This window comes from Lithobates pipiens, unplaced genomic scaffold (genome assembly GCF_037356315.1).
Source record: "Lithobates pipiens isolate NorthernLeopardFrog02 unplaced genomic scaffold, aLitPip1_a1.2 Scaffold_19, whole genome shotgun sequence".
Lineage (NCBI taxonomy): Eukaryota > Metazoa > Chordata > Amphibia > Anura > Ranidae > Lithobates > Lithobates pipiens.
In genome coordinates this window covers 592,815,503-592,959,681 of record NW_027507764.1, presented here as the reverse complement: position 1 = coordinate 592,959,681, position 144,179 = coordinate 592,815,503, and the positions used below count along the sequence as shown (strand labels likewise).

Below are 144,179 nucleotides of genomic sequence, written 5' to 3'. Positions count from 1 at the left end.
TAAAGGACTTGTGAGAAAGTGCTGCGGCAGGAGAAGGGAAAGGACTGGTGCCGAAGAGAGGGTGGGTTGTAAGAAGGTCTGGGAAGGAAAGGAACATCTGGGGGTAGAAGGGAAAGCACCAGTGAAGATAAGGAACAGCTGGGGATAGAAGAAAAGAAGACTGACGTGGAAGAGAAGTTTGGGAGGAAGGGGTAGGACCAGTGAGGAAGAACTGGGGGATTAGGCGGGATCAAAGAGGAAGAAAGAAAAGGATCAATGAAGATGATCTGGGTGTAGGAGAGGGGAAAGGACCAGTGCAGAAGAGAGGGTGGACATGGAGATATGGGGGGTAGGAGAAGAGAAAGGACAGGTGAGGAAGAGGGGTGGGTTAAAAGAAGGCCAGAGATTGAAAAAAAAGAGCGGACCAATAAGGAAGAACTCTGGGTAGAAGAAGGCAATGGACTGATGCAGAGGAGAAGTTGGAGAACGGGACTTAGGGGGAGTTAAAGTGAAAGAACCGGTGAGGAAGAGCTGGAGTAGGAAAAGGGAAAGGACTGGTGAGGAAGAGGGGCTGGTTTGTAAAAGAAAATCTGGGAGAGAAAAAGGAAAGGACCAATAGAGAACATTTGGAGGTAGAAGGGAAAGGACCTGTGAGGAAGATCTAGGGATAGGAGGAGAAGTCCTGCATGGGGGGGCAGAAGGGAAGAAAGGAAAGGAGCGATGAGGAAACATCTGGGGGTAGAAGTAGGGAAAGGACCAATGCAAAAGAGAAGTTAGAGAGGAAGACTTGGGGCGAAGGGGTGAATTAAAAGACCGAGGAGGAAGATCTGGGAATAGGAAAAGGACTAGTGAGAAAGATCTGGGAGCTTAGAAGGGAAAGGGACCTGAAGAGGAAGAAAGGAAAGAATCAATGAGGAAGATCTGAGTGTAGGAGAGGGGAAAGGACCATTGGGGAAGAGGAGGTAGAGATGGAGATTAAAGGGGGAGAAGAAGGGAAAGGACCATCGAGGAAGAAGGACTGAGGTTGAAAACGAGCAGACCACTAAGGAAGATCTTTGGGTAGAAGAAGGGTGACGGACCAATGTGGAAGAGTAGTTGGAGAGGAAGACCTGAGGGAAGAAGGGAAAAGACTAGTGAAGGGGTGGGGGGAAGGGCAGAGGACTAGTGGTGAGGAAGATCTTGGGGATGGATAAAGCAAAGGGCAGATGAGGAAGTTCTGGGGGATAAGGGAAAGGAAATGATCTATGAGGAACAAGGTGACGGGATGGGATGGAAGAAAGGTTGCCATCAAGGACCAAGAAGGAAGACCTGGGGCAAAGAATAAATAAGAAAGATGGATAAGTAAAGCCTGGATTCTTCTGTAACAGTGGATCTTTTGCCGTCTCCAACTATCGATCTGCTGATAGCTATTTATTTATTTTTTATATATATATAATATGCGCGCTATGAATCGCCCAGTTCCAGGCTCCCATTGGAGGATCGCCGTCATGTATTTTCAGCAAGTTGAGAATTATTCTAACTTCTCTCTGGGTCATCTTTACACAACTGCTCTCTTGTGATTTCATGAGGGTAATTAACCACTTGCTTACTGGGCACTTAAACCCCCCCTCCTGCCCAGACCAATTTTTAGCTTTCGGTGCTCTCACACTTTGAATGACAATTACTGAGTCATGCAACACTGTACCCATATGAATTTTTTTTTGTCCTTTTTTTCCCCACAAATAGAGCTTTCTTTTGGTGGTATTTGATCACCTCTGGGGTTTTTATTTTTTGCGCTATAAATGAAAAAAGACTGAAAATTTTGAAAAAAAAACGCATATTTCTTTGTTTCTGTGACAGAATTATGCAAATTATGAATTTTTCTTCATAAATTTTGGCCACAATTTATACTGCTACATATCTTTGGTAAAAATAACCCAAATTAGTGGATATTATTTGGTCTTTGTGAAAGTTAGAGAGTCTACAAGCTGTGGTGCGAATCGCACAAAATTGATCACATCTGATGTACTGGTGGCCGATCTCATTTCTTGTGACCCGAACAAGTCAGGAAAGTACAAATACCCCCCAAATGACCCCTTTTTGGAAAGTAGACATTCCAAGGTATTTAGTAAGAGGCATGGTGAGCTTTTTGATGTCATTTTTTTCCCACAATTCTTTGCAAAATTACCATTTTTTTATTTTTTTCCACAAAATTGTCATTGTAATAGGTTATTTCTCTCACGTGGCATGTGTATACCACAAATCACACCCCCCAAAAAAATTCTGCTAGTCCTCCTGAGTATTACAATACCACATGTGTGGGACTTTTTCACAGCCTGGCCACATAGAGAGGCCCAACATGCAGGGAGCGCCATTATGTGTTCTAGGAACATAAATTACACATCGAACTTGTTGACTACCCATTACACTTTTGAAGCACCAGGACAATGACACGTGACACTGATGACATTGATACGTGGCAATGATGACAGATGGCACTAATATGTGGCACTGATGACAGGTGGCACTAATATGTGGCACCGATGACAGATGGCACTAATGACAGATGGCACTAATATGTGGCACCGATGACAGATGGCACTAATATGTGGCACCGATGACACGTGACACTGAAAACAGATGGCAGGTGGCACTGGTGACAAATGGCACTGATACGTGGCACTGATGACAGATGGCACTAATATGTGGCACTGATGACAGGTGGCACCGATGACAGATGGCACTGATACGTGGCAGATGACAGATGGCACTAATATGTGGCACCGATGACACGTGACACTGAAAACAGATGGCAGGTGGCACTGGTGACAAATGGCACTGATACGTGGCACTGATGACAGATGGCACTAATATGTGGCACTGATGACAGGTGGCACTTATATGTGGCACCGATGACAGATGGCACTGATACGTGGCACCGATGACAGGTGGCACCTATGACACGTGGCACTGACAACAGATGGCACGTGACACTGACAGGTAGCACTGATGACAGATGGCACTATGTGGCACTGATGACAGATGGCACTAATATGTGGCACTGATGACACGTGGCACTGGGGACAGATAGCACTAACAGGTGGCACTGGGGAGGATGGCACTTTTTTTTTTTTCACTTACGGCCGCTGCAGCCGTTCATCTCTCCCCTCTCACACTCTGTCTGTGTGAGGAGGGAGAGCGGCGCTGAGAGATGATCTCATATGTTTACATATGAGATCATCTCATTGGATAGGCCGATCGCGCTGTAAACGGCCGCTGTGATTGGCCGTTTACAGCGATCTGTGACTGGCTGCGTCCGAGGGACACGGCCAGCACAGAACTTGCCCGATGCGCGCATTGCGGAAGTAAACAGGAGGGCGTTCAGGGACGGCCTCCCGGCAGCTGGCGTCCGCTCTGTAGCTGTCTTTCGGCTATAGGGCGGGCGCGAAGCGGTTAATTTACAGATTTGTACTTTCTCCTCTCATGGCTTTGTAGCAAGCCACTGCGGTAAAACCAGTTCCAGCCTGACCGTCTGTATTACCAGCGAGGAACAGCAAAGCACAATCACCAGAAGGGCCAACCTGCATCTACACTCAGCACACAGAGCATCCCTCCTGTACACGTAATATTCACAAAATAGGAACATAAAAGAATAACACTTTTTTAAATCTGAAAATGTTTATTACAACAAATACATCCTATGACAGATTGTTACTGATACAGTAATCCCATCGTTGAGGACAAGGCCACTTTTATTTATACATTTTCTGAGACCCCCCCCTACTCAAGGGACACCGTGAATTTCTAAACATGGACCAACCATGACTGCACTCCCCGCCCCCCTACAAGGTATATGGTCCAGCTCCGCCCTAATATGTTGCGTGGCATGTCGCAGGACGAGTCTCACCAACATCCTGTAACAGCAAAATAATGGAAGGATTCTAACAACAGACTGAAAGTGGTGGAGAACTTTCCTCTGATTCCCGCCCCCCACCTCCTGTTGGCGGATAGGACCAGTGTGCCATGCAGGAGCTGCGCTCCATCAAACACTCCTACCCCACCCTCTCTGGTTCCAAGTGACCCACATCACCAGCGTACAGGGCAGGGCAGAATCTTAGACTGACGGCAATTCCTCCAACCTTTTGCAATATACAGCAGAGTAGCACCACCTGCCTAGGAACGCTCACTCCTCCAGACTGACACCCACCCATTGGGGGGCATTATAATATTTGCATAACTACTCTCAAGGGCAGTACTGAGGCAGGGTGCTCTGATATTTTCAGGAAGCTCTGTACAGTACATTGCTGACCCTTCCCACCAGCTGTGATCTGCCTGTGTGGCATAGAGAAGCACAGGGACCCAGTGATGACATCACAGACTGGGTCCCTGTGTTAAACAACTGGGTGTTTAATGAATACAGAAAGGTTTTATTTATTTCAATAGCGTGTCGGGTGAACCAGGGAAGGCAAAATATAAGCAGATTAAAGTTCATCTATACCAGTGATGGCGAACCTTGGCAAGCCAGATGTTTTGAAACTACATTTCCCATCATGCTCCACTACACTGCAGAGTGCATGAGCATCATGGGAAATGTAGTTCCAAAACATCTGGGGCACCAAGGTTCGCCATCACTGATCTATACTGTCCGATCCTCTGACGGCCGTATTGGAGGGGTGGTATGGAGCTCAGTGAGACGCGGGATGACGCAGCATCTTCAGCTCTCAAAAATAATGGAATCTCGGAGCTCCGCCCAGCATGATGCACAGTTCCCCTGCGGTGGTTGGGAAGAGTCGCTTCTCTACAGGACGGCCGCAGACAGGCCGGGGGCAAAGAAACTGACGTTCTTGTCCTGAATCTTGTACTGGTAGATGGTGGAGCGGTCCTGGTGCTGCTGGTGGGTGATGGTCAGCTGTGAGACAAGAGAGGGAGTCAAGGAGCTGAGCGCAAACCTTCCTGAGACTCTTCCAAGTGAGGTGTCACCTAACCGTGTCCCCAGAGGAAGATTTTTCCTCAACTTCTGCTCAGCTCAAGCTTTAGGATTTCCTTCATCCCTGTGCCGAGTTCCCAGGTTTGTATGCCCGCTGTGCCCATTAGGGGTTTCCACCATCCCTGTGCCGAGTTCCCAGGTTTGTATGCCCGCTCTGCCCATTAGGGGTTTCCACCATCCCCGTGCCGAGTTCCCGGGTCTGTACGCCCACTGTGCCCATTATGAGGGGTTCCCACCATCCCTGGGCTGATTTCCCCGGGTCTGTACACCCGCTGTGCCCATTATGATGGTGAATCCCTGTGCTGAGTTCCCGGGTCTGTATACCTGCTGTGCCCATTATGAGGGATTCCCACCATCCCTGTGCTGAGTTCCCGGGTCTGAGCCTCCCCCTATATCTGAATTATGTGTTGGGTGGAGGGATCCTGTAGTACAGGTCACCCCGCCTCCAGCTCCATCATGTACAGGATGGATGATGGAGTCGGCTCTCACCTGTCCATGGACGTCTTTGCAGAATCCGGTGGTCAGGCCCTCAGCCTGTAGGATGAGTCCGCTCTGGTGACACAGCGCCCTCATCAGGACCTCCCCGTCCTCGTCCTCCTCCTCTCTGTGCACCAGACACACCACGTCCCCCTGAAAGGAGAGGAAGAAACACCCTCTGATTTGTGGACAATGATCTTCTAGCCCCCAGTGCCTGAAACAAGTTGGCACTATACAAAGCAAACCAGCCTGACTAGTCACAGTGCATCATCATCATCTGATAAAAACGACAGACAATAATAATAAAATGTACTTTAAGTTCAACTTCTACTGGGAGAAATGCAGGATGGACGCACCTGGAGCTGGTGGCAGATGCCGGCTCTGCAGTAATGGATGAAGTCCAGGATTTGCAGCGGAGTGACGCCCAAACTTATCAACAAGCTGACATCATCCACGATCAGAGCGGGGCTCCTCCACTCTTCACCTGCAGAGGGCGCCAACGCTCCATAGATAAAATCATAGAGGGGCCTCAGGTCTGCGCCGGTCCTGGAAGAGGATTTCCATGGTAAGCGGATGATGCAAATATAAAGTTGTTAATGGCGCCACCTAGTGTCTGCTAAGGGGTGCGATGTCTCTATCTTTTCATGTGACAACCCCTTATTTCCATTACATGATCTCCCCATAAAGAGGACCCGTCATCTCTTATTTCTATTACATGATCTCCCCATAAAGAGGACCCGTCACCCCTTATTTCTATTACAAGATCCCCCCATAAAGAGGACCCGTCACCCCTTATTTCTATTACATGATCCCCCCATAAAGAGGACCTGTCACCCCTTATTTCTATTACATGATCCCCATAAAGAGGACCCGTCACCCCTTATTTCTATTACATGATCCCCATAAAGAGGACCCGTCACCCCTTATTTCTATTACATGAGATCTCCATAAAGAGGACCTGTCACCCCTTATTTCTATTACAAGATCTCCCCATAAAGAGGACCCGTCACCCCTTATTTCTATTACATGATCTCCCCATAAAGAGGACCTGTCACCCCTTATTTCTATTACAAGATCTCCCCATAAAGAGGACCTGTCACCCCTTATTTCTATTACATGATCCCCCCATAAAGAGGACCTGTCACCCCTTATTTCTATTACATGATCCCCCCATAAAGAGGACCCGTCACCCCTTATTTCTATTACATGATCCCCCCCATAAAGAGGACCCGTCACCCCTTATTTCTATTACATGATCCCCCCATAAAGAGGACCTGTCACCCCTTATTTCTATTACATGATCCCCCCATAAACAGATGTCACTCATCTACAGATGACACATTGTATACAGTTTATATATTCAGATCCCGGCACGCGGTGAGGGATCAGGAACCTGGACCGGCACCCTCATGCCCCCAGGGGGCGCTGCACCGGCTGTACCGTGCCTTGGCGTGCTGGATGACGCCGCGTGTCTCGTGATTCAGAAATGCCATTATCACAATGGAGGAGGGTGAAGCTGCCCTGAAGGCGCTCTCAGATGAGTCCAATGAAAACGAGGAATCTCGGGAGACGCGGTTCTGGAAGCGGTGACATCACTGACCTCAGGAACCGCAGAGGATTCTGGGAATCTGCCTCCGGCGTCTGGGAAAACAGCAGGCTGGTGTAAGATTTCAGCCCCTCCAGGAAGACCAACTGCCCCTCGTCCCGAGCGCTCACCAGGTTCACCCCCTGCGAGGAGAAGGAGTGGGGGAGGGGAGAGAAAGATATAAATGGCGAGTGCTGTATAAACCGCCATCGATCGAATGTACATGAAAAGCACCTTCCCTGGGTCCCCCCTCCCCCGCTGATCAATATGCAACTAAACATTCTTCAATCTAATCACTGCACTTTCAGGAAATACCTCTCGTCCCGCTGTGATGTCATCACTGCGGCTCTCTGCTGGTCTTTGTGGAGATTTGGTGGGAGGAGTCAGCAGGATCCAGTAAACATGATCCCACCTGGAGCCGTAAATGAAAGAACACAGCTCCGGTATCCCTTCAGATGTGCACATGTCTCCTTGCTGGCCTATCACTGCAGCGGACTTTAGCTGTGCAATCTGCTGATCAGTTGATTGATTACATTGTAGCAGAATGATCAGCAGATTGCACAGCTAAAGTCTGCAGCAGCCACTGGCCAGCAGGGTGGAGCATGCACATCTAAAGGGATGCCAGGAATGTGTTCTTTCATATAACACTCTGGAAAAGCAGCACAGTGACTGAGACCAGCTTTATAATTCACACCCACACACGACACGTAATAATGATCGATGGCAGGAAAAGCCAATAGCTGTCAGTCTGCAGCATTCAGTGGCCACCAGGGAGGAGCATGCACATCTAAAGGGATGCCAAAAAGCCAACAGCTGTGAGAGGCGAGCCAATGACAGTACGGATGCGGAGGAGAGGGGATGATGATGAATGAAGAGGATGTTCTGGGTGGAGCGACACGAGAATCACTTACCAACTTCTGTGCGATGAGATTATAATGACTGAATGACTGAGCGAGAGCCACGAAGCAAACCTTCCTCCGAGCTGGGGAGACAACATTACACACGTCACTTCTGGTGGTCTGTGCAGGGGGGTCACTCTAGTGGTCTGTGCGGTGCGGAGGGGTAGCTCTAGCAGTCTGTGCGTGGGAAGAGGGTCGCTCTGTCGGTGCGGGGGGTCGCTCTGGCGGTCCGTGCAGCGTGGGGGCGCTGTGGCGGTCTGTGCGGTGCGAGGGAGACGCTCAGTCAGTGCGGGGGGTTCGCTCTGGCGGTCTGTGCGGTGCGGGGGGAGATGCTCAGTCGGTGCGGGGGGTTTGCTCTGGTGGTCTGTTCGGTGCGGGGGGAGACGCTCAGTCGCTGCGGGGGGTTTGCTCTGGCGGTCTGTGCGGTGCGGGGGGTCGCTCAGTTGGAAGGGGAGGGGGACTCTGGTGGTCTGTGCGGTGCAGGGGGGTGCTCCGGTGGTCTGTGCAGCGCGGGGGGGGTGGTGCTAAGTTGGGGGAAGTGTTGCTCTGGTGGTCTGTGCGGTGCGGAGGGTCGCTCTAGCAGTCTGTGCATGGGGGGGTGCTCCGACGGTCTGTGCAGCGTGGGGGGTCGCTCTGGCGGTCTGTGCGGTGTGGGGGGAGACGCTCAGTCGGTGCGGGGGGGTTCGCTCTGGCGGTCTGTGCGGTGTGGGGGGAGACGCTCAGTCGGTGCGGGGGGGTTCGCTCTAGCAGTCTGTGCATGGGGGGGTGCTCCGACGGTCTGTGCAGCGTGGGGGGTCGCTCTGGCGGTCTGTGCGGTGTGGGGGGAGACGCTCAGTCGGTGCGGGGGGTTTGCTCTGGTGGTCTGTTCGGTGCGGGGGGAGACGCTCAGTCGCTGCGGGGGGTTTGCTCTGGCGGTCTGTGCGGTGCGGGGGGTCGCTCAGTTGGAAGGGGAGGGGGACTCTGGTGGTCTGTGCGGTGCAGGGGGGTGCTCCGGTGGTCTGTGCAGCGCGGGGGGGGTGGTGCTAAGTTGGGGGAAGTGTTGCTCTGGTGGTCTGTGCGGTGCGGAGGGTCGCTCTAGCAGTCTGTGCATGGGGGGGTGCTCCGACGGTCTGTGCAGCGTGGGGGGTCGCTCTGGCGGTCTGTGCGGTGTGGGGGGAGACGCTCAGTCGGTGCGGGGGGGTTCGCTCTGGCGGTCTGTGCGGTGTGGGGGGAGACGCTCAGTCGGTGCGGGGGGGTTCGCTCTGGCGGTCTGTGCGGGTCGCTCAGTTGGAAGGGGAGGGGGACTCTGGTGGTCTGTGCAGTGCAGCAGTCTGTGCGTGGGGGGGGGGTCGCTCAGTCGGTGCTGGGGGTCGCTCTGGCGGTCTGTGCGTGGGGGGGGGTCGCTCAGTCGGTGCTGGGGGTCGCTCTGGCGGTCTGGGTGTGGTCGCTCTGGTCTGTGCGTGGGGGGGTCGCTTTGGTGGTCTGTGTGTGGGGGGGGTTGCTCTGGCGGTCTGTGCGTGGGGGGGGGGGGGGTCGCTCAGTCTGTGCTGGGGGTCGCTCTAGCGGTCTGTGCAGCATGGGGGGGTTGCTCAGTTGGTGCTGGGGGTCGCTCTGGCAGTCTGTGCGTGGGGGGGTCGCTCAGTTGGGGGGACTTATATACGGGGGACACACTTACATTTCAGGTAGTCAGACAGGAAGTGATGTATTAGGAAGCCGCCATCCGTCCTCCAATCACTGATCAGTATGAATTGTCGCTAAAAGACACAAAGATGTCAGGTGGGGACATGAAGGATATTGGGGGGTCAGATGGGATATGAAGGATATTGGGGGGTCAGGTGGGATATGAAGGATATTGGGGGTCAGGTGAGATATGAAGGATATTGGGGGGTCAGGTGGGATATGAAGGATATTGGGGGGTCAGGTGGGATATGAAGGATATTGGGGGGTCAGGTGGGATATGAAGGATATTGGGGGGTCAGGTGGGATATAAAGGATATTGGGGGTCAGGTGGGATATAAAGGATATTGGGGGTCAGGTGGGATATAAAGGATATTGGGGGTCAGGTGGGATATAAAGGATATCGGGGGGTCGTGGGATATGAAGGATATTGGGGGGTCAGGTGGGATATGAAGGATATTGGGGGTTATAAAGGATATTGGGGGGTCAGGTGGGGACAGGAAGGATATTGGGGGGTCAGGTGGGGACAGGAAGGATATTGGGGGGTCAGGTGACTGTGTGTGTCCCCGCAGGGGAGGTTTCCATCACTTCCTGTTCTGGTGACCCCACTGTATGTGGCCTGTCTCGGAACTCGGCAGGGGGTGGGGACATGCCGGAGGTGGCTGATAGAAAGGCCCCGCCCCCTCTCCGGTTTCTTCTCTTACCCGCTCCGGGCTCAGCGCGCTCTGCAGCTCCGGGAACATCTCTGCCAGTCACGTGCTCCTCACTTCCGGCAACAAAGCCGCCGGAGGGCGAGACTTCCGGTTCCGCCATCTTGTGATTGGCGCGGCAATGTGACCGCCAGGGGGAGACAGAGACCAAGGGTTAGATCACCATGACAACCAGATAGGATTGCCATGGCAGCAGCATTTTCTGTCCTGGTTAGGAAAGGGATCAGTGACAGAACTGTACTGAGAATGGGACACCTCTGCAATCACCGCTGCCTGGCTGCCTTCATTTCTCAGAGAAGCCAGAGGATGGGCATGACGCATGGCAGAGGAATAATGAAAACAGAGGATAGACATGACAGCCAGGCAATCAGCATTTCCAGTCTATGTCTGCCTGATTATGGGCGGAGTCTGAATGTGCAGAGGCGGAGTCACCTTTATTGGTTGATCTGATATATAATCATGAGTGTGAGCTCTGCGGTTCAGTAATGCCTGGTGGGGGGTGGGGCTGCCCTGTGATAGAACAATGGTACATACAGCTGAAATAGGAGACAGAAATTCCTTTGGATTTAGGTGATGTCAGAGCTCCTTCATTGGACACCGGGGGTCAGGTGATGTCAGAGCCCCTTCATTGGACACCGGGGGTCAGGTGATGTCAGAGATCCTTCATTAGACACCGGGGGTCAGGTGATGTCAGAGCTCCTTCATTGGACACACCGGGGGTCAGATGATGTCAGAGCTCCTTCATTGGACACCGGGGGTCAGATGATGTCAGAGATCCTTCATTGGACACCGGGGGTCAGGTGATGTCAGAGATCCTTCATTGGACACCGGGGGTCAGGTGGTTTCAAGGCTCCTTCATTGGACATCGGGGGGTCAGGTGATTTCAGGGCTCCTTCATTGGATACCGGGGGGTCAGATGATGTCAGAGCTCCTTCATTGGACACCGGGGGTCAGGTGATGTCAGAGATCCTTCATTGGACACCAGGGGTCAGGTGATGTCAGAGATCCTTCATTAGACACCGGGGGTCAGGTAATGTCAGAGCTCCTTCATTGGACACCGGGGGTCAGATGATGTCAGAGATCCTTCATTGGACACCGATGGTCAGGTGATGTCAGAGCTCCTTCATTGGACACCGGGGGTCAGGTGATGTCAGAGCTCCTTCATTGGACACCCATGGTCAGGTGATGTCAGAGCTCCTTCATTGGGCACCGGGGGTCAGGTGATGTCAGAGCTCCTTCATTGGACACCAGGGGTCAGGTGATGTCAGAGCTCCTTCATTGGACACCGGGGGTCAGGTGATGTCAGAGCGACTTCATTGGACACCGGGGGTCAGATGATGTCAGAGATCCTTCATTGGACACCCATGGTCAGGTGATGTCAGAGCTCCTTCATTGGACACCGGGGGTCAAGTGATGTCAGAGCTCCTTCATTGGACACCGGGGGTCAGATGATGTCAGAGATCCTTCATTGGACACCCATGGTCAGGTGATGTCAGAGCTCCTTCATTGGACACCCGGGGTCAGGTGATGTCAGAGCTCCTTCATTGGACACCGGGGGTCAGAGGATGTCAGAGCTCCTTCATTGGACGCCAGGGGTCAGGTGATGTCAGAGCTCCTTCATTGGACACCGGGGGTCAGAGGATGTCAGAGCTCCTTCATTGGACACCAGGGGTCAGATGATGTCAGAGCTCCTTCATTGGACACCAGGGGTCAGGTGATGTCAGAGCTCCTTCATTGGACACCAGGGGTCAGGTGATGTCAGAGCTCCTTCATTGGACACCGGGGGTCAGGGGATGTCAGAGCTCCTTCATTGGACACCAGGGGTCAGGTGATGTCAGAGCTCCTTCATTGGACACCGGGGGTCAGGTGATGTCAGAGATCCTTCATTAGACACCGGGGGTCAGAGGTTGTCAGAGCTCCTTCATTGGACACCGGGGGTCAGAGGATGTCAGAGCTCCTTCATTGGACACCGGTGGTCAGAGGATGTCAGAGCTCCTTCATTGGACACCGGGGGTCAGGTGATGTCAGAGATCCTTCATTGGACACTGGCGGTCAGGTGATGTCAGAGATCCTTCATTGGACACTGGCGGTCAGGTGATATCAGAGATCCTTCATTGGACACCGTGGGGCATGTGATGTCAGAGATCCTTCATGAATGAATGAATGAATTAAATACTTGTATAGTGCACAATGCGAACTGAATCGCCTCTAGGCGCTGGACACCAGGGGTCAGAGGATGTCAGAGATCCTTCATTGGACACCGATGGTCAGGTGATGTCAGAGCTCCTTCATTGGACACCGGGGGTCAGGTGATGTCAGAGCTCCTTCATTGGACACCGGGGGTCAGGTGATGTCAGACGCCTTCATTGGACACCGGGGGTCAGGTGATGTCAGAGCTCCTTCATTGGACACCGGGGGTCAGGTGATGTCAGAGCTCCTTCATTGGACACCGGGGGTCAGGTGATTTCAGGGCTTCTTCATTGAACACCGGGGGTCAGGTGATGTCAGAGCTCCTTCATTGGACACCGGGGGTCAGGTGATGTCAGACGCCTTCATTGGACACCGGGGGTCAGATGATGTCAGAGATCCTTCATTGGACACCCATGGTCAGGTGATGTCAGAGCTCCTTCATTGGACACCGGGGGTCAGGTGATGTCAGAGCTCCTTCATTGGACACCGGGGGTCAGAGGATGTCAGAGCTCCTTCATTGGACACCAGGGGTCAGGTGATGTCAGAGCTCCTTCATTGGACACCGGGGGTCAGGTGATTTCAGGGCTTCTTCATTGAACACCGGGGGTCAGGTGATGTCAGAGCTCCTTCATTGGACACCGGGGGTCAGGTGATGTCAGAGCTCCTTCATTGGACACCGGGGGTCAGGTGATGTCAGAGATCCTTCATTAGACACCGGGGGTCAGAGGTTGTCAGAGATCCTTCATTAGACACCGGGGGTCAGAGGTTGTCAGAGCTCCTTCATTGGACACCGGGGGTCAGAGGATGTCAGAGCTCCTTCATTGGACACCGGGGGTCAGGTGATGTCAGAGATCCTTCATTGGAGACTGGCGGTCAGGTGATGTCAGAGATCCTTCATTGGACACTGGCGGTCAGGTTATATCAGAGATCCTTCATTGGACACCGTGGGTCATGTGATGTCAGAGATCCTTCATGAATGAATGAATGAATGAATGAAATACTTGTATAGCGCACAATGCGAACTGAATCGCCTCTGACATCAGATGATGTCAGAGATCCTTCATTGGACACCCATGGTCAGGTGATGTCAGAGCTCCTTCATTGGACACCGGGGGTCAGGTGATGTCAGAGCTCCTTCATTGGACACCGGGGGTCAGAGGATGTCAGAGCTCCTTCATTGGACACCAGGGGTCAGGTGATGTCAGAGCTCCTTCATTGGACACCGGGGGTCAGGTGATTTCAGGGCTTCTTCATTGAACACCGGGGGTCAGGTGATGTCAGAGATCCTTCATTAGACACCGGGGGTCAGAGGTTGTCAGAGCTCCTTCATTGGACACCGGGGGTCAGAGGATGTCAGAGCTCCTTCATTGGACACTGGCGGTCAGGTGATGTCAGAGATCCTTCATTGGAGACTGGCGGTCAGGTGATGTCAGAGATCCTTCATTGGACACTGGCGGTCAGGTGACGTCAGAGATCCTTCATTGGACACTGGCGGTCAGGTGATGTCAGAGATCCTTCATTGGACACCGGGGGTCAGGTGATGTCAGAGCTCCTTCATTGGACTCTGGCGGTCAGGTGATGTCAGAGATCCTTCATTGGCAACCGGGGGTCATGTGATGTCAGAGATCCTTCATTGGACACCGGGGGTCAGGTGATGTCAGATCTCCTTCATTGGGCACCGGGGGTCAGGAGATGTCCGAGCTCCTTCATTGGACACCGGGGGTCAGGTGATGTCAGAGATCCTTCATTGGACACCGGGGGTCATGTGATGTCAGAGATCCTTCATTGGACACCGGGGGTCATGTGATGTCAGAGATCCTTCATTGGACACCAGAGGTCAGGTGATGTCAGAGATCCTTCATTGGACACCGGGGGTCAGGTGATTTCAGGGCTCCTTCATTGGACATCGGGGGGTCAGGTGATGTCAGAGCTCCTTTATTGAGTATATTTATGAAGCAGTGAATGTGTCTTTTGTTATTAAAAGGATGGTTTACCTTTTTCCTCTACACCACTGCCTTCCAATTGTATACTCTCTTGTCAATCAATACCTGTAGTGAATGGGCCGCGCATGCGCGGGGTGAGATCTCCTCCTTTGTAGCTGCAATGGCTGAGCTCTGGGATGGAGAGACTGTGCACTGCGCATGCATGGCCTTTGAATGAACTGAAGTCATTGGTGTTGGGAGCATACGTGTAACATCCTACTATTTAGACCTCATGCCCACGGGTGTTGTTAACGCCGCTCTTTTCCTGGCGTCAGTCCTTGCTTTACAGCTCCTTTTTTATGACGGCCGGGGGGATGAGGCCATAGACAGATAGGGGGATGGGGTCGCCTATGTGGATGGGCCATGAGCAGTCTATAGGAATGGAATGATAGAGAATAGAGGGGAGTGTAATGTGCTTGGGGTGCTGCACTGCATCGGGGGGGGGGGGGGGGGGGTCATGGAAAATGTCCCTGGAGGTGAACAAACCCTTTAAATCTCATTCACCGGGAGGATTCACCCGCTGTTTAAAGATTCCCCCGGGGAATGTCAGGTGACACTCGGCTCTGATTGTCTCAGTGTGAAGGTATTTCAGTCCCGGAATTGTATCCGCACTTTGTTGTAACACGCGGAGGTGACACTGGGAGGTGACACTGGGAGGTGACACGCAGAGGTGACATCAGACCTCATCCCCAGAGAGCAGGCTGTGAAGGTTGTCTGAGGACGCTGCAGATATGGCTGGTGGGTGTAGAGGGGCCTCACAGAGGATAATTATAGGGCCCAATGACCCTTTAGGTTCCTTCTTAAAGCAGACCTAAAAAATAGACTGACCCCCCTCACCCCACATCTACACACAGAGACCAAAACCCTCAAGAAGGAGACCGTGGCCCAGCAGAAGGGATGTTGTGGCCCAGCAGGAGGGAGGCCGTTGCCTGACAGAAGGACATTGTTGCCTGGCAGAAGGGACTTTGTTGCCTGGCAGAAGGGACGTTGTGGCCCGACAGGCATGTTGTGGCCCAGCAGGAGGGAGGCCGTGGCCCAGCAAGAAGGAGTCTGTGGCCTGGCAGAAGGGATGTTGTAGCCCGGCAGGAAGGATGCAGTTGCCCATCAGGAGGGAGGCCATGGCCTGTCAGAAGGGATGTTGTGGCCCGGCAGAAGGAAGGCCGTGGCCCGGCAGGAGGGAGGCCGTGGCCCAGCAGAAGGGATGTTGTAGCCCAGCAGATTGGAGGCTGTGGCCTGGCAGGAGGGAGGTTGTGGCCCGACAGAAGGGATGTTTTGGCCCAGCAGGAGGGAGGCCATGGCCCAGCAAGAAGGAGTCTGTGGCCTGGCAGAAGGGACATTGTGGCCTGGCAGAAGGGACATTGTGGCCTGGCAGAAGGGACATTGTGGCCTGGCAGGAGGGAGGCCCATGTCCCGGCAGGTGGGATGTTGTGACCCGGCAGGAGGGAGGCTGTGGCCCAGCAGAAGGGACGTTGTGGCCCAGCAGGAGGGAGGCCGTGGCCTGACAGAAGGGATGTTGTAGCCCAGCAAGAGGGAGGCTCTGGCTCAGCAAGGAGTCTGTGGCCCGGCAGGAAGGAGGCCCGTGGCCCGGCAGGAGGGAGGCCGGTGGCCCGGCAGGAGGGTGGCTGTGTCTTAGCAGGAGGGGGATTATGGCCCTGTAGGAGGGAGACTGTGGTTGGGCAGGAGGGAGACTTTGGTCAAGTAGGAGGGAGGTCGTGGCCTGGAAGAAGGGAGTCCGTGGTCTGGCAGGAGGGAGGCTGGGACTTTGTGGTTGAGGAACACTGGTGTGAACGCTTCCTGTCAGGTGAAGTGATACTTCCAGATCCTGTGCAGATGTCTCAGACACGACAATGAACACTTTGTGGTCCGGATTTGTTAGGGTGTCGGGACGCCACCCTACACCAGTGTTGGATTTTCTGACACCACATGACCTCTGCGCCGACCTCTGACCTCTGGCATTGAATTGTACAAAGTGCTTAGCCGGGGACACGCTGACTATTCCGAGGTGGCGGATTCTTCTGGAACCTCCCGCCTGGAACGCGTCTGTCGGGATAAATCTGAGATGTAACGAAGCGTCCTAATCTAATAACGGTGTCGGCGGCTCAGCGCAGCGAAGACAGAGAGGCCTGCGAAGTGTTTATGACATCGGAGTGAAGTGTACTGACCCGGCACAGATCTGATCCGGCCCTCCACACGGGGACAGAGAAGAGCGATTCCGTACCAGATCGGAATATTCCACTGTGGTATCGCTCTGATGATCCCGCGGGGTAGGGGGAGGATTTTCCTGCACACTGCTGACTTCCTGTCAGAGGAGCACTACTGGTCTTTTATTAGGGAGATTTTTTTTCTGCTTCCTGTCCCTGTGACACCCGTGCATGAAATGTGGGAGAGGGAGCGATGGTTGTCACCGGGACAGATGTTGTAACCCCTCCCCCCCTTCGGAGAGATTTCCCATCACTTCCTGTTCTGACGGGGACACCAACAATAATAATCCTCTTCTCTGCTCCATCCTAATGTAAATAAAAAGATTTTGGCTGGAGTTGGGCTTTAAGGAATATTGCCACTAATGTTACCTATTAGTGACCTCCTTCCTGTGCAAGAGCAGCCAATGAGGGAGTCCAATTTGAGGTCTTCTGGTGATGTCATTGTGATGGATGGCAAGCCAGCCAATCAGGGTCCTCCGCCAGCCAAGCCTCTGATTACATCACTTGTAGTCCTGATACATGATTGCAGTGATACAATGTATCAATCCCTTCTTCCTATAGATCATTGATACTTCTAGATGTACATGGGGGCGGCCACTCAAGTGCGGGGGAAGCGGAAGGAGAGGACGTTTCACGATTTGACGCACAACGCAGGGCTTTCCGCTTACGTGCGTTTATCATTCGTTTCAATGGGTTGCCATACACGCAACAAATGCATCAGTAGCTATAGAGCTTTTTAACCGCTTTTTCGCTTTTTTTTTTTTTTTCGTGCTGCAAAATGCACATCTACTTGGGGCGCCACTAACAACGAATGCCAGCGCAAGTTTGACACTTTTTTTTTTTTTATGCGTTTAGGAAAAACATTATATGCAGCCTTTCTGGTCCGCAAACGCCCCTCCCTCCCAACAATTTCCCCAACATGGCGATTCCCGAACTCTACCATTCCTCGGGATCCGTGAGCACAGAGGAGATCAAGGAACGTCCCTTCCCCCATCTCCTGAGTGACGAATGAAGCTGCAAACGCCAAGAGTTTTGTTACTTCTGGTTTCAGGCCCCATTCGCACTTTGGCCATTTGGAATCGCAGGACGAATTGGCGCAATTCTGACCGGCGTGCCAAAATCACAGGGCAATCGCTCCAAAGAGGCGTGACGCTCGCTTGGGCGCTGCTCATTCTAAATAACACCCCAAACGCGTCGCAGTTATGCCACAACTACTGCAAATCTCCTGAAGCTTGTCGACCCGAAAAGGAGTAGGAGCTTCTTATGGGCGACGCACGCGCATAGGGGCAGCCCATTCGATTCAATGTGCGACATGCACAATTGCATGAAAACCGCCCACACAAATTCGTGAGCGGGAAACGAGAGTTCCTTCTACGTGAAATGTAAACAGGGCCTCAGTGCTGGTCTTTGGCTGATACAGCTAATCAAGCACTAGCTGTACTTGGTGAGCTGCTTTTGGAGGGCAGAATAGACATCAGGGGGTCTAATAGTCCATAAAGAGGACCTGTCGCCTACCCAAAGCTATTACAATGGGGCTTGTTATATTCCTTGTGATAACAATAAAGTTTAATGAAAAAAGTTTGTTGCTCCACCCACTACAGAAAACTGCAGGAGGGGGGTGGAGACGAGACCAGTCAACCTGCACAAGGAGAGAGAGCAGAGCTGTGGGAGGGGCCCAGCAGGCTCCACCCACTACAGAAAACTACAGGAGGTGGGAGAAGTCAACGCTAGTCCCCCTGCACAAGGAGAGAGAGCAGAGCTGTGGGAGGGGCCCAGCAGGCTCCACCAACTACAGAAAACGACAGGAGGGGGCGGAGACAAGACCAGTCCCCCTGCACAAGGAGAGAGAGCAGAGCTGTGGGAGGGGCCCAGCAGGCTCCACCCACTACAGAAAACAACAGGAGGGGGCGGAGACAAGACCAGTCCCCCTGCACAAGGAGAGAGAGCAGAGCTGTGGGAGGGGCGCAGCAGGCTCCACCCACTACAGAAAACATCAGGAGGTGGGTGGAGTCAACGCTAGTCCCCCTGCACAAGGAGAGAGAGCAGAGCTGTGGGAGGGGCCCAGCAGGCTCCACCCACTACAGAAAACTACAGGAGGTGGGCGAAGTCAACGCTAGTCCCCCTGCACAAGGAGAGAGAGCAGAGCTGTGGGAGGGGCCCAGCAGGCTCCACCAACTACAGAAAACGACAGGAGGGGGCGGAGACAATACCAGTCACCCTGCACAAGGAGAGAGAGCAGAGCTGTGGGAGGGGCCCAGCAGGCTCCACCCACTACAGAAAACAACAGGAGGGGGCGGAGACAAGACCAGTCCCCCTGCACAAGGAGAGAGAGCAGAGCTGTGGGAGGGGCGCAGCAGGCTCCACCCACTACAGAAAACATCAGGAGGTGGGTGGAGTCAACGCTAGTCCCCCTGCACAAGGAGAGAGAGCAGAGCTGTAGGAGGGGCCCAGCAGGCTCCACCCACTACAGAAAATGACAGGAGGGGCGGAGACAAGACCAGTACCCCTGCACAAGGAGAGAGAGCAGAGCTGTGGGAGGGGCCCAGCAGGCTCCATCCACTACAAAAAACTGCAGGAGGGGGCGGAGACAAGATTAGTCACCCTGCACAAGGGGAGAGAGCAGAACTGTGGGAGGGGCCCAGCAGGCTCCGCCCACTACAGAAAACAACAGGAGGGGGTGGAGACAAGACCAGTCCCCCTGCACAAGGAGAGAGAGCAGCAGTGGGCGGTCTTTATTCCAGGAAGTCTCACACTGGATTATTGCACAGATGTGGAGGAAATACACAAAGTACATAAAGAATAATCGTTTTCCAATGTTTTACTAAAGACGATATTAAGTGCTTATATGTTAATGTTAGTATTCAATGAAGAATACACAGGACCAATGTACAGTATATCGATGATATTTACTGATTCCGGCCATTTTGTTTCATTATATTCTGCAATGGAAGGCCGGTGTATACATTTTATAAGAACTGAAGCTCTGGGAGGCTCCGACGGAAGCTGAACCGCGTAGCACGCTTTTCACACCTCGCTGTCTCTGATTAGGTGCGTCTGGGTTTTTTCACCACACGATTTTAAGCAGTAAAAATAAATGGGGGGGGGAATAACGCAGCGGCGGCAAAGAATTTGGGTCCTTTCAGGACAGGAAGGGGTCGTGTTGCTCCAGATTGGCGCTCATTAGCTGCAGTCTCAGCGGACGCGGCGTTGTTGGAGGTGCTGGCGGGGGGGGGGGGGGGGGGGTGGTGAGCGGTGGTAGAGGGGGAGATGGGGGGGGGGGGGTCGTCTTGTCATTTTGTATTATGATGCGGCTGTGATTCCGCCATCCTGTGATCCTGACACACATTCCGCACATCTGACACGGGGAAGCGTACCGTCTGCCAGCATCTCCAGCTGCGCATCGATTTCCATCTCCCTCCGGTTGCTATGGCAACACAGCATCCCTCCGACCTTGAAACAGACACATTAATGCAAACAGCGGCCCCCGTTACTGCGAACGCGAGCGCACTTCCCAGAATCCTGCTGGAACAGCAGAGAACAATGTGCGAGTGTCTACCTGCATCGGACCCAGGGGGGATAGGCAGCGCAGGCAGGTGCCTATGGGGGCAGGACGCTGGGGGGGCAGAAGACTTTGCTTAGGTTTTGGTTCACTTTTTAAATTTCATTATTAAGTATTGAGGATTTTTGAAGATTTTACCGAATATAGAATACTCCAATGATAATTATTATACCGTACCACTCTATGTCAGGCTCCACCGTAGAAGTGATTTGGCAACTCTTATGCTTTCGTCTATCTATTAAAGGTTCCAAATAGCCATGGCAACACAACAACTTATTATCACATGGTATAATATTCTAGGGTGTCTCAACTCTACCTCCAATCCTTCCTGACCTACTGAGATACAATTAAAGAGATATGTGTCTCTGGGTGTCCAGCACCAGAGCGCTGCAGCCAATCAGGAGATGGCTCTTCTGACTGGAGCCATGGCTAATTGGGAGACGGCTCTCCTGGTTGTTGCCACCTTAAATTGTGAAACGATGCGCGGCCCGGTGTTCAAGCAATGCGTCACTATACTTAAAATAAGCGCCCCCTATTGCTACACTTACCTGTGTCTCTGCCCCCTGTGTCTTCCACACTTGTCTCCAGTATCTGGGTACTTGGTGTCACCAGTATGCCCCAGTGTCCTCTAGTGCCCTCCTGTGTGCCCCAGTGTTATCTGGCCCAGTGCACTGTGTGCTCTGTGGCATTGAATGACTCCAAGTGCTTTCTAGTGCCCCCCATGTTATCTAGTGACACCAAGTGCCCCCCATGTCTCCAAGTGCTCTCCAGTGTGCCCGTGTCCTCTAGTGACTCTAAATGTGCCCCTGTGTCTCCAAGTGCTCTCCAGTGTGCCCGTGTCCTCTAGTGACTCCAAGTGTGCCCCTGTGTTTCCAAGTGCTCTCCAGTGTGCCCAGGATCATCTAGCGACTCAGTGTGGTCATGTGTCTCCAGTGCGCCCAATGTCCTCTAGTAACCTCAAATGTGCCCCTGTGTCTCCAAGTGCCCCATGTCATCTAGTAATACCAAGTGTGCCCCTAAATCTCCAAGTGCCCTCCAGTGCACCCGGTGTCGTCTATTAATACCAAGTGTGCCCCTATACCTCCAAGTGCCCTCCACTGCGCCCTGTGTCGTCTAGTAATACCAAGTGTACACCTAAGTCTCCAAGTGCCCTCCAGTGCGCCCCGTGTCATCTAGTAATACAAAGTGTGCCCCTAAGTCTCCAAGTGCCCTCCAGTGCTCCCCGTGTCGTCTAGTAATACCAAGTGTGCCCCTATGTCTCCAAGTGCCCTCCAGTGCTCCCCGTGTCGTCTAGTAATACCAAGTGTGCCCCTATGTCTCCAAGTGCCCTCCAGTGCGACCCGTGTTGTCTAGTAATACCAAGTGTGCCCCTAAGTCTCCAAATGCCCTCCAGTGCGCCCCGTGTTGCCTAGTAATACCAAGTGTGCCCCTATATCTCCAAGTGCCCTCCAGTGCGACCCGTGTTGTCTAGTAATACCAAGTGTGCCCCTAAGTCTCCAAGTGCCCTCCAGTGCGCCCCGTGTTGCCTAGTAATACCAAGTGTGCCCCTATATCTCCAAGTGCCCTCCAGTGCGCCCCGTGTTGTCTAGTAATACCAAGTGTGCCCCTATGTCTCCAAGTGCCCTCCAGTGCTCCCCGTGTCGCCTAGTAATACCAAGTGTGCCCCTATGTCTCCAAGTGCCCTCCAGTGCGACCCGTGTTGTCTAGTAATACCAAGTGTGCCCCTAAGTCTCCAAGTGCCCTCCAGTGCGCCCCGTGTTGCCTAGTAATACCAAGTGTGCCCCTATATCTCCAAGTGCCCTCCAGTGCGACCCGTGTTGTCTAGTAATACCAAGTGTGCCCCTATGTCTCCAAGTGCCCTCCAGTGCTCCCCGTGTCGTTTAGTAATACCAAGTGTGCCCCTATGTCTCCAAGTGCCCTCCAGTGAGCCCCGTGTCATCTAGTAACACCAAGTGTGCCCCTATCTCCAAGTGCCCCCCAGTGCTTCCTGTGTAATGTAGTGACTCCAGGTGTGCCCCTATGTATACACAGCTTTCCATATGCTCCTACATCTGGACAGTCCTGATCTCCGAGGATCAGGACCATTGGGTGTGACGATTTGATTTCTGTCACTTCTGCTCAATTCCTTCTTTTGACCAGTGCAGACACCTCCAGCTTGAGCCTGAATTCATCCGGAAAATAAAAATGGAATTCTGTTAATCCATAAAGACATGGTGTGACCAGTTTGGTGTGGAGGAACTTGAGTGTCCTGCACAGAGCCCTGACCTCAACCCTACTGACCACCTTTGGGATGAATTAGAACGCTAATGGTGAGCCGGCTCTTCTCATCCAACATCAGTACCTGACCTCAAATTCCTACAGACACCTTCCAAAATCTTGTAGAAAGTTTTCCTAGAAGATCGGAAGTTTGTTACAGAACCAAAGGGGGCAACTCCATATTAATGGCCATGGGGGGAGGGGAACAACTCCATTTTATTGGCCATGGGGGAGGGAGGCAACTTCATATTAATGACCATGGGAGGAGGAGGGCAACCCCATATTAATGGCCATGGGGGAGAGGGGGAAACTCCATATTGATGGCCATAGGGGAGGGGGAAAATCCATATTAATGGCCATAGGGGGAGAGGGGCAACCCCATATTAATGGCCTTGGGGAGAGGGGGACAACTCCATATTATTGCCCATGGGGAGAGTGGAACAACTTCATATTAATAGTCATAGGGGGAAGGAGGCAACTTCATATTAATGGCCATGGGAGGAGGAGGGCAAATCCATATTAATGGCCATGAGGAGAGGGGCAACTCCATATCAATGGCCATAGGGGGAGGGGAACAACTCCATGTTAATGGCTATGGGGCAACCCCATATTAATGGCCATGGAGAGAGGGGGGACAACTCCGTATTATTGGCCATGGGGGGGGGATTAACTTCATATTAATAGTCATGGGGGAGGGAGGCAACTTCATATTAAAGACCATGGGAGGAGGAGGGCAACCCCATATTAATAGCCATGGGGGAGAGGGGAAACTCCATATTAATGGTCATAGGGAGAGGGGCAACTCCATATTAATGGCCATGTGGGAAGGGGGCAAATCCATATTAATGGCCATAGGGGGAGAGGGGCAACTCCATATTAATGGCCATGTGGGGAGGGGCAAATCCATATTAATGGCCATGGGGGGGGCTCAATATTAATGGCCATAGGGGGAAGGGGGCAACTCCATATTAATGGCTATGGGGGGAAACTCTATATTAATGGCCATGTGGGGAGGGGGCAAATCTATATTAATGGCCATGGGGGGGACGCCATATTAATGGCCATAGGGGGAAGGGGGCAACCCCATGTTAATATCAATGGGGGAGTGGGAAGGGGGACAACACCATATTAATGGTCATGGGGGAAAGGGGCAACTCCATACTAATGGCCATGGGGAAAGGGGCAACTCCATATTAATGACCATAGGGGGGAAGGGGCAACTCCATATTAATGGCCACGGGGGGGGGGGGGGGAGGAGACAACCCCATGTTAATGGCCACTGGGGGAGGACCAAGCTTCAGGGTGTACAAACCTTTGTCAGGCCGTGATGATGTCTTCCGTTCTCAAGATTTTTTTCTGTAAGTAAAACCGAGACTGCTGGTAAGTTTAAAAACTTTTTTTTATTCGGATTCTCCTTTTATTTTTTACAGTATTTCCAAAAAAATTCGGGTGAAAGTACAAAAAAATTCAGCTGCGCACAGCGAAGGTTTTTTTTTTTTTATCATTTGTTGTCTTATAAGAAATCACACATCGCGGTAGAACAAGGGCAACATGGCCGACTGGAGCGGAAACGGAAACACGCGGGGCACACACGCACACGCCAAACAACACGCATCACATGTCTAATGCTTGTCTACTTCTTTTATGGGGGGGCAATGAGAGACTCCGAGCAGCCTTCTCCACCGTTGATCGTGGCACGGTTTCTGGAAGTCCCACGAATTGGCGCCATACAAAGAGGAAACATTTATGGATGATGTTCTTCACCATTTATTTCTAGGCTTCCCGAGTTAGTGATGTATACTGATATCTAACCAATACCCTTAGCTAACATCCAGGGGCCACTGGTGACCTATTCCTGTGATCACTAGCCGAGTTGAGCCACTCATGAACCACTGCATTAAAATTTAGCACCAATCACAAAGCTCCAGAAACATTATTACTGAACTAACTTCCTGTCTGCCAGCCAGTCATAAGCTTTGAACATGAAAAGGCTTCCTATGGCCTGTTGTAATCTCTTGACAGTACAATTTAGCGTATCACTCAAGTCAATGTGACAATTTCTGGGGGAAAACAAGGCCCTAGGCAAGTATCAAGGAAATTGCTTTGGTCCCACCCCCCTCCAATTGGTTCCTGGGTGACTGCAGGCAAATGAAGGTTGTATCTGTCCCCCATGGGCATTCACTGGGCTCTAGACAACGAGCAAGGAAATTGCTTTAGTCTCACCACAATACAACAGATTCCTGGCTTATTGCAGGAGAATGGAGGTTGAGTCTGGGCCTGAGGGGCATTTACTGGGCTATAGGCAAGGAGCCAGGAAATGGCTTTGGCCCCGCTATCTCTCAACTGCTTGCTGGGTTATTTCAGGAGAATGAAGGTCGTATCTGGGGCCCTATGGGCATTCACTGGGTCCTGCAAGGAGCACGGAAATGGCTTTGGTCCCACTACTCTTCAACTGATTCCTAGGTAATTGTAGGAGAATAGGGGTTGTAGCTGGCCCCCATGGGCATTCACTGGGCCCTAGGCAAAGAAATTGCTTTAGCCCCACCACCCTACATCAGATTCCTGGCTTATTGCAGGAGAATGAAGGTTAAGTTTGGACTCCATGGACACTCACTGGGGTCTAGGCAAGAAGCAAGGAACCAGCTTTGGTCCCGGCACCCTTCAACTGATTCTTGGGTTATCGTAGGAGAATGGAAGTTGTATCTGGCCCCCATGCGCATTCACTGGGGCCTGGGCAATGAGCAAGGAAATGGTATTGGTTCCACCACTCTTCAACCAATTCCTGGACAGTAGACTAAAGGTCATATCTAGGCCCCATGGGCATTAATCAGGCTGTAGCCATCTGCCTAGGTTGCCTTGTGGATGACCCCGGCTCTTCCTAAAAGTTGTCCTCTACTTTGGAAATATTTTGTGAGCGTGCAGAAGCAATACGATGGCCATTGGTACAAGTATAACCTATCCATGTATCAATGGAGTGATCCCGGGGGAAGAGACGGGCCCCATATCTCCCTCGCACCAACAGCTGGTGAATGAAGCCAAGGGCTGCCTTAAGCAGTACCACCCTCTAATAGTATTTTATTGATACAGAGTCTATGTTTTCCGGCCTCATTCTCAGTACAAGGCCAATCAAGATAAAAGGACGATACGTAACGGGTACAGCGTTCCGTCCTGACAAACACCAATTCCCTCACCTTAAACCCCATATTAACAGTTATTTATACCTCTGCTCTGATTAGAAAAAGAGGATTACATCAAGATAAGTCTTAAGATAATACATTCCCGTAAGGTAACGTCACCGGAGAGGGTGCGGATTAACGGAGAGCTTCTTGCCACGTCTACCGAAAAATCTTTGCTATTTAATTCATGGGAGGTCCTTCCTCAGTTTTAAGATTGGTTTATCAAACTCAAGGCCAGCTCCCGCCCCGTTATACTTCCATTTTTTTTTTAATTCTGTATTATGCTTTTATTTATTGACCGTTTCTATTATATAACACTTTTTATTATATTCTTCTCTTATAATATTTTCCTGTTTATCATACCAATGACTGATCACTAATTTTAGCCTATTCTTAATACGTTATCTGCTTACAGGCTGAGGACAGGTGCATTTAGGTTAATGTCCGAGGGGGACCTGAAGGCGAATCCCTGGGCTGTAAAGGTCGCTCACCCTGAGATCCCTGACTAAAAACGAATTTTTAACCAGCTGTAAACCCAAAAGCCAAGAGTGAGCACGCCAAGACCAAGACAACAGGGAATGTCTGCAAATCCAGTTCTAGAAATTTAGTTTAAGACTTCAGGGCAGGTGCTTTAACGCCAAGCAGCCATCATTAGACATGTCTGGAATTTTCTGGTGGCTTTTGTCCTTTTGGAGGGTTCTTTATTGACAGAAGAGCAGAGAGCTGCCATTTTACCTAAAAGAGGACTCTGCTAGGTGATTGGTACAGACTCGGGAGATCAGGAACCCGCGGTGTTCCTATAATTGTTTTTTATATTTAACCACACTGGTGTGCTTTGAAGCTTAAAGCAGGTGATAAAAATTGCATCCGCCATACAAAATGGAGGAACTTTATTGAGTCAAATATGAATTTTGGGGACCTTGAGGCCAAACCCCAAACTGCAGGACTGATAGATGTGGCTTTTCTAAAGTTACATGGATTGGGGGCTTTGCTGAAACACTTGGTACATGGTCTTATAGTCAAAATTTGGGTTCCTCCATCATAGTATAGTATAGTCGAATGTTTAGGCTGATTAGTGCCTGTTAGAGCAGACTATTTTGTTCACCAGGAGGACATTATTTAAATGGGAAACTATAGAACAGCCTTTTTCAACCCCAGAGGAACCCTTGAAATATTTTTTATGTCTTAGGGAACTGCTGCTAAGATTAGTCATTAGGAAAATACCCCTTACTTTAGTGGCAAGTTAGAAGAATGTTCCTTACATTGGTGATCAGTGAGAAGAATGTTCATTACATTGGTGATCAGTGAGAAGAATGTTCCTTACATTGGTGATCAGTGGGAAGAATGTCCCTTACATTGGTGATCAGTGAGAAGAATGTTCCTTACATTGGTGATCAGTGAGAAGAATGTTCCTTACATTGGTGATCAATGGGAAGAATGTTCCTTACATTGGTGATCAGTGAGAAGAATGTTCCTTACATTGGTGATCAGTGAGAAGAATGTTCCTTACATTGGTGATCAGTGAGAAGAATGTCCCTTACATTGGTGATCAGTGAGAAGAATGTCCCTTACATTGGTGATCAGTGAGAAGAATGTTCCTTACATTGGTGATCAGTGGGAAGAATGTCCCTTACATTGGTGATCAGTGAGAAGAATGTTCCTTACATTGGTGATCAGTGAGAAGAATGTCCCTTACATTGGTGATCAGTGGGAAGAATGTCCCTTACATTGGTGATCAGTGAGAAGAATGTTCCTTACATTGGTGATCAGTGAGAAGAATGTTCCTTACATTGGTGATCAGTGAGAAGAATGTTCCTTACATTGGTGATCAGTGAGAAGAATGTCCCTTACATTGGTGATCAGTGGGAAGAATGTCCCTTACATTGGTGATCAGTGAGAAGAATGTCCCTTACATTGGTGATCAGTGAGAAGAATGTTCCTTACATTGGTGATCAGTGAGAAGAATGTCCCTTACATTGGTGATCAGTGAGAAGAATGTTCCTTACATTGGTGATCAGTGAGAAGAATATTCCTTACATTGGTGATCAGTGAGAAGAATGTTCCTTACATTGGTGATCAGTGAGAAGAATGTTCCTTACATTGATGATCAGTGAGAAGAATGTCCCTTACATTGGTGATCAGTGAGAAGAATGTTCCTTACATTGGTGATCAGTGAGAAGAATGTTCCTTACATTGGTGATCAGTGGGAAGAATGTTCCTTACATTGGTGATCAGTGAGAAGAATGTTCCTTACATTGGTGATCAGTGAGAAGAATGCTCCTTACATTGGTGATCAGTGAGAAGAATGCTCCTTACATTGGTGATCAGTGAGAAGAATGTTCCTTACATTGGTGATCAGTGGGAAGAATGTTCCTTACATGCAAATGCCCATGAGAGTTTTCTTCTTTCTTTCTTCACGAATGCTCCTTACATTGGTTGTCAGTGGGAAGTATGTCCCCCTTTATAGTGGTGGTCAATGAGAAGAATGCTCCATATATGAATGGTCAGTGGGAAGAATGCTCCCCCCCCCTTACAATGATGGTTAGTTGCCAAGTGATGATGGACCTGGGCACCATCCTATGGGAGATCAATTAGCCACAATTCGATGAACCCTAGGGTGCCATGGAAAATACCCTTTACTTTGATGGCCAGTGCAAAGAATGTTCCTTACATTGGTGATCAGTGGGAAGAATTCTTAGTCCGTCGGATAGATTTGAAACATGTTTTATTTCTAGGTCCGTCTGACTTTTGGGGAAAAAAAAGTCTGCTGGAGCCCACACACCATCGAATTGTCCGGATTCCGGTCCACCAGACCAAGTCTGCCAGAAAGTCCGATCATGTGTACGCGGCATAAGTCTCTTTTTCTGACACAGCTTTTACACTTTACTAGTTTGTCTTCCATTTTTAAATATTTGTATTTCCTGTATAACATTTTGATTTCCCTCTCTTTTGGTCATTTTATATCAAGGAATGTGGTTACCATGTTAGCCTAAGGACTGCTGAGATAAGGTTGGTTGACCCAACAGAAGGTCTGCTGGCTGCAGTTGGATCAGATCTGACCCAGAAAAAAAAAATGCAGTCGACGTATCGCTATGATTGTCCCTGTGTACTGTACATATACATTTATAAACTATATACAAAAAGAAGGCTTTTAAAACATTAGCACCAACCAAAAAGTTAACATGAACAATGTATCCTCTTTAAAAAAAAAGCTGTAAAAATACTATAGTTTCCCTTTAAATGTTTTTTAGTCAGTTCCCCCAATGTAAAGCTTATGATTCTCGGCTGGGTAAGAGGTGGAGGGAACGAACGTCTTCCTGTTCTCACCATGGGAAGATTTTTTCTCATCCAGGTAGGACACTTCGCATCAGTCACCTGAGGAACTATAGATTTTTTTATATGAAAGTTACAAAAGAAGTGAAGTAAAAAAAAAAAAAAAAGTAAAAAAAGATGGTTAATAAATATAAGATTTTGATTAGAAAAAACACATAAAAAAAAACTAGGCAGCCAAAACCACAATCTGGGAAAACCAACGACTGACCATCAGGACCCCCTAAGGAAGTCGAGGAATGCTTTGTGGCCTTTGGTTCTCCAGGGTTAGTTACTAAACGTGAATTTGCATTGAACTTGTAGTTGACCTCCTAAGCGTCTTTTTGCATTCCCATTGACCTGTATGGAGAGAAAAGTAGTTCTGAATTGACCGGAACTCGGATAAATGTTTCCTCTTTGCAGCGTTTACTCACAAGAGACACAATCTACCTCCGCCCATACACTGTACACCAGATGTGGTCTTTCATCACCTCCATAACACAGGTTCATCTTTCTGCATATCTCTGTACAAATTACACCAAAGCATGCCAGGGAAAGGGGGCACATTAGAAGGGTGGTGTGGTAATGAGTCAAGAAACCCCTTGCAGTGCTGGAGGGGGCCGTGGTCTGTGGTGCCACTTCCACCTCCAGCACTGGAGAAGTTCAGAGAAGATGGCACACACATCTTCCGCCAGGTTCCTCCGTCTAATCCTTTTCCTCATGTCAGGTTGTTAAGGACACAGTTGACGTCCACAATGTCTGGATCCCCTTTGCTGCACTCGTGCTTGGGCGAGAGAGAGTTCTGAATGTTAAAGGGTTCTTCGTCCTTCAAGCAAGCCTTGGGCAGATCCTGGACCTTCTGAGGAGCGTTGGGGTCCTCCTGGAAGACAGAAGGTCACTGTGAGATGAATAAAGCACTGAATGAAATGGGGGGTGTGGTGAGGACCCATGGCTGTTCCCCAGAACTTGCTTGTCATGGGGATTCTATAGGGAACTTGTGGATACGTAATATATGGGCCACACTTAAAATATAACTAAAGGCAAAATGTTTGTTTTTAGCTTTAGCGGAAAGGGATTAGAACTCCTGTCAGGTGTTTATTGCTGACTTTGCCCCCATCAGGAAAATGCGCCCTCTCTATTTGTCCTGTTGACCATTAAAGCGGGAGTCCGCCGTTTTTTTATTTTTTTTGAAAGCCAGCAGCTACAAATACTGCAGCTGCTGACTTTTAAAATAGTGACACTTACCTGTCCAGCGCGCCCGCGATGTCGGCACCCCGAAGCCGATCTCTCGATCGTCTCTCGGGTGCTGCCGCCGCCATCTTGGGTATGGGAATCAGGAAGTGGAGCCTTGCGGCTTCATTTCCCGGCGAGTCGCGCTGCGCAATAAGGATGGTCCCCGCTGTCTCTGGGATCCGTGTGTTTCCCAGCAGACAGCGGGGGACCTTAGGAAAGGGGCGTAGATTCTGCGGAAAGGGGCGTACCTTCTCCAGATATCTATGCCGGAAGAGGGTGCAGATACCTGTACTGTACAGGTACCTGCACCCCCTCCCCCTTGAAAGGTGCCAATTGTGGCGCCGGAGGGGAGGAGGGTTCCAATGAGCGGAAGCTCCACTTTAGGGTGGACCTCCGTTTTAACATTGAGAGTGAAAGTAAAAGAAAATCCCCACATTTTCAGTTTTCAGTAGAACAGGAATAGATTGGAAATATTCCAATGGGGACAATATTTCTGGTGACTACCAGGGATTCGCCACAGTTTGGAAGGATTTGCTCTCACTTCCTGTTGTGGCAGGAACAAGAAGTGAAGGGAAATCTCCCCCAATGGGACACATGTAAATAAAACCGACAGGGGTTATAACCCTCCCTTACTCTATCCAAAAAAAAAATCAAAAAACGTTGGCTTTAGTTCTACTTTTAGAAGCAGCTATGGGAGCAAACCAGGAAACAGTATTCAATTGTAATATTTAGGGTTTTGTATATATTTTATTGATTTGGAGTGAATAATAAAATAGTCAATATGACACACAGTGGCCTAACTAGACTCTTCAGGGCCCCAATGCAAGAAATCATGAAGGGCCCCCCTGAACCCCAGCCAGGGCCCTTCCCTCCGAGTCCGGCGGTGGAACTCCAGGGCGTGATCATAGGTATGACCTTTGTGAGCCCTGTAGTTCCACCACTGGCATCAGTATTTTTTTTATTATTTATTTTTTTATTTTTAGGTGCCCCATTGGGGGACTGTCCCTAGGCAGGATGGGGTCCCCATCCCCAGAAGAGATGAGGTCCTTTTCTCCAGGGCAGCTCTCAACTCTGGCTGGGGAGAACAGACATCAGACTGAGCGGCAATGCATGGCGCAGGAGAAGGGTACTCTGAGGAGCCGGCCGAGGACACAGGTCATGCGGGGAATTCACAACTAAAGAGTAGCCAGTGCGATAGCCGAGCATGGAGCTCTGCTAGTCACCCTCCACCTCCAGCCACCCGTGTGCATGGTGCACTGGTACCCCGAGCTGCCTATGCTGCTGCCGGCCATATGTAGAGGGGGCTGCATGGGCCCCCTGCATCACAGGGCCCAGTTGCGGTTGCGACTGCTGCACCCCCTATAGTTACGCCCCTGATAACACACGCAACTGAATGAGCCAGATGGGTGACTCTGCCCTTCCCCCTTCCCGTCTTTGCCTGCTAAGTCAGATGGCTTCTCACTGAGTTTCAATCAGTGAGAGACAGGCTGAAGGCAAACAGCTGAGTAACATCAAACTGAAGAGATCATCATGATTTATGATCCTTTTTTGTTTTTTACAAGGCTGAATCTTACAGGTTTTTATGATGTCCTATTATTTATATTAAATCTATATTTTACAAATAAACATTTATTTGAGGGCCCATGCATAATATTTTGTGTGCAAATCATGCTGGTCCAGTCCTGTGCACAGATGAGTGATAGAGATGGTCTATGTGAATTTATTCCGCTCGGAGAGAGGTGGAGGGATTTCTCCTTGTTCTCTGCGTCATTCTGCAGAGTGTGTAATCTGATCTCCCTGCAGCCTCCTAAAAGCTGCTGATCCTGTTGAAAGATTGCCATTTGCTGGTTGGCAAATATGAAACATCCCGAAACAATTCTTACCATTTACTAAATGAAAATAATATATGTATTTTTTTTTTTTTTTTTTACTAAAATAATATGGAGGATGCAATTACTGACTGTTCATTTACAAAAAATGGGGGGGGGGGGGGGGGTATAGTTATAAAAAAAAAAAAAAAAAAGGTCCAATCGATTTCCATTCCTGTGATAAAACGATTCCTGATTTAAAAAACAACAAATGTGCAAAAATGTTCAGTGCTGGCAAATTGAACATTGGCCATAATACAGATACGGCACTGGTGCAGGATTCATTATACAGGAAAGGCAAATCTAAATGTTGGGAAAATGGAAAAGTGATTTTATACGTCGAATGAATCCGGCCAGCAAATGAGCTTCAGAAATATAAGGAAATCTTTCAATGAGTCCCTTTGCAGCAAATCAGCTTGCTGCTTTATGTACATATATATTTATTTGCCTACACCAATCAGCCATAGCATTATGACCACCCCTCAAGGCATGGACTCCACAAGACCTCCTATGTTATGCTGCGGTATCTGGCACCAAACCATCACTAGCAGATCCTGTAAGTCCTGTAAGATGTGAGGTGGGGCCTCCATGGATCGGACTTGTTTTTCCAACATATCCTACAGATGCTCGATTGGATTGAGATCTGGAGAATTTGGAGGCCAAATCAACACCTCAAACTCATTGTTTGGTTCCTCAAACCATTCTGGAATTCATCAGACCAGGCCACCGCCTACCATTGCTTTGTGCTCCAGTTCTGATGCTCACGTGCCCACTGTAGGTGCCTTTAGCATGTGGAAATGGGTCAGCATAAACACCCTGACCGGTCTGCGACTACACAGCCCCATACACAATAAATTGTGATGCTCTTTGTTCTGACACCTTTCTATCAGAACCAGCATTCATTTTACCAGCAATTTGAGCTCCAGTAGCTCTTCTATTGGATCGGACTACACGGGCCAGACTTCCCCTCTCCACCTCCATCAATGATCCTTCCCCCCTAACTCCATCAATGAGCTTTGGCCGCCCCACCTCCATCAATGAGCCTTGGCTGCCCCACCTACATCAATGAGCCTTCCCTCTCCACCTTAATCATTGAGCCTTCCCTTCACACCTCCATCAATGAGCCTTCCCTCCCCATCTCCATCAATGAGTCTCCCTCCCACCTCCTTTAATGAGCCTTCCCTCCCCACCTCCATCAATGAGCCTTCCCTCCCCACCTCCATCAATGAGCCTTCCCTCCCCACTTCCATCAATGAGCCTTCCCTCCCACCCAACTCCAATGAGTCTACCCCACCCACCTCCATCAATGAGTCTTCCACCCCCAACTCCATCATTGAGCATTACCTCCACACCTCCATCAATAAGTCTTCCCTCCCCACCTCCATCAATAAATCCCCCCTCACCTCCATCAATGAGCCTTCCCTCCACACCTCCATCGATAAGTCTTCCCTCCCCACCTCCATCAATAAATCCCCCCTCACCTCCATTAATGAGCCTTCCCTCCACACCTCCATCAATGATTCCCCCCACCTCCATCAATGATTCCCCCCTCACCTCCATTAATGAGCCTTCCCTCCCCACCTCTATCAGTGATTCCCCCTCACCTCCATCAATGAGCCTTCCCTCCCCACCTCCATCAATGAGCCTTCCCTCCCCATCTCCATCAATGAGCCTTCCCTCCCCACCTCCATCAATGAGCCTTCCTTCCCCACCTCCATCAATGAGCCTCCCCTTCCCATCTCCATCAATGAGCCTTCCCTCCCCATCTCCATCAATGAGCCTTCCCTCCCCATCTCCATCAATGAGCCTTCCCTCCCAATCTCCATCAATGTGCTTTCCCTTCCCATCTCCATCAATGAGCCTTCCCTCCCCATCTCCATCAATGAGCCTTCCCTTCCCATATCCATCAATGAGCCTTCCCTCCCAATCTCCATAAATGTGCTTTCCCTTCCCATCTCCATCAATGAGCCTTCCCTCCCCATCTCCATCAATGAGCCTTCCCTCCCCACCTCCATCAATGAGCCTTCCCTCCCCACCTCCATCAATGAGTCTCCCTCCCACCTCCTTTAATGAGCCTTCCCTCCCCACCTCCATCAATGAGCCTTCCCTCCCCACCTCCATCAATGAGCCTTCCCTCCCCACCTCCATCAATGAGCCTTCCCTCCCCACCTCCATCAATGAGCCTTCCCTCCCCACTTCCATCAATGAGCCTTCCCTCCCACCCAACTCCAATGAGTCTACCCCACCCACCTCCATCAATGAGTCTTCCACCCCCAACTCCATCATTGAGCATTACCTCCACACCTCCATCAATAAGTCTTCCCTCCCCACCTCCATCAATAAATCCCCCCTCACCTCCATCAATGAGCCTTCCCTCCACACCTCCATCGATAAGTCTTCCCTCCCCACCTCCATCAATAAATCCCCCCTCACCTCCATTAATGAGCCTTCCCTCCACACCTCCATCAATGATTCCCCCCACCTCCATCAATGATTCCCCCCTCACCTCCATTAATGAGCCTTCCCTCCCCACCTCTATCAGTGATTCCCCCTCACCTCCATCAATGAGCCTTCCCTCCCCACCTCCATCAATGAGCCTTCCCTCCCCATCTCCATCAATGAGCCTTCCCTCCCCACCTCCATCAATGAGCCTTCCTTCCCCACCTCCATCAATGAGCCTCCCCTTCCCATCTCCATCAATGAGCCTTCCCTCCCCATCTCCATCAATGAGCCTTCCCTCCCCATCTCCATCAATGAGCCTTCCCTCCCAATCTCCATCAATGTGCTTTCCCTTCCCATCTCCATCAATGAGCCTTCCCTCCCCATCTCCATCAATGAGCCTTCCCTTCCCATATCCATCAATGAGCCTTCCCTCCCAATCTCCATAAATGTGCTTTCCCTTCCCATCTCCATCAATGAGCCTTCCCTCCCCATCTCCATCAATGAGCCTTCCCTCCCCACCTCCATCAATGAGCCTTCCCTCCCCACCTCCATCAATGAGTCTCCCTCCCACCTCCTTTAATGAGCCTTCCCTCCCCACCTCCATCAATGAGCCTTCCCTCCCCACCTCCATCAATGAGCCTTCCCTCCCCACTTCCATCAATGAGCCTTCCCTCCCACCCAACTCCAATGAGTCTACCCCACCCACCTCCATCAATGAGTCTTCCACCCCCAACTCCATCATTGAGCATTACCTCCACACCTCCATCAATAAGTCTTCCCTCCCCACCTCCATCAATAAATCCCCCCTCACCTCCATCAATGAGCCTTCCCTCCACACCTCCATCAATAAGTCTTCCCTCCCCACCTCCATCAATAAATCCCCCCTCACCTCCATTAATGAGCCTTCCCTCCACACCTCCATCAATGATTCCCCCCACCTCCATCAATGATTCCCCCCTCACCTCCATTAATGAGCCTTCCCTCCCCACCTCTATCAGTGATTCCCCCTCACCTCCATCAATGAGCCTTCCCTCCCCACCTCCATCAATGAGCCTTCCCTCCCCATCTCCATCAATGAGCCTTCCCTCCCCACCTCCATCAATGAGCCTTCCTTCCCCACCTCCATCAATGAGCCTCCCCTTCCCATCTCCATCAATGAGCCTTCCCTCCCCATCTCCATCAATGAGCCTTCCCTCCCCATCTCCATCAATGAGCCTTCCCTCCCAATCTCCATCAATGTGCTTTCCCTTCCCATCTCCATCAATGAGCCTTCCCTCCCCATCTCCATCAATGAGCCTTCCCTTCCCATATCCATCAATGAGCCTTCCCTCCCAATCTCCATCAATGTGCTTTCCCTTCCCATCTCCATCAATGAGCCTTCCCTCCCCATCTCCATCAACGAGCCTTCCCTCCCCATCTCCATCAATGAGCCTTCCCTTCCCATCTCCATCAATGAGCCTTCCCTTCCCATCTCCATCAATGAGCCTCCTCCACTTCTCCATCAATGAGCCTTCCCTCCCCACCAACATCAATGAGCCTTCCCTCCCCATCTCCATCAATGAGCCTTGGCCCCTCCATGATCCTTTGGCCAGTTGTCTGGCTCTCCTTCCTCGGCCTACTTTTGGTCAGCCTTGACCACTGCAGCCCAGGAATATCCCACAAGAGCTTGCGTTTTTGGAGATGCTCTGACCCAGTCCTCTAGACATTACAATTTGGCCCTTGTCAAAGCCCCTCAAATCCTTATGCCTGACCATTTTTCTTCTTTCAACTTCAGGGACAACATGTTCACTTGCTGCCTAATATATCCCACCCATTTTCAGATGTCATTGTCACCAGATAATTTGGTCATTGTCACCAGGCAATCTGTTAAAAGCTGCATTGAAAGTAATATTGACTAAAATGCCTGGGAGAGGAATAAGGAGAATAATTGGATTCTCACACAGAACATTGAATTTTATTTTAGATTTTTGGGTGACTTTTGAATAATAAAAAAAAAATTCTGGCTACAAAGTGAAGCACAAGGTCATTTTTAATAACGGCGAGGGACGGGACGGCTTTGTAATAATTATACATGTGATAACATTTGTTCGGTTTTTCTTTGGAATGATCCAGATTGTGATCTGACCGAGAGACGTCCGCTCTCGGTCAGATCACAAGAGACGTCCTCAGCCAGAGCCATGGCGGCTGGCTGAGCCGAGGGCGGCCGGCGGATTTCTTTTTTCCAGGTATATAGGAAACTGAAACAAAGAGGGCACCCTCTGTAAATAACCATGGGTATGAAGATTAATACCAGTATGGAAACTGATTCTACTGAACCGGGTTTTACTAGCGGGTGATCTGCGGTCGGGTCCTTACCATCCACCAACAAGACTTCTGATAACTAATAGAATGCAATGGCGCCACCTTTTCCAGCAATTTGCTAACAGTACCAACTGTATGTATACAGTATATAGAGCCTAAATCTGACCTCCACTCCCCCCCCTTCAGTCTTGATCCTGCCAGTAGACCCTTTATTGCCCGTCGATCCTGCCAGTAGACCTTTTATTGCCCATCTACTGGCAGGATCGATGGGCAATAAAGGGTCTACTGGCAGGATCGATGGGCAATAAAGGGTCTACTGGCAGAATCGATGGGCAATAAATGGTCTACTGGCAGGATCGCTGGGAAATAAAGGGTCTCCAGGCAGGATCAATGGGCAATAAAGGGTCTACTGGCAGGATCGATGGGCAATAAAGGGTCTACTGGCAGGATTGATGGGCAATAAAGGGTCTACTGGCAGGATCAATGGACAATAAAGGGTCTACTGGCAGAATCGACGGGCAATAAAGAGTCTACTGGCAGAATAGATGGGCAATAAAGGGTTTACTGGCAGGATCGGTGGGCAATAAAGGGTCTACTGGCAGGATCGACGGGCAATAAAGTGTCTCCAGGCAGGATCAATGGGCAATAAAGGCTCTACTGGCAGGATCGACGGGCAATAAAGGCTCTACTGGCAGGATCAACGGGCAATAAAGGCTCTACTGTCAGGATTGGCAGGCAATAAAGGGTCTACTGGCAGGATCGATGGGCAATAAAGGGCTTACTGGCAAGATGAACAAGCAATAAAGGGTCTACTGGCAGGTTTGACAGGCAATAAAGGGTCTACTGGCAGGATCGATGGGCAATAAAGGGTCTACTGGCAAGATCAACATGCAATAAAGGGTCTACTGGCAGGATCGATGGGCAATAAAGGGTCTACTGGCAGGAATGATGGGCAATAAAGGGTCTACTGGCAAGATCAATGGGAAATAAAGGGTCTACTGGCAGGATCAATTGGGCAATAAAGGGTCTACTGGCAGGATCGATGGGCAATAAAGGGTCTACTGGCAAGATCGAGGGGCAATAAAGGGTCTACTGGCAGGATCAACTGGTAATAAAGGGTCTACTGGCAGGATGGAAGGGCAATAAAGAATCTACTGGCAGGATCAGCGAGCAATAAAGGGTCTCCAGGCAGGATCAATGGGAAATAAAGGGTCTACTGGCAGGATCGACCGGCAATAAAGGCTCTACTTGCAGGATCAACGGGCCATAATGGGTCTACTGTCAGGATTGGCGGGAAATAAAGGGCTTACTGGCAGGATCAACAAGCAATAAATGGTCTACTGGCAGGATTGACAGGCAATAAACGGTCTACTGGTAGGATCAATGGGCAATAAAGGCTCTACTGTGAGGATTGGCGGGCAATAAAGGGTCTACTGTCAGGATTGGCGGGCAATAAAGGGCTTACTGGCAGGATCGATGGGCAATAAAGGACTTACTGGCAGGATCAACAAGCAATAAAGGGTCTACTGGCAGGATCGACAGGCAATAAAGGGTCTACTGTCAGGATCAACGGGCAATAAAGGGTCTACTGTCAGGATCGGTGGGCAATAAAGGGCCTACTGGCAGGATCAATGGGCAATAAGGGGTCTACCGGCAGGATCGACAGGCAATAAAGTATCTACTGGCAGGATTGATGGGCAATAAAGGGTCTACTGGCAGGATCGACGGTCAATAAAGGCTCTATTGGCAGGATCGACGAGCAATAAAGGGTCTACGTGCAGGATCAACAGTAGGGACAACTGGGGGAGCTCAGAAAAAGGAAACCTGCCATGTTGATCCAAGACATACATCAATACTATTATTTAAAGTGTAAATAAAAATAAATAAACAAAACTATGGTGGAAACAAATAAATAACATATACAGTACTTTGTATCAATGACCAAGCCGATACTGCAAAAATTCTATAACTGTAAAAAAATGTATACATTATATATACTTTGTTTCAACGACCAAACCAATTTTGCAACAATTATATACTATATAAAAATGCATTTATTTTTATACAGTATATGAATGTTGCAATATTGGCATATATATATATATACAGTGGTGTGAAAAAGTGTTTGCCCCCTTCCTCATTTCCTGTTCCTTTGCATGTTTGTCACACTTAAGTGTTTCGGAACATCAAACCAATTTAAACAATAGTCAAGGACAACACAAGTAAACACAAAATGCAATTTGTAAATGAAGGTGTTTATTATTAAAGGTGAAAAAAAATCCAAACCATCATGGCCCTGTGTGAAAAAGTGATTGCCCCCCTTGTTAAAACATACTATAACTGTGGTTGTCCACACCTGAGTTCAATTTCTCTAGCCACACCCAGGCCTGATTATTGCCACACCTGTTCACAATCAAGGCATCACTTAAATAGGAGCTGCTGGACACAGTAAGGTCCACCAGAAGATCCTTAAAAGCTACACATCATGCCGAGACCCAAAGAAATTCAGGAACAATTGAGAAAGAAAGTAATTGAGATCTATCAGTCTGGAAAGGGTTATAAAGCCATTTCCAAAGCTTTGGGAATCCAGCGAACCACAGTGAGAGCCATTATCCACAAATGGCGAAGACATGGAACAGTGGTGAACCTTCCCAGGAGTGGCCGGCCGCCCAAAATTACCCCAAGAGCGCAGCGACGACTCATCCAAGAGGTCACAAAAGACCCCACAACAACGTCCAAGGAACTGCAGGCCTCACTTGCCTCAGTTAAGGTCAGCGTTCATGCCTCCACCATCAGGAAAAGACTGGGCAAAAATGGCCTGCATGGCAGAGTTCCAAGGAGAGAACCACTGCTGAGCAAAAAGAACATCAAAGCTCGTCTCAATTTCTCCACAACACATCTTGATGATCCCCAAGACTTTTGGGACAACATTCTGTGGACCGATGAGACAAAAGTGGAACTCTTTGGAAGGTGTGTGTCCAAGTATATCTGGCGTAGAAGGAACACTGCATTTATAAAAAGAACATTATACCAACAGTAAAATATGGTGGTGGTAGTGTGATGGTCTGGGGCTGTTTTGCTGCTTCAGGACCTGGAAGACTTGCCGTGATAAAAGGAACTATGAATTCTGCTGTCTACCAAGAGATCCTGAAGGAGAATGTCCGACCATCTGTTCGTGTACTCAAGCTGAAACGAACTTGGGTTCTACAGCAGGACAATGATCCTAAACACACCAGCAAGTCCACCACCGAATGGCTGAAGAAAAACAAAATGAAGACTTTGGAGTGGCCTAGCCAAAGTCCTGACCTGAATCCTATTGAGATGTTGTGGTATGACCTTAAAAAGGCCGTTCATGCTCGAAAACCCTCTAATGTAACTGAATTAGGACAATTCTGCAAAGATGAGTGGGCCAAAATTCCTCCAGGACGCTGTAAAAGCCTCATTGCACGTTATCGCAAACGCTTGGTTGCAGTTGTTGCTGCTAAGGGTGGCCCAACCAGTTATTAGGTTTAGGGGGCAATCACTTTGTCACACATGGCCATGATGGTTTGGATTTTTTTTCACCTTTAATAATAAACACCTTCATTTACAAATTGCATTTTGTGTTTACTTGTGTTGTCCTTGACTATTGTTTAAATTGGTTTGATGTTCCGAAACACTTAAGTGTGACAAACATGCAAAGGAACAGGAAATGAGGAAGGGGGCAAACACTTTTTCACACCACTGTATATATATATATATATATATATATATATATATATATATATATATATATATATATATATATATAATAAAATGTAGAATTTTTATTTTTTTATTTTAATGCATTATATACACTTAGTTTTGAAGAGGTGAAATATTTCAACATTTATATACTTATAAAAATGTATAAAAAAAATTCAAATAAAATTGTATTTTTATACAGTACCGTATATGAAAGTGGTTGTAAAACCTTACACACCTCTTTTCACTACAGGGAAGCCTATAATAAGACTTACCTGTAGGTACCGTGAATATCACCTAAACCTACACCGTCATCGGCACAAGTGCACCGAAGAAACTGCCCGTTTGTGCCGTTCATTCAGCTGATGTGCCGTGGCATGCACGGGAGTGACGTCATCGCGGCTCCGGCCAATCACAGCACCGGAGCCCGCGAACATGGAGGTAACATTCCGGAGACATGTTCTTTTTTTAATGGGTTTACTACCACTTTAATGTTACAATATTGGCACACATATATATATATATATGTATACTGTATAAAAATGCAATTATAAATAAAATTGTATTTTTATACAGTATTTAAAATGCTACAATATTGGCTTATTTATATATATATATATATATATATATATATATATATATATATATATATATATCTATATATAAATAAATCAGTGGCGGCCCATACTCTGTGGGCGCACAGGTGCCGCCCGCCCATCCATGCGCCCAGCCCCTTTCAGGACACCGGACACATGGATTCCTATATCGGGGGTGGGTGGTACTTTTTGAAACACCTGATTAGAGCCAGAGGCTCTAATAGGCCTTAAAATAGGGTGGGCTCAGGGCACAGAGATGCCTGGCGCTTAGGAAGAGGAGCGGAGGAGACCTGCTGGAGGAGCTGTTGCACTAAGTCCCCTCCACCAGAGACGAGCGCACGCGGGGGGGCAGGGGGGGGGGTGGTTTCGGTGCTGGCAGAGCCGCACATGGAGGGGGGCGGTGCTGCCAGAGCCGAGCATGGGGAGGGGGGTGACAGAGATGCGGGGGGGGGTTCTGGCGCAGACACGCGCGGGGGGGGTGCTGCAAGATACGCAAGTGAGGGGTGGTGGTGGGCACAGTGACTGCATATGATGGGTACAGTGGCTGCGTTTGATGGGTACAATGGCTGCAATTGATGGACACAATGGCTGCATTTGATGGGCACAGTGAGGCTGCAATTGATGGGGGCGGCTTTCAGTGTTTTTCAGTTTATTTGTGCCCCCCCAAAAATTTTGAGCACCAGCCGCCACTGATATATATATATATATATACTGTAAAAAATACAATTAAAAATGAAATTGTATTTTTCATTTTTATTTGAATGCATTATATATACTTAGTGTATATAATTAAATATATATTAAATGAAATATTTCATTAAATATTTAATTTAAATTAATTTAAATATTAAATATTTATAGATTAAGTATTGATATATTTATTGAAATATTTAGAGATTAAATATCTAAATATAATATTTAATATTTAGAGATTAAAGATTGCAACATTTATATACTTATAAAAAAAAAAATACACTAAAAATAAATACATAAATAAAATAAAAAAAATAAAAACACAAAATAAAAATAAAATTATATATAAAATTCTGCAATATTGGCTTTTATATATATATATATATATATATATATATATATATATATATATATATATATATATATATATATATATACATTTCAAAGGAAAATGGCCTTGGTGGGTCTTGAAAAGGTGAACGCACCGTGAGAGTTTAATTAAATATTGCAACATGAATACATTTATATAGCTTTAAAACATAAAATAAAAAATATGTAAATAAAATTAAAGATACATAATTAAAATAAAATGTTATTTATACACACTATATAAATGTTACAATAATGGCATATATATATATACATATATATATATATATATATACATATATATATATATATATATATATATATATATATATATATATATATATAAAATAATAATAAATAAAATCTTAATAAACATTAATAAACAAAACACCTAAAAAATTGTTTTCTTTTTATTGTAATTTTAGACAGCATCTACATTTTTTATTTTGCCCCTTAAACCTTCTTACTGTCACAAGGGGGTGACATATATAAGGGATGGTGTCAGATCTGCGGACTAAAAACAAATGAATCCTGAAAGGGGTGGGGGGGTAGGAGGCTTAATACACCAATCAGAATTTTAGGATGCTTCTAGTTATGCAAGATAAGAGATTTGGTGGGGGGTGGTGAGGTTGATTTCTGCCAAGAAATGTCAACTGGCAGAGCCAATCAGGACAGAGCTGTAGGGGACAGCAGGGTAAAGGAACCAATAAAAAGTTACATTTGCAAACTTGCTTGATTTGACAGAGAATCTAAAATCCTCCAATGGGTGTTCTTAGTGTAGGTATTTCTTAGAAAAACATAATTTATTAGACCAAAATGACCCAACCTGACCAATCAGAGGCCAGCTTTGTGAGTATGTGATTGCCTGATTGGCACGCTTCTCAGCGCCAGGCTGGTAAATCACAAAAATAACCCAAAATAAACGAATAAATATTCAATAATAACCGGACTACCGAAATGGAGAAGAGAACTCCCACCAGAACCCCCCCACCTCCTCCCCCGCCTATGCTTGCTGCGGAGACCCGGCATTCGCCATTGTGGTGATAAAGAAGGGGGGGCTAAATATTTGTCTTTGATAAGATTTGTTGTACTTACAGTTCCGCTCACTTTGATTTTATATTTTCATGACAGATACGAAAATTACTGCAGTCAATGAGAAAAAAAAATCATGTGAATATCGGCACTGCGTCAGAAACCAAGGGGCGTGGTCTAAGCTAAGCCAGAAAATGTCACAATGTAGGGAGGCGGAGCCAGCCAAGCATAGAGGAGGGGAAAAAAATCTGATGATCAGAAGAAGAGTCCTCCGGCAGTGCAGAGTATTTCAGGAGAGGAGAGTTGTAGAGGAAGGAGGAGAGTCTTCCAGCAGTGCAGAGTATTTCAGGAGAGGAGAGTTATAGAGGAAGGAGCAGAGTCCTCCGGCAGTGCAGAGTATTTAAGGAGAGGAGAGTTATAGAGGAAGGAGCAGAGTCCTCCGGCAGTGCAGAGTATTTCAGGAGAGGAGAGTTATAGAGGAAGGAGCAGAGTCCTCCGGCAGAGCAGAGTATTTCAGGAGAGGAGAGTTATAGAGGAAGGAGGAGAGTCTTCCAGCAGTGCAGAGTATTTCAGGAGAGGAGAGTTATAGAGGAAGGAGGAGAGTCTTCCAGCAGTGCAGAGTATTTCAGGAGAGGAGAGTTATAGAGGAAGGAGCAGAGTCCTCCGGCAGTACAGAGTATTTCAGGAGAGGAGAGTTATAGAGGAAGGAACAGAGTCCTCCGGCAGTGCAGAGTATTTCAGGAGAGGAGAGTTGTAGAGGAAGGAGGAGAGTCTTCCAGCAGTGCAGAGTATTTCAGGAGAGGAGAGTTATAGAGGAAGGAGCAGAGTCCTCCGGCAGTGCAGAGTATTTAAGGAGAGGAGAGTTATAGAGGAAGGAGCAGAGTCCTCCGGCAGTGCAGAGTATTTCAGGAGAGGAGAGTTATAGAGGAAGGAGCAGAGTCCTCCGGCAGAGCAGAGTATTTCAGGAGAGGAGAGTTATAGAGGAAGGAGGAGAGTCTTCCAGCAGTGCAGAGTATTTCAGGAGAGGAGAGTTATAGAGGAAGGAGCAGAGTCCTCCGGCAGTACAGAGTATTTCAGGAGAGGAGAGTTATAGAGGAAGGAACAGAGTCCTCCGGCAGTGCAGAGTATTTCAGGAGAGGAGAGTTGTAGAGGAAGGAGGAGAGTCTTCCAGCAGTGCAGAGTATTTCAGGAGAGGAGAGTTATAGAGGAAGGAGCAGAGTCCTCCGGCAGTGCAGAGTATTTCAGGAGAGGAGAGTTATAGAGGAAGGAACAGAGTCCTCCGGCAGTGCAGAGTATTTCAGGAGAGGAGAGTTGTAGAGGAAGGAGGAGAGTCTTCCAGCAGTGCAGAGTATTTCAGGAGAGGAGAGTTATAGAGGAAGGAGCAGAGTCCTCCGGCAGTGCAGAGTATTTCAGGAGAGGAGAGTTATAGAGGAAGGAGCAGAGTCCTCCGGCAGTGCAGAGTAGTTCAGGAGAGGAGAGTTATAGAGGAAGGAGCAGAGTCCTCCAGCAGTGCAGAGTATTTCAGGAGAGGAGAGTTATAGAGGAAGGAGCAGAGTCCTCCAGCAGTGCAGAGTATTTCAGGAGAGGAGAGTTATAGAGGAAGGAGCAGAGTCCTCCAGCAGTGCAGAGTATTTCAGGAGAGGAGAGTTATAGAGGACGGAGCAGAGTCCTCCAGCAGAGCAGAGTATTTCAGGAGAGGAGAGTTATAGAGGAAGGAGCAGAGTCCTCCAGCAGAGCAGAGTATTTCAGGAGAGGAGAGTTATAGAGGAAGGAGCAGAGTCCTCCAGCAGAGCAGAGTATTTCAGGAGAGGAGAGTTATAGGGGAAGGAGCAGAGTCCTCCAGCAGAGCAGAGTATTTCAGGAGAGGAGAGTTATAGGGGAAGGAGCAGAGTCCTCCAGCAGAGCAGATTATTTCAGGAGAGGAGTTGTGGCTACATCAGGGTTATCTTCATATATTCTCCATATACTATAAAGAGCGATTCAGGCTTTTTGCATCTATTTTTATAAATTCCATAATTAGGGCCCTCCCCTCTATAACATCTCTGATACAAATCTCAGTAATTCATCTACAGTCATGAATAAACACGCATTACATGACACTTATATGTGAAACATGAGGTTGAGTCGCAGTCGCCCATCCCCAGACTGCCAAACTGATGTTAACATGACCAGCATCCATGTTGGTGCGCATTGCCTCAATTATATAACTTGTTGCATCTGTAGGCAGGTGCAGTCTACTTTCTCCACAGCAGGTGGCGCTCAACCACAGCAGCATAGGAAGGGGAGAGGAAGTCAAAAGAAAAATGGTTCCTCTATGCTTTCCAGGGTCACTGGTGACTGATTGGATACTGCCCCCCCCCCATGTGACTCTAACAGCCATCTTGAGTCAGGCAGAGCCTATTTAAGGCCCCGGCTCCCAGGCTTGGTGCGCATTTCGCATGTGGGTAGTGTAGAGACAGGTCACCCATCAGACAGGGACAGGGGTCAGCGGGTCATGGAATCTTTCTGGAGACCTCCCCGTTGGCCTTGGACCGGCCAGGCCGCATTCCGCCCAGATCAAGACAGACACCGTCGGCACATCTGAGACCTGCTCTGCTACACATTGCTGATATTGCAGTTAATGTTCCCTGTTGGGTTCCTTCCCACCAGGTATGTTGTGAGCTACTGGATTCTGCATTCTCTGCAACTGGACTATTTGCACCATGCTGCATCTCCCCACACGTGGCGTCGCCGGCAGGATATGTCCCTTCTTGCAACGAGCGTGGAAGAAGGAGCGGGCACCATCATGGAACTGCTAGGATCAGCTCTGGCCCTGGTGCCCAAGTTGAGTGGCTCCACCATTCCCCTGACTGAGTGGGAGGAGAGACTTGAAAGTGCCGGTGCGACTGGATCAGGTTCCCACCCGGTTGGTGGCAAAGCTGGCTACTAACTCCTTGGAGGGTGATGCCTGCTGAGCAGTGATGGCGCTCCCAGAAGAAGCCCAGGCCACCTTAGAACAGATCGTGACGCACCTAGTGAGCCTGTTCAGAGAGAACGTGACGATCCCAGAATTGAGGCACAGATTCTTCGTTCAGAGACAACGGGAAGACGAGAGCTTCGCTCATTTTGCGGCGGCCCTACAAAACCTCTGGTAATGCCTGGAGAAGAGGAATGTACGCGACTGTGCCAACATCACCGGCTCCGATCACTTGTTGAGAGACCTGCTCGTGGTAGGATTGAAAGGTGGCTCAGTTAAGGAGTTCCTTACAAGAGCGAATCAGAGCGCAGTCCGCCATGTCTTTCATGATGTGGTGGTCGACGCAACTGTGGCAGTGACAAAAAAAGGTATGAACCCAGCACACGTGGAAGAGGAGGCCCTAGCACCCTCGTGGCTCTCAGCCATACACACAGCGCTAAGGGAACTCACCCTGGATGTGGTCTCCCTGAAACAAGAACTGTCCTCACTCAAACAAGATTTTGAGGGGAGGGGGACCGCAAGCGTTGGCAGAGCGGCCGTTTTGGGTATGTAAGTAAAAACTGACCTGCGGTTGGCCTGAGTTCAAAAGCACATGTGGCTTCTGGGGCAGAGGGATGACCCTCAGGACAGTCAACACAAGCAGGGCCGTTTTTAAGGCAGGGCAAAAGGGGCAACTGCCCTGGGCCCTGTCATTGTTGTGGGGCCCAAAGCAGCTGCCTCATACTTTCCAACTATCCTGGTTTAAATTTCCTTGTCTCTTTCTGTGTCCTGATATCTCAGTGTGAAGTGCTGCTACTAATGCTGCTAAGCGCTGCCCTATTGTTATAGCAGCAGCAGCATTCATATGTAAATAGCTGCATAGATATGTAAATAAAGGTGCATCCATATGTATAGCATGACCCCTGGAGTGAGGAGATGATGTGCTGTAACCTCTAGCAACGAATCAGTGAGCAGTATTACTGTACAGTAATCTCAACAAGCAGAAATCATGTGCTGTAACCTCTAGCAACTAATCAGTGAGCTGTAATGTGTGCTGTAACCTCTAGCAACCAGTCAGTGAGCGGTAATGACACACTGTAACCTCTGGCAACCAATCGTACTAGCTGCCTGATCTGATTCAGTAAACTGATTTTGTGTCTAACTACTATTTATTGTATGTCTCAGAGCAGGTGGTGAGCAAAAGTGCATGGAGGGGGGGGGGGGGCCCTAGAAAAGTTTTGCCCAGGGTCCAATCAATATTAAAGACGGCCCTGAACACAAGGTCAAAGCAAACCTACTGTGGGTGTAGGTTTGTGTATATGGGATTGGTATTTTTTATTTTTTTTTGGTTGAACTTGATGAACTTTGCCAAATCCAGTGGTGGCTGTCCTTGTTCATGGGCAAGAGATCCCGTGGTTGATTGACACAGTTTTGGAGGTCACTGTCATGGAGTATGAGTTCTATGCCAAGCGTTTGGGACACCAGACCAAGTCTGGACCCCCTCCCGGCTATCCCTCAAAGCAGTCAACAATTTGTCAAACCCGGTCAAAGGAGTCACCTGGGTGAGGATACAGATCAATTGGTGGGCCAAGCAGGAGTAGTGGTGACTCACAGCCCAGTAAGCTTAGCAGTGCCTATTGTCCTGGCCCTGGGCATGAACATGTTAAAGGTTACTTACCCCACTTACTGGCCAAGTTTAAACATTCTGGCCAATGGGCACAGGGCTGCGGTCAGCAAGATGTGTGGCTTAACATGATACAGGCCTGCGATGCTCACCAGAAGGTTTTGAGGAAACAGCCCGGAACAAGTGGTAGTTGTCCACAGCGCCCAAGAAAGAACTACCCCTGGCACCCCTCCAATACGTAGGTTGGTCTCTTCCCATTGGGGCTCACAAGAAACTTCAAGGGACCACAGGAATAGTGGAACCTTGCAAGGAAGTGGTGGTGTCGGTGGAGTGGCCAGTAGAACGCCAAGGCGTGCAGGTAGGTTAATTGGCTTCTGTCCAAAATTGGCCCCTAGTATATGAATGGGGACCTTGGATTGTGGGCACCTTGAGGGTAGGGACTGATGTGAGTGTGCAATGTACAGGGATAGAGACAATTGTAGACACTCACTCAGGTTGAACTGGATAGACTGGTGTCTTTATTCAACCTTACTAGCTAAGTAACTATGTAACGCACCTTGGGAAAGCTCCTGATGCAGCTCATCAACCTGGGGACAACCCGTTTCATTTCCCATCCATGCCACCCTAGCTGATCTGTACGTATTGCCCTGTCACTGCTCAACCCAGTGTAGAGGCCATTTGTGCTCCAACACAAGCAGCCTCATTGGACAAGTCTCAATACAAGGTACTTCTGGTAAAAGTGGACATTCCCTTTTTCGGAGCTATCCGCTACCGCAGCAGAGACTGCTTCCCCAAATACATGAAAAGCATCTCCTGGTTTTATGCTGCCAGCCCTGAAGACTACGGCTATACCGCAGCCATTGACCGCCCCCAATCCATATGAGGAATGCTAAGGAGTGTAAGTAGATGCAGTCTACTTTCTCCACAGCAGGTGGCGCTCAACTGCAGCGGCAAAGCAGGGGGAGAGAAAGCCAAGAGGTTCCTCTCTGGTTTTCAGGGTCACTGGAGAAGCTATCCGATTGGACGCTGCCGCCCCATGTGACTCTAGCAGCCATCTTGGGTCAGGCAGAGCCTTTTGAAGACCCTGGCTCCCTGGCTTAGCACACATTTGGCGTGTGGATAATGTTAGGGACAGGTCAGCCCTGTGTCAGGGACAGTGATTAGAAGCAGGGAGAGGTTCCAGATGAATGGGGAAAGGATGGGAACACGCCATCTTTCTGGAGACCTCCCCCATTAGGACACGGATCGGCCTGAGACCTGCTCTGCTACACGTTGCTGATATTGGCGTGAGTGTTCCCAGTCGGGCGCCTTCCTGCCGGGTAAGTTGTGAATTACTGGATTCTGCATTAATACAATTTCGTTTACTGCCACCGCACCACCCCGTACCTCCTCACAAAACGCCTGCAAAGCGCAACTTATTCCAGTGCGCAACGGCGTGTAATGCATGCTCTATTATGAGTATTTTAGGCGTCGAGGAGGTCACATGTCCCCTCTGACCGACCTCTGATAAGTCTTCGGGGGCCTTACATTGGGGAAAGAAGCCATCAACACTGATAGCCTTGGCTCTGCGAGGGTTAACGAAATGTACGAAAAAACAACATCAGAAAAAAAAAAATCAGAGCGTCTCTCAAAACAAAACTAAAGCGCCGACGGACGGCGAGAATCCGAGGCGTTCCGTCCGCGAGGAATCTTCATTAAATCTGCCCCAGAAAATGGTCAGAACGGATCAGAAGCCTCCCGGAATCTGACAGAAGAAGGTTAATGACATTAAAATCGGCAAATGTCGGCCTATTAGTCAGTTCACTCCGACGGTGATTGTTATCCCCGGGCCTTCTCCCCGCCTGAAGCCCGACTACAGTTACCTAGCAACCGCCGTCTCTCCACAAAACGCTCCACTGAGCATCATGTGCCCCCCCCTCCCCCCATCGAGGGCTCTTCAGTCCGACCTCGAGAATCGCGCTCAGGAAACAAGCGCGCTCCGAAACGCACTTCACATCTCAACAAGGGTTTTATTAAAAAATAAGGAGGAAAATGAGTGCAGACATTGCATGGGAGGACCCTCATACCTCCCGATCCCTATTAGATGTATTGATCAGGACCCTCATACCTCCCGATCCCTATAGGATATAATGATGAGGACCCTCATACCTCCCGATCCCTATTGGATGTATTGATCAGGGTCCTCATACCTCCCGATCCCTATAGGATATAATGATGAGGACCCTCATACCTCCCGATCCCTATTAGATGTATTGATCAGGACCCTCATACCTCCTGATCCCTATCAGATATAATGATCAGGAGCCTCATACCTCCTGATCCCTATAGGATGTATTGATCAGGACCCTCATACCTCCGGATCCCAATTAGATATAATGATCAGCACCCTCAAACTTCCTGATCCCTATTAGATTTAATGATCAGGACCCTCATACCTCCTAATCCCTATTAGATGTAATGATCAGGGATCTCAATCCCTATTAGATGTAATGATCAGGGCCCTCATACCTCCCGATCCCTATTAGATGTAATGATCAGGACCCTCATACCTCCCGATCCCTATAGGATGTAATGATCAGGGCCCTCATACCTCCTGATCCCTATGCTGTAAATGAAGTACTTTGCCTGTTTCTTGCTCAGGCTCTGTAATAAAGGTTCACATGCACTTTTTTTTTTGGCCATTTGGGTCATTCATGGCCACCATTGTCCTGGCTCAGCTCCCGGTTATTATCTTTTGTGCTGGAATGTCATACTACGGACTCTGCACATCCCGTGCCCCATTCAGATCCGCGCTGTGCGCACAATATCCCTTCGCCACAAACTGGCAGGGGCCAGGCGCATAATGGGCAGCGTTTCCTGTTATTTAACCAGACGCTTTCAGCGAACAGTTCATCTCTCACATAAAGAGGACAATGGGCCCTAAGAAGAGCCCCAGAGGGTCCGCAGGACATTCTCCGAGCCTTTGAAGAGCAGAAGGATCAGAGAGTCCCGAAATAATGGGAACGATTCTATGGATCATCATCGCCATCCGAAAAACACCATCCGTCACAAAACATCACAGAGACCCGAAATAACGAGGATGATTCTGAGAATCATCATCGCCATCCGCGCACCGTCTACCATCCGATGTCCGTCATAAAACATCACAGAGCCCTGAGATAATGGGGATGGGATCATCGTTGCCAACCGCACGCCATCCAATGTCCTCTGCCATAGAACATCACAGAGACCCGGAATAAAGGGGACGGTTCTGTGGATCATCATCCTCACACCATGCACCATCCAATGTCCCGTCGTAAAACATCAGAGAGACCCGGAATAAAAGGGACGGTTCTGTGGATCATCATCGTCATCCGCACACCGCACTCCATCCAATGTCCCAGTATTTCTGGATTTGTTACATTTAACCTCCGTTAGAACAAACTTTTTTATATTCCAGGTCAGTAGGAGGAATTACTCCTCCTTCAGTCATCTTGGTTCCTTTAATTAGTACGAGGAGGACATACATGACACTGCCTGGTCAGGATGATTAAAGATATGATGCCAGGAAACAATGCTAAGTGGTTGTTACTTTGTTGCGAGATGTATCAACAACAAATCATCAATGTTTGCCTGTATCTGCTGTAACCTGAGCCAAGTCTGCCCGTCATTGCCAGTCTGGGGGATTCGGGGTACACCTGCCAAGCTTTTCTCTCCATAAATTCTAAAGACTATAGTAGGGTCGCACTAGCAGAGGCACCCTGACCAGGCGGTCTGTCACCCTAACCAGGTGGTGTCACCCTGACCAAGTGGTGCCACCTTGACCAGATGGTATCACCCTGACCAAGTGGTGTCACATTGACCAGGTAGTATCACTCTGACCAAGTGATGTGTTACCCTAACCGGGGGGTATCACCCTGACCAAGTGGTGCCACCTTGACCAGATGGTATCACCCTGACCAGGTGGTGTCACCCTGACCAAGAGGTGTCCCCTTGACCAGATGGTATCACCCTGACCGGGTAGTGTGTCACCCTAACTGGGGGGTATCACCCTGACCAAGTGGTGCCACCTTGACCAGATGGTATCACCCTGACCAAGTGCCACCTTGACAAGATGGTATCACCCTGACCAGGTGGTGTGTCACCCTAACCAGGGGGTGTCACCCTGACCAAGTGGTGCCACCTTGACCAGATTGTATCACCCTGACAGGGTGGTGTGTCACCCTAACCGAGGGGTATCACCCTGACCAAGTGGTGCCACCTTGATCAGATGGTATCACCCTGACCAAGTGGTGCCACCTTGACCAGATGGTATCACCCTGACCAGGTGGTGTATCAACCTAACCAGGGGGTGTCACCCTGACCAAGTGGTGCCACCTTGATCAGATGGTATCACCCTAACCAGGTGGTGTGTCACCCTAACCGAGGGGTATCACCCTGACCAAGTGGTGCCACCTTGACCAGGTGGTATCACCCTGACCAAGTGGTGCCACCTTGACCAGGTGGTATCACCCTGACCAAGTGGTGCCACCTTGACCAGATGGTATCACCCTGACCAGGTGGTGTGACACACCCTAACCAGGGAGTGTCACCCTGACCAAGAGGTGTCACCTTGACCAGATGGTGTCACCCTAGCCAGGTGGTGTCACATATGTCCTTTTCATATTATTGGCAGATTGCTGAGACCACTACTTTTTTTTTAGAATTGTACAAACGGTTTAAGAGGGTCGGGTCAACGCCATCAATGGGCCATATAAATACCAATTATCATTAGAGAAGCGGCACAAAGATCAGAGATGACACGTGACGCTCTGAGATGTACAATCAGAACGCAGAACTCCCTGACCTAACTAGTGTAGCCTAAAATCTGGTTACCACAGTCTGCACAGCCTAAGCGGTCATACACTATACAATCTGATTATACAATCTCCTTTAGCTTTACGACAACTATGAATCAATTAAATTACTATCAAACTGGGCAGATCCTTTCTCTACATAGATCTGAAGGGGGGGGGGGGTGGATCTGTACTGACAGGGAGCCATACTGGTGGGGAGAGGTCTGTACTGGAGGGGATCTGTAATGGTAGGGGGAGGCCTATACTAGAGGGGATCTGTACTCTTGGGGAGAGGTCTATACTAGAATCTGTACTGGTGGAGAGTGGTCTGTACTGGGCAGGAGCTGTACTGGTGGTGTGGGGGAGATATGTACAGGGGGGGAACTGTACTGGCGGGTGGGGGGGTCACATGATAAAGTTAAAGAAGGACTTCCCCTCACGCTAAAATACTAGGTCTGGTAAGTGGATTAATTGAGAGGGGAGAGCTGAACTGGAGGGAAGGGGATCTGTACTGGGGGGAACCGTACTGGTGGACGGAGGTCTGCACTGGGGGGGGGGAGGGGAGGGGGTCTGGATCTGTACTGGTGGGGAGAGGTCTGTACTGGAGGGGATATGTAATGGTAGGGGGAGGCCTATACTAGAGGGGATCTGTACTGGTGGAGAGTGGTCTGTACTGGGCAGGAGCTGCACTGGTGGTGTGGGGGAGATATGTACAGAGGGAACTGTACTGGTGGGCACGGGAGTGTCACATGATACAGTTGAGGGTAGACCTCCCCTCACTTTAAAATACCTGGTCTGGTAAGGGGATTTATTGAAAGGGGTAGAGCTGAACTGGAAGGAAGTGGATCTGTACTGGGAGAAGTGAGCAGTACTAGTGGAGAGGATCTGTACTAGGGGAGCCATACTGGTGGTGGGGGGGGGGGGGGGGGGGGTTCTGTACTGAAGTGATCTGTACTGGTGGGTTGGGGTGAGGTCTGTACTGGGCGGGAGCTATGCTGGTAGGTGGGGGGTGAGGACTTCCCCTCACTGAAATTAATTGTCTGGTTAGTGGATTTATGAAAGGGGGAGAGCTGAACTGGAGGGAAAAGGATCTGTACTGGGGGGGGGGGGTGGCTGTACTAGAGGAGGGGGGATCTGTACTAGGGGGAAGCATACAGGTGGGGGGAGGTCTGTACAGGAGGGAAGCTGCACTGGTAGTGTGGGAAAGATCTTTACGGGGGGGGGGACTGTACTGGAGGCATGATACAGTTGAGGGTAGACCTCTCCTCACTCTAAAATACCTGGTCTGGTAAGTGGATTTATTGAAGTCCTGAGGGGCGAGGGGAGCTGTACTATGGGGGAATCGTACTGGTGGGGGTAGTCTATACTGGAGGGGATCTGTACTGGTGAGGAGAGCTCTGTACTGGAAGAGAGCTGTACTGGTGGAGAGAGGTCTATACTTTAGGAGTTATGTACTAGTGGGGGGGGTCTGTACTGGAGGGGATCTGTACTGGTGAGGGGAGGACTATACTGTAGGAGATATGTAATAGTGGGGGGGGGGGGGGGTTGTACTAGAGGGATCTGTACTGATGAGGAGAGGTCTGTACTGTCTGGAGGGTATCTGTACTGGTGGGGGTTTATATTGTAGGAGATATGTACTAGTGGGGGGGGGGGGGGTCTGTACTGGAGGGGATCTGTACTGGTGAGGAGAGGTCTGTACTGGAGGGGATCTGTATTGATAGGGGGGGTCTATACTGTAGGAGATATGTACTAGTGGAGGGCGGGGGGGGTGGTCTATTCTGGAGGGGATCTGTACTGGTGAGGAGAGGTCTGTACTGGAGGGGATCTGTACTGGTGGGGGGAGGTTTGTACTGGAGGAGATCTGCACTGGTGAGGCGAGGTCTGTACTGGAGGGGATCTGTACTGGTGGGGGGAGGTCTGTACTGGAGGGGATCTATACTGGTAAGGAGAGGTCTGTACTGGAGGGGATCTGTACTGGGGTGAGGAGAGGTCTGTACTGGAGGGGATCTGTACTGGTGAGGAGAGGTCTGTACTGGTGAGGAGAGGTCTGTACTGGAGGGGATCTGTACTGGTGGGGGGAGGTCTGTACTGGAGGGGATCTGTACTGGTGAGGAGAGGTCTGTACTGGAGGGGATCTGTACTGGTGGGGGGAGGTCTGTACTGGAGGGGATCTATACTGGTGAGGAGAGGTCTGTACTGGAGGGGATCTGTACTGGTGAGGAGAGGTCTGTACTGGAGGGGATCTGTACTGGTGAGGAGAGGTCTGTACTGGAGGGGATCTGTACTGGTGGGGGGAGGTCTGTACTGGAGGGGATCTGTACTGGTGAGGAGAGGTCTGTACTGGAGGGGATCTGTACTGGTGGGGGGAGGTCTGTACTGGAGGGGATTTGTACTGGTGAGGAGAGGTCTGTACTGGAGGGGATCTGTACTGGTGGGGGGAGGTCTGTACTGGAGGGGATTTGCACTGGTGGGGGGAGGTCTGTACTGGAGGGGATCTGTACTGGTGGGGGGAGGTCTGTACTGGAGGGGATCTGTACTGGTGAGGAGAGGTCTGTACTGGAGGGGATCTGTACTGGTGGGGGGAGGTCTGTACTGGAGGGGATTTGTACTGGTGAGGAGAGGTCTGTACTGGAGGGGATCTGTACTGGTGGGGGGAGGTCTGTACTGGAGGGGATTTGCACTGGTGGGGGGAGGTCTGTACTGGAGGGGATCTGTACTGGTGAGGAGAGGTCTGTACTGGAGGGGATCTGCACTAGGTGGTAGATCAGTACTGGGGAAAGGGGGACTGCACTATTTCCCTTTAGGTGCCCAAAGCTGACCCCATCCCCCCCCCCCCCCCCTTAACTCCAGGAAAAAAAAAAAAAAGATCTTTGGCCCCGATATATAGTTGATGGTAGATCTAAAGGAGATTGTACAATCAGATTGTACAGTGTGTGGTCACCTTTAGTGTGATAATAAGTGTCGCCAACATCTACCGGTCTCTGTGATTAATTAAAACCTAAAATCGTAATAACAGCAGAGGTCTCAGTCACATATGGTTACAAACACAGAGGATTTTTTTTTTTTTTAGGATGAAAATCGCTCCCATCGCCATCTATGGGCGGAGAATAATAACTTTCCATAATAGGAGCGGTCACAAGGATAGACAGGCTCCGCCTATTTCTGCCTCTATACTGCACAGAAGATATCTGGGACCTCCCCCTGTGATGGTTTTCATCCAAGTGGACTCTCGAAAACAGATGATGGTGGATGACTTGCAGGACATAGACTGATACACAGGGAGATGAATTGGCACTGCCAATGAAATCACACAGAGGTAACAAGGGGGAGCCAGAAGGACAGCGGAGACAGAGAGCTGGCAGAGCGATCAGCAGACAATCCAGGAGGCTGTCACTGCGGAAGGTGGGTTCAGAGTGCCGAAAAAAATAATAATGCCTGACCTATAGGGGGCAGAGTGCATACAGAATATCAACACATGTCCATTGTACTATTAGTGTCACACAGAGCGTGACTGATCAGTACTAGTAGTATTAGAGGCAATAGAGTGTAAGCTCCTCTGGTACAGAGACTGATGTGACTGTGGGGGGAGGGGACATTAGAGTGTAAGCTCCTCAGGTACAGAGACTGATGTGACTGTCTCAGTGTCCTCTGTACAGCACTGCGGTATATGTCAGAGCTATATCAATGTATAATACTAATATAAGCAGTTGGGGGGGGGGGGGAGTGACTGTTTGGTGTAGTCACCCCCTGTAGGCCTGCAGTGGAATGACACGGGAGGCAGCCCTGTATATTACATCTGCCATGTGATCTGCTCAGAGACGGCTTCTAAGGGTCGGTTCACACTGGTCTGACACGCGCTCCGACTCAGAGAGCACAAGTCGCATGGCATGTCAAAAATCAATGGTTCCCTATGAGAGCCGCCTTAACTGGTTCGCCTTGTGACTTGTGGCACGCGACTTGTTCTCTGAGGATTTTGAAGGGGAACCCCACGCCAAAATGTAAAAAAAAAAAGGCATGGGGTCCCCTTCAAAATCCTCAGAGCACAAGTCGCATGCCACAAGTCGGATCAGTTAAGATCAGTCTGGTATGGATTTTGAGGGGAAATCCCATGCCACGGCTGGGGTGGGGATGGGGGAGTGGGTGCTTTGAGGCAGGGGTGGAGGGGACTCTGTGCCCCCACCCCCAAAGCACTTTGATGGGGACAAGGGCCTCTTCCCGACAACCATGGGTGGTGGTTGTGGGGGTCTGCGGATGGGGGCTTATCGGAAATTTAACAAGGAGGCCTCCAGATACCGCCCCCCCCCATGTGAATGAGTATGGGGTACATTGTACACCTCCCCATTCACCCCAAAAGAAGCAGTGTAGTGTAAATAAAAACAAGAGATGGTTTTTGACAAGTCCTTAATAAAGAATCTCCCCTGTCGTAGCTCCAATGTGTCTTCTTTCTCTGGTTCCACCACCGATGTGTTCTTCCTCCGGTCTTCTCCATCTGATGATGTGTTCTTCCTCCGGTCTTCTCCATCTGATGATGTGTTCTTCCTCCGGTCTTCTCCATCCGATGATGTGTTCTTCCTCCGGTCTTCTCCATCTGATGATGTGTTCTTCCTCCGGTCTTCTCCATCCGGTGATGTGTTGTTCCTTCGGTCTTCTCCATCCGGTGAGGTGTTCTTCCTCCGGTCTTCTCCATCCGGTGATGTGTTCTTCCTCCGGTCTTCTCCCTCCGGTGATGTGTTCTTCCTCCGGTCTTCTCCCTCCGGTGATGTGTTCTTCCTCCGGTCTTCTCCATCCGGTGATGTGTTCTTCCTCCGGTCTTCTCCATCCGGTGATGTGTTCTTCCTCCGGTCTTCTCCCTCCGGTGTGTTCTTCCTCCGGTCTTGTGATGTGTTCTTCCTTCGGTCTTCTCCATTCCGGTGATGTGTTCTTCCTTCGGTCTTCTCCATTCCGATGATGTGTTCTTCCTTCGGTCTTCTCCATTCCGATGATGTGTTCTTCCTTCGGTCTTCTCCATTCCGATGATGTGTTTTTTCTCCGGTCTTCTCCATCTGATGATGTGTTCTTTCTCCTTTCTCCGGTCTTCTCCATCTGAGGATGTGTTCTTCCTCCAGTCTTCTCCCTCCGCTGTGTTCTTCTTCCGGTCTTCTCCCTCCGGTCATGTGTTCTTCCTCCGGACTTCTCCCTCCCGTGTGTTCTTCCTCCGGTCTTCTCCATCCAATGATGTGTTCTTTCTCCGGTCTTCTCCATCTGATGATGTGTTCTTCCTCCGGTCTTCTCCCTCCCCTGTGTTCTTCTTCCGGTCTTCTCCCTCCGGTGATGTGTTTCTTCCTCCGGACTTCTCCCTCCCGTGTGTTCTTCCTCCGGTCTTCTCCATCCGATGATGTGTTCTTTCTCCGGTCTTCTCCATCTGATGATGTGTTCTTCCTCCGGTCTTCTCCCTCCCCGTGTGTTCTTCCTCCGGTCTTCTCCCTCCGCTGATGTGTTCTTCCTCCGGTCTTCTCCCTCCCGTATGTTCTTCCTCCGGTCTTCTCCATTCGATGATGTGTTCTTCCTCCGGTGTTATTCCTCCTGTCTTCTCCCTCCGCTGCTGTCATCTCCGCCGCCAACCCAATCCTCCTCCAGCGCTGGCTCCCGTCGATGTGACTTCTCCGATGTCTGCCAGTTCTTATATTTGCCATGAGGTGTGGCCATCTGATGACTTCAACTTGAGACTCTGCCCCTTGAGGTGGCACGTGGTATCACAAGGTGTGGAGTCTCCTGTTGACATCACCAGATGGCCACGCTCCATGGCTATATAAGAACTGGTAGACATCAGGGATGAGACAACGTCGGGAGCCAATGTCGGAGGAGGACCTGGTCAGCATCGAAGACAACACAGAAGGGAGAAGACCAGAGGAATACCACATTACCAGAGGGAGAAGACCAGAGGAAGGACACATCACCGGGGGGAGAAGACCAGAAAAAGGTGACATCACCGGAGGGAGAAGACTGGAGGAAGGACACATCATCGGAGGGAGAAGACTGGAGGAATGTGACATCACAGGTGAGAGAAGACCGGAGGAAGGTGACATCACCGGAGAGAAAAGACCGGAGGAAGGTGACATCACCAGAGAGAGAAGACCGGAGGAAGGTGACATCACCGGAGAGAGAAGACCGGAGGAAGGTGACATCACCAGAGAGAGAAGACCGGAGGAAGGTGACATCACCGGAGAGAGAAGACCGGAGGAAGGTGACATTACCGGGTGGAGAAGACCGAAGAAAGGACACATCACCAGAGGGAGAAGACCGGAGGAAGGTGACATCACCGGAGGGAGAAGACCGGAGGAAGGTGACATTACCGGGTGGAGAAGACCGAAGGAAGGACACATCACCGGGTGGAGAAGACCAGAGAAAGGACACATCACCGGAGGGAGAAGACCGGAGGAAGGACACATCACCGGAAGGAGAAGACTGGAGGAAGGACACATCAGTGGAGGATCCGGAGAAAGAAAACACGTTGGAGCTACGATGGAGGACATTCTTCATTTTTAATAAAGGACTTGTCAAAAACCATCTCTTGTTTTTTTTGGGGGGGTGAATAAGTAGGGGTACCCAATGTACCCCATACTCATTCACATAGAGGAGGGTGGGCTTCCAGGATTCTGATAAGCCCCCTGCCCGGAGACCCCCACAATCACTGCCCACGGTTGTCGGGAAGAGGCCTTTGTTCCCATCAACATGGGGACAAGGTTACCATGTTGAGCCCCCCTGCCTCAAAGACACCACTTCCCCATGTTGAGGGCATGTGGCCTGGTATGGCCTGGGAGGGCGCTTGCTCATCCCCCCTCTCTCCTGACCTGACCTCCTTGGCTGCATGCTTGGATAAGGGTCTGATATGAGTTCTGGGGGGGACCCCACACTGTTGTTTTTTTTTTTGTGGCATGGGGTTCCCCTCAAAATCCATAGTCTTAGGGGGGACCTTGTGCCGTTTTTTTTTTTTTTTTTTGGCGTGGGGTTCCCCCTTAAGATTCATACAAGACTCAAAGGGGCCTGATATGATCAAAATCCGATCCCGTTCATTGAAGTCACATGGAAGTCGGACATGAAGTTGCAGGGCAAAGTCAGATCAGAAGTCATACGACTTTCGTGTCAGATCAGTGTGAACATAGCCTTACTCTGCCTTTTATTGATCAAGCCGCCGCCCATTTTAATATCTCATAAAATATTTTTTGGGGGTGGTGGGGGGATACAGGAGAGAATTTGGAGAAATTAGAGAAATTAGTAGCCGAAGCACAAAGTCTCAGTAATAAGAGAAGTGATACAGAATAGTTCCAGGTTAGTGAGAATTACAGTGCAGATTGGGAAAGTGCAATCACAAGAACACAGGAGACACACAACTGAACTATGACATCACAGTGCACAGGATTGTCTGGAATAACTGAAGGGGTGGAGCTACAGGAAGGTGTATGAGAACAACTGGAGAGGAGGAGTTTGATGTATGAGAACAGCTGGAGGGGAGGAGTTAGGTGTATAAAAACAGCTGGAGGGGAGGAGTTAGGTGTATGAGAACAGCTGGAGGGGAGGAGTTAGGTGTATGAGAACAACTGGAGGGGAGGAGTTAGGTGTATGAGAACAACTGGAGGGGAGGAGTTGGGTGTATGAGAACAGCTGGAGGGGAGGAGTTAGGTGTATGAGAACAACTGGAGGGGAGGAGTTGGGTATATGAGAACAGCTGGAGGGGAGGAGTTAGGTATATGAGAACAGCTGGAGGGGAGGGGCTACGTGTATGAGAACAGCTGGAGGGGAGGGGTTAGGTGAAAGAGAACAGATGGAGGGGAGGAGTTAGGCGTATGAGAACAGCTAGGGGAGGGGCTAGATGTATGAGAACAGCTGGAGGGTAGGAGTTAGGTGTATGAGAACAGCTGGGGGAGGGGTTAGGTATATGAGAACAGCTGGAGGGGAGGAGTTTGGTGTATGAGAACAGCTGGAGGGGAGGGGCTATGTGTATGAGAACAGCTGGAGGGGAGGGGATAGATGTATGAGAACAGGTGGAATGCAGGAGTTAGGTGTATGAGAACAGCTGGAGGGGAGGAGATAAGTGTATGAGAACAGTTGGAGGGGAGGGGCTAGGTGTAAAAGAACAGCTTCAGGGGAAAGGTTAGATGTATGAGAACAGCTGGAAGGGAGGAGTTAAGCATATGATAATAGCGGAAGAGGGGGGGTTAAGTGTATGATAATAGCGGAAGGGGAGGGGTTAGAAGGAGGTGTATGAGAACAGGTGGAGGGGAGGAGTTAGAAGGAGGTGAATGAGAACAGCTGGAGGGGAGGGGTTAGAAGGAGGTGTATGAGAACAGGTGGAGGGGAGGAGTTAGAAGGAGGTGTATGAGAACAGCTGGAGGGGAGGAGTAAGGTGAAACAGAACAGCTGGAGGGGAGGGGTTAGAAGGAGGTGTATGAGAACAGCTGAAGGGGAGGAGTTAGAAGGAGGTGTATGAGAACAGCTGAAGGGGAGGAGTTAGAAGGAGGTGTATGAGAACAGCTGGAGGGGAGGAGTTAGAAGGAGGTGTATGAGAACAGCTGGTGGGGAGGAGTTAGAAGGAGGTGTATAAGAACAGCTGGAGGGGAGGAGTTAGCAGGAGGTGTATGAGAACAGCTGGAGGGGAGGGGTTATGAAAACAACTGGAGGGGAGGAGTTAGGTGAAAGAAAACAGCTGAAAGGGAGGAGTTAGGTGAAAGACAACAGCTGAATGGGAGGAGTTAGGTGAAAGAGAACAGCTGAAGGGGAGGAGTTAGGTGAAAGACAACAGCTGAATGGGAGGAGTTAGGTGAAAGAGAACAGCTGAAGGGGAGGAGTTAGGTGAAAGACAACAGCTGAAGGGGAGGAGTTAGGTGAAAGAGAACAGCTGAAGGGGAGGAGTTAGGTGAAAGAGAACAGCTGAAGGGGAGGGGTTAGGTGAAAGAGAACAGCTGGAGGGGAGGAGTTAGGCATATGAGAACAGCGGAAGAGGAGGGGTTAGGTGTATGAGAACAGCGGAAGGGGAGGGTTTAGAAGGAGGTGTATGAGAACAGCTGGAGGGAAGGGGTTAGAAGGAGGTGTATGAGAACAGCAGGAGGGGAGGAGTTAGGTGAAACAGAACAGCTGGAGGGGAGGGGTTAGAAGGAGGTGTATGAGAACAGCTGAAGGGGAGGAGTTAGAAGGAGATGTATGAGAACAGCTGGAGGGGAGGAGTTAGAAGGAGGTGTATGAGAACAGCTGGAGGGGAGGAGTTAGAAGGAGGTGTATGAGAACAGCTGGAGGGGAGGAGTTAGAAGGAGGTGTATAAGAACAGCTGGAGGGGAGGAGTTAGAAGGAGGTGTATGAGAACAGCTGGAGGGGAGGAGTAAGGTGAAACAGAACAGCTGGAGGGGAGGAGTTAGAAGGAGGTGTATGAGAACAGCTGGAGGGGAGGAGTTAGAAGGAGGTGTATGAGAACAGCTGGAGGGGAGGAGTTAGAAGGAGGTGTATGAGAACAGCTGGAGGGGAGGAGTAAGGTGAAACAGAACAGCTGGAGGGGAGGAGTTAGAAGGAGGTGTATGAGAACAGCTGGAGGGGAGGAGTTAGAAGGAGGTGTATAAGAACAGCTGGAGGGGAGGAGTTAGAAGGAGGTGTATAAGAACAGCTGGAGGGGAGGAGTTAAGGTAAAGGAAAGAGTTAGAGGAGATTTTATGAGAACATTTATAGGGGAGGGGTTACAGAAAGGGGAGGAGTTACAAATGGTGTGAGAACTTGTGATTACACCATTGGATCTCATGCAGTGGGGGAGGGGGAGGGGGTCACTCACAGGCAGATCGTTATTTGCTCGATTAGTCATTCTAGTCTTCTATAAAGGGGCTCTCCACTCTCATCCAATTAGTGGACGTCCCCTTTAAGTCTCATGCAGAGGGAGGATCTTTGTAGGCAGTGGCGTGCAGATGGCGCTCTGGAGCCACCCCCGCGCAGTGGGGGGGGTGGGGGGTGGGGAGGGGGGCATGCAGAAGGGAAGACATAAACAGACCAGTTACCTGACAGATAACGTTATCATAGTAAGCCAATGCACGGGCATGGGGGGAGAGGTTAGATGGAGTGTCGCATAGTTTCCTTACATTTGGGTGGGAGCCTTCCGCAATGGTGGACAGAGAGAAATTATCATTGTGAAGCTCCGACGGAGTCCGGTACCTGCTGAGAGAGAGAGAAGGACCGCCATGACTGCTCCGCCATACTTCCTGTTCATTCTTATATCACAATTATTATCAGGACCCCTCCCCCTCCCGCACCCCCAATAAATACCAGGGTGGGGGGTCCGTGTACCGTATCTATAGACACCGCAGACACACTGTCCATCCAGTCCTCAGATTTACACAGAGAGCTCACCCGGGTTGGTGCCCTGACTTTTTTTCTACTGCAGTTAAGCAGCACAGCCTGGTCCCAGCCCCGCCCCCAGCCCCGCCCCCAGGCCTGCCTCCAGCCTGAGTCTGGACAGTGAAGGGGCTGCAACAGACTGGCCACCCCCTGTGCCCTCCTCCTGTCTCCTTGTCAGCAGATCTGATTGGCTACTGTTTCAGCCCCTCCCTCTCCCAGATCGATGCTATACGGGGCGTTTAAACTGCATTTGTATCTGACCCCCGACCTTCTCAGGTGTACCGGCTCCTCCCTCCTGGACTGAAATTACTTCCTCTGATTTCACCGCACACTGCGAGCGTCTCATAATGTGCGTTAGAAGCTGCAGCAAGTCAGACAGGGCCCCGCCTCATTTCCTGGCTTGAGTGCATCCAGCATCATCTAGCCCTCTCCTCCCCGGTCCGATTGTCCTTGACCCCATCCCTTTCATTCGCTGGATTTCAGTTCTTCCAATTATGGAGGCTCGGCATCACATGTGGGCGTTGCCTATGTAAATACGGCCTGCCTAGAAACGCCCACTCCTCCATCCAGCAAGGCATAACTCCTCCCACTTCTTGCATCATGGCTGATGACTCTGGATAGGAGTACTGGGGGGGGCTCTGTACAGCCCCCTGCTGGCCACTCCCACCAGCCATAATCTGCCTGCATTGCATAGAGAAGCGCAGAGACCCGGTGATGCTGTCTATAGACCCAAAAAATATATATAGAATGGAAATGGATGGAAAGGTTTTAATAAAACATATTAATGGGGGGGGGGGGGGCAAAATATAAACACGATGAACTTTATCTTTAAATGGTGTCTAAGATCAAAACCTTTTTTTTTTTTTTCTTTGAGTTGAAAGCAGTATGGAAGCACTGGGGACATTTTCCTTCACTTCCTGTCCAGCTGACACAACAGGAAGTGAGACCAAATCCCTTCTTAGTTGTCACTGGCACAGGTGTCCCCATTGGATGGTTTCCCTTCTGTTCCTGTATCGGTGACAACTGTAATATCCCGGATTTTCCCGTCGCTTTGTGTCCAGGAGACACCAAGAGAGAAGGAGAGGGGAATCTTCCCACTGGGGACACAGCCATAACAACCCTTCCCCACCCCCACCCCATCCAAACCTGGAAGAAAGTATTCTTTTTTTATTATGCTAATTGTTACTTTCATTGATTTTTTTTATCATGTTGTTACTTTTGTATCATCGGCCGGGATTTTGGCTGTTTGAGGATTTCCTGTGATGGAATTCATTTTTTATGAAGCTGATTGGGGGGGTGGGGGGGGGGGGTGGTTTGGAATGTCACTCCGCTTCAGATTTCGGAACCCCCCGGGGCCCCATGTACATGATCCAGTGGCTCCCTTCCCCTAATCAGTGGTCGGTGAAGCCCCCGGGTCATGTGAGGTCTATAGACAGCTGCCTCATCCTTTGGGCGGCCGACCCTCCCACCCCCCCAAAAAAAAAAAAAACTGGGCATGTCCCCGCAGGCCAGAAATCCCTCCGCGCAATGCAGCACTTGTGTATAGAAATGCTAAACTCCCCCCCCCCCCCCAACAGCACAATACATACCTCCAGCCACAATACACCCCCCCCCCACTCCCCATCCCCGTCCTTTCAGATCTCATTACGGAGCAGCTGCTGCGCAGCAGGGGGCACTCCAGACTAAATCCTGGGGGCTGACAGATGGAGCTTTGTCTCTTCCTGCCGGGGGGGGGAGGGGGGAAGGGGGGGCGCTTTATATCAGAGAACTAGAAAAAGATATCAAAAAACTTTCCTCCCTCTTCTGGCTCCGAGCCGAGAGTATACGCCGTATCCAGAATCCACCCCCCCCCCCCCCCGACTACTAACGCTGGAGGAGAGCGCCTTCCAATGTGGATGGAAGAGACCCAATCAGAGCGTCGCTACGGGGGGGCGCCCTGGACGGATTTTATTACGCAGTGCCGGGAACCAACAAAGATATCCAGAAGAAAAATATACAGTGCCTGGAAAAAGTATTCATACCCCATTGACATTCCCCACATGTTGTCATGTTACACCTAAAAAACGTTAATGTATTTTATTGGGATTTTATGTGATGGACCAACACAAAGTGTCACATAATTGTGAAGTGGAAGGAAAATGATACAAATAAATATGTGAAAAGTGTGGGGGAGGGGTATTTGTATGGCGCCCCCTTTACTCTGATACCCCTAACTAAAATCTAGAGGAACCAATTGCCTTCAGAAGTCGCCTAATTAGTAAATAGAATCCACCTGTGTGTCATTTAATCTCAGTATAAATACAGCTGTTCTGTGAAGCCCTCAGAGGTTTGTTAGAGAAGCTTAGTGAACAAACAGCATCATGAAGGTCAAGGAACACACCAGACAGGTCAGGGATGAAGTTGTAGAGAAGTATAAAGCAGGGTTGGGTTATAAAAGAATCTCCCAAGCTTTGACCATCTCGCGGAGCTCTGTTCAATCCATCATCGGAAAATGGAAAGAGTATGGCACAACTGCAAACCTACCAAGACATGGCCGTCCACCTAAACTGACCGGGCCGGGCAAGGAGAGCATTCATCAGAGAAGAGCCAAGAGGTCCATGGTAACTCTGGAGGAGCTGCAGAGATCCACAGCTCAGGGGGAGAATCTGTCCACAGGACAACTATTAGTCGTCTCTCCACAAATCTGCCCTTTATGGAAGAGTGACAAGAAGAAAGGCATTGGAGAAAGAAAGTCATAAGAAGTCCTGTTTGTAGTTTGTGAGAAGCCATGTGGGGGAGGGGGCAGCAAACATGTGGAAGAAGGTGATCTGGTCAGATGAGACCAAAATTCTACTTTATGGCCTAAAAGCAAAACGCTATGTGTGGGGAAAACTAACACTGCCCATCCCCCGAACACACCATCCCCACCGTGAGACATGGTGGTGGCAGCATCATGTGGTGGGGATGGTTTTCTTCAGCAGGGACAGGGAAGCTGGTCAGAGTTGATGGGAAGATGGATGGAGACAAATACAGGACAATCTTAGAAGAAAACTCTGGAAAAGACTTGAGACCGGGGCGGAGGTTCCCCTTCCAGCAGGACAACGACCCGAAACATCCAGCCAGAGCTACAATGGAATGGTTTACATCAAAGCATATTCATGTGTTAGAATGGCCCAGTCACAGTCCAGACCTAAATCCCATTGAGAATCTGTGGCCAGACTTGAAAATTGCTGATCACAGACGCTCTCCCTCCAATCTGACAGAGCTTGAGATATTCTACAAAGAAGAAGAATGGGCAGAAATGTCCTCTCTAGATGGGCAAAGCTGGTAGAGACACCCCCAAAAAGACTTGTAGAGAAAGGGGGTTCTACAAAGTATTGACTCCGGGGGGCGCCATACAAATGCCCCTCCCCCACACTTTTCACATATTTATTTGTATCATTTATCATTTTCCTTCCACTTCACAATTATGTGACACTTTGTGTTGGTCCATCACATAAAATCCCAATAAAATACATTTATGTTTTTGGGTGTAACATGACAAAGTGTGGGAAATTCCCGGGGGTATGAATACTTTTTCCATACATCTCTCTGGGTATCATTTTAGGGCCCATTCACACCTGAGGTTTACATTGGCTTCAAAAGCAGGCGTTTTATCTGTGTTTTCGAAGCCTCGCAAATGCAAGTCAGCGCCTAATTCTGTGCATTGCAGCGAACGGCGCGCTTCACGAGGCCGCGCATGCGTTGCATAACGTTGCCTGGCGCCAACATTTATCCCACATGTTCGGCTGGCTTTTACCGCTCCCCAAACTCCTCCACTCGTGTCAATGTAAACGCGCCGCAAAAATACGCCGCAAACACCTCACAAACGTTCTTCGGCGTTTAAAGTGCGTTTTGAGAAGCGTTTAGAAAGCATCACAAGGGGAGATCATACAACGCAGGTGAAAATTGATTTTTAACACGACACAAACGCGTCAAATACGCATTCAAAACATGTCAATAACACATTTTTAAACGCGATAGGCGTGTTCTGGGCGTGCAAGTTGTCTAAAATTTCAAACAAGCCCCCCTGGTTCTGCGTGTTGCAGTCGATGCGTTTTGCAAAATTTTTTTCACACGCGTTTTTGATGCGTTTTTTGGGAGGTGTCTTGCGGGAGAAACCAGAAAAAACTGCAGCAGAAACATATCCAAAAACGCAAGACTTATGCGTTTCCGCTGCATTTTCATTGAAGTCTATAGAACCAAAATCACAGCCTGCTGCGGGGAAAAAAAAAAAACCTCCCCAAACCTTCCAAAAAAAAAAAGAAAAAAGCACAGAGGTGAACATGACCCATAGGAAACCATGTTAAATGGACTGAAGTGCGTTTCTGCAGAACTCAAAACGCACTGAAAAATGCACAGGTGTGAACCAGACCTATACGAAGCAAAAGAAAAAGTGCAGCAAGCTCCATATTCTCACACCGCCAATGCATAGAAACGCATAGAAACGCAATGCAGCGCACATAAAAGCCCAAAGAAGAAGGAAGTTGCCTCAAAGGAAATGCCGGCAATCATTTACGAAAAAACGCACCACAAAGCGCATGTAAAAAGTGCTTCAAACGTACGTCAACGCACACGCATAAACGCATGGTTTCTGGTGTGAATGGGTCCTTAAAACTGACACACAATTCGTTTTTGATGCTTTTAATATGTGTTTTTCATGTGATTTTTGTTTGGCCAATAAGGATTGATTTCTTGCAACGCTGATGTGAAGGAGGGACTCTAATGCAAAGGGGGACTCCGGTGTGATGGGGGATTCCAATGTGATGGGGGACTCCGATGTGAAGGGGGGACTCTAATGCAAAGGGGGACTCCGGTGTGATGGGGGATTCCAATGTGATGGGGGACTCCGATGTGAAGGGGGGACTCTAATGTGAAGTGAGGGGATCTGATATGATGGGGGACCTTTCATGTGAAGGGGGGCTCTGATATAATGGGGGGCTCTGATATGATGGGGGGCACCCATATGAAGGGGGGCTCTGATATAATCAGGGGACCTTTCATGTGAAGGGGCTCTGATATGAAGAGTGGACCTCTGATATGAAGGGGGGGGGGCTCTGGTATGATGGGGAAACCTCTGACGTACAGGGGTGACTCTGATGTGAAGGGGGGTCTGATGTGAAGGGGAGACTCTGATTTGAAGGGTGGAGTTCTGATCTGTAGGGGGACCTCTGATATGAAGGGGGGGGCGCTATTATGATGGGGAACCTCTGCTGTGATGGGGGGACTCTGATGTGAAGGGAGGGCTCTGATGTGATGGGAGACCTCTGATGTGATTGGGAGAAACTCTGATGTGATAGAGCAACCTTTGATGTGAAGGAGGGGGGGTCTGATGTGAAGGGGAGACTCTGATGTGAAGGGGGGGCTCTGTTGTGAAGGGGGGCTCTGGTGTACGGGGGGCTCTGTTGTGAAGGGGGCTCTAATGTGAAGGGGGACTCTGATGTGAAGGGGGGACTCTGATGTGAAGGGGGGCTCTGATGTACAGGGGGGCTCTGATGTGAAGGGGGGCTCTGATGTGAAGAGGGGGCTCTGATGTCAAGGGGGGCTCTGATGTACAGGGGGCTTTAATGTGAAGGGGGGCTCTGACGTACAGGTGGGGCTCTGATGTGAAGGGGGGCTCTGATGTGATGGGGGGCTCTGATGTACGGGGGGCTCTGATGTACGGAGGGCTCTGATGTGATGGGGGGCTCTGATTTATAGGGGGGCTCTGATGTACGGGGGGCTCTGATGCTGATGTACAGGGGGCTCTGATGTGAAGGGGGGCTCTGATGTACGGGGGCTCTGATGCTGATGTACAGGGGGGTTCTGATGTGAAGGGGGGGCTCTGATGTACAGGGGGGCTCTGATGTACAGGGGGGCTCTGATGTGAAGGGGGGCTCTGATGTACAGGGGGGCTCTGATGTGAAGGGGGGCTCTGATGTGAAGGGGGGGCTCTGATGTGAAGGGGGGCTCTGATGTACGGGGGGCTCTGATGTGAAGGGGGCTCTGATGTGAAGGGGGGCTCTGATGTACAGGGGGGCTATGATGTGAAGGGGGCTCTGATGTGAAGGGGGGGCTCTGATGTACAGGGGGGCTCTGATGTGAAGGGGGGCTCTGATGTACAGGGGGGCTATGATGTGAAGGGGGCTCTGATGTACAGGGGGGCTCTGATGTACAGGGGGCTCTGATGTGAAGGGGGCTCTGATGTGAAGGGGGGCTCTGATGTACAGGGGGGCTATGATGTGAAGGGGGCTCTGATGTACAGGGGGCTCTGATGTACAGGGGGGCTCTGATGTACAGGGGGGGCTCTGATGTACAGGGGGGCTCTGATGTACAGGGGGGCTCTGATGTACAGGGGGGCTCTGATGTGAAGGGGGGCTCTGATGTACAGGGGGGGCTCTGATGTGAAGGGGGCTCTGATGTACAGGGGGGCTCTGATGTGAAGGGGGGGCTCTGATGTACAGGGGGGCTCTGATGTACAGGGGGGGCTCTGATGTGAAGAGGGGGCTCTGATGTACAGGGGGGGCTCTGATGTACAGGGGGGCTCTGATGTGAAGGGGGGGCTCTGATGTACAGGGGGGCTCTGATGTGAAGGGGGGGCTCTGATGTACAGGGGGGCTCTGATGTGAAGGGGGGGCTCTGATGTACAGGGGGACTCTGATGTGAAGGGGGGCTCTGATGTACAGGGGGGCTCTGATGTGAAGGGGGGGCTCTGATGTGAAGGGGGGGCTCTGATGTACAGGGGGGCTTTGATGTACAGGGGGGGCTCTGATGTGAAGGGGGGCTCTGATGTACAGGGGGGGCTCTGATGTACAGGGGGGCTCTGATGTGAAGGGGGGGCTCTGATGTACAGGGGGGGCTCTGATGTACAGGGGGGTTCTGATGTACAGGGGGGGCTCTGATGTACAGGGGGGTTCTGATGTACAGGGGGGGCTCTGATGTGAAGGGGGGCTCTGATGTACAGGGGGGCTCTGATGTACAGGGGGGGCTCTGATGTGAAGGGGGGCTCTGATGTACAGGGGGGGCTCTGATGTACAGGGGGGCTCTGATGTGAAGAGGGGGCTCTGATGTACAGGGGGGGCTCTGATGTACAGGGGGGGCTCTGATGTACAGGGGGGTTCTGATGTACAGGGGGGGCTCTGATGTGAAGGGGGGCTCTGATGTACAGGGGGGGCTCTGATGTACAGGGGGGCTCTGATGTGAAGAGGGGGCTCTGATGTACAGGGGGGGCTCTGATGTACAGGGGGGGCTCTGATGTACAGGGGGGGCTCTGATGTGAATGTCATGCAGATGGCTGTGTACATCCTCCTGGGCTCAGGCTTCTCATTTAAAAAAAAAAAAGTAACATTTACATTATAGACTGGGGGAGGGGCTGCAGATTTTGGATACCTTTAACCACTTCAGCCCCAGAAGATTTGTCCCCTTAATGACCAGGCCATGTTTTGCGATTCAATTGATGTCCCTTTTTCTTCACACATAGAACTTTCTTTTGCTGGTATTTTATCATCTCTGCGGTTTTGTTTGTTTTGTTTTTTTACGCAAAAAAAAAACAATATTTTGTACTTTTTGCTATAATAAATATCCACTTTTTTTTCATTTTTTTAAAATAAAAAGTGATTTTTTTCCTCAGTTTAGGACGATACGTATTCTTTGGTTTGCGCAAAAGTTATCGCGTCTACAAAACAGGGGATAGATTTATGACATTTTTATTACTTTTTTTTTCTTTTTTACTAGTAATCGGACACTTTTGTCACATTTTTGGGACCATTCACATTTATACAGCGATCAGTGCTATAAAAATGTACTGTATAAATGTCACTGGCAGGGAAGGGGTTAACAGTAGAGGGTAATCAAGGGGTTCATTGTGTGTCCTAGGGAGTGATTCTAACTGTGGGGGGGGGGGGGGAGGGGACTGCCTGAGTGAGGAGAGCGATCGTTTTTCATACTTAGTATGAACAGCAGATCGCTCTCCTCACCCCTATAACAGAACGGAGATCTGTCTGTTTACATCGACCGATCTCCGTTCTGTCTCTGTGTGGTGCGATCGCGGGTGCCCGGCGGGCAAGGGTATCGGCCCCTGTTAGCGTGCCACCAACACGCACGAGCCCCCTAGTGGTCAAAAGGCGAACCGTCATAAGGTGACACCGTTTCGCCCAGGGGAACCAACATGCTGCAGTACAATTTGCGGCCGCTGGTCGGGAAGGGGGTTAAAGGGGCCGCCCCAGAAAAATGGTTGAGAACCGCTGGCTGAAAGTATCCCCCCTGTCAGGTGTTTATTTCTGTCTGTAGCCCCATCAGGAAGACCCTCCCTCTCTATTTGTCCTGTGTAATGTTATCACTGAGAGTGAAAGAAAATCTCAGATTTTTGTGTTGTCACCGGAACAGCAAAGGAGGGGAAATCTCCCAATGGGGACACCAGTTCAACCAGTTCAGGGATTTCCTGGCTTTGGAGGGATTTTCCTCACTTCCTGTTGTGGCCGGGGGGACAGGAACTGAAGGGAAATCTCCCCAATGGGGACACACAGAGGGTGTAACCTTCCACTACGCCACCCAAATTAAAATTAAAAAAAAATGTTTTTAGTTTTACTTTTTTTTTTTTTTTAATACGTTTTTATTTTACTTTTATATAAGAAATCAAACCTGAGTTTTGGATTCTATTATTTATATTATAATGATAACAAAGGAGTGTCTTTCTAGTTCTAATCTTCCCGGCGCTGTGATAAGAAGCCCCTCCGTGTACGCAGCACACCTCTGGACGTCGCCGGGGATGGCTGCCATTTCAGCGCAAGCTCTGTGCAGATATGAGGACCAGGCAGAGATCGGGGGTCCGGGAATTCCCGTCTACACACTCAGTACTGTTGCCATAGTTATAAGTAAAAAAAAAAAAAAAATGGCAGTTTCAGGTAGACACGTACAATTCGTTTCGTTCTGAATTCATTTTTTCGACTAAATTCGACAAATTCCTCAATTTGGAAATATTCAAATTAACGAAAACAAATTTTTCGTAAATTAGAATTTGGAAATTAGAAAATTCGTAAATCAAAAATCCAAAAATTCGAAAATAAGAACGAAAATCCGAAAATCCAAAAACCCGAAAATTTGGAATAATAACCAACTAATAATAATAACCATTACTAACTATTAAATTATAGGTATTGCAATTTCCTTTTAAATTTTGCTGTTTATAAACGTAATGAATACAAATTTATCCAAAGTTATGAATTATCTGAAATAACGAATGCCGCATCTAAACGAATGCAATGTAACAAATTAATAATATAAATTATGATAATAATAATAATAAAACCTTTTTATTATTATTATTATTTATTATTATTAATTTGTTACGTTCCATTCATTTAGATGAGGCATTTGTTATTTCGGATAATTCGTAACTTTGGATGAATTTGTATTCGTAACGTTATATTGTATTCAAGTTACATTCATAAACACCAAAATTATTATTTCAGGTTTTTGAATTTTTGGATTTTAGAATTTGTGGATTTTTGAATTTTCACATTTTAGAATTTTCTAATTTACAAATACCGCATGTAAACGAATGGAACATAAATTAATAATAATAAAACCTTTTTTAGTATTATTTATTATTATTAATTTGTTAAGCTCTATTCGTTTAGATGCGGCATTCGTTATTTCAGATAATTCGTAACTTTGGATGAATTTGTATTCGTTACATTCATAAACAGCAAAATTTAAAAGGAGATTCCAATACCTATAATTTAATAGTTAGTTATTATTAGTTAGTTAGTTATTATTTCAGATTCTTTTATTTTTTAATTTTTTTAATTTTTGGATTTTTGAATTTTCAGATTTTAGAATTTTGGAATTTACAACTTTACAAATTTACAAATACCGCATGTAAACAAATGGAACATAACAAATTAATATTAATAAAACCTTTTTATTATTATTTATTATTATTAATTTGTTAAGCTCTATTCGTTTAGATGCGGCATTCGTTATTTCGGATTATTCGTAACTTTGGAAGAATTTGTATTCGTTACATTCATAAACAGCAAAATTTAAAAGGAAATTCCAATACCTATAATTTAATAGTTCGTTATTATTAGTTAGTTAGTTATTATTTCAGATTTTTTAATTTTTTAATTTTTTTAATTTTTGGATTTTTGAATTTTCAGATTTTTGAATTTTCAAACTTACGACTTTACAAATTTACAAATACCGCATGTAAACGAATGGAACATAACAAATTAATATTAATAAAACCTTTTTATTATTATTTATTATTATTAATTTGTTAAGCTGTATTAGTTTAGATGCGGAATTCGTTATTTCGGATAATTCGTAACTTTGGATGAATTTGTATTCGTGACATTCATAAACAGCAAATTTAAAAGGAAATTCCAATACCTAGAATTTAATAGTTATTATTTTGGATTTTTTTAAATTTTCTGATTTTTTAAATTTTCGGATTTTTGATTTTTTTGATTTTTTAATTTTCAGATTTTTGATTTTTTTGATTTTTGAATTTTCAGATTTTTGAATTTTCGGATTTTTGAATTTCTAAAAAATTTCCAAATTTTCGTATTTACGAATTTATGAATACCGCATGTAAACGAATGGAACATAACAAAATAAAATTTTTCAGAAGTTACGCATTTATTCGAAATAACGAATTTCAATCATAACGAACGATTCAAGAAAAAAAAAACGAATGAAACGAAAACGGCAATGAAAGAATTTTTGGGGCAGCGCACGTGTCTAGTTTCAGGACTTCATGGAAGCGGTGACAGATCGGGGGGGGTCACTTACTTCCTTTTGCGCAGTTTGTAGTTCTCCGTCTTGAGCAGGTAGAGTTTTTTGGCGAAGAAGACGGTCATCATGAAGAGGAGGAGCACCACCAGCGCCGCCGTGCCGACCGCCACGCACATCACCTGGAAGTCGGTGATGATGGACTCGCAGCGGAGACCCTTGTGCCAAATGTAATCCTGAGTGTTACACCTGAGGAGGGAGAGACCAATCATTGTTATATATTGTTACATATAGATACATTGTGTTATATATTGTTACATATAGATACATTGTTATATATTGTTACATATAGATACATTGTGTTATATAGAGTTACATATTATTATAACACCTCTTGAATGCCCGGTCTTTTCTGGCACTTTTTGTTCTGTATTTGTTTGCTAGACAATTACTCAGAACCCCCCAAACAGTATATATATATATATATATATATATATATATATATATATATATATATATATATATATATATATGTAAAAAATATATATATATATATATATATATATATATTAGCAGAGACCCTAGAGAATAAAATGGCAGTCATTGCAATTCTTTATATTACACTGTATTTGTGCTGTAAATGCAGGCTTTTGGAAAAAAAATACACTCTAATTTTAGCCACAGGGGACCCCCCCCCCCCCCAAGTGTCACAACGTCCTGTCCTTGTAGCCCCCACTGGCAGTATCTTCAGGCCAGTCAGGGTTCTCTTTATCTTTGCCCCTTTCTCAGGACTGGCTGCTCCATACCACACTCTGCACCCCTCAGGGGCAGGGCCACCCTCAGGGGCGGGGCCATGAAGCCCTGCATTGAGTCTTCCAGTCTCAACCTGGAAGACTGAGGACACCTTGTGGTGAGGAAGAGGTTCTGCCATGGGGAAGGGCAGCTCTGGATTGAAGGTCAGCACTGTAATAAGAAGCCCCTCTATGTACGCAGCACACCTCTAGACGTTGCCGAGGATGGCTAGCATTTGAGCACAAGCTCTGTGCAGACATGAGGACTGGGCAGGGATCAGGGTTCTGGGAATTCCCATTTACACACTCAGTACTGTTGCCAGAGTTCAGGGTTCCCTTTATCTTTGTCTCTTTTTCGGGACTGGCTGGTCCATACTGCTCTCTGCACTCCTCGGGGGCGGGGCCATGACATGCTGAGTCTCCCAGTCTGAGTGATGCTGAGTGTCCTTCAAACTGAAAGACTGAGGACACCTTGTGGTGGAGAAGAGGTTCTGCAGAAGAGGGGGTTGGGGGGGGGGGTCAGCTCTGGACTGAAGGTGAGTACTGCAGCCTGTGTCCTGGGGGATTATAAAATATATATATATATATATATATATATATACACATATATATCTATATATCTATATATCTATATATCGATATATCTATATATCGATATATAGATATATAGATATAGATATATATATATATATATATATATATATATATATATATATATTAAATTAAAAAAATAAAATAAAATAAAATCAATAAATAAAATACATTTCAATTACATTTTAAAAAATTTAATAAAATAAATAAATTCAATAAATAAAAAAAATTAATAAAATGAAAAAAATAAAATAGCAATAACTGCATTTATTATTATTTTTATATAGTGGAAAGCTATTCTTCAGGTAGATATAAATGCGCCGCCTCATGCAGAATTCATTGCATTAAATGTATTTTAAAAAAAAAACCAGTAGAAGTTCCATCATTTAACATTATATGTGTTTCCTGTAAACCCTAAAAAAAAATTAAATACATTTATTAAATAAAAAAATAAAATCAATAAAATAAAATTAGTAAATAAAATAAATTGAATTCAAATCAATTAAAAAAAAATTAAAATAAAAAAATAAATAAATAAAATGAAACAATAAAATAAAATAGTAATAACTGCTTTTATTATTATTATTTGTATATAGTGGAAAGCTAAACTCCCGGCAGATATAAACACACACACTGTCTCATCCAGAATTCATTGCATTCAATTTATTTTTAAATAAAACCAGTAGAAGTTCCATCATTTAACACTATATTTGTTTCCTGTAATCCCCTGTACAGCAGCACTCAGACTGGGAGAGGGAGGGCCAGCACTGTGCGCTCCATTGCATTACTCGGTGCTGGATGTCTCACACTGGAGTCTCCCCAACAGGAGGGGGGAGCAGAGGAATGATCTCACAAACGTTCTGTTGCTCTGTGGCTGTCCAATCAGAGGCTGGGGGCGGGCCTTTTACCGCACCGCATACCTTTACTGCAGTGTAGTCGGCAGGGGGGGGGGGTCACAGACCTGCCTATGCTGTCTGCCAGGGGTCACAGATACCACCTGTACCCAGCTGGACTCTCCTGTACAATGTGTGGATGCCATACATGAGGAATGACACCACAGAGGGCATGGATGAATGCATTTTAGCATGGCTGGGCCCCAAGGCAGGAACGGAGCGTTCACCGCGGAGGGGCCCCATTCGCATCTCGGTATTTTGCCGCATTTGTTTCCTCGAATAAACGCAGCTGTAAATGCATCCAATCACATCAGCCCGTGTCGCTGTGCATTTTAATGCGCATGGGGAATGAACCTAAAATTGCAGACAGATGCACTTCACCGCCAATCAAAGTACGGCGGCGTGCGCTGCTACATGTGCGCCGATGCGCTTCAAGCACTGATTTCAAAGTCTTGTTTCCAGCCTTTTATAAAAGGTTGAATTCAGTCGCATGGCTTAGATTCAGATACGCTGGCCGCCCCTCCCCCGCCAGGCACGGGGGTTTGGGCATTTTGTCAGCATAGACAGATTCTATTTGTAGCCTCGATTCCCCCTCTGCGGGGCTTTCAATGTGCAGCGAACGTGTAACAATCGGCCGCATCGCGAGGAAATAAACAGAGGGGCCGTCCGTAGTTCAGGTAAATGTCAGGAATCGCACCCCATAGCAGTCGCACTGTGTTCATGCAATCTGCTGCAGGGTGTCAATTCAATGTCAGCGACTTCCCCAAAGCGGGTCAAAGAATGCAGTGCGTTTTGCCTGAATCGCCGTAGTGTTCATAGCCGCGAGGTCCGGTTCCGGCGAAACAAAACAAAAAGCTGCCTGCACCTCTTTCTTGCCGATGCGGCGTGATTTCAGCTATACAAAATGAATGGGCTCAAATCGCACGGCACAGAATCGCCTGTGATTTGCGCAGGAACGCAGTGCGATTCCTGTGCGAATCACATGCGATGTGACAGTGTGAACCCGGGCTAAGGCTGGGTTCACACTGCTGCGGGGGGGAGATCCGGATGTGATTCGCACCGCACTGCAGTGCAAATCACATCCGATCTCCGTAGCGATACGAGTTCAGCCATACAGATAGTATACAGATAGTATACAGATAGTATGGCTGAACTCGCATCGCACCCGCCGCAAACTCGCACGGGACCCTTTTGTTGGTCCGCAGCAGAATCGGATCGCATGGGTGTTCACACCATGCGATCCGATTCCTGTGCGAGTGTGCAGATCGCACTGCGATATGCGGACGGATCTGGGGGTGTCATTAACATTTCACTGACACTCCCAGCAGTCCGCATAGGGCAGTGTGAACTGCCGGCGGGAGTCATGCGATGCGGGAAAACGCCGCGGATTCCGCGGATTCCTAGCCTAAAGGGCAGGAATACATTATAACGGCACCCTGTGCGCACATTTGTCGCACCGAAGAAGCTCAGGTGGTAAATTCTGGCACTGAGCCAGTCGTGGTTTTTTCTTTTTTTTTCGACCACATTTTGCTGTGATTTTTGCACGCTTTGTTGCACAAGAATCATAGCCAAATCGCGCTGTGTATGGGGTGCCATAAAGAATGAATAGCACCCAAAGGCACAACATGCTTTTTGCCACACATTTGACCAAAAATAGCCTAAAACAATACCCAACATCATTCATTCAAAATAGCCTAAAAATATTAGCCCAACAATATTTAACCAAACATAGCCTAAATCAATAGCCCAAAATTATTCAACCAAAGATAGCCCAAAATAACAGTTCAACAACATTTAACCAAAAATAGCCTAAAACAATATACAATAACATTCAACCAAATTAGCCTAAAACAATAACCCAACAACATTTAACCTATAATAGCCCAAAACATTAACCCAACAACGTTTAACCTATAATAGCCTAAAACAATAGCCCAACAACACTTAACCAAAAATAGCCTAAAATAATATCCCAATATTATTCAACCAAAATAGCCAAAACAACAGTTCGACAACATTTAACCAAAAATAGCTTAAAACAATAACCAAATATTATTCAACCAAAGATAGCCCAAAATAACAGTTCAACAACACTTAACCAAAAATAGCCTAAAATAATATCCCAATATTATTCAACCAAGAATAGTCTAAAACAATGGCCCAACAACATTTAACCTATAATAGCCCAAAACAATATCCAACATCATTCATTCAAAAATAGCCTAAAAATATTAACCCAACAACATTGAACCAAAATAGCCTAAATCAATAACTCAACATTATTCAACCAAAGATAGCCCAAAATAATAGTTCAACAACATTGAACCAAAATAGCCTAAAAACAATAGCCCAACATCATTCAACCAAAAATAGCCCAAAAAAATGGCCCAATATTATTCAACCAAAAATAGACTAAAACAATGGCCCAACAACATTTAACCTATAATAGCCCAAAACAATACCCAACATCATTCATTCAAAAATAGCCTAAAAATATTAGCCCAACAACATTGAACCAAAATAGCCTAAAATCAATAGCCCAACAATATTTAACCAAAATAGCCTAAAACAATAGCCCAACATTATTCAACCAAAGATAGCCCAAAATAACAGTTCAACAACATTTAACCAAAAATAGCCTAAAACAATATACAATAACATTCAACCAAATTAGCCTAAAACAATAACCCAACAACGTTTAACCAAAAATAGCCTAAAATAATATCCCAATATTATTCAACCAAAAATAGCCCAAAACAACAGTTCGACAACATTTAACCAAACATAGCCTAAAACAATAACCCAATATTATTCAACCAAGAATAGTCTAAAACAATAGCCCAACAACATTTAACCTATAATAGCCCAAAACAATACCCAACATCATTCATCCAAAAAATAGCCTAAATATATTAGCCCAACAACATTGAACCAAAATAGCCTAAATCAATAACCCAACGGCATTTAACCTATAATAGCCTAAAACAACAGCCCACCATTATTCAACCAAAGATAGCCTAAAATAATAGTTCAACAACATTGAACCAAAATAGCCTAAAACAATAACCCAACAACATTTAACCTATAATAGCCTAAAACAACAGCTCAACAAGATTCAACCAAAAATAGCCTAAAATAAAAGCCCAACAACATTTGTGCAGAGGGGAAAAGCCTAAAAGAGTAACTCAAGAACATTTCATAAGAAAAGAAAACAGCAATAGAGCCTAACAACATTCCACCAAAAATAACCTAAAACAATAGAAAAAATTACATTCAGTTTTGCAAAAAAAAATCCCTAAAACAAATAGCCAAATACTGACTAATCAACAAAGAATGGATGTACATGCAGCTCCACTGGACAAGTATCTATGTCATTTTTTATATAAATAGACCCCCCCAGGAGCCAATTGTCTAAATGTAAATTTATTCCGATACAAGATCAGGTAAAAGACTTTATAACAGACCCAACGCATTTCGGGGGCCATAAATCGCTTCATCAGGGCTCTGAGATGGAAAATAGTATATACTGGACTAAATTAAAAATACAAAGAGTGTTTTATTTTACCGATACAAGTAAAATAACTTTTTCACAGTTAGACTCACTGACCCGGGATTCTGCCTGTCATTGGTTGAGTGGTGGGCGGTCGTGGTACGGCAGACATTGCAGGTCTCATGGTGTCGATGCTGAAATTGATACTTTTGTATCCTGATGTAACCAGAATCACCCTCTCTACCCCCCGGGGTCTTGATTCAACATAGAACTCTTTTTCTTATTACTGGTGTGTGTTATAAATCAGTAGTAACACATCCGGAGCGGGAAGAGCAGCTCAATCAGCCAGTGACAGTGTGATGTCCAGCTGCTGGAACACGTCCAGATTTCACATTAGCCGATTGTTTTCAGATTGATGACTCCTTACATCATTCTGTATAAAAAAACGTTTTCACAATGCCACTCATTCAGGTCCAGGGCAAGGATTTTTGACACCCTAGGCGAAACCTAATTTTGCCATCCCCCCCTTGGCTCCACTCCTGACTCCATCCCCTTCACCCTGCCCATGTATACCCCACCTTTTTAATGAAGCGCCCCTTAAATGCAACCTCAGCAGCCCCCATCAAATGTAGCCTCACCAGTACCCCTCAAATGCAGCCTCACCAGCGCCCATCAATGCAGCCTCACCAGTGCCCATCAATGCAGCCTCACTAGCGCCCATCAAATGCAGCCTCACCAGCACCCATTAATGCAGCCTCACCTGCACCCATCAAATTCAGCCTCACCAGCGCCTATCAGTGCAGCCTCACCAGCACCCATCAATGCAGCCTCACCAGCACCCATCAAATGCAGCCTCACCAGCACCCATCAATGCAGCCTCACCAGCACCCATCAAATGCAGCCTCACCAGGGCCCACCAAATTCAGCCTCACCAGTGCCCATCAATGCAGCCTCACCAGCACCCATCAATGCAGCCTTACCAGCGCCCATCAAACGCAGCCTCAGCAGCACCCATCAATGCAGCCTCACCAGCGCCTATCAGTGCAGCCTCACCAGCACCCATCAATGCAGCCTCACCAGCGCCCATCAAATTCAGCCTCAGCAGCGCCCATCAATGCAGCCTCACTAGCACCCATCAAATTCAGCCTTATCAGCGCCTATCAGTGCAGCCTCACCAGCACCCATCAATGCAGCCTCACCAGCGCCTATCAGTGCAGCCTCACCAGCACCCATCAATGCAGCCTCACCAGCGCCCATAAAATTCAGCCTCACCAGTGCCCATCAAATGCAGCCTCACCGGTGCCCTTCAAACACAGCCTCACCAGCGCCCATCAAATGCAGCCTCAGCAGCGTCCATCAATGCAGCCTCACCAGCGCCCATCAATGCAGCCTCACCAGCGCCCATCAAATGCAGCCTCAGCAGCGCCCATCAAAGCAGCCTCACCGGTGCCCTTCAAACACAGCCTCACCAGCGCCCATCAAATGCAGCCTCAGCAGCGTCCATCAATGCAGCCTCAGCAGCGCCCATCAATGCAGCCTCACCAGCGCCCATCAATGCAGCCTCACCAGCGCCCATCAAATGCAGCCTCAGCAGCGCCCATCAATGCAGCCTCACCAGCGCCCATCAAATGCAGCCTCACCAGCGCCCATTAATGCAGCCTCACCAGCACCCATCAAATGCAGCCTCACCAGCGCCTATCAGTGCAGCCTCACCAGCACCCATGTAATTCAGCCTCACCAGCGCCCATCAAATGCAGCCTCACCAGTGCCCATCAAATGCAGCCTCTCCAGCGCCCATCAAAAGCAGCCTCACTGGTGCCCATCAAAAGCAGCCTCACTGGTGCCCCTAAAATGCAGCCTCACCAGCGCCCATCAAAGCAGCCTCAGCAGTGCTCATCAATGCAGCCTCACCAGCACCCATCAAATGCAGCCTCGCCAGTGCCCATCAAATGCAGCCTCACCAGTGCCCATCAAATGCAGCCTCACCAGCGCCCATCAAATGCAGCCTCACTGGTGCCCCTCAAATGCAGCCTCACCAGTGCCCATCAAATGCAGCCTCACCAGCGCCCCTCAAATGCAGCCTCACCGGTGCCCCTCAAATGCAGCCTCACCAGCGTCCATCAAATGTAGCCTCACCAGCGCCCGTCAAATGCAGCCTCACCAGTGCCCATCAATGCAACCTCCCCAGTGCCCATCAAATGCAGCTTCACCAGCGCCCATCAAATGCAGCCTCACCAGCACCCATGAAATGCAGCCTCACCAGCGCCCATCAAATGCAGCCTCACAAGTGCCAATCAAATGCAGCCTCACCAGCGTCCATCAAAATCAGCCTCACCGGTGCCCCTCAAATGCAGCCTCACCAGTGCCCATCAAAGCAGCCTCAGCAGTGCTCATCAATGCAACCTCACCAGTGCCCATCAAATGCAGCCTCACCGGTGCCCCTCAAATGCAGCCTCCCCAGTGCCCATCAAATTCAGCCTCACCAGCGCCCCTCAAATGCAGCCTCACCGGTGCCCCTCAAATGCAGCCTCACCAGCGCCCATCAAAGCAGCCTCAGCAGTGCTCATCAATGCAGCCTCACCAGCGCCCATCAAATGCAGCCTCACCGGTGCCCCTCAAATGCAGCCTCCCCAGTGCCCATCAAATGCAGCCTCACCAGCGCCCCTCAAATGCAGCCCTTACCGGTGCCCCTCAAATGCAGCCTCACCAGCGCCCGTCAAATGTAGCCTCACCAGCGCCCGTCAAATGCAGCCTCACTAGTGCCCATCAAATGCAGCTTCACCAGCTCCCTTTAAATGCAGCCTCACCAGTGCCCATCAAATGCAGCCTCACTAGCGCCCATCAATGCAGCCTCACCAGCGCCCATCAAATGTAGCCTCACCCTCCATGTGTCTGTGCTCCTGAATGGACCATCACAGGTCTGTGATTCTGAATGGATCATCACAGGGTTGTGCTCCAGAATGGATTATCACAGGTCTGCTTCCTTTTGGTATTATCCTCCATGTGTGTCTCCTGTTAGCATCCTTTTGGGATCTGCTTCCCTCTACTCTCTGTATTTCTAAATAGCTTTTGCTTATTATTTACCAAAGAGTTAGTTGGTTACAGACAGGTATTTCCTGTCCTTGCTACCTGGGATTGAGAAGCCTCGATTGGAGGACTGTGATTTGGAGAAGAGTTTCTTGGAAGTAGACACAGAACTGAGATGCATGACCTTACACACAGTGGAGCTGTTGCTGCTATGTTTACCCAAACCAGAAGAAGAGACTATTAGGCAAGTATTCCTATGTTCTAATAGATTCTCTGCAGCTGCTCATAGCTCCTCGAGCGTGTATCTAAATCCTCTTGACAGATAGAATATCGCTGTCCTATTAGCATTATCTCACATACACAGTGCCAGATAACCATTTCTATGCTAATATATGTGTGTAGTGGTCACCTTCCAGTATATTAGTAGGGGAACCTGTTTATTGAAATAGTGTTTATATGCAGCTCCTGGTATTTTAGTTAACCCTGTCCCTTCTGGTCTGGGATTCTATAGCAAGTTTTAGCTCAGGGCTCAATAACCAGCATAGGTCAGAGCCAGGTTAGGCATCCGACGGCCACCTCTGGTAGTTAGAGGTCCGGTGGCACGACAAATTAGATGTTACTACGGACTACGATGCAGAGTAAATAGGCTAAGTTCCAGCAACACACCACAGTTTCTATGAGTGAGAGGCTGCATTCCAGGCTTGTTGGACAACAGTTGGAGGATCTCCCCATCACCACTGATCTTGTCTTCAGATCTCTGACACAAAGACAGACACTTTATCATCATCAGGGGCCCCTGCAGTGGGACTTCATCAGGAGGTATCTCTGTTAATAACTATATAACCCTGGGTATATGTGCACAATTCCACCAGGAATCCTATCCGGCCCTTTGCTGATAATACTTGTTTGTACATTTGGATGTACTGTATATAGTAGGTTTGCTACCTGTCTGGGATTCACCCAGACAGTGGAGTTTCTACATCATGTGTCCGGATTTCTGACTTCCAGACACCTGGACACATTATTCAGACAGCATGCTTGCCAGTGAGACGTCCCCAGTGCCTGCCACCAATGTGTCTTCCCCTCCTCTCTGTTTGCATTTACCATGTGCCCCCCATTATCATTCCCTATGTGTCCTCCCCATTATCCTCCTCCATGTGCCCCCCATTATCATCCTCCATGTGCCCCCCACTATCATCCCCCATGTGCCCCCATTATCATTCCCTATGTGTCCTCCCCATTATCCTCCTCCATGTGCCCCCCACTATCATCCCCCATGTGTCCCCCCACTATCATCCCCCATGTGTCCCCCACTATCATCCCCCATGTGACCCCCATTATCCTCCTCCATGTGCCCCCCCTATCATCCCCCATGTGTCCCCCACTATTATCCCCCATGTGTCCCCCCATTATCCTCCTCCATGTGCCCCCCACTATCATCCCCCACGTGTCCCCCCATTATCCTCCTCCATGTGCCCCCCACTATCATCCCCCATGTGTCCCCCACTATCATCCCCCATGTGTCCCCCCATTATCCTCCTCCATGTGCCCCTCATTATGTTCCTCTATGTGCCCCCCATTATCCTCCTCCATGTGCCCCCCATTATCATCCTCCATGTGCCCCCACTAGCATCCCCCATGTGTTCCCCCCATTATCCTCCTCCATGTGCCCCCCCATTATCCTCCTCCATGTACTCCTCCTTATCCTCCTCCATGTGCCCCCCATTATCATCCCCATGTGCCCCTCCTTATCCTCCTCCATGTGCCCCTCCTTATCCTCCTCCATGTGCCCCCCCCTGTTATCCTCCTCCATCTGTCCCTCCTTATCCTCCTCCATGTGCCCCCCCATTATCCTACTTCATGAGTCCCCCCTGGTACCTCTAACCTCCATTCTGCACCTGTCTCCCGCTCTGCCCACTGCATTCTGGGAAGGAGCCGATTTGTGCGCATTTCTTGGCTGCCAAGACAAACTGTTACTATATAAAGAAAATGCTTCCCTGGCACTAACGCCCCGTCCGCGGCCACGAGAAACTTCCTGAATATTAATGGCAGCAATCGGAGACGAGGCGCTGCTGATGACTCTCAAGGTGATGGAGAAACAAACTGATTGATGGCAGAGCTCACCGCGGGAAGGATATGGCAAGACGGCAGCAAAATTCAAACAAAAGGCGGAAGGGGGGGGGGGGTTGTCATTCTACGTTACTTCACCTAACCAATCACTGCGACACCTCCCGACATTTCCAACTTCCCTTCCCTCCATTACCCCATCACCTCCCTCCATTCCTCATCACCTCCCTCCATTCCCCATCATCTCCCCCCATTCCTCATCATCTCCCTCCATACCCCTCATCACCTCCCTCCATTCCCCATCATCTCCCCCCATTCCTCATCATCTCCCTCCATTCCCCTCATCACCTCCCTCCATTCCCCCCATCATCTCCCTCCATTCCCCATCATCTCCCTCCATTCCCCTCATCACCTCCCTCCATTCCCCTCATCACCTCCCTCCATTCCCCATCATCTCCCCCCATTCCTCATCATCTCTCCTCTATTCCCCTCATCACCTCCCTCCATTCCTCATCATCTCCATTCCCCTCATCACCTCCCTCCATTCCCCATCCATCTCCCTCCATTCCTCATCATCTCCCTCTATTCCCCTCATCACCTCCTCCATTCCCCACATCTCCCCCCATTCCTCATCATCTCCCTCTATTTCCCCTCATCACCTCCCTCCATTCCCCATCATCTCCCCCCATTCCTCATCATCTCCCTCCATACCCCTCATCACCTCCCTCCATTCCCCATCATCTCCCCCCATTCCCCATCATCTCCCTCCATTCCCCTCATCACCTCCCTCCATTCCCCATCATCTCCCCCCATTCCTCATCATCTCCCTCTATTCCCCTCATCACCTCCCTCCATTCCCCATCATCTCCCCCCATTCCCCATCATCTCCTCCATTCCCCTCATCACCTCCCTCCATTCCCATCATCTCCCCCATTCCCCATCATCTCCCTCCATTCCCCTCATCACCTCCCTCCATTCCCCATCATCTCCCTCCATTCCCCATCATCACCCTCCATTAACCCATCACCTCCCTCCATTACCCATCATCTCCCTCCATTCCCCATCATCACCCTCCATTAACCCATCACCTCCCTCCATTCCCCTCATCACCTCCCTCCATTCCCCATCATCTCCCTCCATTCCCCTCATCACCTCCCTCCATTCCTCCTCATCACCTCCCTCCATTCCCTCATCACCTCCCTCCATTCCCATCATCTCCCTCCATTCCCCTCATCACCTCCCTCCATTCCCCCATCATCTCCCTCCATTCCCCTCATCACCTCCCTCCATTCCCCATCATCTCCCCCCCATTCCCCATCATCTCCCCCCATTCCCCATCATCTCCCTCCATTTCCCTCATCACCTCCCTCCATTCCCCATCATTCTCCCTCCATTCCCCATCATCACCCTCCATTAACCCATCACCTCCCTCCATTACCCATCATCTCCCTCCATTCCCCATCATCACCCTCCATTAACCCATCACCTCCCTCCATTCCCCTCATCCCTCCCTCCATTCCCCATCATCCCCTCCATTCCCCCTCACCTCCCTCCATTCCCCTCATCACCCCTCCATTCCCCTCATCACCTCCCTCCATTCCCCATCATCTCCCTCCATTCCCTCCTCACCTCCCTCCATTCCCCATCATCTCCCTCCATTCCCCTCATCACCTCCCTCCATTCCCCTCATCACCTCCCTCCATTCCCATCATCTCCTCCAGTCCCCTCATCACTTCCCTCCATTCCCCTCATCATCTCCCTCCATTCCCCATCATCTCCCTCCATTCCCCTCATCACCTCCCTCCATTCCCCTCATCATCTCCCTCCATTCCCCTCATCACCTCCCTCCATTCCCCTCATCATCTCCCTCCATTCCCCATCATCTCCCTCCATTCCCCTCATCACCTCCCTCCATTCCCCTCATCATCTCCCTCCATTCCCCTCATCACCTCCCTCCATTCCCCTTATCATCTCCCTCCTTTCCCCTCATCACCTCCCTCCATTCCCCTCATCACCTCCCTCCATTCCCCTCATCATCTCCCTACATTCCCCATCACCTCTCTCCATTCCCCTCATCACCTCCCTCCATTCTTTCCATCATCTCTCCTTTCCCCTCACCATCTCCCTCCATTCCCCTCATCACCTCCCTCCATTCCCCTCATCATCTCTCTCCATTCCCCATCATCTCTCTCCATTATCACCTCCCTCCATTCCCCTCATCATCTCCCTCCATTCCTCATCACCTCCCTCCATTCCCCATCATCTCCCTCCATTCCCCTCATCATCCCCCTCCATTCCTCATCTCCCCCCATTCCCCTCATACACTCCCTCCATTCCCCATCATCTCCCTCTATTCCCCATCATCTCCCTCCATTACCCCATCATCTCCCTCCATTCCCCATCATCTCCCTCCATTCCCCACCATCTCACTCCATTCCCCTCATCACCTCCCTCCATTCCCCTCATCATCTCCCTCCATTCCCCATCATCTCCCTCCATTCCCCTCATCACCTCCCTCCATTCCCCTCATCACCTCCCTCCATTCCCCTCATCATCTCCCTCCATTCCCCATCATCTCCCTCCATTCCCCATCATCTCCCTCCATTCCCCTCATCACCTCCCTCCATTCCCCATCATCTCCCCCCATTCCCCATCATCTCCCCCATTCCCCATCATCTCCCTCCATTTCCCTCATCACCTCCCTCCATTCCCCATCATCTCCCTCCATTCCCCATCATCACCCTCCATTAACCCATCACTCCCTCCATTACCCATCATCTCCCTCCATTCCCCATCATCACCCTCCATTAACCCATCACCTCCCTCCATTCCCCTCATCACCTCCCTCCATTCCCCAGTCATCTCCCTCCATTCCCCTCATCATCTCCCCTCCATTACCCCATCATCTCCCTCCATTACCCCATCATCTCCCTCCATTCCTCATCACCTCCCTCCATTCCTCATCATCTCCCTCCATTCCCCATCATCTCCCTCCATTTCTCATCACTTCCCTCCATTCCCTTCATCATCTCCCTCCATTTCCCATCATCTCCCTCCATTCCCCATCATCTCCCTCCATTCCCCATCATTTCCCTCCATTCCCCATCATCTCCCTCCATTACCCCATCATCTCCCTCCATTACCCCATCATCTCCCTTTATTCCCCATCATCTCCCTCCATTCCCCTCATCATCCCCCTCCATTCCTCAACATCTCCCTCCATTCCCCTCATACACTTCCATCATTCCCCATCATCTCCCTCCATTCCTCATCACTTCCCTCCATTACCCCATCATCTCCCTCCATTCCTCATCACTTCCCTCCATTTCCCATCATCTCCCTCCATTCCCCATCATCTCCCTCCATTCCCCATCACCTCCCTCCATTACCCCATCACCTCCCTCCATTCCTCATCACTTATCACTTCCCTCCATTACCCCATCATCTCCCTCCATTCCCCTCATCATCTCCCTCCTTCCCCTCATCATCTCCCTCCATTCCCCATCACCCCTCCATTACCCCTTCACCTCCCTCCATTCCTCATCACTTCCCTCCATTACCCCATCATCTCCCTCCATTCCCCTCATCACCTCCCTCCATTCCCTCATCATCTCCCTCCATTACCCCATCACCTCCCTCCATTCCCCTCATCATCTCCCTCCATTTTTCATCACTTCCCTCCATTCCCCATCATCTCCCTCCATTCCCCTCATACTCTCCCTCCATTCCTCATCATCTCCCTCCATTCCCCTCATCACCTCCCTCCATTCCCCTCATCATCTCCCTCCATTCCCCTCATCACCTCCCTCCATTCCCCTCATCATCTCCCTCCATTCCCCATATCTCCCTCCATTCCCCTCATCACCTCCCTCCATTCCCCTCATCATCTCCCTCCATTCCCCTCATCACCTCCTCCATTCCCCTTATCATCTCCCTCCTTTCCCCTCATCACCTCCCTCCATTCCCTCATCACCTCCCTCCATTCCCCTCATCATCTCCCTACATTCCCCATCACCTCTCTCCATTCCCCTCATCACCTCCCACCATTCCCCATCATCTCCCTCCATTCCCCTCATCATCTCCCTCCATTCCCCATCACCTCCCTCCATTCCCCTCATCACCTCCCTCCATTCCCCTCATCATCTCCCTACATTCCCCATCACCTCTCTCCATTCCCCTCATCACCTCCCTCCATTCCCCATCATCTCCCTCCATTCCCCTCATCATCTCCCTCCATTCCCCATCATCTCCCTCCATTTCCCATCATCTCCCTCCTTTCCCCTCACCATCTCCCTCCATTCCCCTCATCACCTCCCTCCATTCCCCTCATCATCTCTCTCCATTCCCCATCATCTCTCTCCATTCCCCATCATCTCCCTCCATTCCCCTCATCATCTCCCTCCTTTCCCCTCATCATCTCCCTCCATTCCCCTCATCACCTCCCTCCATTCCCCTCATCATCTCCCTCCATTCCTCATCACCTCCCTCCATTCCCCATCATCTCCCTCCATTCCCCTCATCATCCCCCTCCATTCCTCATCTCCCCCCATTCCCCTCATACACTCCCTCCATTCCCCATCATCTCCCTCTATTCCCCATCATCTCCCTCCATTACCCCATCATCTCCCTCCATTCCCCATCATCTCCCTCCATTCCCCACCATCTCACTCCATTCCCCTCATCACCTCCCTCCATTCCCCTCATCATCTCCCTCCATTCCCCATCATCTCCCTCCATTCCCCTCATCACCTCCCTCCATTCCCCTCATCACCTCCCTCCATTCCCCTCATCATCTCCCTCCATTCCCCATCATCTCCCTCCATTCCCCATCATCTCCCTCCATTCCCCTCATCACCTCCCTCCATTCCCCATCATCTCCCCCCATTCCCCATCATCTCCCCCCATTCCCCATCATCTCCCTCCATTTCCCTCATCACCTCCCTCCATTCCCCATCATCTCCCTCCATTCCCCATCATCACCCTCCATTAACCCATCACCTCCCTCCATTACCCATCATCTCCCTCCATTCCCCATCATCACCCTCCATTAACCCATCACCTCCCTCCATTCCCCTCATCACCTCCCTCCATTCCCCATCATCTCCCTCCATTCCCCTCATCATCTCCCTCCATTACCCCATCATCTCCCTCCATTACCCCATCATCTCCCTCCATTCCTCATCACCTCCCTCCATTCCTCATCATCTCCCTCCATTCCCCATCATCTCCCTCCATTTCTCATCACTTCCCTCCATTCCCTTCATCATCTCCCTCCATTTCCCATCATCTCCCTCCATTCCCCATCATCTCCCTCCATTCCCCATCATTTCCCTCCATTCCCCATCATCTCCCTCCATTACCCCATCATCTCCCTCCATTACCCCATCATCTCCCTTTATTCCCCATCATCTCCCTCCATTCCCCTCATCATCCCCCTCCATTCCTCAACATCTCCCTCCATTCCCCTCATACACTTCCTCCATTCCCCATCATCTCCCTCCATTCCTCATCACTTCCCTCCATTACCCCATCATCTCCCTCCATTCCTCATCACTTCCCTCCATTTCCCATCATCTCCCTCCATTCCCCATCATCTCCCTCCATTCCCCATCACCTCCCTCCATTACCCCATCACCTCCCTCCATTCCTCATCACTTCCCTCCATTACCCCATCATCTCCCTCCATTCCCCTCATCATCTCCCTCCTTTCCCCTCATCATCTCCCTCCATTCCCCATCACCTCCCTCCATTACCCCATCACCTCCCTCCATTCCTCATCACTTCCCTCCATTACCCCATCATCTCCCTCCATTCCCCTCATCACCTCCCTCCATTCCCCTCATCATCTCCCTCCATTACCCCATCACCTCCCTCCATTCCCCTCATCATCTCCCTCCATTTTTCATCACTTCCCTCCATTCCCCATCATCTCCCTCCATTCCCCTCATACTCTCCCTCCATTCCTCATCATCTCCCTCCATTCCCCTCATCACCTCCCTCCATTCCCCTCATACTCTCCCTCCATTCCTCATCATCTCTCTCCTTCCGCTCATCATCTCCTTTCATTCCCTCGCCATCTGCCTCCATTCCCTGGTCACCTCTCTCCATACCCCATCATTTCCCTCCATTCACCCTTCATCTCCCTCCATTACCCGTAACCTTTCTCTATTCCCCCGTCATCTCCTTCCATTTCCACATCACCTCTTTTAATTCCGTAGGGTTCAGTTTTTATTCTGTATAAGCTGACTATCCCAGGGACCCCATAGGGGCCCCATGCTGACACACTAAACCAATCATTTGAAGCACATTTAGGTAATGCATGTGTTATCCACAACACGTGCTAATGCACATAACATATACTGCTGCATTGCAGAGCCATTCGTTTTGAATGGCATCCCAATGTGCCGGTATGGCGCCACAATGTGCCGGTAGTGCGCTGCATTGGAATAAAAGGGTCACATGTTTTTTTAAGCATGTCAGGATGTATTGGCAGCCAATCCATTTGGAATCGTCTGTCTTAACACAATGCATTCCTACATGCGAAGTAATGTAAGCAAAATAAATTCATTTAACAATCCATCAAGCCTGGAGTTCAATACCCAAATTCCAGAATAACTATCTTCCAGGCTGTCTTCTATTGCTGGAGCCTCTGATTGGTGGAGAGTTTTACCCATCACGGGTCTGTGCTCCTCATTGGACCATCACAGGTCTGTGCTCCTGAATGGCCTATCACAGGTCTGTGCTCCTGAATGGCCTATCACAGGTCTGTGCTCCTCATTGGACCATCACAGGTCTGTGCTCCTGAATGGCCCATCACAGGTCTGTGCTCCTCATTGGACCATCATAGGTCTGTGCTCCTGAATGGCCCATCACAGGTCTGTGCTCCTGAATGGCCCATCACAGGTCTGTGCTCCTGAATGGCCCATCACAGGTCTGTGCTCCTGAATGGCCCATCACAGGTCTGTGCTCCTGAATGGCCCATCACAGGTCTGTGCTCCTGAATGGACCATCACAGGTCTGTGCTCCTGAATGGCCCATCACAGGTCTGTGCTCCTGAATGGCCTATCACAGGTCTGTGCTCCTGAATGGCCTATCACAGGTCTGTGCTCCTCATTGGACCATCACAGGTCTGTTCTCCTGAATGGCCCATCACAGGTCTGTGCTCCTCATTGGACCATCACAGGTCTATGCTCCTGAATGGCCCATCACAGGTCTGTGCTCCTCATTGGACCATCACAGGTCTGTGCTCCTCATTGGACCATCACAGGTCTGTGCTCCTGAATGGACCATCACAGGTCTGTGCTCCTGAATGGCCTATCACAGGTCTGTGCTCCTGAATGGCCCATCACAGGTCAGAAAAAGACAAATCCTACTGGAACAGATTGAGCTCGCCAAGGAGCCAACAGAAAGCCAATGATAGTGTAGTAGTTTCAATAAAGGTTTATTTTAGAGCAGAGCCAGTCGTCCAATTATTACAACATGACAGCGAAAAAACTGAAAAACTCACTGAGAGAGCCACTGACGACATGGTTACATTGGTTAGATGGAACATGGTTACATTGGAACATGGTTACATTAGAACATGGTTACATTGGTTGGATGGAACATGGTTAAATTGGTTAGATGGAATATGGTTACATTGGTTGAATTGAACATGGTTACATTGGTTAGATGGAACTTGGTTAGGTCGGTTGGATGGAGCATGGTTACATTGATTGGATGGAGCATGGTTATATTGGTTGGATGCAACATGGTTACAACGATTGTATGGAACATGGTTACACTGGTTCGATGGAACATGGTTATGTTGGTTGAATTGAACATGGTTACATTTCTTGGATGGAACGTGGTTACATTGGTTAGATGGAACATGGTTACATTGGTTGAATTGAACATGGTTACATTGGTTAGATGGAACATGGTTACATTGGAACATGGTTACATTGGTTAGATGGAACATGGTTACATTGGTTGGATGGAACGTGGTTACATTGGTTAGATGGAACATGGTTACATTGGTTGAATTGAACATGGTTACATTGGTTAGATGGAACATGGTTAGATTGGTTAGATGGAACATGGTTACATTGGTTAGATGGAACATGGTTACATTGGTTGAATTGAACATGGTTAGATTGGTTAGATGGAACATGGTTACATTGGTTAGATGGAACATGGTTACATTGGTTAGATGGAACATGGTTACATTGGTTGAATTGAACATGGTTAGATTGGTTAGATGGAACATGGTTACATTGGTTAGATGGAACATGGTTACATTGGTTAGATGGAACATGGTTACATTGCTTGGATGGAACATGGTTACATTGCTTGGATGGAACATGGTTACATTGCTTGGATGGAACATGGTTACATTGCTTGGATGGAACATGGTTACATTGCTTGGATGGAACATGGTTACATTGCTTGGATGGAACATGGTTACATTGCTTGGATGGAACATGGTTACATTGGCACTAAAAAAAAATGTGGGTGCAGACTCCATAATTTTTTCCGGGAACTATAGTGAGGAGACAGTGAATTTATATCCAGAGCCCACCATGTGACTTCTATGGGTCCTGGCTGCTCATCATGTCCCTTCTATGGGTCCTGGTTTCTCATCATGTGACTTCTATGGGTCCTGGTTTCTCATCATGTGACTTCTATGGGTCCCGGCTGCTCATCATGTCCCTTCTATGGGTCCTGGTTTCTCATCATGTGACTTCTATGGGTCCTGGCTGCTCATCATGTGAGGTTTATGGGTCCTGGCTGCTCATCATGTGAGGTTTATGGGTCCTGGCTGCTCATCATGTGAGGTTTATGGGTCCTGGCTGCTCCTCATGTGACTTCTATGGGTCCCGGCTGCTCATCATGTGACTTCTATGGGTCCTGGCTGCTCATCATGTGACTTCTATGGGTCCCGGCTGCTCATCATGTGACTTCTATGGGTCCTGGCTGCTCCTCATGTCACTTCTATTGGTCCTGGTTTCTCATCATGTCACTTATATGGGTCTTGGCTGCTCATCATGTGAGGTCTATGGGCCCTGGCTGCTCATCATGTGAGGTCTATGGGTCCTTGCTGCTCATCATGTGACTTCTATGGGTCTTATCTGCTCATCATGTGACTTCTATGGGTCCTGGTTTCTCATCGTGTGACATCTATGGGTCCCGGCTGCTCATCATGTGACTTCTATGGGTCCTGGTTTCTCATCATGTGACTCCTATGGGTCCTAGTTTCTCATCATGTGACTTGTATGGGTCCTGGATGCTCATCATGTGACTTCTATGGGTCCTGGCTGCTCCTCATGTGACTTCTATGGGTCCTGGATGCTAATCATGTGACTTCTATGGGTCTTATCTGCTCATCATGTGACTTCTATGGGTCCTGGTTTCTCATCATGTGACTTCTATGGGTCCTGGTTTCTCATCATGTGACTTCTATGGGTCCCGGCTGTTCATCGTGTGACTTCTATGGGTCTTGGTTTCTCATCATGTGACTATGGGTCCTGGTTTCTCATCATGTGACTTCTATGGGTCCTGGTTTCTCATCATGTGACGTCTATGGGTCCCGGCTGCTCATCATGTGACTTCTATGGGTCTTGGTTTCTCATCATGTGACTCCTATGGGTCCTGGTTTCTCATCATGTGACTTCTATGGGTCCTGGTTTCTCATCATGTGACTTCTATGGGTCCTGGTTTCTCATCATGTGACTTCTATGGGTCCCGGCTGCTCATCATGTGACTTCTATGGGTCCCGGCTGCTCATCATGTGACTTCTATGGGTCCTGGTTTCTCATCATGTGACTTCTATGGGTCTTATCTGCTCATCATGTGACTTCTGTGGGTCCTGGATGCTAATCATGTGACTTCTATGGGTCTTATCTGCTCATCATGTGACTTCTGTGTGGGTCGGAGACATGCTGCACACAACCTATCACATTGGCTCTTTCAGTGAGAACCATTTTCCGGATTTCAGAACAAGATCATTTATTTTTGGATAGATTTTTCTCATTTGTTACATTTTGCTGCCACGGAAAGTCCCGAATATCTCTACAGAATTTCCCTGCATAGAGATTTTATTTGCATCACAAAACTCAGTGGAATCTTCTCAGGCCGGGAGCTGACAGACGGCTCGGCGGCGCCCATCCCTTTCATGGCGGCTCGGATTCCTGCGAGTGGCCCCCGGGCTCCTGCCAGCAATAATCAGAGAGTTGGCAGCCTAGGCAGTGGGAGCTTTCCTGGGTCAGTTTAAATCCCTGGTGATTAGCCGGCTTTCAGGACCTCCCAGCACAATGGCGGTCTGTGTCCCGGACAATGGCGCTGAGACCCTTTTCATCGCGGCGCTTGGATGGCCTCCGAATGAATCGGTAATGATCGCTCCCTTATCATGAGAGGAGCCGGGTGAGATGTTCTGCACAGACAGGAGAGGAGGATGGAAAATTACCGGGGGGGGGGGGGGGGACCCGGAGCTCTAATGAGGATCGTCTCATCCAGAAAGGCCTCGGCTCTGCTGCCATGATATCCTGCCGCCTCCATGGGTGGAAACATACATTGTGCTGCCATGGAGAGGCGCCGGGAAAGGAAAAATGACGGCACAAGATAAAAAAAAAAATTTGTGGGAGGCTGGCGAGCCGCCCCTGAGAAAATCCCCTTCACAGGCTCTCGGGGTAACTTCAACAGCCAATGGAATTGCTTTGCAGGGAAGAGGGCAGCAAAATCCCCTCCCCCCGGACGGTGATCCAATAGGAGTCCTTAAGGTCTCATTTGATTTATGAGAGCAGAATGCGGCCCTGATTCGAAAAGCTGCAATAGCACTTAGGGCATGCTAAAATGACTCTCGGCTGTGTTGTCTGAGAAGTCACTTTAGCATTCCTTAAGTGCAATGTAAGGTGCCGGAGCAGGCCTATTCATATCTTTTTGTTTATAAGAATAAAAATTTGTATTTTTTGCTAGAAAACTACTTAGAAGCCCCCAAACATACATATATATATTTTTTTAGCAGAGACCCTAGAGAATAAAATGGCAATCGTTGCAATTTTTTATGTCACGAGGTATTTGCGCAGCAGTTTTTCAAACGCTATTTTTGGGGTGGGGGGGGGGGAGATACACTTTAATGAAATTTAATGCAAAAAAAAAAAAACAATATATAACCAGATTTTGGGGTAAAATATAAAAGATGATGTTACGCCGAGTAAATAGATAGCTAACATGTCGCGCTTTCAAATTGCCCACGCTTGTGGAATGGTGACAAACTTCAGTACTTAAAAATCTCCATAGGTGACGCTTTAAAAAGTTTTACAGGTTACCAGTTTAGAGTTACGGAGGAGGTCTAGAGCTAGAATTATTGCTCTCGCTCACATGTTCCCAGTGGTACCTCACATGGGTGGTGCGAACACCGTTTACATATGCGGACGACTTACGTATGCATTCGCTTCTGTGCATGAGCATGGGGAGGGGTCACGTGGTCAGTTACAGCCAATGTCACAAATGCTGCAGGTTTCACGTGGTCAGTTACAACCAGTGTCACAAATGCTGGAGGTGTCATGTGGTCAGTTACAGCCAATGTCATGAATGCTGGAGGTGTCACGTGGTCAGTTACAGCCAATGTCATGAATGCTGGAGGTGTCACGTGGTCAGTTACAGCCAATGTCATAAATGCTGGAGGTGTCACGTGGTCAGTTACAGCCAATGTCATGAATGCTGGAGGTGTCACGTGGTCAGTTACAGCCAATGTCATGAATGCTGGAGGTGTCATGTGGTCAGTTACAACCAGTGTCACGAATGCTGGATGTGTCACGTGGTCAGTTACAGCCAATATTGTGAATGCTGGAGGTATCACATGGTCAGTTACAACCAGTGTCACTAATGCAGGAGGTGTCACGTGGTCAGTTCCAGCCAATGTTATGAATGCTGGAGGTGTCATGTGGTGAGTCACAGCCGATGTCACAAATGATGGAGGTGTCACGCGGTCAGTTACAACCAACATCATGAATGCTGGATGTGTCACGCGGTCAGTTACAACCAATGTCATGAATGCTGGAGGTGTCACGCGGTCAGTTACAACCAATGTCATGAATGCTGGAGGTGTCACGTGGTCAGTTACAGCCAATGTCATGAATGCTGGAGGTGTCACGTGGTCAGTTACAGCCAATGTCATGAATGCTGGAGGTGTCACGTGGTCAGTTACAGCCAATGTCATGAATGCTGGAGGTGTCACGTGGTCAGTTACAGCCAATGTCATGAATGCTGGAGGTGTCATGTGGTCAGTTACAACCAGTGTCACGAATGCTGGATGTGTCACGTGGTCAGTTACAGCCAATATTGTGAATGCTGGAGGTATCACATGGTCAGTTACAACCAGTGTCACTAATGCAGGAGGTGTCACGTGGTCAGTTCCAGCCAATGTTATGAATGCTGGAGGTGTCATGTGGTGAGTCACAGCCGATGTCACAAATGATGGAGGTGTCACGCGGTCAGTTACAACCAACATCATGAATGCTGGATGTGTCACGCGGTCAGTTACAACCAATGTCATGAATGCTGGAGGTGTCACGCGGTCAGTTACAACCAATGTCATGAATGCTGGAGGTGTCACGCGGTCAGTTACAACCAATGTCATGAATGCTGGAGGTGTCACGTGGTCAGTTACAGCCAATGTCATGAATGTTGGAGGGGTCACGTGGTCAGTTACAGCCAATGTCATGAATGCTGGAGGTGTCACGTGGTCAGTTACAGCCAATGTCATGAATGCTGGAGGTATCACATGGTCAGTTACAACCAATGTCATGAATGCTGGAGGTGTCATGTGGTGAGTCACAGCCAATGTCACAAATGATGGAGGTGTCACGTGGTCAGTTACAACCAACATCATGAATGCTGGAGGTGTCATGTGGTCAGTTACAACCAATGTCATGAATGCTGGAGGTGTCACGCGGTCAGTTACAGCCAATGTTATGAACGCTGGAGGTTTTACGTGGTCAGTTACAACTAATGCCATGAATGCTGGAGGTGTCACGTGGTCAGTTACAGCCAATGTCATGAATGCTGGAGGTGTCACGTGGTCAGTTACAACCAATGTCATGAATGCTGGAGGTGTCACGTGGTCAGTTACAACCAATGTCATGAATGCTGGAGGTGTCACGTGGTCAGTTACAACCAATGTCATGAATGCTGGAGGTGTCACGTGGTCAGTTACAGCCAATGTCATGAATGCTGGAGGTGTCACGTGGTCAGTTACAGCCAATGCCATGAATGCTGGAGGTGTCATGATGTCATGTGCTCAGTCAGAGCCAATGCGGTGGCAGCATGCAGTGTCATGTGACACATCTGACACATACGAGGCGGGAAGCATGCTCCTGCATATTTGAAGATCGTCTCCCCCCGGCCTGCGTGGCGTCTCCTTCTTTGGGATTATACGGGTCACCTGACTTCACCCCGGGACCGCCCGCCGCGTAGCCGCGAGCTGTCGGAATTGTTCTGCTTCGTTATCCCCGTCCTCCCCTGACATCTGTGAGATTATTTACAGCGGCTTGATTAACGGATCTCGGCTGTCTGCCGTGACAGAATCAGCGCACAGACTTCATCAGATAATTGGATGGAGCCGAGTCCCACGAGAGGATGATAGACAGGCGAGGCTGAAAGAGTCAGACAATCAAGGAGCTGCATAGAAATAATGCGCCCAAAACACCGACTGCGGGACTGGCAGAGGGGGGGATGGGGGGGGGGGGCAACAGCGATTGGACACAGCAAAGCACTTTTTCTGGGGAGATCAGTCGTAGAACTGAAGTGGACCTGTCATGGGAGCTGCCATGGCAGACTGGCTGTGCTTTAGGGGTTTTCCATCATCGGTCCTCTCTGGATATACAGCGCCTGGAAAAAGTATTCATACCCCTTGAAATTTCCCACATTTTGCCATGTTACCAAAAACGTAAATGTATTTTTTGGGGATTTTATGTGATGGACCAACACAAAGTGTCACATAATTGTGAAGTGGAAGGAAAATGATAAATGATACAAATAAATGTGTGAAAAGTGTGGGGGAGGGGCATTTGTATGGCGCCCCCTTTACTCTGATACCCCTAACTAAAATCTAGAGGAACCAATTGCCTTCAGAAGTCACCTAATTAGTAAATAGAGTCCCCCTGTGTGTCTTTTAATCTCAGTATAAATACAGCTGTTCTGTGAAGCCCTTAGAGGTTTGTTAGAGAACCTTAGTGAACAAACAGCATCATGAAGGCCAAGGAACACACCAGACAGGTCAGGGATAAAGTTGTGGAGAAGTATAAAGCAGGGTTAGGTTATAATAAAATCTCCCAAGCTTTGACCATCTCACGGAGCTCTGTTCAATCCATCATCGGAAAATGGAAAGAGTATGGGCACAACCGCAAACCTACCAAGACATGGCCGTCCACCTAAACTGACCGGGCCGGGCAAGGAGAACATTCATCAGAGAAGAGCCAAGAGGTCCATGGTAACTCTGGAGGAGCTGCAGAGATCCACAGCTCAGGGGGGAGAATCTGTCCACAGGACAACTATTAGTCGTCTCTCCACAAATCTGCCCTTTATGGAAGAGTGACAAGAAGAAAGACATTGGAGGAAGAAAGTGATAAGAAGTCCTGTTTGTAGTTTGTGAGAAGCCATGTGGGGGAGGGGGCAGCAAACATGTGGAAGAAGGTGATCTGGTCAGAGGAGACCAAAATTCAATTTTATGGCCTAAAAGCAAAACGCTATGTGTGGGGAAAACTAACACCGCCCATCCCCCGAACACACCATCCCCACCGTGAGACATGGTGGTGGCAGCATCATGTGGTGGGGATGGTTTTCTTCAGCAGGGACAGGGAAGCTGGTCAGAGTTGATGGGAAGATGGATGGAGAGAAATACAGGACAATCTTAGAAGAAAACCTGTTCGTCTGCAAAAGACTTGAGACCGGGGCGGAGGTTCCCCTTCCAGCAGGACGACGACCCGAAACATCCAGCCAGAGCTACAATGGAATGGTTTACATCAAAGCATATTCATGTGTTAGAATGGCCCAGTCACAGTCCAGACCTAAATCCCATTGAGAATCTGTGGCCAGACTTGAAAATTGCTGATCACAGACGCCCTCCATCCAATCTGACAGAGCTTGAGATATTTTACAAAGAAGAAGAATGGGCAGAAATGTCCTCTCTAGATGGGCAAAGCTGGTAGAGACACCCCCAAAAAGACTTGTAGAGAAAGGGGGTTCTACAAAGTATTGACTCCGGGGGGCGCCATACAAATGCCCCTCCCCCACACTTTTCACATATTTATTTGTATCATTTATCATTTTCCTTCCACTTCACAATTATGTGACACTTTGTGTTGGTCCATCACATAAAATCCCAATAAAATACATTTATGTTTTTGGTTGTAACATGAGAAAATGTGGGGAATGTCAAGGGGTATGAATACTTTTTCAAGTCACTGTAATGTGAAAGCGGCATTGTGACATCATCACTGGGTCTCTGTGCTCCTCTAAGCATTGCAGGCAGATCATGGCTGGTGGGAGGGGCCAGCAGGGGGCGGTACATAGCTCCCTGAAAACATCCCAGCCCCCAGCCTCAGTACTCCTCTCCAGAGCCCTCAGTCCTGATGCAAGCAGTGGGAGGAGTTATGCAAATATCAAAATGCCTTGATGGGTGGGTGTCAGTCTGGAGGAGTGGGCGTTCCTAGGCAGACTTTATTTACAATGGCAACGCCCACATGTGATGCTGATCCTCCATGACTAAAACACAATTAATGAAAGGGGCGGGGCCAGGGACAGTCGGCCAATGCAAAGGTCTTTGGAGGGAAGGGGCCCTGTGTAATAATGGGGGGGGGGGGTCCTGTGTAATGATGGGGTAGTATGGGGGGAGGGGTCCTGTGTAATAATGGGAGTACTATGAGGGGAGGAGTCCTGTGTAATGATGGGGGTAGTATGAGGGGAGGGGTCCTGTGTAATAATGGGGGTAGTATGGGGGAGAGTCTTGTGTAATAATGGGGGAGGGGTCGTGTGTAATGATGGGGGAGGGGTCCTGTGTAGTAATGGGAGTAGTATGAGGGGTGGGGTCCTGTGTAATGATGGGGGAGGTACGGGGGAGAGTATTGTGTAATAATGGGGGGAGGGGTCCTGTGTAATGATGGGGTAGTATGGGGGAGGGTCCTGTGTAATAATGGGGGGAGGGGTCATGTGTAATGATGGGGGTAGTATGGGGGAGGGTCCTATGTAATGATGGGGGAGGGGTCCTGTGTAATAATGGGGGTAGTATGAGGGGAGGGGTCCTGTGTAATAATGGGGGAGGGGTCCTGTGTAATGATGGGGGAGGGGTCCTGTGTAATTATGGGGGTAGTATGGGGCAGAGTCTTGTGTTATAATGGGGGAGGGGTCCTGTGTAATAATGGGGGAGGGTCCTGTGTAATAATGGGGGGAGGGGTCATGTGTAATGATGGAGGAGGGGTCCTGTTTAATGATGGGGTTAGAATGGGGGGAGGGGTCCTGTGTAATGATGTGGGTAGTATGGGGGAAGAGGTCCTGTGTAATGATGGGGTAGTATGGGGGAGGAGGGTCTTGTGTGACGATGGGGGTGGTATGGGGGAAGGGTTTCTATGTAATGATGTAGAAAGGGTTCCTGTGTAATGATGGGGGTAGTATGGGGGGAGGGGCCCTGTGTAATGATGGGGGTAGTATGGGGGAGGGGCCCTGTGTAATGATGGGGGTAGTATGGGGGAGGGGCCTGTGTAATTATGGGGGTAGTATGGGGGAGGTGTCCTGTGTAATGATGGGGTAGTATGGGGGAGGGGCCTGTGTAATGATGGGGGTAGTATGGGGGGAGGGGCCTGTGTAATGATGGGGTAGTATGGGGGAGGGGTCCTGTGTAATGATGGGGGGCTGGGAGAGAAAATGATTGCCCAGGGTCCAGTAAATATTTGAGATGGCCCTGAATGGCCATGGTATTGGGGTGGGATGTCTGTAGATGACAAATGTCCCAGATTTTCCGGGCCGGTCCCCTATCTCATTCCTCAGCCTGGATGGTGCTGTGTCCCGTGCCGTGTCCAGGAATCACAGCATCACTCTTATTTGAATGATTAAGTAGGCGGAGTAACTGAGGGGATCGTGACTGTGAGTGGGCAGTTTCTGTATATTATGAGGCGGGGCCAGCCAGATGGGCATGATCTAGGTGAGAAGGTGGGCGTGTCTAGTGTGAGTCCTGGGCGGGGCTATTGGTGTCCCCGGGGACTGGGACTAATGTATCGGTAAGTATGGACATCCAATGAGCTCACACAGGTCAGGTGTCCAAAGACTTCTTTCCATACGACATAATGGAACAGACCGAAGTCCCACAGGGGCCCCAAAGACACTCCGGGCCCCGTCTTCCCATAACAGTGACACTGAGACTCTACAAATAAAGCAACAAACTGTCATGGAAGTGCCAACAAAGAGACATCCGACTCCAGAATAACGACACAAAGATACAAAGTGTCAGATGGAAACCCGAGGACAAGGACTGCGGTGTGAAGGCCGTCAATTTCCGGGGATGCCGTGGGGGAGGGGGGGGGGGGCGTTTATACGTGGTTTTGCGCTACTCCTATTTTACCCCTAAGCCGTTCTCCTTTACACGACAAAACGCATCAAAGTAGATCGCTTTTTTGCGCATTTTGACACATTGAAATCTGGCGTCTGCGTGCCGCATCAGGGGTCGCCATGAACAATGAATGGCACTGCAATCACGACGCATGGGTTTCCACCTTTTTTAAACGCCGAAAAAAAAAGCGCAAGTTTACGTGTTTACGAAAGGCCTAGGTGTCAGCGCGGTAATGACCACAACGCCAAATCATCGCGCCGAGCCATTTCCTTCGACTGTCCAATCAGATCGCACCGCCGGCAGTCACCGCGACTCCAGAGACAGATCCACATTTATCTCAGAAGTCACTGTTTAGGGCGGAGCTGCGGACAGACGGAACGTTTTTCGTTGCGGCGCCTCTTGTCATATTTGGTCTGAATTGAAGCGTTTGATGAATGTTGGGATAACGAGCGGAGAACAGTCCCTTCCTTTCCTGTAATTGCTCTTTTCTATAACAAGCTTTTCTCGCGGTTTAATGGTCTCTCCCGCTGCGTTACGACAATGCAGAGCGGTGTCAGCGCTCCCAGAATGCATCGCTGGCGGCAAGAGACGGTGAAAACGCGGGGGCAGAGAGTGTGTGTGTGCTCAGAGAGTGCCTGTGTGAGAAGCCTCAGGTGAAAGCTGACTCCCAACCTGCATTAGACAGCCGTGTGTCATTTATAAGATTTGTCCTTATAGGGAAGACAGCGAAAATCCCTATTGGGAGATTTCCCCTCACTTCCTGTCCTGGCTAGCAGTACGGGTGTCCCTATTGGAAGATTTCCCCTCACTTCCTGTCCTGGCTAGCAGTACGGGTGTCCCTTTGGAAGATTTCCCCTCACTTCCTGTCCTGGTTAGCAGTACGGGTGTCCCTATTGGAAGATTTCCCCTCACTTCCTGTCCTGGTTAGCAGTACAACTGTCCCTATTGGAAGATTTCTCCTCACTTCCTGTCCTGGTTAGCAGTACGGGTGTCCCTATTGGAAGATTTCTCCTCACTTCCTGTCCTGGTTAGCAGTACGGGTGTCCCTTTTGGAAGATTTCCCCTCACTTCCTGTCCTGGTTAGCAGTACGAGTGTCCCTATTGGAAGATTTCTCCTCACTTCCTGTCCTGGTTAGCAGTACGGGTGTCCCTATTGGAAGATTTCCCCTCACTTCCTGTCCTGGTTAGCAGTACGGGTGTCCCTATTGGAAGATTTCCCCTCACTTCCTGTTCTGGTTAGCAGTACAACTGTCCCTATTGGAAGATTTCCCCTCACTTCCTGTCCTGGTTAGCAGCACGGGTGTCCCTATTGGAAGATTTCCCTCACTTCCTGTCCTGGTTAGCATTACAACTGTCCCTATTGGAAGATTTCTCCTCACTTCCTGTCCTGGTTAGCAGTACTGGTGTCCTTATTGGAAGATTTCTCCTCACTTCCTGTCCTGGTTAGCAGTACGGGTGTCCCTATTGGAAGATTTCCCCTCACTTCCTGTCCTGGTTAGCAGTACGGGTGTCCCTATTGGAAGATTTCTCCTCACTTCCTGTCCTGGTTAGCAGTACGGGTGTCCCTTTTGGAAGATTTCCCCTCACTTCCTGTCCTGGTTAGCAGCACGGGTGTCCCTATTGGAAGATTTCCCTCACTTCCTGTCCTGGTTAGCAGTACAACTGTCCCTATTGGAAGATTTCTCCTCACTTCCTGTCCTGGTTAGCAGTACGGGTGTCCCTATTGGAAGATTTCCCCTCACTTCCTGTCCTGGTTAGCAGTACAACTGTCCCTATTGGAAGATTTCCCCTCACTTCCTGTCCTGGTTAGCAGTACGGGTGTCCTTATTGGAAGATTTCCCCTCACTTCCTGTCCTGGTTAGCAGTACGGGTGTCCCTATTGGAAGATTTCCCCTCACTTCCTGTCCTGGTTAGCAGTACGGGTGTCCCTATTGGAAGATTTCTCCTCACTTCCTGTCCTGGTTAGCAGTACAGATGTCCCTATTGGAAGATTTCCCCTCACTTCCTGTCCTGGTTAGCAGTACAGATGTCCCTATTGGAAGATTTCCCCTCACTTCCTGTCTTGGGTGACATCAGGATAAATAGAAAGTCTGTTAAAACTCAAGCAAATAAAACGTGTTGGCTCTACCAAAGCTTCAAGAGCAGCTGATTGGCTGGGAACATTCTCCACCTGGACCTGGGAACAATGTATCCGTACGGGATGATGTCACCGTCCTCCGAAGAGATACATTGTGTCATTGTGACATCTGATGACTGGGGGGAGCCTGGAACCCCGGAATGAGCATTACACAGAAGATCTGATCAGGAAGAATCTGGGTATGGAAAGCACTCACCTGACACTGCAGGACAGAGATTCACCTGATAAATTTGTGTCCCCGTGGGGGATCTCTCCTCACTTCCTGTTCTGGTGACACCGAGACATTTCCCAGGGAATCGGTGTCATTCGCACAATTTTGTCATTTTGATAAACTGCAGGAAGAGCCAATTTTCGGCATTTAGGTGATATCGGTGTCTGCACTGACAGAACAATCGCCCCCCCCAGAGACTCTGCCAATTCCCACACTGCGTGCAGATAAGGTGCGGGCGGGGGGATGGGGGAGGGATGATTTCCAGGGAAGATCTGTCAGGATGTCTATTCATGGTTCAATCATCGATCCACCCGAATCCAGCAACTCCAACGGGATGTCTTTGGGAAAGAAGATATTTTGCTGAAATGGAGTCATTGTGGAGATGTGGTTACCTGATGGGAAATGCGGGGGAGGGGGACCAACGGGAGTGGAGGGTCTTTATATGTCACAATCCAAATTCCAGGCACAGACCTGTGACTGCCGTCCAGAACTGCGCAGACACCGAGATCTCCAGGACTGTCCTCTCTCTCCGCCCAGAAAGTAGACGGTGGCCCCGGATAATGCTTTCATTGGACACATGAGGGCCAAAGTGGCAGTTGATGGACAATCATGTGATCACAGCACACGGGTTTTGTACATTTTCCAGCTGCTGTGAGTGTTCAGTGCGGCGCCCACAGAAGAAAGCTGACATCCAATCACAAAAGGCTGTTCCGCTTTGTGAACGACACTCGAGACAAAGCCGATAATCCGAATCATCCTATCTTTTTTTTGTGTATTAAAGGAACATCTGGCTGCTGGAAGCAACAAAGACCACCTTCCCTTCCTTTCTCCCCTCCCCTCCCTTCACCTTTCCTTCCCTTCCTTTTCTCCCTTCCCTTCACCTTCTCTTCCCTTTCTTTTCTCACCTTTCCTTCCTTCCCTTTCTCCCGTCACCTCACCTTCCATTCCCTTTCTCCCCTCCCCTCACCGTCCCTTCCCTTTCTCCCCTCACCTTCCCTTCCCTTTCTACCCTCCCCTCCCTTCACCTTCCTTTTCTTCCCTCCCCTCACCTTCCCTTCCCTTTCTCCCCTCCCTTCAACTTCCCTTTCTCCCTCCCCTCACCTTCCCTTTTCTCCCCTCCCCTCACCTACCCTCCCCTATCTCCCCTCCACCTCACCTTCTCTTCCCTTTCTCCCTCCCTTCCCTTCACCCCTCCCTTCACCTTCCTTTCCTCCCTTCCCTCACCTTCCCTTCCCTATTTCCCCTCACCTCACCTTCCCTTCCTTTCTCCCCTCCCTTCAACTTCCCTTCTTCCACTCCCCTCTCTTCACCTTCCCTTTCTCCCCTCCCTCACATTCCTTCCCTTTCTCCCCTCACCTTCCCTCCCCTTTCTCCCCTTCCCTCACCTCCCTTCCCTTTCTCCCCTCCCCTCACCTTCCCTCCCTTTCTCCCCTCACATTTCCTTCCCTTTCTCCCTCCCTTCACCTTCATTTCCCTTTCTCCCTTCCCCTCACCTTCCCTTCCCTTTCCCCCCTCCCTTCACCTTCCCTTTCCCCTCCCTTCCCTTTCTCCCCTCCCTTCACCTTCCCTTTTTCCCTCCCCTCACCTTCCCTTCCCTTTCTCCCAGCCCTCACCTTCCCTTCCCTTTCTCCCCTCCCTTCACCTTCTCTTCCTTTCTCCCCTCCCTTCACCTTCCTTTCTCTCCTCCCCTCACCTTCCTTCCCTTTCTCCCGTCACCTCACCTTCCCTTCCCCCTTCTCCCCTCACCTTCCCTTTCTACCCTCCCCTCCTTCCCTTTCTCCCCTCCCTTCACCTTCCCTTTCTTCCCTCCCCTCACCTTCCCTTCCCTTTCTCCCGTCACCTTCCCTTCCCTTTCTCCCCTCCCTTCAACTTCCCTTTCTCCGCTCCCCTCACCTTCCCTTTCTCCCCTCCCCTCACCTACCCTTCCCTATCTCCCCTCACCTTCTCTTCCTTTCTCCCCTCTCTTCCCTTTCTCCCCTCCCCTCATCTTCCCTTCCCTATCTCCCCTCACCTCACCTTCCCTTCCCTTTCTCCCCTCCCTTCACTTCCCTTTCTCCGCTCCCCTCCCTTCACCTTCTCTTCCCTTTCTCCCCTCCCTTCCCTTTCTCCCCTCCCTTCACCTTCCCTTTCTCTCCTCCCCTCACCTTCCCTTCCCTTTCTCCCGTCACCTCACCTTCCTTTCTCCCCTCACCTTCCCTTCCCTTTCTACCCTCCCCTCCCTTCCTTTCTCCCCTCCCCTCCCTTCCCTTTCTCCCCTCCCTTCACCTTCCCTTTCTTCCCTCCCCTCACCTTCCCTTCCCTTTCTCCCGTCACCTTCCCTTCCCTTTCTCCCCTCCCTTCAACTTCCCTTTCTCCGCTCCCCTCACCTTCCCTTTCTCCCCTCCCCTCACCTTCTCTTCCCTTTCTCCCCTCCCTTCCATTTCTCCCCTCCCCTCACCTTCCCTTCCCTATCTCCCCTCACCTCACCTTCCTTCCTATCTCCCCTCACCTCACCTTCCCTTCCCTTTCTCCCCTCCCCTCACCTTCCCTTTCTCCCTTCCCCTCACATTCCCTTCCCTTTCTCCCCTCCCCTCACATTCCCTTCCCTTTCTCCCCTTCCCTCACCTTCCCTCCCCGTTCTCCCCTTCCCTCACCTTCCCTTCCCTTTCTCCCTCCCCTCACCTTCCCTTCCCTTTCTCCCTCACATTTCCTTCCCTTTCTCCCCTCCCTTCACCTTCCCTTCCCTTTCTCCCCTCCCCTCACCTTCCCTTTCTCCCCTCCCCTCACCTTCCCTTCCCTTTCTCCCCTCTCTTCACCTTCCCTTCCCTTTCCCCCCTCCCTTCACCTCCCTTTCTCCCCTCACCTTTCCTTTCCTTCCTTTTTCCCCTTCCTTTTCCTTCCCTCACTTTCTCCCCTTCCCTTCCTTTATTTACTCAGATACATTTTATTGAAAGAATTTTGTACATACAGTTTTTCTTATTTGAACATTTTACGCTAACACTTTCCAGCCGTAGTACGAAAGGAGCCAAAGGGGAAAGCAAAAAGGAATAATAAAACCATAAAAAAACAAAATTCAATAGAAAATGTCTCCAGGCAGTATAACTATTACGGTAAGCAACTATGCGAATGTATAAGGAGATCAGCTTCCCTTCCCTTCCCTTCCCTCCCATGCCCTGCCCTCCCCTTCCTTTCCATTCCTTTCCATTTCTTACCCCTTCTCTTCTCTTCCCTCCTGTTCTCTCCCCATCCATTTCCTTTCCCTTCCTTTCCCTTTTCAACTGTTCCTTTCCCTTCTCTTCCACTTCCCTCCTTTCCTTTATTTTTCCTTTCCTTTCCATTTCTTTAATTTCCTTTCCTCCTACCCTTTCCTCCTTTTCCTTCCTTTCCTTTCACTTCCCTACCTTTCCTTTCTTTTTCCTTCCTTTCCCTTCCCTTTCCTTCTTTTCTTTTCCCTTCTCTTCCCCTTCCTTACCTACCTTTGCCTACTCTTTTCTTTTGTTTCTCTTTCCTTCCCTTTTTTTCCCTTTCCTTTCCATCCCTTCATCTCATTTCACTTACTTTCCCTTCTCTTCTCATTCTTCCATTCCTTTCTGTTCCCTCCCCTTCCTTTCCCTTCTGTTCTTTCCCCATCCAATTTCCTTTCCCTTTTCATCCCTTCCTTTCCCTTCTCGTCCCTTTTCCTTCCTTTTTCCATTCCGTTTAATTTCTTTCATTTCCTTTCCTCCTATCCTTTTCTCCTCTCATTTCCTTTCTGTTCTTTTCTTTTCCCTTTCCTTCTCTTCCCCTTTATTTCCTTCCTTTCATTTCCTTTACCTTCCCTTCTCTTCCCCTTCCTTTCCGTCCTTTGCCTACCCTTTCCTTCATTTCTCTTTCCTTCTCTTTCTTTCCCTTTCTTTTCCATCCCTTCCTTTCATTTCACTTCCTTTCCCTTCTCTTCTCATTCTCCCATTCCTTTGTGTTCCCTCCCCTTCTTTTCCCTTCTGTTCTTTCCCCATTCAATTTCCTTTCCCTCTTCATCCCTTCCTTTCCTTTCTCTTCTCTTTCCCTTTCTTTCTTTTCCCTTCCTTTGCTTTCTATTCTCTTTCCTTTCCTTTCTTTTCCCTTCCTTTCCTTTCCTTTTCCTTTCCTTTCCATTCCTTTCATTTCCTTTCCTCCTATCCTTTTCTGTTCTCCTTGCCTTTCTTTTCTTTTCCCTTCCTTTCCCCTCCCTTCCCTTCCTTTCATTTCTTTTTCCTTCCCTTCTCTTGCCCTCCCTTTCCTTCTTTTGCCTACCCTTTCCTTCATTTATCTTCCCTCCCCTTTCTTTCCCTTTCCTTTCCATCCCTTCCTCTCATTTCACTTCCTTTCAGTTTGGGTATAAAGGAATAGCAGAGCCGTGTTTGGGGTTGTGTAGGACAGTGTGGGAGGTATCAGAACAGACATGAAAAGGTGACCATCTGGGAAGGGACACAATGGGCATTTGCCATCATCTCCCCAGGACAGGAGAAGTGTTGGGGTTCAGGTGTGGAAGGGTTATTTGATGGGGATGCAAGGGAGGGGAAGGGGGAATTCTTGGGGTTTGGGAAAGAGAAAGGTGAAGTGTTGGGGTTTGGGGAGGGGAAGGGATGAGTGTTGGGGTCTGGGAGTGTAAGGGTGAAGCATCAGGGTTTGGGGAGGTAAAGTGACGAGTGTTGAGGATTGGGAAGGGAAGGGTGAAGTATTGGGGTTTGGGAAGGTGAATGGATAAGTGTTGGGGTCTGAGAGGGGAAGGTTGACTTATTGGGGGTTGGGAAGGTAAGGGGACGAGTGTTGGGGTCAGGGAGTGGAAGGGTAAGGTATTGGAGTTTAGGAAGGTAAAGAGGCAAGTGTTGGGTTCTGGGAGGGGAAGGGTGAATTATTGAGGTTTGGGAGGTAAAGTGATGAGTGTCGGGGTCTGGCAGGGGAAGGGTGAAGTTTTGGGGTTTGGTGAGGTAAAGGGATGAGTGTTGGGGTCTGGGAGGGGAAGGATGAAATATTGGGGTTTAGGGAGGTAAAGGGGTGTTGGGGTGTAAGAGTGGAAGGGTGAAGTATTGGGGTTTGGGGAGGAGAAGGGTAAAATATTGGAGTTTTGGGCAGATAAAAGGACAGTTGTTAGGGTCTGGGAGGGGGAGGGTAAAGTATTGGGTGTTGGGGAGGTAAAGGGGGGAGTGTCAGGCTCTGGGAGGTGAAGGGTGAAGTTTTGGGGCTTGGTGAGGTAAAGGGATGAGTGTTGGGGTCTGCAACAGGAAGGATGAAGTATTGGGGTTTAGGGAGGTAAAAGGGTGTAAGGGTGAAGTATTGGGGTTTGGGGAGGTAAAGTGACGAGTGTTGAGGTTTTGGAAGGGAAGGGTGAAGTATTGGGTTTAGGAAGGTGAATGGACAAGTGTTGGGGTCTGAGAGGGGAAGGTTGAATTATTGGGGTTTGGGAAGGTAAGGGGACGAGTGTTGGGGTCAGGGAGTGGAAGGGTAAGGTATTGGAGTTTGGGAAGGTAAAGAGGCAAGTGTTGGGGTCTGGGAGGGGAAGGGTGAATTATTGAGGTTTGGGAGGTAAAGTGATGAGTGTTGGGGTCTGAGAGGGGAAGGGTGAAGTTTTGGGGTTTGGGGAGGTAAAGGGATGAGTGTTGGGGTCTGGGAGGGGAAGGATGAAGTATTGGGGTTTAGGGAGGTAAAGGGGTGTTGGGGTGTAAGAGTAGAAGGGTGAAGTATTGGGGTTTGGGGAGGAGAAGGGTAAAATATTGGAGTTTTGGGCAGATAAAAGGACAGTTGTTAGGGTCTGGGAGGGGGAGGGTAAAGTATTGGGTGTTGGGGAGGTAAAGGGGGTAGTGTCGGGCTCTGGGAGGTGAAGGGTGAAGTATTGGGGTTTGGTGAGGTAAAGGGATGAGTGTTTGGGTCTGGGAAGGGGAGGCAGAAATATTGAGGTTTGGGGAGGTAAAGGGGGGGGGGGGGAGTGTCAGAGTCTGGGAGGGGAAGGGTGAAGTTTTGGGGCTTGGTGAGGTAAAGGGATGAGTGTTGGGGTCTGCAACAGGAATGATGAAGTATTGGGGTTTAGGGAGGTAAAAGGGAGTTGGGGGGCTAAGGGTGGAAGAGTGAAGTATTGGGGTTTGGGGAGGAGAAGGGTAAAATATTGGGGTTTGGGGAGATAAAAGGACGGGTGTTGGGGCCTGGGAAGGGAAGGGTGAAGTATTGGGGTCTGGGAGGGTGAAGTGTTGGGGTCTGGGAGGGGGAGGGTGAAGTAATGAGATTTGGGAGGGGGAGGGTGAAGTAATGAGATTTGGGAGGGGGAGGGTGAAGTATTGGGATTTGAGGAGGTAAAGGGGGGAGTGTCGGGTCTGAGAGGGGGAGGGGGAAGTATTGGGGTTTGGGAGGTAAAGAGGGGAGTGTCGGGGTCTGGGAGGGGACACGCCCCTAGTATAAATGGACCCCTAGATCCCAGAGGGCCCTGGTGCAGCTGCACGGTTTGGTCAAATGGTCTGTCCAACCCTCAGAAATCATTTGGTGAAAAGAAAATATAGAGAGATGGCCTATTTCTAGGTGAAGCTCTGATTGGTTGGCATGAACAGCACGTTCCCTCAGTTCCTATCCATGGGCCCCTGTACAGTATACGGGGCTGATACCAACACCACATGGCCAGGAAGGGGGACATTTCAGGGACACGGGGACATTCCCTGTACATTGCAGTCTGGCTGGCAGATGTCTCTGCTGACAATTCTCGGTCACATCTGCATCTTCTACAATATAACAGGAGGGAGCTCCATTCACTGTCTATAATATGGAATTCCCTCTGTATGGTGTAATCATGGGGGACGATTGTCAGGAGACTCACTGCCTATAGAGGGCTTGACTCCGGGGGGCGCTATACAAATGCCCCTCCCCCCCACACTTTTCACATATTTATTTGTATCCTTTATCATTTTCCTTCCACTTCAAAATTATGTGACACTTTGTGTTGGTTTATCACATAAAATCCCAATAAAATACATTTATGTTTTTGGATGTAACATGACAAAATGTGGGGAATATCAAGGGGTATGAATACTTTTTCAAGGCACTGTATGGTACTATTGTCAGGCCACCTACTGCCTATAGAGAGCGTCCCCTATGGCCGTACTATATATAAGATGGTTTGTTCCAACCATTTTATATATAGTACGGCCATAGGGGACGGCGGTCAGGACACCATCGCCTGTACTGAGCTTGAAAAAAAAAAAGTCTTATAAGAAAGAAATGTGAGCTGGATGGAGAGCCGGGACAGGAAGGAAATCTGGAATTAATCGATCGCAGAGAGTAGGAGCAAAGCGTCCTGCCAACTACCGCCGAACACCGCCAGCCAAGAAACTCGCAGCTGAGACAGAAATACGGATACTGTCTCCAACTTATACAGGAACATCTGCAGAAAGAGAACCTGTCACCACCTCCTCCACTGACAATTTCTTACTTCTTTACTATTCACTATACAATGACATCACTGAGAATGCCGCCTATCCAATCACTAGAGAGCGATGACATCACTGAGAATGCCGCCTATCCAATCACTAGAGAGCGGTGACATCACTGAGAATGCCACCTATCCAATCACTAGAGAGCGATGACATCACTGAGAATGCCGCCTATCCAATCACTAGAGAGCGATGACATCACTGAGAATGCCGCCTATCCAATCACTAGAGAGCGATGACATCACTGAGAATGCCGCCTATCCAATCACTAGAGAGCGATGACATCACTGAGAATGCCGCCTATCCAATCACTAGAGAGCGATGACATCACTGAGAATGCAGCCTATCCAATCACTAGAGAGCAGTGACATCACTGAGAATGCAGCCTATCCAATCACTAGAGATCGATGACATCACTGTGAATGCAGCCTATTCAATCACTAGAGAGCAGTGACATCACTGAGAATGCAGCCTATCCAATCACTAGAGATCGATGACATCACTGTGAATGCAGCCTATCCAATCACTAGAGAGCGGTGAAATCACTGAGAATGCCGCCTATCCATTCACTAGAGAGCGGTGACATCACTGAGAATGCAGCCTATACAATCACTAGAGAGCGGTGACATCACTGAGAATGCAGCCTATCCAATCACTAGAGAGCGATGACATCACTGAGAATGCAGCCTATCCATTCACTAGAGAGCGATGACATCACTGAGAATGCAGACTATCCAATCATTTTAGAGAGCGGTGACATCACTGAGAATGCAGCCTATCTATTCACCAGAGAGCGATGACATCACTGAGAATGCAGCCTATCCAATCACTAGAGAGCGGTGACATCACTGAGAATGCAGCCTATCCAATCACTAGAGAGCGATGACATCACTGAGAATGCAGCCTATTCAATCACTAGAGAGCGATGACATCAATGAGAATGCAGCCTATCCATTCACTAGAAAGCGGTGACATCACTGAGAATGCAGCCTATCCATTCACTAGAAAGCGGTGACATCACTGAGAATGCAGCCTATCCATTCACTAGAAAGTGGTGACATCACTGAGAATGCAGCCTATCCATTCTGAAGAGAGCGGTGACATCACTGAGAATGCAGCCTATCCATTCACTAGAGAGCGGTGACATCACTGAGAATGCAGCCTATCCAATTACTAGAGAGCGGTGACATCACTGAGAATGCAGCCTATCCGATCACTAGAGAGCGATGACATCACTGAGAATGCAGCCTATTTATTCACTAGAGAACGGTGACATCACTGAGAATGCAGTCTATCCAATCACTAGAGAGCGATGACATCACTGAGAATGCAGCCTATCCATTCACTAGAGAGCTGTGACATCACTGAGAATGGAGCCTATCCATTCACTAGAGAGTGGTGACATCACTGAGAATGGAGCCTATCCAATCGCTAGAGAGCGGTGACATCACTGAGAATGCAGCCTATCCATTCACTAGAGAGTGGTGACATCACTGAGAATGCAGCCTATCCAATCACTAGAGAGTGATGACATCACTGAAAATGCAGCCTATCCAATCACTAGAGAGCGGTGACATCACTGAGAATGCAGCCTATCCAATCACTAGAGAGCGATGACATCACTGAGAATGCAGCCTATCCAATCACTAGAGAGCGATGACATCACTGAGAATGCAGTCTATCCAATCACTAGAGAGCGGTGACATCAATGAGATTGCAGCCTATCCATTCACTAGAGAGCGGTGACATCACTGAGAATGCAGCCTATCCATTCACTAGAGAGCGGTGACATCACTGAGAATGCAGCCTATCCATTCACTAGAGAGCGGTGACATCACTGAGAATGCAGCCTATCCATTCTGAAGAGAGTGATGACATCACTGAGAATGCAGCCTATCTATTCACTAGAGAGCGGTGACATCACTGAGAATGCAGCCTATCCATTCACTAGAGAGTGGTGACATCACTGAGAATGCAGCCTATTTATTCACTAGAGAACGGTGACATCACTGAGAATGCAGTCTATCCAATCACTAGAGAGTGATGACATCACTGAGAATGCAGCCTATCCATTCACTAGAGAGCGGTGACATCACTGAGAATGCAGCCTATCCATTCACTAGAGAGCGGTGACATCACTGAGAATGCAGCCTATCCATTCACTAGAGAGCGGTGACATCACTGAGAATGCAGCCTATCCATTCTGAAGAGAGTGATGACATCACTGAGAATGCAGCCTATCTATTCACTAGAGAGCGGTGACATCACTGAGAATGCAGCCTATCCATTCACTAGAGAGTGGTGACATCACTGAGAATGCAGCCTATCCAATTACTAGAGAGAGGTGACATCACTGAGAATGCAGCCTATTCAATCACTAGAGAGCGGTGACATCACTGAGAATGCAGCCTATCCATTCACTAGAGAGCGATGACATGACTGAGAATGCAGCCTATCCAATCACTAGAGAGTGATGACATCACTGAGAATGCAGCCTATCCATTCACTAGAGAGCGGTGACATCACTGAGAATGCAGCCTATCCAATCACTAGAGAGTGATGACATCACTGAGAATGCAGCCTATCCATTCACTAGAGAGCGGTGACATCACTGAGAATGCAGCCTATCCAATCACTAGAGAGCGGTGACATGACTGAGAATGCAGCCTATCCAATCACTAGAGAGCGATGACATGACTGAGAATGGAGCCTATCCAATCACTAGAGAACGGTGACATCACTTTGAATGCAGCCTATCCATTCACTAGAGAGCGATGACATGACTGAGAATGGAGCCTATCCAATCACTAGAGAACGGTGACATCACTGAGAATGCAGCCTATCCATTCACTAGAGAGCGGTGACATCACTGAGAATGCAGCCTATCCAATTACTAGAGAGCGGTGACATCACTGAGAATGGAGCCTATCCAATCACTAGAGAGTGATGACATCACTGAGAATGCAGCCTATCCATTCACTAGAGAGCGATGACATCACTGAGAATGCAGCCTATCCAATCACTAGAGAGCGATGACATCACTTTGAATGCAGCCTATCCATTCACTAGAGAGCGATGACATGACTGAGAATGGAGCCTATCCAATCACTAGAGAACGGTGACATCACTGAGAATGCAGCCTATCCATTCACTAGAGAGCGATGACATCACTGAGAATGCAGCCTATCCAATCACTAGAGAGCGATGACATCACTGAGAATGCAGCCTATCCAATCTGTAGAGAGCGGTGACATCACGGAGAATGCAGCCTATCCAATCTCTAGAGAGCGGTGACATCACTGAGAATGGAGCCTATCCAATCACTAGAGAGTGATGACATCACTGAGAATGCAGCCTATCCATTCACTAGAGAGCGATGACATCACTGAGAATGCAGCCTATCCAATCACTAGAGAGCGATGACATCACTTTGAATGCAGCCTATCCATTCACTAGAGAGCGATGACATGACTGAGAATGGAGCCTATCCAATCACTAGAGAACGGTGACATCACTGAGAATGCAGCCTATCCATTCACTAGAGAGCGGTGACATCACTGAGAATGCAGCCTATCCAATTACTAGAGAGCGGTGACATCACTGAGAATGGAGCCTATCCAATCACTAGAGAGTGATGACATCACTGAGAATGCAGCCTATCCATTCACTAGAAAGCGATGACATCACTGAGAATGCAGCCTATCCAATCACTAGAGAGCGGGGACATCACTGAGAATGCAGCCTATCCAATCACTAGAGAGCGGTGACATCACTGAGAATGCAGCCTATCCATTCACTAGAGAGCGGGGACATCACTGAGAATGCAGCCTATCCAATCACTAGAGAGCGATGACATCACTGAGAATGCAGCCTATCCAATCACTAGAGAACGGTGACATCACTGAGAATGCAGCCTATCCAATCACTAGAGAGCGATGACATCACTGAGAATGCAGCCTATCCAATCACTAGAGAGCGGTGACATCACTGAGAATGGAGCCTATCCAATCACTAGAGAGCGGGGACATCACTGAGAATGCAGCCTATCCAATCACTAGAGAGCGGGGACATCACTGAGAATGCAGCCTATCCAATCACTAGAGAGCGGTGACATCACTGAGAATGCAGCCTATCCATTTACTAGAGAGCGATGACATCACTGAGAATGGAGCCTATCCAATCACTAGAGACAGTGGCGTAACTAGAAACCTCAGGGCCCCGGTGCAAGAAATCAGGAAGGGCCCCCCAAAAAAAGCATGATTTTGACCAGTGCGGCCAGTGTCCCCAGTGCGGCCAGTGTCCCCAGTGCGGCCTATGTCCCCAGTGCGGCCTATGTCCCCAGTGAGGCCTATGTCCCCAGTGCAGCCGGTCTCACCAATGCAGCCGGTCTGACCACTGCAAGCTGTGTCCCCAGTGCGGCCAGTGTCCCCAGTGCGGCCAGTGTCCCCAGTGCGGCCAGTGTCCCCAGTGCAAGCTGTGTCCCCAGTGCAAGCTGTGTCCCCAGTGCAAGCTGTGACCCCAGTGCAAACTGTGACCCCAGTGAGGCCTGTGTCCCCAGTGCAGCCGGTCTCACCACTGCAAGCTGTGTCCCCAGTGCGGCCGGTGTCCCCAGTGAGGCCGGTGTCACCAATTCAAGCTGTGTCCCCAATGCAGCCTGTTTCCCCAGTGCAGCCTGTGTCACCAATTCAAGCTGTGTCCCCAGTTCAGCCTGTGTCCCCAATGCAGTGGTGGTACTGGAGGGGGGTGGTGGCACAGTCTGGAGGGGGGGTGGTGGTAGCGGCACTGGAGGGGGGGTGGTGGTGGCACTAGAGGGGGGGTGGTGGCACAGTCTGGAGGGGTGGTGGAGGCATTAGAGAAGGGGTGGTGGTGGCACTGGAGGGGTGATTGCACAGTCCGGGGGGGTGGCTTAGTCTGGAGGGGTGGTGGTGGCAGTCTGGAGGGGGGTGGTGGGCTGGTGGTACTGGAGGGGGGGTGGTGGTGGCACTGGAGGGTGGGTGGTGGCAGTCTGGAGGGGTGGTGGTGATGGCACAGTCTGGAGGGGTGGTGGTGGTGGCACAGTCTGGAGGGGTGGTGATGGTGGCACAGTCTGGAGGGGTGGTGGTGGTGGCACAGTCTGGAGGGGGGGGTGGCACTGGAGGGGGGGTGGAGGGCTGGTGGCACTGGAGGGCGGGTGGTGGCACTGGAGGGGTGGTGGCACAGTCTGGAGGGGTGGTGGTGGCACTGGAGGGGGGGTGGTGGGCTAGTGGCACTCGAGGGGTGGTGGTGGCACTAGAGGGGGCTGGTGGCACAGTCTGGAGGGGTGGTGAAGGCACTAGAGGGGGGGTGGTGGTGGCACTGGCACAGTCCGGGGGGGTGGTGGCACAGTCTGGAGGGGTGGCGGTGGGCTGGTGGTACTGGAGGGGGGGTGGTGGCACTGGAGAGGGGATGGTGGCATTGGAGGGAGGGGTGGCACTGGAGGGCGGTGGTGGCAGTCTGGAGGGGGGGTGGTGGTGGCAGTCTGGAGGGGGGGTGGTGGTGGCACAGTCTGGAGGGGGGGTGGTGGTGGCACAGTCTGGAGGGGGGGTGGTGGCACTGGAGGGGGGATGGTGGCATTGGAGGGAGGGGTGGCACTGGAGGGCGGGTGGTGGCAGTCTGGAGGGGGGGGTGGTGGTGGCACAGTCTGGAGGGGTGGGGGCACAGTCTGGAGGGGTGGTGGTGGCACTGGAGGGGGGGGGTGGTACGCTAGTGGCACTCGAGGGGTGGTGGTGGCACTAGAGGGGGCTGGTGGCACAGTCTGGAGGGGTGGTGAGGCACTAGAGGGGGGGTGGTGGTGGCACTGGAGGGGTGATGGCACAGTCCGGGGGGTGGTGGCACAGTCTGGAGGGGTGGTGGTGGGCTGGTGGTACTGGAGGGGGGGTGGTGGCACTGGAGGGGGGATGGTGGCATTGGAGGGAGGGGTGGCACTGGAGGGAGGTGGTGGCAGTCTGGAGAGGTGGTGGTGGAACAGTCTGGAGGGGTGGTGGTGGTGGCACAGTCTGGAGGGGTGGTGGTGGTGGCACAGTCTGGAGGGGTGGTGGTGGTGGCACAGTCTGGAGGGGTGGTGGTGGTGGCACAGTCTGGAGGAGTGGTGGTGAGCTGGTGGCACTGGAGGGCGGGTGGTGGCATTGGAGGGGTGGTGGCACTGGAGGGGGGTGGTGGGCTAGTAGCACTCGAGGGATGGTGGTGGCACAGTCTGGAGGGGGGGTGGTGGCACTGGAGGGAGGTGGGGGTAGCGGCACTGGAGGGGGATGGTGGTGGCACTGGAGGGGGGGTGGTGGGGGCACTGGAAGGGGGGGGTGGCACAGTCTGGAGGGGTGGTGGTGGCACAGGAGGGGGGTGGTGGGCTGGTGGCACTATGGTGGCACTGGAGGGGTGGTGGTGGCATTGGAGGGAGGGGTGGCACTGGAGGGGCGGTGGTGGCAGTCTGGAGGGGAAGTGGTGGAACAGTCCGGAGGGGGGTGGTGGAACAGTCTGGAGGGGTGGTGATGGCACTGGAGGACGGGTGGCACAGTCTGGAGGGGTGGTGGTGGCACTGGAGGGGGGGTGGTACGCTAGTGGCACTCGAGGGGTGGTGGTGGCACTAGAGGGGGCTGGTGGCACAGTCTGGAGGGGTGGTGAGGCACTAGAGGGGGGTGGTGGTGGCACTGGAGGGGTGATGGCACAGTCTGGAGGGGTGGTGGCACAGTCTGGAGGGGTGGTGGTGGGCTGGTGGTACTGGAGGGGGGTGGTGGCACTGGAGGGGGGATGGTGGCATTGGAGGGAGGGGTGGCACTGGAGGGAGGTGGTGGCAGTCTGGAGAGGTGGTGGTGGAACAGTCTGGAGGGGTGGTGGTGGTGGCACAGTCTGGAGGGGTGGTGATGGTGGCACAGTCTGGAGGGGTGGTGGTGGTGGCACAGTCTGGAGGAGTGGTGGTGGGCTGGTGGCACTGGAGGGCGGGTGGTGGCATTGGAGGGGTGGTGGCACTGGAGGGGGGTGGTGGGCTAGTAGCACTCGAGGGATGGTGGTGGCACAGTCTGGAGGGGGGGTGGTGGCACTGGAGGGAGGTGGGGGTAGCGGCACTGGAGGGGGATGGTGGTGGCACTGGAGGGGGGGGTGGCACAGTCTGGAGGGGTGGTGGTGGCACAGGAGGGGGGTGGTGGGCTGGTGGCACTATGGTGGCACTGGAGGGGTGGTGGTGGCATTGGAGGGAGGGGTGGCACTGGAGGGGCGGTGGTGGCAGTCTGGAGGGGAAGTGGTGGAACAGTCCGGAGGGGGGTGGTGGAACAGTCTGGAGGGGTGGTGATGGCACTGGAGGACGGGTGGCACAGTCTGGAGGGGTGGTGGTGGCACTGGAGGGGGTGGTGGGGTGGTGGCACTGGAGAGGGGGTGGTGGGCTGGTGGCACTGGAGAGGGGGTGGTGGCACTGGAGGGAGGTGGTGGCACAGTCTGGAGGGGGATGGGGTGGAACAGTCTGGAGGGGGATGGGGTGGAACAGTCTGGAGGGGGATGGGGTGGAACAGTCTGGAGGGGGATGGGGTGGAACAGTCTGGAGGGGGATGGGGTGGAACAGTCTGGGGGGGGATGGGGTGGAACAGTCTGGGGGGGGATGGGGTGGAACAGTCTGGAGGGGGATGGGGTGGAACAGTCTGGAGGGGGATGGGGTGGAACAGTCTGGGGGGGATGGGGTGGAACAGTCTGGGGGGGATGGGGTGGAACAGTCTGGGGGGGTGGGGTGGAACAGCCTGGGGGGATGGGGTGGAACAGTCTGGGGGGGGGGGGGGGGGTGGAACAGCCTGGAGGGGGATGGGGTGGAACAGTCTGGAGGGGGATGGGGTGGAACAGTCTGGAGGGGGGTGGTGGTGGCACTGGAGGGGGGGGTGGTGGGCTGCTGGCACTGGAGGGCAGGGGGTGGCACAGTCTAGAGGGGTGGTGGTGGCACTGGAGGGGCGATGGTGGGCTGGTGGCACTGGAGGGCAGGTGGTGGCACTGGAGGGGGGTGGCGGGCTGGCACAATCTGGAGGGGGGATGGCGACTTACCGCCAATCAATCGATGATGATCGATTCCCCCTCCTTAGAATCCTGCAGACTGCAGAATGACGCAAAGTTCCTCCACGAAGCATGCCTCCGCTCCTCCAGGAAAGCCTTGCTTCAGAGAGCTCCTCCCCCGCCTTCACTGAATTGGCTGTTTTTTTTTGTGTCCGCCCCGCCTCCCTTACAGTCGCTCTGGATAGGCGGGGGCGGAGCCAACCGAGCACTTCTCTCACGCTGGTGAAGGAAGCCCCCCCCTCACCACGGCATGACAAGCGACAATGAATAACACCACACAAGCACACCCCCGGCCGGACAGTCAGGTGGGCCCCTCGGGCGGCGGGCGGGCTGCCAGTGGGCCCCCTGAAGTGGCAGAGAATTACAGGGTCCAGTCACACTTGCGACTGTTGCGACCCTGATAATTCCGCCACTGACTAGAGAGCGGTGACATCACTGGGAATGCAGCCTATCCAATCACTAGAGAGCAGTGACATCACTGAGAATGCAGCCTATCCATTCACTAGAGAGCGATGACATCACTGAGAATGGAGCCTATCCATTCACCAGAGAGTGATGACATCACTGAGAATGGAGCCTATCCTATCACTAGAGAGTGATGACATCACTGAGAATGCAGCCTATCCAATCACTAGAGAGCGGTGACATCACTGAGAATGGAGCCTATCCAATCCCTAGAGAGCGGTGACATCACGGAGAATGCAGCCTATCCAATCACTAGAGAGCGGTGACATCACGGAGAATGCAGCCTATCCAATCACTAGAGAGCGGTGACATCACGGAGAATGCAGCCTATCCAATCACTAGAGAGCGGTGACATCACTGAGAATGGAGCCTATCCAATCACTAGAGAGCGATGACATCACTGAGAATGCAGCCTATCCAATCACTAGAGAGCGGTGACATCACGGAGAATGCAGCCTATCCAATCACTAGAGAGCGGTGACATCACTGAGAATGCAGCCTATCCAATCACTAGAGAGCGGTATTTGTGCATTCTATTAATCGCACAGCGCGCGTTCACTTTGTATTTTCTCTTCGGACTGAGCAGACATGTAAATCCGCCATCATCAGCCGAGGACGAGGCTCTGCCAGGATCGCATCCCAACTGCAAATTCTTTCCACGTGAAGTGGATGGTTTTAAGTGAAAGGGGAGAATTTCCTAAACGTAAGAGAAGTGTGGGGGAGGAGGAATGTCAGCGCACATTGCAGCCCGCGTCCTATCAGTGTAAAGAGGACCGTTCATTTCCTCGCTCCCACAACGTGTCCCGGAACGAGCCAAGAGAATATTATTTATTGGAGAAACGATCGTCATTGTGAAGTCATTGAGCGCACATTGACGCCAGGGAAGGATTCCAGGGATCGCTCTATGGGGTCCCGCTCTGCGTCCTCCTGTGCGATGTCCCCGATATCTATTTCCTCTACAGAACAGGAAATGAGGGGAATTCCTCCAATGCTACTCACATCTCTAAATGTTGCATCGTTTCGGCTTTACATTCACTGCCATTAAAATACAACTTTTAAATGAAGCCGAATAAAGAAGATAATGTTAGCAAAGTTTTTTTCTGGGTTCCGGGCACTGGGCCCCAGTTCCCAGCCTCCCATCCAGCTCTCAGTGAGGGAATTCAATGTGATCTGATGGGGGACCTCTAATGATGGGGACACTGATGGAGGGCCTCTAATGATGGGGACATTGATGGATGACCTCTAATGATGGGGACACTGATGGGGGACCTCTAATGATGGGGACACTGATGGGGGACCTCTAATGATGTGGAAACTGATGGGGGACCTCTAATGATGGGGACACTGATGGGGGACCTCTAATGATGGGGACACTGACGGAGGACCTCTAATGATGGGGACACTGATGGGGGACCTCTAATGATGGGGACACTGATGGGGGACCTCTAATGATGGGGACACTGATGGAGGACCTCTAATGATGGGGACACTGATGGGGGATCTCTAATGATGGGGACACTGATGGAGGACCTCTAATGATGGGGACACTGATGGAGGGCCTCTAATGATTGGGAAAACTGATGGAGGATCTCTAATGATGGGGACACAGATCGAGGGCCTCTAATTATTGGGACACTGATGGGGGGCCTCTAATGATGGGGACACTGATGGGGGCCTCTAATGATGGCGACATTGAATGGGGCCTTTAAGGAGGGGGACAATGATGGAGGACTTCTAATGACGGGGACAATGATGGAGGGACCTCTAATGAGGGGGGCCGCTAATGACGGACCTCTGATGATGGGGACACTGATGGGGGGGACCTCTTATAATGGGCACATTGATGGGGGACCTTAAATAAGGGAGTCACTAATGAGGAAGCTCTAGTGATGGGGAAACTGATGGAGGGACCTCTAATGAGGGGGACACTAATGGGGAATCTCTAATAAGGGGGACACTGATGGGAGACCTCTAATGAGGAGGGCATTGGTGGGGGACCTCTAAGGAGAGGGACACTAATGGGAGACACTGATGGAGAACATTGATGAGGGACCTCTAATGAGGGCAACACTGATAGGGGACCTCTAATTATGGGGACATTGATGGGGGCCTCTAATGAGGGGGACACTGATGGGGGACCTCTAAAGAGGGGGACACTGATGGGGAATCTCTAATGAGGGGGACACTGATGGGGGACCTCTAATGAGGGGGACATTGATGGGGGACCTCTAATAAGAGGGACACTGATGGGGGGACCTTAATTATGGGGAAACAGATGGAGGGATCTCTAATGAGGGGGACACTAATGGGGGATTTCTAACGAGGGGGAAATTGATGGGGGACTTCTAAAGAGGGGGACACTGATGGGGGGACCTTAATTATGGGGAAACAGATGGAGGGATCTCTGATGAGGGGGACACTAATGGGGGATTTCTAACGAGGGGGACACTGATGGGGGACCTCTAATGAGGGGGACATTGATGGGGGACCTCTAATGAGAGGGACACTGATGGGGGACCTTAATTATGGGGACACAGATGGAGGGATCTCTAATGAGAGGACACTGATGGGGGACATCTAACGAGGGGAACATTGATGGGGGCTCTAATGGGGGGGGGGACACTGATAAGGGATCTCTAATGATGGGCACCTATAATTATGGGGACATTGATAGGGGGAACTCTAATGAGGAGGGCACTGATGGAGGACATCTAATGATGAGGACACTTAAGGGGGACCTCTAATGATAGGGACACTGATGGGGACCTCTAATCATGGGGACATTAATGGGGGACCTCTAATGATGGGGACACTGATGGGGTAGCTCTAACGAGGGAGGCATTGATGGGGGGCATCTAATGAGGGGGACACTGATAGGGGACCTCTGATGATAGGGAAACTAATAGGGGACCTCTAATGATAGGGACACTGATGAGGGACCACCAGTGATGGGGACACTGATAATGTATTCAGCCACACCTGGCAGTCGGAGGTCACCACGTAGATCCCTAACCTCGCCATTATCATAACATTTCTGAGCAATCATTCCCATCCAGGTACATTGTTACCATTCCCAGTAGGGATGAGATGTTAGGCTGGGATGTGATGTGGAGGGTCTCAGACACAATACAATGAGCCGGATAAGGGGACAGCTGGCTGGGGGTCTTTACGTTCAGTCGGAGGTCACCACATGGACCCCTAACCTCACTGTTATCATAAATATCCTAAGCAATTATCCCCATCCAGTTACATTGTTACCATTCCCAGTAGTGATGAGATCTCGGGCTGGGATGTGATGTGGAGTAGTGATGGACGAACTTCCGACGGGACGTTTCGCGAAAGCGAAATGCGAACGGACCCAAACGTTCGCGAAACCGAACGTTCGCCGCGGGCCCCATTGACTTCAATGGGAGGCGAACTTTGCAAACCTTCATGTCGAATTTGCGGCCACGTGGTAATTATTAGGGGGTAAAACGTAGTCCCACCATCTGGACAATGACATAATACATGTATGAGGTGAATTTGGGATCGATAACTACAAGCATTTTTATTTTATTTGGGAAATTGTTCTAACAATTCAGGACTATGGAGCTAATGAAGGCAATGGAGGAGAGGGAAGGTCAGGGACCAGGGTAGGCAAAGAAGAGGGTGCAGGAGATGATCACCAGCAGCGTGACATACCGGAATGACACATGCACCGTGATAGAGGCATCTGACAGCAGCACCGTGACATACAGCGCTGACAGCAGCACCGTGACATACAGCGCTGACAGCAGCACCGTGACATACAGCGCTGACAGCAGCACCGTGACATACAGCGCTGACAGCAGCACCGTGACATACAGCGCTGACAGCAGCACCGTGACATACAGCGCTGACAGCAGCACCGTGACATACAGCGCTGACAGCAGCACCGTGACATACAGCGCTGACAGCAGCACCGTGACATACAGCGCTGACAGCAGCACCGTGACATACAGCGCTGACAGCAGCACCGTGACATACAGCGCTGACAGCAGCACCGTGACATACAGCACTGACAGCAGCACCGTAAGCAGCCCCAGGAGGAAGTCAGCACAGCACAGGGATGGTGTGATCCCCTCATAATAAGAACCCCCAGGAGGAAGTCAGCACAGCACAGGGATAGTGTGATCCCTTCATAATAAGAACCCCCAGGAGGAAGTCAGCACAGCACAGGGATATCATAAGCAGCCCCAGTAGAAATATGACACCGCTCAACCTCTTCAAAGAGGAGGGTAGGGGCATATAGTACGGTGTGCTTTTTTGGGTCAAGGAAGTGAGCCAAATGAATTAAGAAGGTCTGTGTGCTTGATTAAAAAAATAGTTTATAGACATATACATGGTCTACTGGTCACATGTGTTGAATTCCTCCGAGATCCATGCCTCATTCATTTTTAGAAATGTGAGGTAGTTAACACTGTGGTGAGCTAGGCGAGTACGCTTATCGGTCACAATCCCCCCTGCTGCGCTGAACGTCCTTTCGGACAGGACACTGGATGAGGGGCAAGCCAACAGTTCGATTGCAAATTGGGCAAGCTCTGGCCAGAGGTCAAGCCTGCCCACCCAGTAGTCTAGGGGTTCATCACTCCTCAGAGCGTCCACATCGGCCGTTAACCCAATGTAGTCGGACACCTGACGGTCTAGGCGTTCCCTGATGCTGGATCCGGATGACACCTGTCGATGGGTCGGCTGAAAGAATGACCTCATATCCGAAGTCACCAACACATCTTCAAACCGGCCTCTTCTTGCAGGCGCTGTTGGATTGGTACCCGCAAATCCTTCTCTGGGAGTGGGAATTGCTCCTCTGCCAGCGCACGCAAAAGCAGAATGCAGCATTTCTCGAAGCAAGGCCTGGAAGTGCTGCATTCTGCCAGCCCTCTGTGACGGCGGTAACATTTCCGCCATTTTGTGTTTGTACCGGGGGTCTAAGTACGTTGCCACCCAGTACTGGTCCTTGACCCTCATGCTTTTTATACGGGGGTCCCTATTAAAACACTGGAGCATGAAGGCCCCCATTTGCACTAAAGTGGAAGCGGTGTGGTGGCCTGGCTCCTGCTCATCATCCAGGATAATGTCGTCCTCTTCATTCTCCTCTCCCCATCCTCGCACAACAGGGATCCCAGAAAGGTTTAAAGCATGCTCTTCTTGCTCCTGCTCATCCGCCCCGGCACCATCCTCCTCTGACTCCTCATCAGACTCCTGTTGTTGACTTGTCTCAGATAGAGTAGCCCCCCCTGGGAATTCATCCAGCATTGCGACTTCCTCATCTTCCCGCTCCTGCTCCTCCACAGCCTGATCAATGACACGACGCAATGCACGCTCCAGAAAGAAGGCATAAGGTACCATGTCACTGATGGCGCCATGGCTGCGACTGACCAGTTTGGTGATCTCCTCAAATGGCCGCAGAAGTCTGCATGTGTCGCGCATGAGCAGCCACTGGCGCGGTGAAAAAAAACCCAGCTCCCCAGAACCGTTTCTTTCGCAGAGTTCATACAGGTAGACGTTAACTGCACGTTTCTGCTGGAGCAGCCTATCAAGCATATAGAAGGTTGAGTTCCATCGCGTCGGGCAATCGCAAATAAGACGTCTGACCGGCAGATGGTGTCGCCGCTGAATGTCAGCAAGGCGAGCCATGGCCGTGTAAGATCTTCTGAAATGGGCCGAGATTTTCCTTGCCTGCCGCAAGATGTCCTGGACCCCAGGGTATTTGACAAGGAATCGCTGCACGACCAAGTTTAAGACGTGTGCCATGCACGGCACGTGCGTGATTTTGCCCTGTTTCAATGCGCTAAGCAGATTGGCACCGTTGTCACACACCACTTTACCAACTGTCAAATTGAGCGGTGTTAGCCACTCATCTGCCTGTGAACGCAAAGCTGAAAGGAGTGCCGGGCCAGTGTGGCTCTTTGCTTCCAGGCACAACAGACGCAGCACGGCATGGCAACGTCTCACCTGGCATGTGGAATAGGTTCTGGGGAGCTTGGGCGGTGCAGTGGAAGAGACGCTAGCAGCGGAAAAGGAGGAGGCAGCTGAGGAGGAGAGGGAGGAGGATGGAGTAGGAGGAGGAGAAGAAGAGTCAGGCCTGCATGCAATCCGTGGCGGTAAAACCAAATCTACACGGGTGCCACGGGTTACATGCTTGACGGCCGTCAGAAGGTTCACCCAGTGGGCAGTAAAACTGATATACCTTCCCTGCCCGTGTTTGCTAGACCACGTGTCTGTGGTCAGATGTATCTTGGCACCGACACTGTGTGCCAGAGATACATTCACTTGCCGCTGAACATGGCCATATAGCTCTGGGATGCCCTTCTCTGAGAAATACTTCCTTCCTGGGACCTTCCATTGTGGTGTTCCAATGGCCACAAATTTGCGAAAGGCCTCCGAGTCCACCAGTTTATATGGCAGTAGTTGGCGGGCTATGAGTTCTGACAAGCCAGCCGCCAACCGTTGGGCAAGAGGGTTATCCGGCGTCATCATTTTTTTACGCTCAAACATTAGGCCCACGGAAGCCTGCCTTTTTGCAGAAAAATGTGAGCTTGGCGTGATGGAAGGTGGAGTGGAGGACAATTGTGAGGAGAGAGGAGAAGGAGAAGTAGAAGACGAGGCTGGACGGTGAGAGCCTGCAGTGTGGCTTTGTGTGTTCCGTTGCTCCCACTGGGCTCGGTGATGGCTGCTCATGTGCCTTCTTAAGGCGGTCGTCCCTAGGTGAGTATTGGGCTTACCGCGACTAACGCGTTGACTGCAAAGATTGCAGATGGCAACGCTATTGTCAGCAGCGGACACGTTAAAAAAAGCCCACACTGCGGAGCCATGTGCCGGTGTCCTGGGAGCGCCAGATGTGACCGTACATGGTCGATGACTCGCTCCTGATACATTTGCAGTCTGCTTTGTCCCTGCTGTGCAATGTAAGTCATTGCTGCTTCTCCTCCCTATCTGCTGGTCCATATCTCCCTCTGAACTCCCCTCCTCTTCCTCTCTTGTGGGCACCCACGTGACATCACTAGACACGTCATCATCAACGTCACCTTCCCCACCGCTATAAGTAGAGATCTCGGAGTAGGCAGCAACACCGGGGACCAACCTCCTCCTTGGGCTGATCTGGGTACTGGCGTCAGACTGCTGAGTAGCGCTTGTTGCTACCTCCTCTTCCTGATCCAATACCAAGAGTGGCTGCGCATCAGAAATGTCCTCTTGATATGGATCGGAAAATAATTCCAGTGACTCAAGCGGAAGGTATGTGGTGGTGGTGGTGGTGGTCGTGTTGTTGGTGGTAGTGTCTTTGGGGGTGCACATAGCAGAGAGTGAAGAAGAGGGTGCAGATCGAGAGGATGAGGAGGGTGCAGAAGAGTAAGGCTGAGCGAGCCACTCAACCAAGTCTGGTGCATCCTTTAAAGTAATTGAACGCACCTTCTGCAACTTCCCACTTTGGCTCAAGCCTGTTGCTCCTGCCCTACCCCTACCACCCCTGCGGAAGGGCCTGCCTCTTCCTCTGCCTGTCATTTTTTAAATGACCCTGTGACAAAACTCTTAGTCCCTATACCGATGAAGGACTGCTGCAGTATAGGGCAGCGGTCAGCAGTGGTGCACGTCAACCCTATCTATTGTGGACCTATAGCGGTCCTTACAGAACAGCAGACTGTACCGCACTCAAGCCTATGTACCGTAGCACCCTATACCAAGTTACCAGTCCTTATAAGAACTTTTGTGGACCAAGCAGGTTGTGTATTAGTGTTTAGCAGACTGTACGTCAGTCCCTATACCGCTGAAGGACTGCTGCAGTATAGGGCAGCGGTCAGCAGTGGTGCACGTCAACCCTATCTATTGTGGACCGATAGCGGTCCTTACAGAACAGCAGACTGTACCGCACTCAAGCCTATGTACCGTAGCACCCTATACCAAGTTACCAGTCCTTATAAGAACTTTTGTGGAACAAGCAGGTTGTGTGTTAGTGATTAGCAGACTGTACGTCAGTCCCTATACCGCTGAAGGACTGCTGCAGTATAGGTGAGCGGTCAGCAGTGGTGCACGTCAACCCTATCTATTGTGGACCGATAGCGGTCCTTACAGAACAGCAGACTGTACCGCACTCAAGCCTATGTACCGTAGCACCCTATACCAAGTTACCAGTCCTTATAAGAACTTTTGTGGACCAAGCAGGTTGTGTATTAGTGTTTAGCAGACTGTACGTCAGTCCCTATACCGCTGAAGGACTGCTGCAGTATAGGGCAGCGGTCAGCAGTGGTGCACGTCAACCCTATCTATTGTGGACCGATAGCGGTCCTTACAGAACAGCAGACTGTACCGCACTCAAGCCTATGTACCGTAGCACCCTATACCAAGTTACCAGTCCTTATAAGAACTTTTGTGGAACAAGCAGGTTGTGTGTTAGTGATTAGCAGACTGTACGTCAGTCCCTATACCGCTGAAGGACTGCTGCAGTATAGGGCAGCGGTCAGCAGTGGTGCACGTCAACCCTATCTATTGTGGACCGATAGCGGTCCTTACAGAACAGCAGACTGTACCGCACTCAAGCCTATGTACCGTAGCACCCTATACCAAGTTACCAGTCCTTATAAGAACTTTTGTGGAACAAGTGAGTTGTGAATGTTTAGCAGACTGCAGCAGAAGGGCAGCAGTCAAGTATAATATCCTTTCTATATTTGGAAGAAAGAATATTATACATGTACAAGCCTATTACTGTACCACTGATACCAGTCCTGAAAAGAACCTTTGTGGAACTAATAATAACAGCAAGTCTTTAAAATTACCCTCACTGCCTGACAACACTGCTTCCTTCCTGTCCCTATACAAATTGGCAAAAAAAGAGAACGATTAGTGGTTACTGGAACAGCTCTTTTGTGGACCTTGATAGTAACAGCTAATGATGATGATGATGATGATGATGATGAAAGACTAATCTGGCTGTCCCTGTAGCATACACCGTCCTTTCCCTTTCTCTAAACTAACAAAAGACACTCAGGCTGCTGCAAGAATCAGCAGCACAGCAAACCTATCAACACCTAACACCTATACCAGTCCTGAAAAGAACTTTTGTGTACCAAATAGCTAGTGGTTTATCTCTCCCTACTCCACACAGGAACCTGTCCCTATCGTAACAGAAGAAAGAATGTAAAATGGCCACCGGATCGGGTGTATTTATAGGTTAGGGGGAATGTCCAAGTGTCCATGTGCTGTCATGTCTCAATTGGCTGTCCTGTATCACATGATAAACGTGTCACCAAAGGTTAAAGTTCTTGTATACATTAAACACGTAAGTCCGCCGCGGCGAACGACGGAAAAAGGCGTTCGAACGTGCGGACCGCGAATGTCGGAAATTCGCCGCGAAACGACCGCCGGGCGAAACGTTCGTCCATCACTAATGTGGAGGGTCTCAGACACAAGACAATGAGACGGATTTGGGGACAGCTGGCTGAGGGGGGTCACTGCCATCATTCGGAGGTCACAAACAGACATCTGCTATTATTCTGCCCTCCGCCGCCCCCCCGACGCTCATTCACTCATTAATCCCAATTGTTATGGAAATGCCAACAATGGATCCATAGTGTCACATCAGCCGGATTCCAGGACACCAACAGCTGTCATTGGAGCGCGCAGCAATGTCACATCTACACAGCAGCCAATCATAGGTGACGGGCGGACAAAATGGGGGGGGCTCTTTTATCGCCAGCCATTCCATAGGAATATTTGGGGGGGAGGGGGGGGTTTACAGGACATCACTGGGAGGCTGAAGGAGCCGAAACTCGTCTGTATCTCCAATAAGGGTTCCCCGGGGGCCCATTCACACCGCAGGAATGCATTAAGGCGCTTGGCAATCAAATTCAATGAGCTACCGTAACGCATCGCACGTTTAACGCATGAAAAAACAGACATGACCTATTTTTTTTTTTACCACGCAGCCCAGGGCACGTTCGCTGATTGGCTGCTCCCCCACCGCAGATTATGCATTGTGATGCCACGCGGTAAAATATTCGCTTTACCGCACGTTACCACAATGCACAGGTCCTCCCTAATGTATCCACCACCACCAAGGAGTCTCACTTCTCCCGTTGCATTCTCTGTGTTGTGAACTTAGCAAGTCCAGGTTCCCTTGGAGAAACACCAGACAAGGGAGTAACTTGAAGCGCCCACGAAAGGGCAGAGCAAACCATTTTTACGTAACTGCCACCCTAGGCAGCATCGAATAACCGGCTCTCCTTCGACTCCCCACCTGGAGAGCAAGGATAAATATCCAGTACTTTCTAGTATGGAGGAACATGTGACTTACTCTACTTCCCATCACGTGACAGTGCTGGTGCATGCCAACTGGCCATTCTGTCCCATGGGGGGGTGGGGAGAGCCCTCAGCCCTGTGTAAGCTCCAAAACATTTTGGGCTTTCAACCTTTGAACAGGTTGAACAGAGAGCTTCATTCTAACGGTAAGCCGGGTACCCTCAGAAGGTTCAGTACCCAACTCACACCAACCCCACTTTTCACAAAGACTCCAACTGTAGAGAATAACCAGCATGCTGGAAATCTTCTACAACCAATGCTACGTATAGTAAGGGCGACCTCGGGAAAGCTCATCAGTGTCATCTCTGCATTACCATCACCGATCGTTTTATGAACCCAAACCCAAAAACAAGAGGAGTGTAAATCCATGGGATCTTCAGCAAAGACCAGAGAGCTGAACGAGGGTACCAATGAGCTGGGGATCTGCTGAACAAGAGTGCTAATAAGTTAGGGATTGACTGAAACAGGGTACTACTAAACTGGGGATCTGCTGAACAATGGTACTAATAAGTTGGGGATCTGCTGAACAAGGGTATTAATAAGTTGGGGATCTGCTGAATGAGAGTACCAATGATCTGGGGGATCTGCTGAATGAAGGTACTAATAAGTTGGGGATCTGTTAAATGAGGGTATTAATAGGCTAGGGATAACTAAGTTGGGGATCTGCTGAAAGAGTTTACTAATAAGCTGGGGATCTGCTGAATGAGGGTGCTAATATGCTGGGGATCTGCTGAACAAGGGTACTAATAAGTTGGGGATCTCCTGAATGAGAGTACCAATGATCTGGGGGATCTGCTGAATGAAGGTACTAATAAGTTGGGGATCTGTTAAATGAGGGTATTAATAGGCTAGGAATAAATAAGTTGGGGATCTGCTGAACAAGGGTACCAATGAGCTGGGGATCTGCTGAATGAAGGTACTAATAAGCTGGGGATCTGTTGAATGAGGGTACTAATGAGCTGGGGATCTACTGAACAAGGGTACTAATGAGCTGGGGATCTACTGAACAAGGGTACCAATGAGCTGGGGATCTGCTGAACGAGGGTACCAATAAGTTGGGTATCTGGTGAACGAGGGTACTAATGAGCTAGAGATCTACTGAACAAGGGTAATAATGAGCTAGGGATCTACTGAACAAGGGTACCAATGAGTTGGGGATCTGCTGAATGAAGGTACTAATAAGTTGGGTATCTGGTGAACGAGGGTACTAATAAGTTGGGTATCTGGTGAACGAGGGTACTAATAAGTTGGGTATCTGGTGAACGAGGGTACTAATAAGTTGGGTATCTGGTGAACGAGGGTACTAATAAGTTGGGTATCTGCTGAATGAAGGTACTAATAAGTTGGGTATCTGGTGAACGAGGGTACTAATAAGTTGGGTATCTGGTGAACGAGGGTACTAATAAGTTGGGTATCTGGTGAACGAGGGTACTAATGAGCTGGGGATCTGCTGAACATGGGTACTAATGAGCTAGGGATCTGCTGAGTTGGGGTACAACTGAGCTGGGGTTCTAAAGGGCCCATTTAAAACAAATCCAAAACCAACACATGCACGGGGCATTTGCCAAGCTTCAATAAACCTTCAAAAAAGCATCAGAAACACATAAAAAAAAGCACGTTAAAGGGGTAGCCATAGCCAAAGTCAAAGCCTTAGAGGTCTTACCTGCAAAAGGCTCCAATGTTCTCCACAATGTAGCACTGACCCCCATTGTAGCAGTAGGTGGGGTAGATCTCGCACAGCGACTTGCAGGAGTTGTTGCGCCTCAGGTAGCCGTTGCGGCACTCGGTTCCGTTCTCGCCTGTCCCCGACATGGTCTGCGTTTGGTCCTTGTTGACTTCTGGGTGATACTTGGGGTACGTCTCACCGCGAAAGGGGAAGTCCTGGCGGCTGGTTGGTCTCTCATCGATTGTGGCGGTGTGTATCTTGGGAGTGGCCACCTTGGGGAAGTTCCGAACGTCTTTAGCGGCGATGTCGTCATCCTCTGCGTCCTCGAGGTCTTCTTCGTCGTCGTCGTCGTCCTCCATCCCCCCCTCCCCGTATCCATCTGCGTAGAAAGGAGGGGTGGGGTAAAGGTAATCAAAAGGAGAAAAGTCATTGTAATGCGAGTGCTTGTGCCAAGGGCTGAGCTTATCATGGAAGCCCTTGGTGGAGTCACCACCCAGAGGGTAGCCCAAGTGGTCGTCTAAATCAGAGGGGTCCCTATAATCTATGTCTGTAAGGTCAGATGGGGGTTCAGAGGGTTTTGGTGGACTGTTAGGTGGGGCACCAGTAGATAAAGTATCTACTTGACTTTTTTCGGTGGCCACCGTCACGTCGTCTCCCTGCGCTGCGGGCTGCCTCGAATCATTCTCCAATATGGTGAACGCTCCCTGAGATTTCCCTGCCTCAAAACTGACCTCTTTCTGGGACATGTGAAGGTCGTCGTGGCCGGTTTCAGTACCTGAAGGCGATGGAGGCTGCACCGACGTCTCTCGGGGCACTTGCAGGAGATGGTCAATTTCTGCCGAGTCGGGGCTGATGGCTTTTTCCGTCGCTGGGCTCAGCAGCATGGCATTGCTCCAGGCGGTTGAGGTCTGAGAAGGCGTCGAGGTGGCCAGATCCATGAAGTCCCGTAAGTTCCACCCGCTTTCCGATGAGCTGGAATGGGTGACTTGGCTCGAGGGCACCTTGATGTGAGGGTCGCCGCTACCGGAGTCTTCTTGACTCTCCGCCATGGAAGGTTTATCTCCTTTGGCAAAACTTTTCCTGAACGCCAAGTCAACCGTTCCTTGGCCAACAGGCCACGCAAAACTGGTCACGGGTTCGTCATTCCCATCACTGCTCTCGGAGAGCAAAGACCGGGATGGAGACTTTCTGTTGGCGTAAACGTCATCGTTACATCCTGCGCAAACTGATGACTTATTGTCTGCGTTGGTCCTCGGGGAGCGCTGCTTTACCCAACTTTCATTGGATGCAATTCCATTGGGCGCTGCCGAAGAAGCCTCCACTCCTATAGACACCACCGACTTAGGTGGCTTCACCTGGGGCTTCCTGGTCTTGGTTCCACTCCAGGATTTACTGTCTTCTCCAGCAGATCCGGTCCTCCGGGACGTCACCTTGTCCACATCTAGCACTCCTTTTTCCAGAAGAGAGGCCAGAATTTCTGCCGCCGGTGGCTTGTAGGCGTGATCCCCTTGCTCATCGAAACCCATTACATCGGTTCCATTTTTGGGATCTAAAAAAAAAAGACCAACAAAAGACAAAGTGACAATGTAAGACGGGGGTCACTCGCCAAGGAGGTCTGGTGTGTACAGCAAAAGTGGCCCTCAAACTCAAGTAAGACAACCAACGCCATTTCTACGGTCCTTCTCAGTGTTTTCAACCCGACCCCGGTGATCCTGCTATGGGGGAGGTCCTTATTCAAACACTTTCTGTTATAAGGTGGCAACAGTCTTTCCCTGTCTCCCAATTGTGCTTGTGTGTTGTCACCAGTGCTGGGACAAGATCATCCAGTGTCCAGGGCAAAGATGCTAAATTTGCACCCCCATCCTTCATTATGTGTGAGCTTATGAGGAGAAGGAGGAAGAAGGGGGAGATAAAGCACAGCCTGCACCCCCTCCCGGCTCTCTCCTCCTCTCCTTGCTGCTTCCAGCGCTGGGCTGACAAAGGTTGTCGCTGTCACTACTCCTGTCAGGCTTTTAGTAGAAGGAGCTTGCAGCGACCCCCCAAGAGGAGGAGAATGGGGAGAGAGAGAGAGAGCACAGCCTGCACCCCCTCTCGGCTCTCTCCTCCTCTCCTTGCTGCTTCCAGCGCTGGGCTGACAGAGGTTGTCGCTGTCACTACTCCTGTCAGGCTTTTAGTAGAAGGAGCTTGCAGCGACCCCCCAAGAGGAGGAGAATGGGGAGAGAGAGAACACAGCCTGCACCCCCTCCCGGCTCTCTCCTCCTCTCCTTGCTGCTTCCAGCGCTGGGCTGACAGAGGTTGTCGCTGTCACTACTCCTGTCAGGCTTTTAGTAGAAGGAGCTTGCAGCGACCCCCAAGACGAGGAGAATGGGGAGAGAGAGAGAGCACAGCCTGCACCCCCTCCAGGCTCTCTCCTCCTCTCCTTGCTGCTTCCAGCGCTGGGCTGACAGAGGTTGTCGCTGTCACTACTCCTGTCAGGCTTTTAGTAGAAGGAGCTTGCAGCGACCCCCAAGAGGAGGAGAATGGGGAGAGAGAGAGAGAGAGCACAGCCTGCACCCCCTCCTGGCTCTCTCCACCTCTCCTTGCCGCTTTCAGCTCTGGGCTGACAGAAGTAGTGATGCAGCTGTCACTACTACTGTCAGCCTTATAGTCGAAGAAGCTTGTAAAGTCCCCAAAGAGGAGGATGAGGGGGGAGATTGCCACTTTCAGCTCTGGGCTGACAGAAGTAGTGATGCAGCTGTCACTACTACTGTCAGCCTTATAGTCGAAGAAGCTTGTAGAGCCCCCAAAGAGGAGGATGAGGGGGGGAGAAAGAGCACAGCCCGCACCGCCTCCTGACTCTCTCCACCTTTCCTTGCCACTTCCAGTGCTGGGCTGACAGAATTAGTGATGCTGCTGTCACTACTCCTGTCAGACTTATAGTAAAAGGAGCTTGTAGCGCCCCCCAGAAGGAGGGGAGAGAGAGCACAGCCCACACCTTCTCCCAGGTTCTTTCCACCTATACTTGCTGCTTTCAGCATAGGGTTGATAGAAGTAGTGATGCCACTGTCACTACTCCTGTCAGCCTTATAGTGGAAGGAGCTTGCAGCGCCCCCCCAAGAAGAGGAGGTGGGGGAGAGAGAGCACAGCCTGCACCTTCTCCCAGCTCTTTCCACCTCTCCTTGCTGCTTCCAGTGCTGGGCTGAAAGAAGTAGTGATGCCACTGTCACTACTCCCGTCAGCCTTATAGTAGAAGGAGCTTGCAGCGCCCCATCTCTACAATCCAGGCAGCGCCCAGGGCAGCCGCCTCCCTTCTGCCCACCCCTTGTTCTGGCCTTGGTTGTCGATCTCACTACTCCTGTCAGCCTTATAGTGGAAGGAGCTTGCAGCGCCCCCCAAAAGGAGGAGGGAGGGAGAGAGAGCACAGCCTGCACTTTCTCCCAGCTCTTTCCACCTCTCCTTGCTGCTTCCAACGCTGTGCTGACAGAAGTAGAGATGCCACTGTCACTACTCCCATCTGTCTTATAGTAGAAGGAGCTTACAGCGCTCCCATCCCTACAATCCAGTCAGCCACTCCCTTGTGCCCACCCCTTGTTCTGGCCTTGGTTGCCAACCTCACTACTCCCGTCAGCCCTATGGTGGAAGGAGCTTGCAGTGCCCCCCAAGAGGAAGAGGGAGGGGATTGACAGATCACGGCACGCACCTTCTCCCAGCTCTCTCCACCTCTCCTTGCCGCTTCCAGCGCTGGGCTGACAGAAGTAGTGATGCAGCTGTCACTACTCCCATCAGCCTTATAGTAGAAGGAGCTTGTAGTGCCCCCCAAGAGGAGGAGGAGGGGGGGAGAGAGAGCACAGCCTGCACCTTCTCCCAGCTCTTTTTACCTTTCCATGCTGCTTCCAGCGCTGGGCTGACAGAAGTAGTGATGCCACTGTCACTACTCCCGTCAGCCTTATAGTAGAAGGAGCTTGTATTGCCCCCCAGGAGGAGGAGGAGGGGGGGAGAAAGAGCACAGCCTGCACCTTCTCCCAGCTCTTTCTACCTTTGCATGCTGCTTCCAGCGCTGGGCTGACAGAAGTAGTGATGCCACTGTCACTACTCCCGTCAGCCTTATAGTAGAAGGAGCTTGTAATGCCCCCCAGGAGGAGGAGGGGGGGGGGGGGAGAGCACAGCCTGCACCTTCTCCCAGCTCTTTCTACCTTTGCATGCTGCTTCCAGCGCTGGGCTGACAGAAGTAGTGATGCAGCTGTCACTACTCCCATCAGCCTTATAGTAGAAGGAGCTTGTAGTGCCCCCCAAGAGGAGGAGGAGGGGGGGGGAGAGCACAGCCTGCACCTTCTCCCAGCTCTCTCCACCTCTCCTTGCCGCTTCCAGCGCTGGGCTGACAGAAGTAGTGATGCCACTGTCACTACTCCCATCAGCCTTATAGTAGAAGGAGCTTGTAGTGCCCCCCAGGAGGAGGAGGAGGGGGGGATAGAGAACACAGCCTGCACCTTCTCCCAGCTCTTTCTACCTTTGCATGCTGCTTCCAGCGCTGGGCTGACAGAAGTAGTGATGCCACTGTCACTACTCCCGTCAGCCTTATAGTAGAAGGAGCTTGTAGTGCCCCCCAAGAGGAGGAGGAGGGGGGGGGAGAGCACAGCCAGCACCTTCTTCCAGCTCTTTCTACCTCTCCATGCTGCTTCCAACACTGGGCTGACAGAAGTAGTGATGCCACTGTCACTACTCCCCTCAGCCTTATAGTGGAAGGAGCTTGCAGCCCCCCCCTCCCATCCCTACAATCCACACTGCGCCCAGGGCAGCCACCCCCTTCTGCCCACCCCTTGTTCTGGCCCTGGTTGTCACCCTGTTACAATGCATTCTGATGGGGACAACAAGTGGCCATTTCAACACATGTGACCCAGACAATAGTCCACTGTTGTCACCATCCGAAAACCCACCCTGGAAAATGCCTGAAGTATCCGCAAAGTGGCAGTAGGAGACCAGCGGCAGACTAAACGTCATCCCCAGTTTGGGTCTTTTTTTTAAACACCCCCCCCCCCCCCCCCACTCAGGACTCATTTAGGAAGATTTCAACAAGGGAAATGCCTCGGCCTGACTCAGTATTTACAGAATAGATGCGGGTAAGAATTGGCAACGACCATAACCTATATATCTAATATGTTCAAAGACAATGGTGGTGTAAAATTTCCAATCTGCCCCCACCCACCCCCACCCTTGGTTGGTCCTGAGCCATCCTGACCCCAGCCAATGTGCGAATGACGCCAATATTTCACCGACTGGCTTCCATTGACCGTGTGATATAATAAGACGGAGCGCTGTCACATTGTGTATGGCATCCCCGCCACCGGTTGCGGTCCGGAGGAATCCGCAGCCTCCAGGCCAGCCCCGGTGAACGCCAATAATTGTCCAGATTACATATTCATGGCACGTGTCATTACCGATAAATCACACGCCATGTGACGCCCTCCGTCTGCCTAGTGACTGGGGGTCTGCGCTCCCTTCTCCACGACCGTTAACCGCGGATTGACTGGAAGAAGGGGGGGGTAGCGGAGGGGTGTAAGTGGGGGGGGGGGGGAGGGGGTCAACCGAATTCTGCATTAAATAGATGCCGTTGCCAGTAAATAAAATTCTCTGCAAAAAAAAATGCAAAAATTCAAAAATTTTCCTATCCCCCCCCCCCCCAAATCTGACATTATCCGCAACGTTTAACCGCTGCAGCGCCATTAACCCCCCGCGTCCAGGTGAGTCGTGTTGCTAGGGGGCTGAGGGGTAGATGGGAGGGACCCAGCCTGGCACGGGGAGGGTTAACACGGTTGGTGCGACGGATGGTTTTGCAAAATTAGATGATACCCCCTCTACCCCCTTCTTTTTCATTGCCCTCCCTTTCCTTTTTTTTTGCCCCCCCCCCCCCCCAATTTTGGTGCCCCATAAAAGGGTTAAAATGCAGCAATTTATTGGGGGAGAAGCGTCTGCGGTCCAGAAATGAGCGCGCCAGGTGTGGGGATGGCAGCAAGGTAGGACAGGTGGGGGGGGGGGGGGTGGTGGACAAGCCCAGCATAGACAGTTCTCCCCACCCCCCCCCCCCCCCATCTACCCCATAGGGTCACCTACCTCCAGCTGTGCACAGTACGACCAGCCAGCAGAGAAGTGCAGGCAGACTCCAGCCCTCCATGGTCAGAGATCGCTGTGTGACGGAGGCGGGGGGGTCTGCGGAGAGTCGTCGTGGTGGTAGGGGGGGGGGTTTAGCCCCAGATGTCCTGTGTGGCCCCTGGGCACCGAGCAGGGACAGGCTGGGGGGACATTGTGTCCTGAGCTGCAGCCTCCTCACTCTGCCTAATGCTTCTGCTGCTGAGGAAGGATGGGGGGGAGGGATGGGGATGGGGGGGGGAGGGATGGAGAGGAGAGGGGGGGGCTGGCTGCCTAGAGGGGGGCAATGGAGCCACTCTCCTTTCCCCGCCACAATCAATTGCTCTTTAATTATCTGACCATTAGAGGGGCTCAGGGGAGGCGACCCACCCCCCCCCCCCCCCAAACCACCCTCCCCGAGACCACCGGAGGCACTGTCCCTGCAGATGGCGCTCACACAGAGGGGAGCGCAGTACAAACAATCAACACCTTATAACTGGATACAGAATATCCAAACCTGACCCTGAAATGTCCACATCCGATACATTGTATTCACGGAATTCTCGGTATCTGTTCTTATTCTGTATGTATGGACTCTGCACAGTACCACTTCTCTTGTCCTGTATGTTGGGTGTAATTCTCGGTATCTGTCCTTATTCTGTATGTATGGACTCTGCACAGTACCACTTCTCTTGTCCTGTATGTCAGGTGTAATTCTCGGTATCTGTTCTTATTCTGTATGTATGGACTCTGCACAGTACTACTTCTCTTGTCCTGTATGTCGGGTGTAATTCTCGGTATCTGTCCTTATTCTGTATGTATGGACTCTGCACAGTACTACTTCTCTTGTCCTGTATGTCGGGTGTAATTCTCGGTATCTGTCCTTATTCTGTATGTATGGACTCTGCACAGTACCACTTCTCTTGTCCTGTATGTCGGGTGTAATTCTCGGTATCTGTCCTTATTCTGTATGTATGGACTCTGCACAGTACCACTTCTCTTGTCCTGTATGTCAGGTGTAATTCTCGGTATCTGTTCTTAATCTGTATGTATGGACTCTGCACAGTATCACTTCTCTTGTCCTGTATGTTGGGTGTAATTCTCGGTATCTGTTCTTAATCTGTATGTATGGACTCTGCACAGTACCACTTCTCTTGTCCTGTATGTCGGGTGTAATTCTCGGTATCTGTTCTTATTCTGTATGTATGGACTCTGCACAGTACCACTTCTCTTGTCCTGTATGTCGGGTGTAATTCTCGGTATCTGTTCTTATTCTGTATGTATGGACTCTGCACAGTACTACTTCTCTTGTCCTGTATGTCAGGTGTAATTCTCGGGATCTGTCCTTATTCTGTGTGTATGGACTCTGCACAGTACCACTTCTCTTGTCCTGTATGTCGGGTGTAATTCTCGGGATCTGTCCTTATTCTGTGTGTATGGACTCTGCACAGTACCACTTCTCTTGTCCTGTATGTCAGGTGTAATTCTCGGTATCTGTTCTTAATCTGTATGTATGGACTCTGCACAGTACCACTTCTCTTGTCCTGTATGTCGGGTGTAATTCTCGGTATCTGTTCTTATCCTGTATGTATGGACTCTGCACAGTACCACTTCTCTTGTCCTGTATGTCGGGTGTAATTCTCGGTATCTCTTCTTATTCTGTATGTATGGACTATGCACAGTACTACTTCTCTTGTCCTGTATGTCGGGTGTAATTCTCGGTATCTGTCCTTATTCTGTATGTATGGACTCTGCACAGTACCACTTCTCTTGTCCTGTATGTCGGGTGTAATTCTTGGTATCTCTTCTTATTCTGTATGTATGGACTCTGCACAGTACCACTTCTCTTGTCCTGTATGTTGGGTGTAATTCTCGGTATCTCTTCTTATTCTGTATGTATGGACTCTGCACAGTACCACTTCTCTTGTCCTGTATGTCGGGTGTAATTCTCGGTATCTGTCCTTATTCTGTATGTATGGACTCTGCACAGTACTACTTCTCTTGTCCTGTATGTCGGGTGTAATTCTCGGTATCTGTTCTTATTCTGTATGTATGGACTCTGCACAGTACTACTTCTCTTGTCCTGTATGTTGGGTGTAATTCTCGGTATCTGTTCTTATTCTGTATGTATGGACTCTGCACAGTACTACTTCTCTTGTCCTGTATGACGGGTGTAATTCTCTGTATCTCTTCTTATTCTGTATGTATGGACTCTGCACAGTACTACTTCTCTTGTCCTGTATGTCGGGTGTAATTCTCGGTATCTGTTCTTATTCTGTATGTATGGACTCTGCACAGTACCACTTCTCTTGTCCTGTATGTCGCTTGTAATTCTCGGTATCTGTTCTTATTCTGTATGTATGGACTCTGCACAGTACCACTTCTCTTGTCCTGTATGTCAGGTGTAATTCTCGGTATCTGTTCTTATTCTGTGTGTATGGACTCTGCACAGTACCACTTCTCTTGTCCTGTATGTCGCTTGTAATTCTCGGTATCTGTTCTTATTCTGTATGTATGGACTCTGCACAGTACTACTTCTCTTGTCCTGTATGTCGGGTGTAATTCTCGGTATCTCTTCTTATTCTGTATGTATGGACTCTGCACAGTACCACTTCTCTTGTCCTGTATGTCGGGTGTAATTCTCGGTATCTCTTCTTATTCTGTATGTATGGACTCTGCACAGTACCACTTCTCTTGTCCTGTATGTCGGGTGTAATTCTCGGTATCTGTTCTTATTCTGTAAGTATGGACTCTGCACAGTACCACTTCTCTTGTCCTGTATGTCGGGTGTAATTCTCGGTATCTCTTCTTATTCTGTATGTATGGACTATGCACAGTACTACTTCTCTTGTCCTGTATGTCGGGTGTAATTCTCGGTATCTGTCCTTATTCTGTATGTATGGACTCTGCACAGTACTACTTCTCTTGTCCTGTATGTCGGGTGTAATTCTCGGTATCTCTTCTTATTCTGTATGTATGGACTATGCACAGTACTACTTCTCTTGTCCTGTATGTCGGGTGTAATTCTCGGTATCTGTTCTTATTCTGTATGTATGGACTCTGCACAGTACTACTTCCCTTGTCCTGTATGTCGGGTGTAATTCTCGGTATCTGTTCTTATTCTGTGTGTATGGATTCTGCACAGTACCACTTCTCTTGTCCTGTATGTCGGATGTAATTCTCGGTATCTGTTCTTATTCTGTATGTATGGACTCTGCACAGTACCACTTCTCTTGTCCTGTATGTCGGGTGTAATTCTCGGTATCTGTTCTTATTCTGTATGTATGGACTCTGCACAGTACCACTTCTCTTGTCCTGTATGTCGGGTGTAATTCTCAGTATCTGTCCTTATTCTGTATGTATGGACTCTGCACAGTACCACTTCTCTTGTCCTGTATATTGGGTGTAATTCTCGGTATCTGTTCTTATTCTGTATGTATGGACTCTGCACAGTACCACTTCTCTTGTCCTGTATGTTGGGTGTAATTCTCGGTATCTGTTCTTATTCTGTATGTATGGACTCTGCACAGTACTACTTCCCTTGTCCTGTATGTCGGGTGTAATTCTCGGTATCTGTTCTTATTCTGTATGTATGGACTCTGCACAGTACTACTTCCCTTGTCCTGTATGTCGGGTGTAATTCTCGGTATCTGTTCTTATCCTGTATGTATGGACTCTGCACAGTACTACTTCCCTTGTCCTGTATGTCGGGTGTAATTCTCAGTATCTGTTCTTATTCTGTATGTATGGACTCTGCACAGTACTACTTCCCTTGTCCTGTATGTCGGGTGTAATTCTCGGTATCTGTTCTTATTCTGTATGTATGGACTCTGCACAGTACTACTTCTCTTGTCCTGTATGTCAGGTGTAATTCTCGGTATCTCTTCTTATTCTGTATGTATGGACTCTGCACAGTACCACTTCTCTTGTCCTGTATGTCGGGTGTAGTTCTCGGTATCTGTTTTTATTCTGTGTGTATGGACTCTGCACAGTACCACTTCTCTTGTCCTGTATGTCGGGTGTAATTCTCGGTATCTGTTCTTATTCTGTATGTATGGACTCTGCACAGTACCACTTCTCTTGTCCTGTATGTCGGGTGTAATTCTCGGTATCTCTTCTTATTCTGTATGTATTGACTCTGCACAGTACCACTTCTCTTGTCCTGTATGTCGGGTGTAATTCTCGGTATCTGTTCTTATTCTGTATGTTTGGACTCTGCACAGTACCACTTCTCTTGTCCTGTATGTCGGGTGTAATTCTCGGTATCTCTTCTTATTCTGTATGTATGGACTCTGCACAGTACCACTTCTCTTGTCCTGTATGTCGGGTGTAATTCTCGGTATCTGTTCTTATTCTGTATGTATGGACTCTGCACAGTACCACTTCTCTTGTCCTGTATGTCGGGTGTAATTCTCGGTATCTCTTCTTATTCTGTATGTATGGACTCTGCACAGTACTACTTCTCTTGTCCTGTATGTCGGGTGTAATTCTCGGTATCTCTTCTTATTCTGTATGTATGGACTCTGCACAGTACCACTTCTCTTGTCCTGTATGTCGGGTGTAATTCTCGGTATCTCTTCTTATTCTGTATGTATGGACTCTGCACAGTACTACTTCTCTTGTCCTGTATGTCGGGTGTAATTCTCGGTATCTCTTCTTATTCTGTATGTATGGACTCTGCACAGTACTACTTCCCTTGTCCTGTATGTCGGGTGTAATTCTCGGTATCTCTTCTTATTCTGTATGTATGGACTCTGCACAGTACCACTTCTCTTGTCCTGTATGTCGGGTGTAATTCTCGGTATCTGTTCTTATTCTGTATGTATGGACTCTGCACAGTACTACTTCTCTTGTCCTGTATGTCGGGTGTAATTCTCGGTATCTCTTCTTATCCTGTATGTATGGACTCTGCACAGTACCACTTCTCTTGTCCTGTATGTCGGGTGTAATTCTCGGTATCTGTTCTTATTCTGTATGTATGGACTCTGCACAGTACCACTTCTCTTGTCCTGTATGTCGGGTGTAATTCTCGGTATCTGTTCTTATTCTGTATGTTTGGACTCTGCACAGTACCACTTCTCTTGTCCTGTATGTCGGGTGTAATTCTCGGTATCTCTTCTTATTCTGTATGTATGGACTCTGCACAGTACCACTTCTCTTGTCCTGTATGTCGGGTGTAATTCTCGGTATCTGTTCTTATTCTGTATGTATGGACTCTGCACAGTACCACTTCTCTTGTCCTGTATGTCGGGTGTAATTCTCGGTATCTCTTCTTATTCTGTATGTATGGACTCTGCACAGTACCACTTCTCTTGTCCTGTATGTCGGGTGTAATTCTCAGTATCTGTTCTTATTCTGTATGTATGGACTCTGCACAGTACCACTTCTCTTGTCCTCTATGTCGGGTGTAATTCTCGGTATCTCTTCTTATTCTGTATGTATGGACTCTGCACAGTACCACTTCTCTTGTCCTGTATGTCGGGTGAAATTCTCGGTATCTCTTCTTATTCTGTATGTATGGACTCTGCACAGTACCACTTCTCTTGTCCTGTATGTCGGGTGTAATTCTCGGTATCTGTCCTTATTCTGTATGTATGGACTCTGCACAGTACCACTTCTCTTGTCCTGTATGTCGGGTGTAATTCTCGGTATCTGTTCTTATTCTGTATGTATGGACTCTGCACAGTACCACTTCTCTTGTCCTGTATGTCGGGTGAAATTCTCGGTATCTGTTCT

The 144,179-nt window shown here is 49.7% G+C and overlaps 2 protein-coding genes across 7 annotated transcripts; both read right to left on the bottom strand.

Moving 5' to 3' along the window:
• Positions 1-3,617: 3,617 nt before the first annotated feature.
• On the bottom strand, positions 3,618-10,365 carry ELP6 (elongator acetyltransferase complex subunit 6). The gene is made up of 7 exons (XM_077493596.1): positions 10,267-10,365; positions 9,561-9,639; positions 7,919-7,989; positions 7,023-7,150; positions 5,779-5,968; positions 5,435-5,575; positions 3,618-4,867 (listed from the first exon to the last, which is right to left on the bottom strand). Exons 1-7 carry the CDS (start codon positions 10,303-10,305, stop codon positions 4,757-4,759), a joined length of 759 nt encoding a protein of 252 aa, XP_077349722.1. The 5' UTR covers positions 10,306-10,365; the 3' UTR covers positions 3,618-4,756.
• A 13,476-nt stretch (positions 10,366-23,841) lies between these two features.
• CSPG5 (chondroitin sulfate proteoglycan 5) lies at positions 23,842-138,677 on the bottom strand. Of its 6 annotated transcripts, none has more exons than XM_077493595.1 (6): positions 138,429-138,677; positions 133,117-133,890; positions 132,339-132,720; positions 73,717-73,905; positions 62,589-62,745; positions 23,842-29,825 (listed from the first exon to the last, which is right to left on the bottom strand). In XM_077493595.1, the coding sequence occupies exons 1-6, from the start codon at positions 138,487-138,489 to the stop codon at positions 29,664-29,666; spliced, it is 1,725 nt and encodes a 574-aa protein (XP_077349721.1). In that variant the 5' UTR covers positions 138,490-138,677; the 3' UTR covers positions 23,842-29,663. The 6 variants fall into 6 exon arrangements, with proteins under 6 accessions (XP_077349721.1, XP_077349716.1, XP_077349718.1 ...); XM_077493594.1 differs by adding an exon at positions 43,266-43,313 and having other exon boundaries at positions 29,693-29,825; positions 62,670-62,745; positions 132,339-133,890; XM_077493590.1 differs by having other exon boundaries at positions 132,339-133,890.
• Between the last annotated feature and the right edge of the window lie 5,502 nt (positions 138,678-144,179).

What these genes read in the sequence shown, in the direction of transcription:
- CSPG5 (XM_077493590.1), bottom strand. Translation starts at nt 138,489, where the DNA reads ATGGAGGGCTGGAGTCTGCCTGCACTTCTCTGCTGGCTGGTCGTACTG. An exon ending in TACAAACTGCGCAAAAGGAA is followed by an intron (nt 62,746 to 73,716) that starts GTAAGTGACCCC and finishes TCTCTCTCTCAG; the next exon opens with CAGGTACCGGACTCCGTCGG. An exon ending in ATGATAACGTTATCTGTCAG is followed by an intron (nt 29,826 to 62,588) that starts GTAACTGGTCTG and finishes TCTGTCTTCCAG; the next exon opens with GAGGACCCCAACGCTCCTCA.
- ELP6 (XM_077493596.1), bottom strand. Translation starts at nt 10,305, where the DNA reads ATGTTCCCGGAGCTGCAGAGCGCGCTGAGCCCGGAGCGG. An exon ending in CCTGTCTGACTACCTGAAAT is followed by an intron (nt 7,990 to 9,560) that starts GTAAGTGTGTCC and finishes TTGTCTCCCCAG; the next exon opens with CTCGGAGGAAGGTTTGCTTC. An exon ending in GCAAAGACGTCCATGGACAG is followed by an intron (nt 4,868 to 5,434) that starts GTGAGAGCCGAC and finishes CTTGTCTCACAG; the next exon opens with CTGACCATCACCCACCAGCA.